The 144,179-nt window shown below is 40.1% G+C and overlaps 5 protein-coding genes across 7 annotated transcripts in view; 4 read left to right on the forward strand and 1 right to left on the reverse strand.

Annotated features, from left to right (window-relative positions):
- Nucleotides 1–695, forward strand: part of sfrp2 (secreted frizzled-related protein 2) — a gene marked incomplete at both ends in the record, with an annotated part of 1,215 nt that extends 520 nt beyond the window's left edge. The window contains 2 exons of the mRNA XM_083909340.1: nt 150–230; nt 391–695. Of these exons, the coding sequence (XP_083765466.1) occupies nt 150–230; nt 391–695 (386 nt within the window). The remainder of the gene's footprint in view (nt 1–149; nt 231–390) is intronic.
- Nucleotides 696–27,241: 26,546 nt separating this feature from the next.
- On the forward strand, nt 27,242–30,460 carry tnip2 (TNFAIP3 interacting protein 2). Its single transcript, XM_083909593.1, has 6 exons — nt 27,242–27,635; nt 28,460–28,762; nt 28,876–28,965; nt 29,066–29,329; nt 29,415–29,531; nt 29,641–30,460. The coding sequence occupies exons 1-6, from the start codon at nt 27,315–27,317 to the stop codon at nt 29,926–29,928; spliced, it is 1,383 nt and encodes a 460-aa protein (XP_083765719.1). The 5' UTR covers nt 27,242–27,314; the 3' UTR covers nt 29,929–30,460.
- Nucleotides 30,461–36,592: 6,132 nt separating this feature from the next.
- Nucleotides 36,593–52,315, reverse strand: fam193a (family with sequence similarity 193 member A; the record flags this gene model as incomplete). Its single annotated transcript, XM_083909707.1, has 23 exons — nt 36,593–37,411; nt 38,248–38,329; nt 38,667–39,573; nt 39,708–39,947; nt 40,113–40,299; nt 40,379–40,658; nt 41,474–41,827; nt 42,188–42,410; nt 42,729–43,007; nt 43,406–43,552; nt 43,671–43,827; nt 43,926–44,165; nt 44,292–44,404; nt 44,483–44,557; nt 44,647–44,721; nt 44,827–44,974; nt 45,070–45,194; nt 45,358–45,604; nt 46,240–46,407; nt 46,800–46,975; nt 48,642–48,884; nt 49,724–49,798; nt 52,094–52,315. 23 exons carry the CDS (start codon nt 52,313–52,315, stop codon nt 37,318–37,320), a joined length of 4,857 nt encoding a protein of 1,618 aa, XP_083765833.1. The 3' UTR covers nt 36,593–37,317.
- Nucleotides 52,316–53,994: 1,679 nt separating this feature from the next.
- Nucleotides 53,995–65,740, forward strand: arfip1 (ADP-ribosylation factor interacting protein 1 (arfaptin 1); the record flags this gene model as incomplete). Of its 3 annotated transcripts, XM_083909609.1 has the most annotated exons (9): nt 56,409–56,795; nt 59,959–60,060; nt 60,577–60,670; nt 61,240–61,341; nt 62,383–62,492; nt 62,787–63,008; nt 63,122–63,279; nt 64,143–64,317; nt 64,417–65,740. In XM_083909609.1, the coding sequence occupies 9 exons, from the start codon at nt 56,409–56,411 to the stop codon at nt 64,570–64,572; spliced, it is 1,506 nt and encodes a 501-aa protein (XP_083765735.1). In that variant the 3' UTR covers nt 64,573–65,740. The 3 variants fall into 3 exon arrangements, with proteins under 3 accessions (XP_083765737.1, XP_083765735.1, XP_083765736.1); XM_083909611.1 differs by lacking the exons at nt 56,409–56,795; nt 61,240–61,341 and adding an exon at nt 53,995–54,119; XM_083909610.1 differs by lacking the exon at nt 61,240–61,341 and having other exon boundaries at nt 56,766–56,795.
- A 17,344-nt stretch (nt 65,741–83,084) lies between these two features.
- fhdc1 (FH2 domain containing 1) lies at nt 83,085–142,855 on the forward strand (the record flags this gene model as incomplete). The annotated part of the gene is made up of 11 exons (XM_083909177.1): nt 83,085–83,594; nt 84,608–84,669; nt 87,012–87,114; nt 87,267–87,352; nt 88,725–88,825; nt 90,949–91,019; nt 92,798–92,905; nt 93,580–93,650; nt 94,965–95,082; nt 95,207–95,371; nt 140,726–142,855. The coding sequence occupies 11 exons, from the start codon at nt 83,085–83,087 to the stop codon at nt 142,853–142,855; spliced, it is 3,525 nt and encodes a 1,174-aa protein (XP_083765303.1).
- Between the last annotated feature and the right edge of the window lie 1,324 nt (nt 142,856–144,179).

The following is a 144,179-nucleotide window of genomic DNA, read 5'->3' on the forward strand; positions in this document are numbered from 1 at the left end:
TCAGAGATGAAATGTAACCATTCATGCACTGGATTTGGCAATGTTATTTGTGTTAATGTCACATTTTGTGTTGACCTATTATTATAATACAGACTGCCTAATATTTGCTTGTACTGATTGTCAGTTGTGTCCACTTGTGTTTCTTTCAGTGCCCAGAGTGTGTGATGCTTGCAAGGAATCGGATGAAAACGACAACGAAATTGTTGACAACCTGTGTAAGAATGACTTCGGTGAGTAAACCCACACGCTTTATTTCAGTAGAAGTGTCTGAAGTTATTTCAGTAGAAGATTCCATGTCCCAAAACGTCTCAAGTTTTAGCGCCAAAACCATGTAAATACAGCCGGCTTCCAATTCTCCCAATCCTCATTCTCTCTGCTTCACGGTTTAAGCTCTGAAGATCAAGGTCAAGGAGATCTCCTACATCAACGGGGACACCAAGATAGTGCCCGAGACCAAGAGCAAGACCATCTACAAGCTGAAAGGCGTGACGGAGCATGACCTGAGGAAGACGGTGCTGTGGCTGAAGGACGGCCTGCAGTGCATCTGCGAGGAGATGAACGACATCAACGCCGCCTACCTGGTCATGGGCCAGAAGATGGACGGCCATCTGGTCATCACCTCGCTGAAGCGCTGGCAGAAGGGACAGCGCGAGTTTAAGAGGATTTCTCGCAGCATCCGCAAGCTCCAGTGTTAGAAAGGGAATTGAACAAACATGCATGTGTTACTGTTGAAGATGAAGTTTGGTTGAGCTCTTTCCCCGTTCACACTTTCATGAAGATTAGCCCTAAAAAAGAAAAAAAAAAAAGCTTCCCTGGCCTTTGAAAACACATCACTTTATGTGTCTTTTATTAGTTTATTCTGTAAAATTCTAGGTTTAAAGGCATATATAAGTCTAAGTGAACAAAATAACTTCCATTTATTTGAGCCCACAACTATAAATCGTGTTTTTTTGAAGGTTTTGGGTAATTAATCAGCCAATTTTGTTGCTCAACAATGTCGTTATATGTCCTATACCCAAATATGGTCATTATCAGAATCAGTAATAATAATAGTTTTCCGATTTTAGCCTTATACAGTACTGTGCCAAAGCCTTAGGCCACCGTTAGATATGTCGTTAATGACGTTAAGACGATACAGCATCATCATTTCATGTTGACAAATATCTGCAGTGAACAAAAAGGTCTATTCAAGACATGCTTGACCGTTACATTTGTGCACTGGTACAGTAAACAGGAATATGAATGGATTATTCTGTTCATTGGACTGAACCAACGTTCTTTTAAGAATAGGGTCAAAAATTGGGATAGTGTCAAGGGGGGGAAAAAACGTCACAGACTCAAATACAAATGGAAACAGACAGTTTTGTTAGTTTTGAAAGGTGCATCATGTAATAAATCTAAAGCAACTGGCTGTAAAATCCTCCTAATATGTCACAGAGACTCAGGAATAATGTTCATATAACAAACTGAACTCACCAACAACAACAGTACAGACAAAATATTTGCATTACAAACAATATTTTGCAGACTGCAAATCATGTTTATGTTTTGAAATCATGTTTTGGCATGTGGCGCCACCTACCGCCATCTACCAATCATTGCAGTCAGTAGAGTCTCAGCTGCCGAGCTACCACGGGTTGCCAATGACGTCAAAAACGAAACCTAAAAGACCTAAGTATTTTGAATTTGAATGTAGTGACCGTTTTTCTTACATATGGTACCTTTAACTTTTAGCCAAAGACAAACCCCCTCACTACCACCACCCGGTGGCCACCCCTCCAGCCATCCTTGCTGTCACCTCATTAATTGTTAATTGCTCAGATTGTTAGGATTAAGGTTTAAGTCCAGGATTGGAGATGACTGACTCATGGCTCACATGACTTCCTGTTTATAAGTTTATAAAGTTCGTTTATCACACCTACATATACTTTTATTATATATTTTTTTGCGGAGTTAGAAATAAATGTGTGTTTTTTTCTCCCTAACATGTATTTAAGGAGGCCTCATACTATTCTAACCATACTTCTGTTACTGGAAAGACTCCACAATTAAATAATTTGCTGAGCTCTGGTAACATCATTTAGGGTCATAAGGTATAAGGATCATTTTGAAACTCTGTTATCTGCCCTTCTGTAGTCGTTTTGTGAGTTGAATCTGAATCTGTGTCACAAAATGTTGTATATTCGTATCCCCACCTTTTCCTCATCCAAAAGAAATGAGAGATAGCTGGCTATATTCTCCTTTTTTGTACTTCAGCCACTGAGTGCTTTTCTACCACAGTATGATAAAAGCAATATTTTTCTACTCCTGACCTTCATGTCATTTAAACTTGTGTAAAGTTTCGGTTTGTTTGTGTTTTTTCATGATGAATATCTTGGGTTGGTTTGAACAGTAATTTTGGTAAATGTTATAACCATGCAGTGGTGTGTTTGTGTATATGTGTGTGTGTGTATGTGTGTGTGCAATGTAAAGTTTTTTTCAAAAACAAAAAGTATTATTGTGTAAATATCGAATACTATCCTTTTTATTCGTGTATGTTTTCCAATAAGTAAAAGCTGACATGTTTAAAAAAGCATTTTTGAAATACATTACATTAAAATACAATATAATAATAATGATCCTCTTGAATTAAAAAAAAAAGGGAAACAAAAATATGGTCACAGTTGTCGCACAAGAGGTAATTGTAGCATCAACACTGCCCTCTTGTGGCAGAAACAGTTGTTTATTTTGTGTTCATTTAGTGCAGATCTGTGCTTTTTTTTTAAACTAAACATTTGCACCATTATCAAATTTAATTACAGTATAATGCACTTTCATCACTGTAGAATATTCTGCTCACAAACTCTTTTTAAAAGACTTAAAATAATCGCTTAAACTTCGGAGAGTTAATTTAATCCCTTGCTACCATATATTGTAAAATAAATCTTTATTTACTTAGAATAAAAAGTCACTTTAAATCCCATCCCAAGAATAGACCTTAGTCCCCTCAATTCCTCCTCACAAACAAACGCTGTCAAAAACAAAAAAATTCGTTGACATGTCCATGTTATGGTGCGATTGGATGATTGTGCCTGTCAAAATAAAAGCACCTGCACTGTAGCACAGGAGCAGAGTTTGGTTTTTACCTCATTTGGGTACACGGGCAACAAAACACTTCAACGGCTCTTCCTTCTTTATTAGTCCTCATTTCACCCCTTTGATTTTTTGATTTTCTCTTCCCTCATCTGTCTCTCTTCATTCAAATTAAGATTAACCTCTGTGAGATGAAAATCAACAGATAAGGTAATAGTAATGTTCCAAATCAGAGATTTCTTTATTATCACTTTTTTATTATGTTTTATTGTTCAATAAAATGACTGCAGATACATGTACGTGTTACATGTATCTGTATCTTACATGTAACTTGTTATCAAAACACACAGGTACATATGGCTGCTTTCCAAATATAAGTACATTATCCCCCAATGTAGAACAAAACAAAAATAAGGCCTTTTTTAACGCTAATGGATGAGGGGGCAGCTAAAGATGTGGTTTATAAACCATGATGAAGGGGTGAAAGAGGGGGAGAGATGATTGACAGGTGAGGGTCTCAGCAGATAAAAACATAACTCAATCTCTGTGTCAGGGAGAACCACACATACCTTTTCTTAGTCTGTTTAAAATCTGGCTTTTCATAAGGTCTTGCAATTGCAATTTGTGGTGCAACACTGCCATCTGCTGGACATGAAAAACTATAACAGGTACATGAATTCACACAGACTTTGGAATCTGTGTGTGAAATTAAGGTAAGGACACTGATGTGTTTTCTTTCTCATCAATCTGATCCTATTTTTATTTTTTTTGCCAAATTTCACATTCTTAAATGCAAATTGTCAAACTAGAAGTCACATATCTTGATGCTTGTTTTAATATATGCAAAATGTTTACTTGACAAGTTATTCAGTAAGGTTACCTTTGGAATATTAACCTGTGTTTATGTATTTATTTGTATAATTATTTGATGTTTGTTTAGTCAATGAGTTTCCCCTCTTTACGTAAGTGATGTTTATCAATGCTTGTGGAAGTTTTAAAATAAAGTTTTAAAAAAACAACAACATAAAAAAACAGCCCACCTATTGACATATAAATACATCATTACCATGTTTCCCCATTCGTGCCATACATGAAAGGTAAGTCCATAAAACACTAATGTTTACTTATGATGAATTGTTTTAATATGAAAGTATTTATATTCATTTAAGTACTAATAATTGCAATCATAAAATATGTTATAAAAGTGTGCTTTTGGTTTCAATGGATGTTCACTATTCCTCATAAAAATAGTCAAAAAATATTGACTGTATTTCACACCAAATCAAGAATAAAAGCCCTCGGCGTGTACAGTGTCCTTTAATGCAGCGTTTCCCAATCCGCTGCCCTGCCATGTTTTAGATGTTGCCCTGATCCAACGCACCTGATTCAAATAAATGCGTCATCATCAGGGATCAATAATAAAACCCACAATTAAACAGTCCTGCTTTCTGATTGGTTGGCTTCCTTACAAAAGCTTCTTCCGTTTCTCAGTCGAGTCACTAGCGCAGCTGCAGCAAAGGAGATGAAGACCGGACCGGAGAGGAGAGTCACCAACGTAAGTTTAACTACTTTATTATCGACTTTACTTTTCCTCTGTTTCAACACTGCTTTAAATCGATGCTCTCTTTAAGTGACACACTCACATTCGCTGGTTTACGTCTCATTCTCTGTTTGTGATTCAGGTGTTTGCTGCAGCAGGTGTCCCCATCTATGAACCTGCAGCAAAACGCGGACTGGACATCGTGGACTGAATGGACTGGATTTGGTTGATCCTGACGTGAGCACAAGATAAACTCAGTTTCTGGTATTTGTTTAAAAAAAACACACACCAAACGCACTTGACACAAAGTAAAATGTCTTTTAAAACTCCTTGTATAAAATGGACAAATTATTTAAAGGTTTAGGGTTTCAAGCTGCCAACTGTCGGGTTTTATTTCATAACATTTGGTATGGTGATATTCTGTGGGGGCCCCCACATGCTCCATGTTTCAAAAAATAATCTTACCATGTTTTAAAAATGCACTATGGTTTAATGCTTTTGTCTTTTGACATCCAAACAAGCATGTGTTTCAGGGTGGAAACTGGTGTGGAATAGAATGGAATAAGCTTATGTCGGTATGTGTGAAAGGGAAAAACTAAATAAACAAAGAAATAAGTTCTTGAGAAATCAGTTAACATTTGATATGGTGACGTGTGGGATTTTGTTTCCAGTGTCAAAATGTACTATGGTTAAAACATTTACTCCACTTGTTTTTGATGGTAAATGCCATGAGTGAGACTCACCTCTGGTACCTTTAAAACAAATTGCCAAGGTCTCAGGTTGGTGACTGTGGTGTTTTATTTTGTAATATTTGGAATGGTGGTGTACTGTGAGATTTGTTTGTTTATAAAAAAAAAAAGAGGTTTAAAAACATAGATCTGCATTGGAATCGAGGACTAATGGACTATTGCTTGTCAAACAATTTGGGGATTAATAAAGTATTCAGATTCTGATTCAAACTCTATTTTTTTTTTAATCTAGAAAATGTCTGAAACCTGAGTTATGAGTAAAATGCTTTAATTTTTTTTTTCCCTGTTGTGCAAACACAAATTAAACACAAATCTATTCCTGAATCAAGGACCAACATGGACACATTTCCAAAAAAACAAACTTATCTTGGAGACTTGGAACAAACTAAACATTAAATGATAATAAAATGCCAGAATCCTTACAAACTTGCCTTCAATGCCAGAATGGAGACCTGTCTGGTTTAATTTTGTAACATTTGGGATGCTGTTTTGGGACAAACTGAAGAAAATGACCTCTGTGACGCATATAAACCAAACCCATATCTGTATATTTGGGAGCATGGAAAGGAAAATGGCTGCAAACCCTGGGTCCTCGACTTAAGGAGATCATTTAAATGGCTGGTGGTGGCAGTTGCTACATAACATTTGATGTTTCAGGTAGGTGACTGTGGTATATTTAACAGCTGGGACGCTAATGTGCTGGTCCATATGGGAATTATGTTTATTTTAAAGTTAAAATGCTGATCTGCTGGTACCCTTAAAAACAAATGCTACTGCTAATAAATAACTGCAACTTAAACGTGTAGCCCTTATGGGATTGAAAAAAAACTTTGACATGTTAACTTTACCAGTAAATGTCTTGAATGAAGTCATCCATATGTTCTTCGTTTAAACAGGACCTAACATGATGCTGTGTCAAAACTCTGGATTGTTGTCCTGTGAGGAAATGCTGTTACATGAGGAGCCAACATCTAGAAGATGGTCTGAGAAGATGTTGGAGTTGAAGATTCATAGCAAATGGAGTACACACACATCAGTGGGGATGGATAAAGAAGCCTGATTTCTAAAAAAAAAAAAAAAAAAAGCAAAGACATTGTCCTGGGTTTAAGGTAGGTGACTGTGATGTTTCATTTTGTAACCATTGTGCTCTGCTTTTTTTTTTTTTCTAATCCAGAATCGAGACCAACATGGTTTTGACCTCAAGTCCTCAGTGCTTGACAAAGTTCCAGGACAACTCCAAGAAACTCTGCATGGACTTTCATCATATTGATATTAACCGACCTTGAATTATTGTCTGTCTTTATCAGAAATATTTCCTCTTCATTATGATTACTGTACTTTTTTCTGTTATTCATTGTAGGAAATGTTCTAACAAAGGTTTACAAACCTGTTCTACTCCAGAATCACTAAACTTCAACATGGCAATGCATGATAGACTTCCTGGACAATTTCAGAACACTGACAGTCAAAACAACACTTCTGAATTGCTGGCTTTTGAGGAGGAGATGAGGTCTTTCTCAACAGATGAGAGCAAAGATGCACAGCTACTTGTCTGACATGTTGGAGATGAAAATGGACAGCGAATGGAGTATGGACACATCCAGTGTGGCGAGATAAAGAAGCCTGATCTTGAAAAAAAGCAAATATGATGTCCTGGGTTTAAGGTAGGTGACTGTGATGTTTCATTTTGTAACCATTGTGCTCTGTTTTTTTCCTAATCCAATCCAGAACCAAGACCCAACATGGTTTTTACCTCAAGTCCTCAGTGCTTGACAAAGTTCCAGGACAACTCCAAGAAACTCTGCATGGACTTTAATCATATGGATATTTACCAACCTTTCATTATTTATTATTGCACTGAAATGTTTCCTTGTGATTACTGTACTTTTTTTGTTATTCATTGTAGAAAATGTGCTCTAGCAAAGGTTTACAAATCATTCTACTCCAGAATCACTAAACTTCAACATGACAATGCATGATAGACTTCCTGGACAATTTCAGAACTCTGACAGTCAAAACAACACTTCTGAATTGCTGGTCTATGAGGAGGAGCTGATGTCTTTCTCAACGGCTGAAATCAGTGATGTACAGTTTCTAGTCTGAGAAAATGTTGGAGTTGAAGATTCACAGCAAATGGAGTACACACACGTGTCAGTGGACCCAGTCTATTCTTGGCCAGTGTGCATGGATAAAGGAGCCTGATCTTTAAAAATAACACAAATGCTTGATCACAATTCAATGTGAGATGCTGTCCTGGGCTTAAGGTAGGTGACTGATGTTTCATTTTGTAACAATTGTGGTCTGCTTTTTTTTCCCTAATCTAATCCAGAATCGAGACCCAACATGGTTTTGACCTCAAGTCCTCAGTGCTTGACAAACTTCCAGGACTCCAAGAAACTCTGCATGGACTTTCATCATATGAATATTTACCAGCCTTTCATTATTTATTATTGCACAGAAATGTTTCCTTTTCATTGTGATTACTGTATTTTTTTTTGTTATTCATTGTAGGAAATATGCTCTAACAAAGGTTTACAAACCTGTTCTACTCCAAATCACTAAACTTCAACATGGCAATACATGATAGACTTCCTGGACAATTACAGAACACTGACAGTCAAAACAACACTTCTGAATTGCTGGTCTATGAGGAGGAGATGAGGTCTTTCTCAACAGATGAGAGCAAAGATGCACAGCTACTTGTCTGAGAAGATGTTGGAGATGAAAATGCACACATCGTGTGGCAAGATGAAGAAGCCTGATCTTTAAAAAAAGCAAAGATGATGTCCTGTGTCTAAGGTAGGTGACTGGTGTTTCATTTTGTAACCATTGTGGTCTCCTTTTTTTTCCCCCTAATCTAATCCAGAATTGAGACTCAACTTGGTTTTAACCTCAAGGCAGTGCTTGACAAAGTTCCAGGACTCCAAGAAACTCTGCATGGACTTTCATCATATGGATATTTACCAGCCTTGCATTATTTATTATTGCACTGAAATGTTTCCTCTTCTTTGTGATTACTGTACTTTTTTTGTTATTCATTGTAGGAAATGTGCTCTAACAAAGGTTAACAAACCTGTTCTACTCCAGAATCACTAAACTTCAACATGACAATGCATGATAGACTTCCTGGACAATTTCAGAACACTGACAGTCAAAACATCACTTCTGAATTGCTGGACTATGAGGAGGAGCTGAGGTCTTTCTCAATGGCTGAAAGCTTTTATGTACAGCTTCTAGTCTGAGAAGATGTTGGAGTTGAAGATTCACAGCAAATGGAGTACAACCACATCAGTTTGGATGGATAAAGAAGCCTGATCTTTAAAATAAAAAAAAAGCAAAGATGTTGTCTTGGGTTTAAGGTAGGTGACTGTGATGTTTCATTTTGTAACCATTGTGGTCTGCTTTTTTTTTTCTAATCCAGAATCAAGACCCAACATTGTTTTTACCTCAAGTCCTCAGTGCTTGACAAACTTCCAGGACAACTCCAAGAAACTCTGCATTGACTTTCATCATATGAATATTTACCAGCCTTTAATTATTGTCTGTCTTTATCAGAAATGTTTCCTCTTCTTTATGATTACTGTACTTTTTTGTTATTCATTGTAGGAAATGTGCTCTAACAAAGGGTTACAAACCCGTTCTACTCCAAATCACTGAACTTCAACATGACAATGCAGGATAGACTTCCTGGACAATTTCAGAACTCGGACAGTCAAAACAACACCTCTGAATTGCTGGACTGTGAGGAGGAGCTGAGAGCAGTGATGCACAGTTTCTAGTCTGAGAAGATGTTGGAGTTGAAGATTCACAGCAAATGGAGTACACAGACATGCAGTGGACCCAGTCTACTCTTGGCCAGTGTGCATGGATAAAGGAGCCTGATCTTTAAAAATAACAAAAATGCTTGATCACAATTCAATGTGAGATGTTGTCCTGGGTTTAAGGTAGGTGACTGATGTTTCATTTTGTAACCATTGTGCTCTGCTTTTTTTCCCCTAATCTAATCCAGAATTGAGACCAAACATGGTTTTGACCTCGTCCTCAGTGCTTGACGAACTTCCAGGACAACTCCAAGAAACTCTGCATGGACTTTCATCACATTGATATTTACCAGCCTTGCATTATTTATTATTGCACTGAAATGTTTCCTTTTCCTTATGATAACTGTATTTTTTTTTTGTTATTCATTGTAGGAAATGTGCTCTAACAAAGGTTTACAAACCTGTTCTACTCCAAATCACTTAACTTCAACATGACAATGCATGATAGACTTCCTGGACAATTTCAGAACACTGACAGTCAAAACAACACTTCTGAATTGCTGGTCTATGAGGAGGAGATGAGGTCTTTCTCAACGGCTGAAAGCTTTTATGTACAGCTTCTAGTCTGAGAAGATGTTGGAGTTGAAGATTCACAGCAAATGGAGTACACACACATCAGTGTGGATGGATAAAGAAGCCCGATCTTTAAAATAAAATAAAACAAGCAAAGCTGTTGTCCTGGGTTTAAGGTAGGTGACTGTGATGTTTCATTTTGTAACCATTGTGCTCTGCTTTTTTTTTTCTAATCCAGAATTGAGATCCAACATGGTTTTGACCTCAAGTCCTCAGTGCTTGACGGACAACTCCAAGAAACTCTGCATGGACTTTCATCATATGGATATTTACCAGCCTTTCATTATTGTCTGTCTTTATCAGAAATGTTTCCTTTTCCTTGTGATTACTGTACTTGTTTATTTATTGTAGGAAATGTGCTCTAACAAAGGTTTACAAACCTGTTCTACTCCAGAATCACTAAACTTCAACATGACTACATGATAGACTTCCTGGACAATTTCAGAACACTGACAGTCAAAACACACCTCTGAATTGCTGGACTATGAGGAGGAGATGAGGTCTTTCTCAACAGATGAGAGCAGTGATGCACAGTTTCTAGTCTGAGAAGATGTTGGAGTTGAAGATTCACAGCAATGGGAGTATGCACACATCTAGTGTGGATGGATAAAGAAGCCTGATCTTTAAAATAAAACAAGCAAATATGTTGTCCTGGGTTTAAGGTAGGTGACTGTGATGTTTCATTTTGTAACCATTGTGGTCTGCTTTTTTTTTTTTTCTAATCCAGAATCGGACCCAACATGGTTTTTACCTCAAGTCCTCAGTGCTTGACAAACTTCCAGGACAACTCCAAGAAACTCTGCATGGACTTTCATCATATTGATATTTACCGACCTTGCATTATTGTCTGTCTTTATCAGAAATATTTCCTCTTTATTATGATTACTGTACTTTTTTTGTTATTCATTGTAGGATATGTGCTCTAACAAAGGTTTACAAACCTGTTCTACTCCAGAATCGCTAAACTTCAACATGACTACATGATAGACTTCCTGGACAATTTCAGAACACTGACAGTCAAAACAACACTTCTGAATTGCTGGTCTATGAGGAGGAGATGAGGTCTTTCTCAACAGATGAGAGCAAAGATGCACAGCTACTTATCTGAGAAGATGTTGGAGATGAAAATGCACAGCAAATGGAGTATGCACACATCTTGTGTAGCGAGATAAAGAAGCCTGGTCTTTAAAAAAGCAAGATATTGTCCTGGGTTTAAGGTAGGTGACTGTGATGTTTCATTTTGTAACCATTGTGCTCTCCTTTTTTTTCCCTAATCTAATCCAGAATCGAGACCCAACATGGTTTTGACGTCAAGTCCTCAGTGCTTGACAAAGTTCAAGGACAACTCCAAGAAACTCTGCATGAACTTTCATCTCATTGACATTTACCAGCCTTGCATCATTTAGTATTATTATTATTGCACTGAAATATTTCCTCTTCTTTATGATTACTGTACTTTTTTTTTGTTATTCATTGTAGGAAATGTGCTCTAACAAAGGTTTACAAACCTGTTCTACTCCAGAATCACTAAACTTCAACATGGCAATGCATGATAGACTTCCTGGACAATTTCAGAACACTGACAGTCAAAACACTGGGCTGAGGTCTTTCTCAACAGATGAGAGCAAAGATGCACAGTTTCTAGTCTGAGAAGATGTTGGAGTTGAAGATTCACAGCAAATGGAGTACACAGACATGCAGTGGACCCAGTCTACTCTTGGCCAGTGTGCATGGTTAAAGAAGTCTGATCTTTAAAAATAACACAAATGCTTGATCACAATTCAATGTGAGATGCTGTGCTGGGTTTAAGGTAGGTGACTGTTTCATTTTGTAACCATTGTGCTCTGCTTTTTTCTAATCCAGAATCAAGACCCAACATGGTTTTGACCTCAAGTCCTCAGTGCTTGACAGACTTCCAGGACAACTCCAAGAAACTCTGCATGGACTTTCATCATATGGATATTTACCAACCTTGCATCGTCTGTCTACCAAGGCGATGCGTGACAAATTTCCAAAAAACAAACTTATCTTGGAGACTTGGATGGTAATCTAAAACAAAGTAAATATTAAAAAATAAAAAAATCCTTACCAAATTATCTTCAATGCCACAATGGAGACCTGTCTGGTTCCATTTGAAGGTTTAATTTGGTAGCACTTGGGATGCTGTTGTGCTGCGCCAGATGGGACAAACTGAAGAAAAATACCACTAAACCCAATGTCTGTACTTTCAGAACCATAGAAAGCCAAATGGCTGCAAAATCTGGGTCCTCTATAAGTAGATCAATCATCTGAATGGCTTTGGGTCTCATGTTGGTGGCAGTTGTTTCAGTCGGAGTTGTAGTTTTTGTTTTTTGTGTGTTCAAAAGCTGTGTGGTGCACTGCTTGTCACACTGTTAAAAACAACCAATTTATTCTAAATGCCAGGAGCCAAATACTTCTAAAACACTCGCGTTTTCATTTTGTAACATTTGGGATGCTGTTGTGCTGCCCCAGATGGGACAAACTTAAGAAAATGACCTCTTTGACACAAATGAACCAAACCCATATCTGTATATTTGGAACCATGGAAAGGAAAATGCCTGCAAACCCTGGGTTCTCGATTTAAGGAGATCCTTTAAAATGGCTGGTGGTGGCAGTTCGATAACATTTGATGTTTCAGGTAGGTGACTGTGGTATATTTAACAGTTGGGATGCTGATGTGCTGGTCTATATGGGACCAAGTATATTTATTTTTAAGTTAAAATGCTGATCTATTAGGAGACCTGGCTGGTCCACATAAAAATAAATGCTACTGCTAATGATAAATAAGTGTAACATAAAGTTGTACCCCTTTATAGGATAAAAATCTATGACAAAATGAACTTTACCAGTAGATGATGTCTTGTATGAAGTCATGCATATGTTCTTTGTTTAAACAGGACCTGACAAGATGCCTATTCAAAACTCTGGATTGTTGTCCTGTGAGGAATTGCTGGCACATGTGGAGGAGCCAAAATCTAGAAGGTGGTCTGAGAAATTGTTGGAGTTGAAGATTCACAGCAAATGGAGTAAACACACATCAGTGTGGATGGATAAAGAAGCCTGATCATAAAAAAAAAAAAAGCAAAGATGGTGTCCTGGGTTTAAGGTAGGTGACTGTGATGTTCCATTTTGTAACCATTGTGGTCTGCTTTTTTCTAGTGTAATCCAGAATCGAGACCCAACCTGGTTTTGACCTCAAGTCCTCAGTGCTTGACAAACTTCCAGGACAACTCCAAGAAACTCTGCATGAACTTTCATCACATTGATATTTACCAACCTTTCATTATTTATTATTGCACTGAAATGTTTCCTTTCCCTTGTGATTACTGTACTTTTTTTGTTATTCATTGTAGGAAATGTGCTCTAACAAAGGTTTACAAACCTGTTCTACTCCAGAATCACTAAACTTCAACATGACAATGCATGATAGACTTCCTGGACAATTTCAGAACTCGGACAGTCAAAACAACACCTCTGAATTGCTGGACTGTGAGGAGGAGCTGAGAGCAGTGATGCACAGTTTCTAGTCTGAGAAGATGTTGGAGTTGAAGATTCACAGCAAATGGAGTACACAGACATGCAGTGGACCCAGTCTACTCTTGGCCAGTGTGCATGGATAAAGGAGCCTGATCTTTAAAAATAACAAAAATGCTTGATCACAATTCAATGTGAGATGTTGTCCTGGGTTTAAGGTAGGTGACTGATGTTTCATTTTGTAACCATTGTGCTCTGCTTTTTTTCCCCTAATCTAATCCAGAATTGAGACCAAACATGGTTTTGACCTCGTCCTCAGTGCTTGACGAACTTCCAGGACAACTCCAAGAAACTCTGCATGGACTTTCATCACATTGATATTTACCAGCCTTGCATTATTTATTATTGCACTGAAATGTTTCCTTTTCCTTATGATAACTGTATTTTTTTTTTGTTATTCATTGTAGGAAATGTGCTCTAACAAAGGTTTACAAACCTGTTCTACTCCAAATCACTTAACTTCAACATGACAATGCATGATAGACTTCCTGGACAATTTCAGAACACTGACAGTCAAAACAACACTTCTGAATTGCTGGTCTATGAGGAGGAGATGAGGTCTTTCTCAACGGCTGAAAGCTTTTATGTACAGCTTCTAGTCTGAGAAGATGTTGGAGTTGAAGATTCACAGCAAATGGAGTACACACACATCAGTGTGGATGGATAAAGAAGCCCGATCTTTAAAATAAAATAAAACAAGCAAAGCTGTTGTCCTGGGTTTAAGGTAGGTGACTGTGATGTTTCATTTTGTAACCATTGTGCTCTGCTTTTTTTTTTCTAATCCAGAATTGAGATCCAACATGGTTTTGACCTCAAGTCCTCAGTGCTTGACGGACAACTCCAAGAAACTCTGCATGGACTTTCATCATATGGATATTTACCAGCCTTTCATTATTGTCTGTCTTTATCAGAAATGTTTCCTTTTCCTTGTGATTACTGTACTTGTTTATTTATTGTAGGAAATGTGCTCTAACAAAGGTTTACAAACCTGTTCTACTCCAGAATCACTAAACTTCAACATGACTACATGATAGACTTCCTGGACAATTTCAGAACACTGACAGTCAAAACACACCTCTGAATTGCTGGACTATGAGGAGGAGATGAGGTCTTTCTCAACAGATGAGAGCAGTGATGCACAGTTTCTAGTCTGAGAAGATGTTGGAGTTGAAGATTCACAGCAATGGGAGTATGCACACATCTAGTGTGGATGGATAAAGAAGCCTGATCTTTAAAATAAAACAAGCAAATATGTTGTCCTGGGTTTAAGGTAGGTGACTGTGATGTTTCATTTTGTAACCATTGTGGTCTGCTTTTTTTTTTTTTCTAATCCAGAATCGGACCCAACATGGTTTTTACCTCAAGTCCTCAGTGCTTGACAAACTTCCAGGACAACTCCAAGAAACTCTGCATGGACTTTCATCATATTGATATTTACCGACCTTGCATTATTGTCTGTCTTTATCAGAAATATTTCCTCTTTATTATGATTACTGTACTTTTTTTGTTATTCATTGTAGGATATGTGCTCTAACAAAGGTTTACAAACCTGTTCTACTCCAGAATCGCTAAACTTCAACATGACTACATGATAGACTTCCTGGACAATTTCAGAACACTGACAGTCAAAACAACACTTCTGAATTGCTGGTCTATGAGGAGGAGATGAGGTCTTTCTCAACAGATGAGAGCAAAGATGCACAGCTACTTATCTGAGAAGATGTTGGAGATGAAAATGCACAGCAAATGGAGTATGCACACATCTTGTGTAGCGAGATAAAGAAGCCTGGTCTTTAAAAAAGCAAGATATTGTCCTGGGTTTAAGGTAGGTGACTGTGATGTTTCATTTTGTAACCATTGTGCTCTCCTTTTTTTTCCCTAATCTAATCCAGAATCGAGACCCAACATGGTTTTGACGTCAAGTCCTCAGTGCTTGACAAAGTTCAAGGACAACTCCAAGAAACTCTGCATGAACTTTCATCTCATTGACATTTACCAGCCTTGCATCATTTAGTATTATTATTATTGCACTGAAATATTTCCTCTTCTTTATGATTACTGTACTTTTTTTTTGTTATTCATTGTAGGAAATGTGCTCTAACAAAGGTTTACAAACCTGTTCTACTCCAGAATCACTAAACTTCAACATGGCAATGCATGATAGACTTCCTGGACAATTTCAGAACACTGACAGTCAAAACACTGGGCTGAGGTCTTTCTCAACAGATGAGAGCAAAGATGCACAGTTTCTAGTCTGAGAAGATGTTGGAGTTGAAGATTCACAGCAAATGGAGTACACAGACATGCAGTGGACCCAGTCTACTCTTGGCCAGTGTGCATGGTTAAAGAAGTCTGATCTTTAAAAATAACACAAATGCTTGATCACAATTCAATGTGAGATGCTGTGCTGGGTTTAAGGTAGGTGACTGTTTCATTTTGTAACCATTGTGCTCTGCTTTTTTCTAATCCAGAATCAAGACCCAACATGGTTTTGACCTCAAGTCCTCAGTGCTTGACAGACTTCCAGGACAACTCCAAGAAACTCTGCATGGACTTTCATCATATGGATATTTACCAACCTTGCATCGTCTGTCTACCAAGGCGATGCGTGACAAATTTCCAAAAAACAAACTTATCTTGGAGACTTGGATGGTAATCTAAAACAAAGTAAATATTAAAAAATAAAAAAATCCTTACCAAATTATCTTCAATGCCACAATGGAGACCTGTCTGGTTCCATTTGAAGGTTTAATTTGGTAGCACTTGGGATGCTGTTGTGCTGCGCCAGATGGGACAAACTGAAGAAAAATACCACTAAACCCAATGTCTGTACTTTCAGAACCATAGAAAGCCAAATGGCTGCAAAATCTGGGTCCTCTATAAGTAGATCAATCATCTGAATGGCTTTGGGTCTCATGTTGGTGGCAGTTGTTTCAGTCGGAGTTGTAGTTTTTGTTTTTTGTGTGTTCAAAAGCTGTGTGGTGCACTGCTTGTCACACTGTTAAAAACAACCAATTTATTCTAAATGCCAGGAGCCAAATACTTCTAAAACACTCGCGTTTTCATTTTGTAACATTTGGGATGCTGTTGTGCTGCCCCAGATGGGACAAACTTAAGAAAATGACCTCTTTGACACAAATGAACCAAACCCATATCTATATATTTGGAACCATGGAAAGGAAAATGCCTGCAAACCCTGGGTTCTCGATTTAAGGAGATCCTTTAAAATGGCTGGTGGTGGCAGTTCGATAACATTTGATGTTTCAGGTAGGTGACTGTGGTATATTTAACAGTTGGGATGCTGATGTGCTGGTCTATATGGGACCAAGTATATTTATTTTTAAGTTAAAATGCTGATCTATTAGGAGACCTGGCTGGTCCACATAAAAATAAATGCTACTGCTAATGATAAATAAGTGTAACATAAAGTTGTACCCCTTTATAGGATAAAAATCTATGACAAAATGAACTTTACCAGTAGATGATGTCTTGTATGAAGTCATGCATATGTTCTTTGTTTAAACAGGACCTGACAAGATGCCTATTCAAAACTCTGGATTGTTGTCCTGTGAGGAATTGCTGGCACATGTGGAGGAGCCAAAATCTAGAAGGTGGTCTGAGAAATTGTTGGAGTTGAAGATTCACAGCAAATGGAGTAAACACACATCAGTGTGGATGGATAAAGAAGCCTGATCATAAAAAAAAAAAAAGCAAAGATGGTGTCCTGGGTTTAAGGTAGGTGACTGTGATGTTCCATTTTGTAACCATTGTGGTCTGCTTTTTTCTAGTGTAATCCAGAATCGAGACCCAACATGGTTTTGACCTCAAGTCCTCAGTGCTTGACAAACATCCAGGACAACTCCAAGAAACTCTGCATGAACTTTCATCACATTGATATTTACCAACCTTTCATTATTTATTATTGCACTGAAATGTTTCCTTTCCCTTGTGATTACTGTACTTTTTTTGTTATTCATTGTAGGAAATGTGCTCTAACAAAGTGTTACAAACCTGTTCTACTCCAGAATCACTAAACTTCAACATGGCAATACATGATGGACTTCCTGGACAATTTCAGAACACTGACAGTCAAAACAACACTTCTGAATTGCTGGCTTTTGTGGAGGAGTTGAGGTCTTTCTCAACAGATGAGAGCAGTGATGCACAGCTACTTGTCTGAGAAGATGTTGGAGTTGAAAATGCACAGCAAATGGAGTATGCACACATCCAGTGTGGTGAGATAAAGAAGCCTGATCTTTAAAAAAGCAAAGATGATGTCCTGGGTTTAAGGTAGGTGACTGATGTTTCATTTTGTAACTATTGTGGTCTCCTTTTTTTCCCCTAATCTAATCCAGAATCGAGACAACTTGGTTTTGACCTGAAGTCCTAAGTGCTTGACAAAGTTCCAGGACAACTCCAAGAAACTCTGCATGGACTTTCATCACAATGATATTTACCAGCCTTGCATTATTTATTATTGCACTGAAATGTTTCCTCTTCTTTATGATTACTGTACTTTTTTGTTATTCATTGTAGGAAATGTGCTCTAAAAAGGTTTACAAACCTGTTCTACTCCAGAATCACTAAACTTCAACATGGCAATGCATGATAGACTTCCTGGACAATTTCAGAACACTGACAGTCAAAACAACACATCTGAATTGCTGGCCTTTGAGGAGGAGCTGAGGTCTTTCTCAACGGCTGAAATCAGTGATGCACAGTTTCTAGTCTGAGAAAATGTTAATGTTGAAGATTCACAGCAAATGGAGTACACACCATCAGTGGACCCAGTCTACTCTTGGCCAGTGTGCATGGATAAAGGAGCCTGATCTTTAAAAATGACATAAAAGCTTGATCACAATTCAATGTGAGATGCTGTGCTGGGTTTAAGGTAGGTGACTGATGTTTCATTTTGTAACCATTGTGCTCTGCTTTTTTTCCCTCATCTAATCCAGAATTGAGACCCAACATGGTTTTGACCTCAAGTCCTCAGTGTTTGACAAACTTCCAGGACAACTCCAAGAAACTCTGCATGGACTTTCATCATATTGATATTTACCAGCCTTGCATTATTGTCTGTCTTTATCAGAAATGTTTCCTCTTCGTTATGATTACTGTACTTTTTTGTTATTCATTGTAGGAAATGTTCTCTAACAAAAGTTTACAAACCTGTTCTACTCCAGAATCACTAAACTTCAACATGACAATGCATGATAGACTTCCTGGACAATTTCAGAACACTGACAGTCAAAACAACACCTCTGAATTGCTGGACTATGAGGAGGAGATGAGGTCTTTCTCAACAGATGAGAGCAAAGATGCACAGTTTCTAGTCTGAGAAGATGTTGGAGATGAAAATGCACAGCAAATGGAGTATGGACACATCTTGTGTGGCGAGATAAAGAAGCCTGATCTTTAAAAAAGCAAATATGATGTCCTGGGTTTAAGGTAGGTGACTGTGATGTTTCATTTTGTAACCATTGTGGTCTGTTTTTTTCCTAATCCAATCCAGAATCAAGACCCAACATGGTTTTTACCTCAAGTCCTCAGTGCTTGACAGACTTCCAGGACTCCAAGAAACTCGGCATGGACTTTCATCTCATTGATATTTATTATTAATGCAGTGAAATGTTTCCTCTTCATTGTGATTACTGTACTTTTTATTATTCATTGTAGGAAATGTGCTCTAACAAAGGTTTACAAACCCGTTCTACTCCAGAATCGCTAAACTTCAGCATGGCAATGCATGATAGACTTCCTGGACAATTTCAGAACTCTGACAGTCAGAACAACACTTCTGAATGGCTGGTCTATGAGGAGGAGCTGAGGTCTTTCTCAACAGATGAGAGCAGTGATGCACAGTTTCTAGCCTGAGAAGATGTTGGGGTTGAAGATTTACAGAAAATGGAGTACACGCATCCAGTGTGGATGGATAAATAAGCCTGATCTTTAAAAAAAAAAAAGAAAGCAAATATGATGTCCTGTGTGAAAGGTAGGTGACTGGTGTTTCATTTTGTAACCATTGTGGTCTGTTTTTTTTCCTACTAATCTAATCCAGAACTGAGACCCAACATGGTTTTGACCTCAAGGCAGTGCTTGAAAAACTTCCATGACAATTCCAACAAACTCTACAAGGACTTTCATCATATGGGTATTTACCAGCCTTACATTGTCTGGCTTTATCAGATGGGTTGAATTGTTTCCTCTTCATTGTGATTACTTTACTTCCTTTGTTCATTGTTGGAAATGTACTATAACAAACCCTAATCTACTCCATCACTAAACTTCAACATGGTTTGACCTTGAGGCAATGCTTGATGTACTTCCTGGACAATTTCAGAAAACTTTGAACACTGACTGTCAGAAAAACACCTGAATTACTGGCCTATGAGGAAGAGCTGAAAACTTCCCTGATAGAAAATGGGTGCAATGATGCACAGCAGATTATCTTGGAAACTTGTTGGAGTCAAATTTTCACAGTGGACGCATTCTACTCTTGGCTAATCAGGATTGAGTGAGATGCACGGATCTTTGAAAGGATGCATTTTCATTACTGAAATGAGTAGAGGACTCAATACCTGAATGAACTAAAGATGCAATGGCAAAACAAATCTGCTCACAAGCATGGACAGAATGGATATTTGGTTCAGAGGTCTATTTCTGGCAACATCTGGATGACTGCAGTTAAAATGCGAATCATGTTTTTGACCTTAAGGCAAATGCTTAAACTTTCTGGACCACTTCAAAAAAGGAGGAGCTTCTAACTTAACACTTAACTGGAAAAAAGCGTATTCCTAACTTTCTGTGACTAGATGGGAGCAGTGGATTCAACACTTGATGAAATCTACTCTCACGCATGGATAAAATGGGTTCAAAGGTCCATTTCTGGTAACCTCTGGAAATGTAGGTTCTTGAGATGATCCCTCTTGCCCCCCCCCCAAAAAAGCCCATTGAAACTAAAATGGATGGAGTCTACAAGGATATACACAAGATATCCTTTGTAGACCCAGATCAAATGTGCTATAACGCAATGTTCGACGAACTTCATGAACACCAACACAAGCTTCAGTCACTAACATTTTAAGTCAAGCGGTCACATCTCAAGGTCAGACTATAAACTTGCTGCCACAGCAACACACAATGTTGCACAAAATGAACGCATCTACCACCTTCCACAAGCGGAAAGATCACAAAAACCAGACCTACACTGATGTCTCTCAACAACAAAAACAGTAGCATCATTGACCAACACAAGGCTTACTTGCACCAACTAGTGATTGCACAGTTGCGCAAACACAAAATCACACTACAAAGTTGCTCCTATGGCAACGCAACACTTTACACAGCCAAACCAAACCAGCCCCCAGAACTCACCTAAACGCACAAAGCAGAGAGAGAACAGATACTTTTAATATCAACAGTAGCTCTCTCCTGTGTTTTTCAGCTAATTTCAAAAATGTGTGCGTCACAACATTCTTGCCAACTTAAAAAATAAAAAAATACAGAAAAAAGCATTCCCAACTGCATTCCTGTAGAAATGCAAATATTTGTTGTTTGTCATCGTCTGTGTCCTTAATGTTGTACATGTCTTCTCGTCTCTGTCCTCTTTCTATCTCCCTGAACCCCCCTCCCCCTTTCCGGTCGGTGGCCTCCCATTTTTTTTTTTTTTTTTAAAGTGCAGTGATGAGATGTATACCAGACTCCTCCTGTACAGAGCAAATCTGTCCAACACTGAGACATACAGTCAATCCGACTGTTTGCCTAAGTGGATTGACAGGACAAATCCAATCCTCAATACACACTTCATATATGTTTGTGTGGTGAGAAGAGGAAAGGTGTGATAGTGGAGCTGCGTCACTTTCTGCAGGATGGAGACGATAAAGTAAGTTCATTCGTTCGCTCCATATGTTCTCACTCATTCATTCCTTTTTTCTTTCCGTCCTTTATTGCATTCCTTTATTTCTGTCTCCTTTCTCCCCTATCCTTTCTGTTCCTCCTTCATTCCCCTGTTCTGTCCATTATTTACTCCTTTTAATTAAATAAAAATATATAAACAGATGAGGTAAATGTAAAACATACACGTAAACAAAGTTAATCAGCAATACAAAGAGAAATTATCAGAGTAAAATAATAAAAATACGAAAGTGTATGAATGTAATTATATACACTGTGGCTAAAGAGGGCAGAAGGAATAAATAATAATAATAATAAAATAAACAAACTCTAGAAATATGTTATTCAATTGTGTAGTTTTAAAAATAATAATAACTTGACATCAGTGTGTTTTCACAGATTTAGTAGTAACGCTCCTTATTTTCACACACTGGCCCTTTAACTTTCACATTTTAAACTGAAGTTAATATTTTAACATGCTTTAATCTAAAGTATCAGTGTAAAGAGTTGTGTATGATTTTCCTCACTCTCAAGTGTTAATGTTTTAATGCAACCAGCAGGTGGTGCCACAGCATCAGTCTCAGTAACTGTGTGAATGTTGAGATATTTTTTTTCTTGCATTAATAGAAATAGAAAACAAGATAAAGCGGTAGAAAATGGATGGATCAGAGTTTGACTCCGAGAATTGGCTCATTATTAACATTTAAACTTGAATATCATATTTGTGTCGTATTGGGTGGCGTTCCTTCTTTAAAGGACCAGTATGGAGACTTTACTCCCCTCCATCCCTCTCCCTCGCTTTACCTTCTCACGTTTGTACGACAACTTTGTTTTTTTGTTTGATCGTTCTTATGGAACATGAAGGTCGTGCAAACATAAGACAATCATTTAAAAGCTCAATAAGTGAAATATTCATTCAAAATGTTACATATAGCTTTCATAGTATTGCTTTGCATGACAAGTGCTATCGGAAGTTTACAATTACTTTTTTAATTAATTTAAGACCTTAGTCTTATTCTTCTTTTACAACCGTTTTACCTTGTAAATTTCTCTTATGCTCTCTTTTTACTGACTTTATATTCCTCCACTTTGTATTAATTTCTTCCTATTCTATCTTTGTATTGATTTTGATCATGAATCTGCCTTTTGTACGTAAAAAATGTTTCGTAAATAATAATAAAAAAATCCCTTGAAATGAACCTGGTCACTGTAATTTATATTAAGTCAGTCACACAAGCACACACTGTGTCCCAGATGAATCATCTACTTCATATCTGAACAAATGTCTATTAGTTTACGAATGAGATTAGACCAAATTGAGAATATAATGTGGTATGTGTGGTTGCAATATACTTTAATGCTACAACGGCATGTAAAGACTACAACTGATAGGAGTGTGAACACACGTCCATATAAAAATCATTTTCACGCCCTTTCTGACAAGCTGTCGCACAGATGTCCAGACGAGTCGATTGGTATCTATCATAGATTGTGAGTTTATTTCCTCAAATCCCATGTAACTCCTTTAGATCCATGTGGAATGAACAAGTTCAAATCATCACTCCTTTTGGAGTCTGATGAGTTAACGTCAAGGAATTTATTTGAAAATACTTGGCGAACGAGAACAGAGGCAACATCAAGGCAGGCATGTACACGGCCTGACGCTACCTGCAATTCTGAAGATCAGTCCTCAAGATGACGCATCTAATGACCTTCTGTGTTCTATTAGAAGCAGGGAGACACGAAATCGGCTCTTGGCTCCAACATTATCAAATGTTTTGGTTTACATCGGGCTCTGATTGGCTTCTTACTGGCAACGAATGAACTCAAACAAGTCCTAACAACTGGACGTTCAATGACAGTGTTAATAATGTATATTTAATCATGCTAAGAGTGACCCAGCATTACACATTTTCCTCATGAATTTAATAAAACGGTCAGTCAGGACGCGTGTATGTCAACCACAATCAAAACGTCACAGACTTTATTGTGTTTAACAGAACGTTTAAAGATGATTGTCTATATACACTTAACAAAAATATAAACACACAAAGAAAAACATGTTATTATGTGACAAAACAGAGTAACTATCCAAAAATAACAGTACAATTTTATCAATAAAGTGGCTTTAATTTGCGAGCATTAGGCTCAATTTCAAAACAAAAGTCCTGGAGTAATGGCAGGAAGAACACAATGGGGGTCGATGATCCAAGTTCACAAACTTCAATAACGTGCGTGTCCACCATTAGCCTCACGCAGAGCGCTACACCGGCGACGCATGGACATCACCAGGTTGTCGATGGTGCCTCCTGCAGAGCCACTTAAAGTTGGTCGGCCATTCTGGGGAACTGGAACTGGAACCCGCTGGTGGACACGCCTATTCAGAACATCCCAAAGGTTTTGGATAGGTGACATGTCTGGTGAATACGGCGTCATTCAGTTGTGTTGCCACAGCTGTAACGCTCAACCCAGCACTCATATAAAACATAGTAAAATGTATGAATAATGAAGCTGCAGCACAAAACATAAGGAATGAAAAGGTTTCCTCTGCGTATCACACCAGAAAGAGAAGAGTTAATGTGGGAGACACACCCTTTATAAACAGGTGTGACCTCAAAAACTATAATGACTGATTGAAATAATTGCGTGTGAGCTGTTTGAGGGGATGTTAGTGGCTCTTTTACATACCTTTTATTAGGCTTAGGGTTGGTCAAACATATGGGATACTGTTTCATAATCATTAAATACTAGTTACATTTATAATATGTTGCAATTATGTGATAAATCAACAATTATGATACAAGTCGAGAGATGTCGGGTTTGTTTTTAAACATGGTTTGCATCACAAAAGTTTTTTTTTATTATGGATTTTATATATATATTATTATTCTTCTTATTATTATTATTATTATTAATAATTATATACAAACTATTGGAATTTCTGTCATGAATATCATTCATGTGATATCAAATGTCACCATGATACCGTTTGCCCCTAAAGAACATTTTTGGGGCTTTTTGTTAATGCAGTTTTTCCACTTGACTGACTCCTCCTGACCAGACTTGATGCTCATTGGTAAACCAGGTCATGTGAGTTTGACACTCTTGTGTCTATACAATGTATCTATATATATATATATATATAAGGTACCTCACCTTTACACCTTGTCCCATGTGACTCTTATCAACGGGTCACATGACTACCATATGACTATGAGTCATAATGACTTGTGTAAGTGACCCAGAAATATCTGGGACTCTCCATCAGTCAGTAGAACTGAAACTTGTTGAATGACTGCTTTTAAAAGTCTCCTCAGCTCTACTCACACAGTCTAGACAGGGGGGTTTCATTTTGACCTGATCAGGCTCAGGAGCAAATGCTGCAGTCCCATCATTACCTGTGGCCATTCTTTAAAATTATTATATTATGTATAAAAAAAAGGTGGACATTTACATATATGTATAACCAATATGTGTATACATATGTGTGTATATGTATGTATATATGTATGTGTATATGTATGTATATATGTATGTATATATGTATATGCATGTATATATGTATATATGTATATGCATGTATATATGTATATGCATGTATATATGTATGTATGTATATGCATGTATATATGTATGTATGTATATATGTATGTATGTATATGTATGTATGTATATACGTGTATATATGTATGTATGTATATGCGTGTATATATATATGCGTGTATATGTATGTATATACGTATATGTATGTATATACGTATATGTATGTATGTATATACGTATCTGTATGTATATACGTATATGTATGTATGTATATACGTATCTGTATGTATATAAGTATCTATCTGTATATGTGTATATATGTGTGTATATGTATTTATATATGTATATGTTGGTTTTATATATATGTATATATCTATACATACATATATTTTTATGTGTGTGTATATGTGTATATATACAAGTACTGTATGTGTATATATACAAGTACTGTATGTGTATATATATACACGTATGTGTATATATGTGTGTGTATATATACACACGTATATATATATACACGTATGTGTATATATGTGTGTATATGTACACACACATATATATTTATTTATATGTATATTGTATATATGTGTATATGTATTCTAAACACGTATGTGTATATGTATATATACACATAAATATATATATGTATTCTAAACACGTGTGCATACGTGTATGTGTGTACATGCATACATGTATATGTAAATATGTGTGTGTGTGTGTGTGTATATATATATATATACATGTATGAATATACTTGTGTATAATGTGTACATGTATACTGTATATGTGTGTATATATACATGCATATATACACGTGTATATGAATAAAAATATGATGTATTATGATGTAATAATGGCCAAATAGTCGTTAATACTTTTACTGTGTCACACACTAAAGGATATTTCCAAATTTCAGAAAGGAGAAATGTCCCCACTGGATGATGAAGATCCATCCATATAATGTCCAGTCAGAGAGTCATCTGCTCTACATGACTCATGTCAGTGTTTTTAAGATACTCAGCCTGTGGATGCTGTGTTCATGTGTGGAGTTCATAAAACAATAAAATGACATCACAGTGAAGAGCTGGAGAGAAAGTCAAAGCTTCTGGGCGAAGATGAACAAAGTTTTTAAGAATGACTGTGATGAATGGGGAATTTGCGGTGACGGGGTAAAATGCCCTGATGTGACGTTCAGGGGGCGTGGAAGTGGAAATCCTGCAAATTGCCGTCGGGGAAATTAATCAATTAATTCTAAAAAATATACATATTATTCTTATTTTAAGTTATAATATTATTAATATATTGGCTAGTATTTTAAAGTCAGTCGTGGATGTTTTAACTGACATATTTAGTTAAATGACACATTTATTGTTGTGTTTAACTTATTTATTTATTTAAGTTCAGGTGATACAGTTTCCAAAGTACACAAATATTATAAAAGTATGGTGCTACAACATAATGCATACATGGTTGGAATAATGCTATATATATTATAATCATTTGTTAATCACGTATTTTGATTGAGAGCTTAAATTTACGGTGGTCATGAACACAACACGGGTGTAACATGTTCAGTTCGTGGAAAAACACCTAGCTTAGCCTTTAGATTAAGTTAATTATATTTCTCCTACGCTCTGCCCTTTGTGTCAACAAACAATTAAATCAACCTTTGTCTCTCTCTATTATAGGAGGAAATTCGCTGTATGGGGTATTTTTATGACTTAATTCTGTGAGAAGTCCACAATGACAAGTTTGAGGTAAGAACTTTTTTTTTTTTTTTCCTTCGGCAAGGCTAATTTTCGAAACTGAAAGAAAAATAACTGTAATTTTAACAATAATATCAATAATAATAGTAATAATAATGTTTTTTTTTTTTTTTTTTTTAATGGCTGTTGCTCATATAAAAACAATACTTTATTGCATGTCTTTTTCAAAGGGTTGGCATTTACGACTGCCATGAATGCAACACCACTCTTGTGTTTAGTTGGTGAAAGACACTTTTTATATTGAAAGGGTGTTTTTTGTGTGACATGGTTTGTGTTATTGTTTTTTTTTTTCACCTTTAAGGCCAATTTACGAAACTAAAAAAGGCTGGTCAATAGTATTCAATAATGGCATTGCTAATAAGAGGCAACGTACAGTATTTACGTGTCTTTCTCGGAAGAATTCGAGTTTACGACAGCCGTGAAGGCAACACCGAGTGTCATGTGGAGAAGGTTCTTGAAACCGTGTTTAACCTGTAGTTAAAGTTTAATATGATTGTGCATTCTCTACATTCGGTGCCAACATACTGTAAAAAAGTGCTTTGCCCCTGAATGGAGGAGGCAGATGAGTGTTTTGAGAGCAGACAGGCAGGCTTTGGTTTGACGACGCTCAAAAAAAGTACGTGGGGAAGTTCCCTAGGAAATCCCCCCCGATTGTGCGTGCGGGGATATTACACACGACACAGATGAGCCAGTTCTTCGACAAAGCCGACATCCTCGGTCGGACTAGGACAAGGAGCAGGAGACGATTCAAATGTTGTATCATTAACACAACAAAAACAAAACAAAACAAACCGAGCCTGCGATGGATCACGTCAGTGTGAACGCGGACAGTCACGACTCGCTGAGGGACAAATCGCGGAGTTACAGCACACTGAACACTCTCTATCACGAGACCCAGCAGGAAATCGAGCTTCTCAACAAGCAGAACCACGTGAAGGACAACATCATCGCGGATTTGAAAGCCAGACTGGGGAGATACGAGAGCATCTACATGACGCTGGGGGAGAAGGAGTCGGTGGTGGTCGGGCCCTCCAAGTCTCTGCTGGAGAGTTTGTGTAAGGAGATCTGCAAGCTGAAGCAGAAGAGGAACGACCTGGAGTTCAAAGCATCAAGACAAGAGGAGGTAAAATCTGTCAAAAACACGCATGAGTGTTTACATCAAACTAGTATACAGTAGCTAGGGATGAGATGATATACGATATTATCGTGCACCGACAATCAGCTAATCGTGAATTTGTGTTATCTGGATCTGAATTGTGAATGTAGAAAAGTGTTACATTGCACATCAATGCTGTCTAGCTCGCCAGCATACAGACCTAGGGATTTATCTCGATGTATTTTTCACGTTTCCGCTTTAAAATGACGACAACACAGTAATATATTGTTTTCTTTTGTTATTAGTTACATCTGTTGTCCATAAATAAATGCTTGTGGGTACTGGTTAAATCAATGTTGACAAAGGGCAGAAGGACAGAATTTGTGCAACAATATCATGTGACAGTTCATCCATGTCCTTTGTTGTGAGCTTTCAGAAAGCCGATCATAGTAACCAAGTGAAGGAAAGACTGTAGACAGATGGCGCCGCCCCTTTTAATTTAATCTAAGAATAAGGGGGAAAGATTTTTACCATTTTCGCACCAATAATGTCAATCACAATCATTTGGTCAGCGGAATCGTGTGTATTAGTGGCACAGGTCGGTCCAGTATTTACCAGACGTCCTTATCTCTTCAAATCTGTATTAAGATAAACTTCCTTGTCACCCTGCTGGGATTATTGTCTTCAACTGTTGTTCCTCGTTGCACTGACTGACACGGATAGGTCTAGTTTAAGAGAAGGAAGGATTTTTATTTTATTTTTTTTAGAATAGAGCTGCAAAGCATCTGAAAATGTGTGTTTCAGAAAAAAAGCTTTGGCGCAAAAGTTGATCTCTGCCGTCTTCCCTCCAGGAGATCCAGAGGCTCAATGTGAAGCTCAGAGAGAAGGAACTGGAGCTGGAGAGCGTCAGGTGTCAGCCAGACCACGAGAAGGACCGGGAGATTCAGAGGCTGCGGTCGGCCTTGGATGAGAGGGAGCGGTCGGAGGCCACCAGAGCGGTGCTCTGCAGCTCTCTGGTAGAGGAGGCTGACCAGCTGCGCGGCCAGCTCGGCGCAACCGTGAAGGTGTGCCAGGAGCTGCTGGCAAGGCTGGAGAAAGAGAAGAAGGGGGGAGGAGGAGAGGTGGAGATGGCACAACAGCGAAATGCCAAGGAGGTGTGTGTGATGCCTCGTCTTCGTTTAATTTGATTTTGTGGTGTGATTCGTGTGCTGAACTCCATTGTTTCCCCGTATGGAGGACTCTAGTGTAACTTTAATCATTTCTACAGACAGCAGAGTCACCGGACAGGAGTGGTGTTAACGCTCAAATCCTTCAACTTCAGGAGGAGAATAAACAGCTGAAGCAGCGAGTGACATATGTGAGTTTAAAAAGTTATGCTCAATGTGAATGTATTCAATATCGAAATGGAACACCATTCAAATGGTCTGATCTTATTATTATTTATGTCCCTCGTTCAGGTACAAGGTTTAAATTCTCAGTGGCAGAAGTACGACTCGAGCAGGGAGGACTACATAAGAGGTTTATGTCAGAGGCTGAAGGAGAGCACTGGGCACGGCTTGACGCCTGGGCTGGGTACAGTCAGCGCTGGGTTGCTTCATCAGGAGATTTCCAGGCTCAATGGCTTACTGGAGCAGAAGATGAGCGAGTGTGCAAGGCTGGGGAGAGACGTGGAGGACATTAAGAGGGAAGATCGAGAGCGAATCCAGACACTGGAACAGCAGGTTGGTGCGATTGTACAGTCGGTGCTCTTAAGTGAAATACATACAAGTGACTGCATATATTTACATTTTATATTTTCTTCTTCAGGTACTCATCTACACAGAGGATTTTAAGTCGGAGCGCACCGACAGAGAGCGAGCACACAGCCAGATCCAAGACCTGAAAGAGCAAATTCATCAGTTAAAACTGCAGCTACACAAACAGGTGAGACAAAAGACCTTCAGAGACGTGGATGTCTGCATCCATAGATCAGTTTCTCTTACGTGTTTGCTGCTGCGTTTCTTAACCACGTACCTGTCACGGCGCTTTTCAGCAGGGAGCTACCAGAGAGAACAGAGACGTGGTTCCAATGTGTCGTGTGCACATAGGCCACAGGATCTCCTCAAGGCGACACAAGGACAATGCAGAGCATCTAGTGAGGACCACTGCTGAGACGCAGCAACAGCCTGTGCCTGCAATAGCAGCAGCAGCGGCAGCAAACCCAGTCTGGAGCGAATGCCCAGGTCTGTCAGAGTTACAGTGCCCACACTGCCAGGCCAAGTTCAGTGACACGGACACTGCAGAGTACCTGAAACATTGGGAAGAATGTGCCAAACTATAAATGAACACTTACGTTTTTTTGTTTTTTTTTGCTGACAGTAAATGAACACTGACGAGCAGCACTACACAGCAGGAAATAACCTGAGTCCAGGTTCAGGGAAGCGTCAATACAATTGAAACAACTGACTCGAGATGTTTGTACATAGGGAAGCAAAACTGTCCAACCCACAGTTTCCCCCGTCAGGAAAGAGTCCGTGGAGCTTTTAGTTTAAAACGAGCGTCAGGTTCTGAGTCCTGCAGCAATGTAGGAAGTTAACGTGGAGGGACAGAGGATGTTAATGCAATATATCAAATATCATATACCTCAATATGTCAAATTACAATCTTATTGCACTTTCTTGACATTTAGCCAAAAACTAATTGTAGGATTGTACGATTTTAAAGATTTGTGCTGCATAAGCTTATTTTGGAACTAGACACCTAGTTGATAATGTGGTGCTATAATATTAAAATATATATATTTTTTGATTCAACTTTACAACTTTTTATTTTCAGTAAATTATATATTAAAACAAATTTCTAACTATTTATTCTTTCTGCATTTATATATTTATATATATATATATATATATATACAAAAATGCAATCCTTTCGATTGGTGCAATGCACTTTTTCCACCAGAGGCACAGGATTTTGCTTTTAATGGGAGAAGTTTCATAGTTTAGCACACCAAATGTTTTGAGATCTACTTTTTTTTTTCTATGTAAAGATTGCATACCAACTGAGAGTTTGCTTATTTTTGGATATCATGCCGTCTTCTAAAGCTGGCACATTATTTTTGTAATAAAAGATGTTTACCCACTCTGATTATATGTGCTCATTTTGACTTTTATTACTGCGTGGCGTATTTCAATTCTCGTGACAGCCCGCCGCCTCGAGCCGAAACCACCGATTGCAGCCTAACCACGAAAAATGTTGGCACCGACTTTAACTCTGTGTGTAGGTTCTCGTTGTGTGTCCATCTATGTCACGTGTGTTTGTGTGTGTGTGTGTGTGTGTGTGTGTGTGTGTGAGCGCGCGGTGGAAAACCCCTTCCCAGTGTTGCCTGAATGGGCACGCTGCAGTGTGACAGCCAGATTCCCAGCTGCTTGTGAGGCTGAAGCGAACACAGCGGGAGTGCAGAAGTTCAGATTACACGATCCAACACAGACACAGATATGTATGTATACACACACAACTAACTGCCTGCAGACAAGTGTGTGATTAAAACACTTCTGCAGTCGGTGGTTGTGTGGTATCATTTTGACACACACGGTGCTGTTTGGTGAATCAGATGTCATGGGTTTGGTGAAGTAAGCACAGGAAGCTGGACATCCCCTGTTCAAAAAGGAAGTAGGCAGTTGCAGAGCGTAGAAGAGACGCAGGCGAACAACAGTGCTTGTGTGTGTGTGACCGAGCACATACTCACTCTGCTGCATTGTTTCCTGATTAGATAACAGAATTTATCAAATGGATCTTTGAAAAGAGAGCAGAATAATAGAATAAAAATAAGAGGAAATAAATCACTCAGACAGTTTTTTCACTAGTGGTGGAATGATATATTTTTAATTGACATCCTGATAAAAAGTCACTCAATATAGGTCTGTATTGATTTTCTAGTATCACCATAATTGCGAATAGCATTAAAGGTGCATTATGTAATAAATCTAAAGCAACTGGCCATAAAATCCTCCTAATATGTCAGCCTCGGAAATAATGTTCATATAACAAACTGAACTCACCAACAACAGTACAGCCAACATATTTGCATTAAAAAAATATTTTGTAGACCGCAAATCACGTTTATGTTTTGAAATCATGTTGTGGCATGTGGCGCCACCTACCGCCGTCTACCAATCATTGCAGTCAGTAGAGTCTCAGCTGCCGAGCAACCACGGGTTGCCAGTTAAGTCTGAGCTACAATGGCCAGAGACAGCGAAACCTAAAAGACCTCGGTATTTTGAATTTGAGTGTAGTAACCGTTTTTGGCCACATTCTTACTTATCGTTAGGCTAAAAGCATAGTTGCCTATGTCCTTTTTGAAAGTTTTCTTAGCAAGCACATTGGCAAAGTTAGGCAGATATCACATTTACCAAAAAAAATGACTTTGACAATTATGCTATTAAGCTAACGATATGGCGCCTTTAATATTCAACTGACTTGAAAATGCTGCCACACTCGGCAACATGGAGGGCTAACAGTTAATCCAGGACCTTGTGATTTATAATGAACTTGTTTGAGATGGTAGTTTTTCCACTTTAAAGGCCCAGTGTATAGGAATTAGTGACCTCTAGTGTCGAGACTGTAGATATTTATTATATAGCTTTCCCTGCTTCAGAATGTGGAACATTCAAATGGCATTGTGATCATACACTTATATAACCACGTTTATGGGTCATATATTAAATCTGCCAATACTTACTTAAATGTAATAAAAGCAGAATTTTACAATTAACTCTACGACTGGAAATGAAGAAATACTTGACTGTTTTAACAGGGACACAAATAATCTGATTATTGGTATTACTCTAACACAGTATTTTGATATCAATGTTATATCAACATGACATGACATATTTTCCCATTTATACGTTACAGAGCATAGTAGGGCCATTGTTTATCTTCATTACTGGCTTTATAATCCAATTACAAAGTGGAACTACAATTAAAATACAGCTCATTCTGAATATAGCCTCATTCAGGTTAAGGTCATCAGAAAATGCCGTTTACATGGCAGTGTCTTATTCAGATTATTGTTGTGTTATAATTTGTAATGTTTATATAAAAAAAAGTTAATCCTCATTTAAGAAAACCCGCTTAAAAATAATGCATACCACTTCTGAAAGTAGAATTTTTTTAAAAAGGGTTCGGGGAAAGATATTTGCGAGGGATTTAGTTTCTAAAAATGTCACTCAAAGTAAAGAGTGGGTCAAATTTGGGCTTTTAAGGGCAACGTGAACCTCTCGTCTTGAAGTCAACCACACACACTGACAGGAGCGTTCACAAAGGCAGTGAGGCGTCTGCTGGGGATTCTCCCCCAGCACACACCTACTTATGAAAGGGTCTATAAATGACTGAACTTCCACAGATGCTCTACCCACCGATCTGAGAGTGGAAAAAAATAGGTCACAAGTTCCCACCTGAGTGTCTGGGAACTTTTTTTCTTATAAGAAACAAAGAATTAATAAGAAAAGACACAGTGACAGTGGTAGAGCAGTTCCTGTCAGAAAACGGGTTTCAAAGCGTCTCTGGTGTAGCAGTCATATACTTCAACAGAGGGAAAACTTCAGCCTGACACTTATCCAAATACAGAATGGATAAATACGGCCTTTAATCTTGTGTGTATCCTACAAGAATGGGAATTTCCCGCCATCGCGAGGGAATTCCCAAAAGAAGCCAACAAGCTTATATGAAAACTGGGTGCTGTCGACTTGAGCGGATCATTCTGTGCTGGTTGAGGTAGTTGGTATTAACGCTGACATTTTTAAAGGGAGAAAAAAAACAAAAATCCTTGGTAAGGAAGTCCAAGGTTTCAACGATCAAAAACAACGACGAGGCAGGCTGAAGCCAGGAAAGCAGAGGGGGGAGATTCCATGTTTGAAAATCTATGTGATCCTGAAGTGCTCCAGGCACTTAACGATGAAAAGATCGGCAGTCTGATTACAAGCTGCCAGGCAGCTCTGATCCCTTTTAATAATCCTATTGGCGCTCTCTCCCTGTCATTGTCAGGCAGCTGAGTGCACCATTGTCTTTTCCTCCATTCGCCAAATCAACAAAGTCGGTTCTTTTCGACGTTCTACAAAAAGGACTGTTCAGTCGACTCTCATCACTTTACATATCAAAAAAGAATCTGTGCCATGTTTATGTTTTATTCAGATCGCGGCCTACAGTCACCTCTTCGACATTTCACCCGGTGATTTTTTGGTCCTAATTTGCTTAAATGCGGTCGATCCAATCTTACATCACCGTCGACTGAGAGCGCGCGCGACGCTTCTACAAGCAACCAGACTGTCACTCATACCTGAAATTAATTATGAGTCACATCTGCTCTGACGGCCGTGAAAAAAAACCATAACCTTTTCTCTTACACGAAGTGCATGCACCCCAAAGTTGTCTCATTCATCAAATTTGTAAAACTGGTAATTTTTTTAAACGTGAAATCCCTCCCTTTATAAACAGTCTTGGGAAAAGTTTAGAGGAACTTTACTGTAACACACTTCCTCCTCCTCATTGTCCATTCAGCAGTGATTAGAATAAATAAATCAATGATCAATTCCTGCTTTAAAAAGGAATTAGAAATTTAAGAGAATTTAAACAAAGATTTTTAACACCAACATGAATATTTTTTAGCTCTGTTCTATAGCCGATTTGCTTCGTTTTGCTTCAAAACGTGGCAGAGAAACATCGAACTGAATAACCACAGCTGCTGAGCAAAAGTATGCATCAACCCACCGACATTTAGATAAGCCAAAGCATGACCTCATTTCACACTGTGACTTCACCAGAACGGGAATGCACTTGATTTCATAATTGCCGCAATTCAATTTTTTCACTCTCCGGGCGTTTGTTTGCTTAATATGCAAACAGGAAAAATGCCTGATGTTATTCAGGTTGTTTTTCAGGTGGTTTTTAAAAACATAAAAAGACAAGACCCTGAGACTGAACTGCAGAATCTGCAGCGTTTGCCTTTTTTCACTGAGGATGAGCATTAATTAGCAGATTTCCCTAAAGGACTACGGATGTGGGTCAACCTGCAACTTTGTTTTGTTAACCCTTTAACACCTTAGCCTCAAAATGTCCGTCTGGGGTTGGGGTTAGGGTTATATCTGGCAGTTATTTACAATTAACTGCATGTTAAAATGGTGTATAAACAATTTAAAATGAAGAAAAAGAAAAAAGAAATTTTACATTTCCACACTATAACACACATTTAAGACAACACTTGTTTGTCTAAAAATGTCCAAACACAGGCCAAAAAAGGAAACTATGCAATCAACTCTGTTCTCCCTAGTGACAAAGATGCTGATTCGCCTGCTTCCCGCAACAGCGCACGTGAAATTACCGTAATAACCACACGTCGGCTTTATTGTACAACTTCTCAGCTTTCACAAACTGCTGGAATTTTTATGATGGCACAAACCGTCGCGTAATTGCGGTTATGCAAAATGCGCTTGCGCAAGTGTTCCGTCGGGGTCTCATGTTATCTAGATCAATGGTTCTCAAACTGTGGTATGTGGACCACCAGCGGTACTCAAGCTTCCTCTGGTGGCACTTGATGGTAAATCAGAAACACGGTTCTACTGCACGATTAAATTAAACCGCAAAATCAGTCGGGTCACATTTTCAAACCAAGAAATGTAGCTGGGCCAGACATTTCCTGCAGCAGATGAGGACACATTTAAAAAGTACATCAAAAATATAGCAAAAACTACTGTAGGAATGTATGTAGAAATCTTTGAGGGACAGTGAAATGTGTCTATTGAGTTTCTGGCTGGGCTGGTTATGGTTAAATTATAATAATGAGTCACCTTATATATACTGTATCTCGCTTCATCTCAGTCTGATATGTGAGGAAGAGGAGGATGACGAGAGAGCAAATGATCTTCTTGAGAACTAGAAAAGCACTCAGAGAGCGCAGACCTCCGCCAAGGCAGCGCAGTGCCTACAAAATACAGGCCTGGGTCAGACAGCTAGTGTTGTAACCAGTGATAGCGTCTATGGATCGTGTCCAAAATGTAATCACTTGTTCCTGGTCCCATTGCGGACATTTCCTGAAAATTTCATCCACATCTGTCCGTGACATTTCGAGTTATGTTGCTAACAGGCAGACATACAAACTTCGGCAAAAACATATACCTCCTTGGCGGAGGTCAATAAATCTGGCACCTGTGTACCAGTCTGTAGCTGACTTTGCTTGGCCTATTTACACCGCTTTTTCTTTTTTTTTATGTTGGTGATAATGGGAGTTACTTTGATAGCTCAGTATTTTATCAGGTGATACTTGGACAGCCAGTTAGCTTAGCACAAGGGCCAAAAAAAGGAAAGTCCAACTGTCCAAAGGTGATAAAAGTTCATCATTTACTTCTTTCATATATATAAAATTTGTGTATATATATACAGTACAGACCAAAAGTTTGGACACACTTCCTCATTCAAGTAAATGGAAAGGCGTGTCCAAACTTTTGGTCTGTACTGTATATATATATATATATATATGTGTAAAAATATATATGTATATATATATATTTATACATATGTATATATACGTATATACATATACACACATTAAACGTGGCGTCCATCTTCTTGATCTGCGGTGTCATGTATAATAAGGTTCAAAAGGGGCCCCAGCAACAAATCGGCTGCTTTTTATCTTCTCATATTCCATGGATGGAAATTACAGGAGTTAAAGTTTCCCCAAAATGTCAAACTATTTCCGTAAATGTGTGTTTTACAACTTCTGCTGCGTGTAGGGAAATAAGGTTAGACACAAGACACATAATCCTGCCATACTACTGTATTCCATCTTTCAAAAAAGAAAGACAAGATTTAATATTACTTAACAATATGTTAAAAGTAGCCAGTTTGGCTTCAGTGTTAATACAATATACACTCTATAACAGATTGATAGTGTGAGTATTGTTCTTTTTCAATTTCATTCTGAAAGTACTCTGATACAAGCTGGCTACAGGTCAAAAATCAAGAAAACAAAAACTGTAACTGGTACACTTTTACTCAAGTTTGTTAAACAGAACTTAAAAACCAAAAAAAGAACATTTGTCAAGTATTATGCCTTCCTCCTCTCTGTGAATAAAGGTGTTGGTGGGTGGGATCAGGGAGTGGAGACCAGCTGACCAAGCCCATACCCTTGTCAATCATGTGGATGAGATGCTGTGCTAAGAACGGGAAACAATGGTATAGTGAGCCACAATATCTCAAATACAGCTTTTAATTCATTACATTTCTCTCTTTTTTTTTCTAGTTTCCATTATCTCTTTTTTTGGGGAAGGGAACCATCCAGACATAGCATCTTTTGACTACAGGTAAGCCAATATAAGAAAAATAATTTCAGACCATGGCTTTTTCAGTCAAGAGAAATGCCCGACTCAGGCTAAAAGCACACAAGCACACAAGGAAAGTTAATCAAGTGTAAAGTAGCATTTTTGTGATTCTTTTTCGAGTAATTTCATTTTTCGTTTCAGTTTTGCAGGTGGATCAGTCCTAATGGGTCTGTGTTGGAACCACACAGTGACGAGAACAAAGCAAGGCAGCGTGGGTGTGATTTGGGCACAGCAGGAGTGAGCTTCTGGGAGGACAACAGTTGGGTCGGAGGAGGTAACGGCGTGGCTGGGGGAAAGGTGAGGGTGTGGTATAGCTGTAAAGGTACTGATTCCGTCCTCACAAAACATCCTCAATGAGCAGCAAACGTAGCCTTCTTCAAACTAAAGTTTGACCAGTTGATGGAAAGTCGTTGACGTGTCTGACGAGCAGAGTCCAAGCAGAACCTGAGGACACAGAAGAAAAAAAATGGTTTAGCGCTCAAGAGCTGCCATGTCAGTTTTATAAATTAAAGCTCTTTCAGAATCCTTGGGGACAATTATGCACAAACACAGCCAATATGATCAAAAAACGAAGAGTGAAAAGCGTGTAAAATGCGCACATGACATGAACTTGGGCAAGATTGTGTATTTTTATTTAATTTTGTTATTTCCAGTTCAGCTTTTTGATGTTTAGCGGGATGTGTGTGACTATCTGACACAGTGTTGCGGCTAATCACTGACATATCCCAGGCTGTTATAATTCACAACAATACAAATTATTTCTATCAATTTGGTTCCATAAAGGTGACAAACAAATAATGTATAAGAGCTTTTATAGATTAATTCTAAAAAGTATATTTTCTGGACTTGGCGGTACGAGTGTGACTAATATTAGACCCGGCCCTAAGAGTTAAAAATCTTTATATTCCAACTGCCATCACTGATCCATCTCACATCACAGGGCTTGGACAGTAAATCAAGTAAAACAGGGTGACATCACACATCACCTGTGTTAATGTTTACTATTTTAAAAACCACCAAATTTGCATATTTTCCATCAAGGAGACAATTTCTTCATCGTCTACTGTACGCCACATGTTCTCCACATGTCACCATATAGGTCAAAAACACTTAGGTTTGTTTAAACTTTATCTCCAAAAGCAAGGGACAGCCAGTCTGTCTATTAACTGAACGGTCCAGTTGACAGGATTCAAATATTAAATGGCTACTGCACTTGTAAGTAAGAATTTCAGAAGCATCACATCACTATTTGTCAAAAAGGCTATATTTAGTACACGTACCTTTTGAAATATTCCACTTCCCTCTCTGTTTCATCCATTTCAGTGCTGTCCAGGTCAATGTCTTTGGGCAAGAATACATCATCTAAAAAACAGAAAACAAAATGCATGGCATTAGCTTCTCTTGCAGGGAGAATGTATTATAATCACATCTGCAGGGAAGCTGTATATTCTTATTTAAAGAATATGATAGTATTTTACATCACATTGATATTTTACGTGTGGCCTCACACGTTTCCACTTTGTCAGTGGAAAATGTTGCAGAGCCACATCCTCAAACCACAGGGCCATAGCATACATATCCTCACAAAAAGTTTAAGTGAGTTTCCCTCACCTGTGCTGGTCAGGTGTGACACGAAGATACACAACTTCTCTATGTGTTATTATTTGATGTAACATAACCAAATCCTGAAAATACAAACCTATCGAGCTGTTCATCTTGTCCCCCTTCTTCTTCTTGTTCTTCTTGGTCTTGCCTTTGGGCTGTGGAGACTCTGCACTGGGAAGTTTGCCGTTCTGCTGGCTCTGCTCAGACTGCGAGGCCGGTGGGGGAGACGGAGAGGGGTTTGACACGGGTGAACTTCTCCTGTCCTCCTTTATTTGGGTCAGGGGTTGTTGTTGCTGCAGCTGGTGTCTCTTTCCATTCAGACTTCTGTTGTTACTCTTGTCCTCCCTTCTAAATTCAGTGGTTTGGAGAGGAGTCAGAACCTCGACAGGTCTGACTTGTGTCGCTTTGGTGTCCGTTGAAACGGTGGGGATGGTGCCGTTCGTTAACTTTGCCGTAACACCTGAGCTCTTGGGCAACTCTGTGGCTTTCTTTACAGCAGCCTCACAAGAGGCCACTTTAACAGAGTGTTTGGCCTTAACTTTGCTGTTGATATCAAGGTGAGGTGTAGAAGTGCCGTTGTGGAGAGTGGCTGGAGTGTTGGGGATGTTGGTCTCAGCAGTTAAGCCTTTATCAGCGGTGCATCTGGGGCTGTGCTGTGTGTTGGACTGGGGTGCGGGGTTAAATCTAGGGTCCCTCTGGTCAGGGAGGCGAATGAGGGTTTGAAGCAGCTGTGACTTTCCATTCTGAAGATTATCTAGGACGTTCTGAGCTGTCTGTTTAAGGGGCTGTGGGTTGTTTTGAGGGGGCGCTGTGTTCTCCTTCGCTTTCTCTTTCTTTTTCTTCTTTGCAGCACGATGTTGCTGCAGCTCCTGCAGCCGGAGCAGTTCCTTTTGAAGAGCCGCCTCTTCCTCTTCCTGCCGCTGTCGCCGTTGCTGCTCCTCCAACAGCAGCTGCTCCTCCCTCTCGCGGGCCTCTACCTCCAGACGAGCTTTCTCCTCCATCTGAAGCACATAGACATACGATTACAGCAACATTACAACTTTTAAGCTGAAAAAAACGAAACCTGGACAATAATAGTTTTAAATATCTTGAATGGATAGATGTGAACTGGAGATTATTTCAGAGAGACCTTCACCTTCTTCAGTTTATGCCTGGCCCGTTTCGCTGCCTTAGAACTGGAGGTCGGTTTACTGTCGGCACTATTGATGAACTGCAACAGGTCCTCTACCCGCCTGTGGTCCTCCACCCCACCATCCCGTTCTATCACCGGCTGATGTTCCTCACGCTTCGGCTGCTCCTCTTTACGTTTCGTGAGGCGCAATCGTAGCTTCTCGCGCATCTCTGCATAGTTTCGACTGGTGGGAGCAGCTGGGGGCTGGGTGAAGCAAGCAACAACACTATCAGTAAAACAGTCAACCATGTACATAAACCATCAGTTTAGTAAACGTAACATGAACTGAAACTTGAGAAGAAACTGCATTTGCAGGAAATAAAATGAACTTGAGGTAACCATATAAGGTGAATGCTGTGTGTGTCATACCCCGCCATGCCCGAAGAACTCGCAGTAGCAGCAGTCACAGTACTTTCCTTCTTTCTGGTTGGTGGAGGTGGAAGTGGAGGAGCTATGCTCAGAACAACTGTCCTCGTCTTGACTCTCTTCTCCATCGTATGGCTGGTGCTCATACGCCCCATTCCCCTCACAGCGATGGCCCTCGCAGTCAGGGTCACTGGAAAGAAGAAGACACAGTGAGACACAAAAAAACATCACTACTTATTCCAGACCATCAGGTTTCCTTGGTGTCTTACCTGCAGACACTTGGCGGGGCACTGACAGGGCCATCTGTTGAGGAGGCTGGAGGCTCTGCAGGAGGGAGACACAAACCTTGGTGGCCTTCTACAAAGTCTGGGGCTGGGGCAGCCATCTTTGGGAAGGGCTGTGATCCCATTGTGGGAAGGTGTGTGGGTGCTGGGGGCAGCGCAGGGCCCGAGAGCGGAGGGAGGGGGGTCAAACCCGTGGAGCCGTTTCGAGGGGTGCCGGGAGCTGGCTGCCTGTGGTCCTCTTTACCTAAATTGTGAAATACATCATCTAGAGGAGACAAAGATGCAGTGAGTGAAACTAGTGTTCCGGTCTCCAGAAGACAAATTTGAAACACAGTCGGATACAAGGCTTACATTAAATTAAACTAGAAAATAGGTTTGATCAGAAAGATAAATCTTAGTGGGACTTTAATTTATTTTTTCCTGAAAAAACTGTATGGTTACTAGATCCAAAACGCAATAAGAAAAAGGTAATGATGCCGTGCTAGTTTCTAGATCATGTAAATATAAGGGGAAGCCATATTGTTTAGTCTAATCTGATTGTATATACTTTGCAAAAAAAGCAGGGTGATAGTAATTTATATTTCTTACCAAAAAAACAGAGAACGAATAAAATTGAAGGCTTTACTGGCTTTTGATCAGTCATAGGTAATTTTTAAAGTGTCATTCAATTAACTACAAATCTGGTGTGGACCAAAGTAAGATTTACAACCATGACACTGAATCCAAATATGGATGAATAAGGACAAATGTTCTTCTATCACATTCGCAAAGATGCCAGACCATTTCATATATATATATATATATATATATATCTCAACTAAAAAGGTCTAGGTGTAAAGACTACAACTTGCAGCTTGTCCATGAGATGCTGTTCACCAGTAACAAGCACCGTCATGTCCTCTTCCTCTTCAGGGGAAGTGAAGATTTATGCCTTTCAACTCAAAAACACTTTCCTTGGTGGATTCAGCAGTTCACGCGCCACACCCCGAAAACCCCAGTTTTCTAAGTGTCGCGTTAATTAAACACATAAAACGAATCACCTATACAAACCTAAGCATTGCTCCTACTCTCCTATATTACCTAAAGAGTTGGGTCTTTTAGATGCTAGGTGGATGGGTGGGTTATTACTTGACTGGACAGTGGTGGCAGTGCAGGACACGGAGGACATGGAAGCGGAGGTGGCCATCACTACTCGGTTGGTCTCCATGAAGGCATCCTGGAAATTGTAGAGACATTTCTTCTTGGCACCGCTCTTCTTCTGCTCTTTGGCTTCTGAAGAGGAGCACGATGACGACGACGATAGTGACGACGATGACAGCGATGAGGAAGAGCAAGCGGGCACGGGGGTGGGCAGCGAAGGGTGTTCCCCTTGGGGGCCGATGGATGAGGTCGGAGGGAGAGGGACGTCAGCGAGGGGTGGTCCAAGCATGTCACCTGTTGATGAAGTGGAAATGTGAATCTTTTAGTGGGATTTCAAGTGATTTGGTTTGTAGAACTGGCATCTGAAGACAAGACTAGGGTGAACTTGCCAAAGATGCGCCATTTTTAGGGCAATGCTCAGATTACTTTATAAAAAAATGGGACTGTGCTCATCATTTATTTAATCAATCGGATCATCTAAATGATGGATTTAAAGAGAGACTTGAGTATAGTTTTTTTTTCCCCCACTGACTCGTTTTGTTTCCACAAGTTCGTAGCATCACAATTCATGCACAATCATCCAAGACTTTATTCACTAATTTGAGTGTGAAAGAGGTTTTATTGAGCATGTTTGGTGCCAGGCGAGTGTCTCACCTGGCAGGGACTCGGGTAACAGCACAGACGGATTCCAGCTTTTCATCACAGCAGCGTCCCACAAGTTCTCGAACTTGAGTGAGAGGCACTGCAGTGAGCTGTTCCAGTCTCCTGTTCCACCCGTGCTGCTGAAGCAGTTCTGGTAGACGTGCTCTGGTAACGACGGGCTGAAAGCTGGCTGCTTGGCTGCTGAGTGGCTTGTTGTTGAGCTTGGGGGCAGAGGCTTTAGGAAGAAACACAGAAGTTGTAAAAGAACACTTAGGTTTACGAGATGAACTGATTTGTGCTGCTGGGGCAGTTTTTAATTGCTTTTGACTGTCTCAGACAAGGTTCAGTCTGCCCCCTTGTGGCAGACTATTATTATGACAGTGAAACTAAGTGAAAGTAGATAGTAAGCTTACTATTGTTCCTGGAACCTAACAAAAAATCCCCAATGATATGAAAATTTCCCTTAAAGTGACTCTTACCTGTGATTTTACACACTGAAAAAGAAAGTAACAATAATACCTTATGAATGTATGGCCTTGGAAATGAACCTCACCTTGCTGTGCGTGAGAGGAGGACTGGGTGGGTAGAGTGTGGGATGCAGTAGGGGCCGAGAGAAGTTGTGTAAGGGCAGGTGACCGTGGATGTGGGGGTAGAGGTGGAGGGCAGGGTGTGCAGGGGGAGTCTTGGTATCTGTGAAGAACTGGTGTCCGACGGCGGGGGGTGGAGGTGCGTGGAGCCGACTTGGAGGCAGACATGTGGCAAGGCCCAGGGTAGAGGAGCTGGGATCCTGGTTGCATACGTGACACTCGCAGGCATGCTGGACCTGTTCTACCTGAGAAGGGTCACACATAATACATATCATGTAGCCTGTTTGTAAAGAGAGAGTTCTGTTTTTACTAGCTACAGTGAGGTAGAGGTAGGTTGGGTTATTACATCATTGATTTCCTAAGGTTGCATAGTGGCGTTTTTTTCATCCTGGGACTCGTATTACAAAAAGAGCCTTTTAGGGCTCCCACGATGCCAGTTCTGTGTGGATAAAAAGCTGACGCAATACAAAACGTGTATGTATTGTATTGTATGGGCCCTTAATAAAAGACAACTGTCCTTGCACATCAAAAATGAAGACTGGTCAGTGCCAGACTCGAGTACTGAGGCAAATTATTATTTTAAACATATTAAAACAAAAACACTTCCTTTGTGCCATGGGTTAATATAACAGTGAGCAAATACCTGTTGGTGACTGTACGTCGGTGGAGGACTGCTGTTCTTTCCTGAGGAAAGTTCTTCCTGTTGCCCAAGAGGCTCACCGCCCACCTCACCATCAGCTTCCTCCTCATCACCTTCTGATGAACTACTGCTGCTGGTAATGTGAGGAGACTAGGACACACAACATTTCCCAAATTACCATCAACACGCTCATAATTAGTTTTGTCATCCAGAAACTCAGCAGGGGGGGGGGGGAATTCACAACTTATCTTGACAAAAGAAGACTTACCCCTGCCTTTAGGGCCATGTTTTCTCCTTCCCCGTTGAGGTCATTGTGGAGGCCATTCACAGCAGCCGTCATGACACTACTCTCCTCATAACCAGTCATAGGATAGATGTCCCCAAACTTACTGGACAATGGAGGCACTTCGTCGTCATCACTAATACTAGAAGAGAAGAGGCAAGAGTAGTCCGGTTATGAGAAGTTAACGATGGAGTTTTATCAGATGAGCTATGTGATTGGTGTTGTATCTGGCTGACTAACAATGTGTTATCCCCTTCAGGCAGAAGAAGCCTTGGATGTTGCTGAATGGTGATGGGAGAACTGGAGTTGGAGCCGGATGCTGAACTGCCAGAGGAGAGGCTGGGAGGGTGAATTTCGGTCATGTAATCCCGAGGCGGCTCTCCATGTAGAGGCAGCTTGATGTGGAGGTCCTCGGCGATGGGGGAGTCCATGATGCCACATGTTAGGATGTGCGAGAGACTACAGTCGTCACACGTGCACCTGTAGGTTAGGTAAGGACAAAAACTTTAATTTATCTTCAATAAATTAAATTTCTTTAGTTTATCTGCAAGTAATTTGCATGGGTAATGTTTTAAATAAATCCCATGGGAAGTCCTCAAAACTCACCTTCTCCGATAATTGCAGTTTGGACAATCTGGAATACTCAGACGAGACGACAGCATCCTCATGGTGTCTGTGAAGTTGTTATCTCCACTGGGGGGCTTCTGACTGTTCGGTACCTGCAGGAAGAACAAAATTAAGAGCTCTGTAGCAGAGGAATGTTCATTTAAATCCAACTTCATACTCATGGACTGTACCTGTTCTTCAATAAATCTCCTCTGTTTAAAAAACTCCCAGTCCTCCTTTAACATCCGCTGTTTACTCTTCAATGTCTGATATGGAGATAAGCAGAAACATCCGCATCCATGAATTAAAAATACAACACCACGGTTGTGTGCACACATAAATTAAATCCTCTTACATTTTTGCTGATCAAGGACTTGTGTGGCTCTGTTCTTTGGTTGGTAAGACTCTGTCCCTCCACCTTAAAAAGCAGCTGCAGAAGAGTCACAACCTTACATCTTGATCAACAACTACCTTTTCATAACTGCTTTTACTTTCTGTATCAAACGCATTTCTGCATCATCTTGAATGTTCGTACCTGTTCGTCTACATAGTCGTCGATCCTCTTCTCACACTCCTGCCAATCAGCCGCCACTGACGCCATGTCCTGCTGCAGCTGTTGGTAGCTCTCTAACAAGGTCCTATACATGTCTTCATTGTATGAATCATGGGACGCTGTGCCATGTCTGGAAAAGAATAAGATTAGCCAAAAGGCACATACAATTAACTCGGCATTAAATGCGGACAAGAAAAAAGGAGTTCAAGTTGGAGTTGAGCTTACTTCAGCTGTGCAACTAGCGTAGGTAAACTGCTGTGCAAGATGGGTTCAGAGAACACCAGATTCTCAAAAAGGTGCTTGTTGTGCAGCTCCCATGTCACCTGGAATTTCTTTAGGTGCTCATTCTCCTAAGGAAACAAAATATGGTTCATGTTACAAAAGTTGACAATGACAGTAACAAAGACACTGCAAGTAATGGATATTCCAAACACAGTCATGTAGTAACAAGCCATACAAAACGTATTCTGCGACCAACACAAAAGCTTTGCTTCCACAAAAAGGCAAACTGACCAGGGTGAGTAAGAAGCTGCTGATGGTGCGTGCAGCTTGACAGAGGGCACTGTACTCCTCCAGCAGCAAGGAGATGAACTGGTGGGCCTGAGGAGGACCATGCGCTGTGGCTACAGTCCCCGATTGTCCCGTTGTCTTGGAGCCTGCAGAAAGGTGCTTCAGTAGCCGCACCCTCATTTCCAAGACATATTCACGTGCCTGCTGCTCCAACCGCTGATATAGTTGGTAGGGGTCCTTCTCACAGAGTCTGCACAAAGAAATGAAGGAAATTGAGCTTAAAAGTTCAACAGACGAGCAAACAAGTACACAAAGGCCTAGGGAAAGCAGTGTGTTGGTACACGTCCCTATCTCACAAAGTTAAACATTTAAAAAAAAAAAAATTCTAAATGCGGATCTCAACCAAAACCTTTTCAACAAGGTTTTTTTTTGGGACATCCCCAGAAAATTTTATCCAAAATATGTCCTTTACTTTTTGTTATGCTGCTCAAAAACAATGCAGCCAAAAACATAACCTTGGTAGAGGAAATAAAAGCAAAAGAAAAAAAAGTGGAAATACCAGCCAGTAATGTTTCGACCTAATAAAACAGGTTTTCTCTCATTAATCTCCATTTGGTTTAGAGTTTACCATGTTCCACTAATGACTCATAGCATAGCCTATCATATTGTTTCAATAGGAAACGCATCACATTAAGGAAGTTCAACTTGACCGATTTCAGAGAAGAGCAGAGTTGTTTAAATACAGCACTGCTTCTGAAGGCTTGCAGGCTTGTTTTTACTTTACTTCCTTTTACTTCAACATTCACAGAGGACTTTGAATATCAGTAGTGCCCCCTAGTGGATGCATTACCTAATAGAAAAAAGTGGGATGGCGTGTTGTTATACCTGTCCACCAGTTCTTTCATGCCCTCCTTGTCTCTCTCTAGAGGCTGGTCGTGGTCATCTGCTAGTGGTGTTCCCGTCTGACGATAGATGCAGCGGACCAGGTATCGAACCTCCGACCAGTGGTTCTGCAGCTGCTGTGACTCTCTTTCTGACTCGGCTGAGATCTCCCTGTAAGTCAGGACATACATTTATTGTTAATTCATTCAAGTTTTTTTTTTTTTTTTAAAGCAGCAGACCAAAGCCTGATTTTTACTCCGTTGTTCTACACTTTCATTGTCTCTGTGTAACCAAATACCTTCAGCCTGGCTCTTTCAGTTGTTATTGTACATTGTGTCAAACTGATCAATTTACTTCTACTGAGAGGATGGTAGGTGTGCAAGAAACTGTGGTAGGCAATCAACCAAGAGAGCAGATAAATGAAGATAAAACATCTGAATAGACACAGTAACTAACCATTACACTTGCTCAACATTGAAATTGTTGCATTGATGGAGTATAAATCAGGCTTGAAACTAAAACTTACTGAAGTGAATAGGAAATTTAGTTAAATCTGAACTGACCGCCTCTCATTGCAGGCTTCACAGCTGCACACTGTATCAGTAGATATTGATGCGGTAAGGTCCGGGGCAGGGAGCATGGGTAGTGTCGGCGCTGCAGTGGTCAGTCTGTCCCCTGTGGCTGCCTCTTGGACCAGGTTTCCATTAGCCACAGGCATGTGCAAAAGGAAGTCCTGGCTCTGTGTAAGAAAAGTTTTTTTTTTAGTCTAAATGATGCTGCACCACCGCACAAGGACAGGAATGTATTGATAATACAAAATACAGCATATGATATGAATGAGGATTAACACACACGAACCACTTCAGCCGTTTTATTCACCAGAGACCAACTTTTCTAACCTCAACAATGCAGAGACAGAATCCTGAGTGGTTTCTGATCTAATCATTGCTCGTTTACTGGACCTACGCTGTATATTTATGTGAAAATCACCACTTCTATCTACACTTTCTGCAGCTGCCCCACAGCTAAAGCTTCCTAGTGATTTCAGCCTTGTTGACAGCACTGCCACAGTATTGTGAGTCAGCATAGTACCCTCCCTGTTGAGGATGCAATGGAACAATACATTTAGGAGGAAACCAAACCCAAGCCACACACACACACACACATACACACACCTACAACTGAGGAAATGTAACCTCTTACAAACCCAACAAGCCTTAATATAAGATATATATATATATATATATATATAGATCAATATGATATGGACCAGCTCCAGAAAGTCACATATAGAGCTATATAAGGTCTTAAAGGATTTGCATTTTTCTACTTGCACTTTTGTACTGTAGTGCATGATAAATCAATGAACTAATGCAAATATAATTTTATTCATGGCAGAATCAGAAGGGGAGGTAGGGCTTTGAGGCAGTGCTTGAAAAATAATATAAAAAAATAATGTAATCGTAGCTCACCGTCTATATCATAATAAAAACAAACTGTCCTGCTCATTACAATTCACTTAATCAAATCAGACACTAAAAGCAGGCACTAAAAATAAATACTGTAATAAATTGTAAAAAGGTTAACCATCTTTTTATAAATTCTGCAGTTTAACACTCATAATAGTCCAATACGTTATTTATTACAAGCTATAAAAAACACCTTCAAAAAAGCCAGAGCATGAGGAAGAAAGACAACTTTTGTTTTCCCAACTAGAAACGTGAATCACAAGATTTTGCCACAGCTAAATCTGCATGATCTTTACAAAGACATACGCTGAGCACATACCATGTGCTGCTCCTTATGTGAAGACACATTATACTTCTATATGGCATAGATCTGAGCGGGTATTTACAGTCATGTGCTAGTGCATAAAGGAAATCTAGTAAGTACAAAATAAAATTAAACAAAGTAAGGTAGGTCTTTGAAGACACACCAAGAACATCCAACGCAATCTGGAGGTATACAGTGTTGAAGTGTCGAATCCACTGCAATGTTTCTTTTACTAAGAAACTGGATATTACCATGATGGTAAGAAGTGTACATTTGTATAGCACTTTAGTAGTGATGACTTGACAATGCGGTGCTGCCATTAACCTGATCACATTTATCTCACAAACGCACACACACAGCCATCGACCCGAGTCTTCCCCAAAGTCAGAGCCACCAACAACCACAGTGCCACTTTACTGGCAGACAACCAGAGATGCAAAATGTAGCCAGAAGTTGCATCTTCCACTGGAAAATGAAACCCAGTGTGAGAGTGAAATTGCCGATAACGTGGCATCAGTACAGAAACTGTGAAATCACCAAACCAACACTTGCAGTCCCTCTACTATAGCCACGAACACATATTCACTTCAGTGGCACCTTGACATAAAGTGTTTTAAATGCTTTACACTTACCCCCAACGACTGCTCCAGAGCAGTGTGTCGATCCTCCTTTTCTACTGTGCGCTTGCAGTTGGAGCAAACCCACAAAGGTAGCTGGAGAGCACTGGGTGTCTTGGTGGGCTGTGCCGTACCGTTCTGGCCCGACGTCCCCGCCTCTGAAGGCACAGCACTGTCTTTACGCTCACATCGACATAACAGGCAGCGATCACCAGCCGTGTAGGGCGCCCGCTGGTTCAAGCCGAATGTGAATGGGGTCTTTAGTGGGTAGTGGTATTTTAGAAGAGAGTAGAAAAGGAAATGTATTAGCAGGCAACACTGATATTCACAAATACATATGTATTAATTTGTTGAAAGTGAATATGTCAAGCAATTACTTTTTACTTTTAATTATTCTGGACCCAAAACTCAATAACAGCCACAAGTCATATTTTGATCAAGTGTGAGTGAATGATTAGATTTACTATTTGAAATTGGAAAAAGATTGTGTTCTGCACAATATACACAAAAAGCACTTATAACGTCTTACTACTAAGATGTAAACAGAACAACATACATTGAACATAGTTTTATCAACTGTCAACCAGACTGACTTATGAATATAATGTATAAGTATTACTTTTAGAGGTCAAAATCATTTTAATTGCATATAGTTTTGCTTCCGTCAAATCGTCCCCTTAAGGAAATTAATGGCAGTTAACTGAAACATGGCTGAATACTAAAACAAAGCTGCTTCTATTCAATCAACTCTGCAACAGTGTTTCACTCTTTTGTAAGAAAAATAAAAGCACTGCCAAGTCTAAAATTAGTCATCCAGGGGCAGCCAGTCACTATACGATGAAACTGGCACTAATCTGTTCCCAGACATGTAGTCAAATGTTTGAATGTCCTGCTGTTGCCAAGTATGATTTTTATTTCAGGAAACGTCCTTTCAGAATTGACATTGCTTTTTTTTTACAGCATTAAATGTAAAATGATTATAAAGCAAGTGATTAGAGCATTCTTGTTGTCATTGAGTGTTTTAAAGTTCTGAAGTTGAGACAGAACATGACCTCTTAATTAACATTGACCTCCTGAAACATCCGCTTTAAATGTACCTGAAGGACTCCGGAGAAGTCAGCGTTCACTGGTCCTTCTGTAAACTGTGGTGTAACACTGTTGTTCACGTTGACCTGAGAGACAAAAGAAAACAGCTCCATGTTTATATAGAAGTGGCTACCTTCCGCATACACAATTGATAACAACTATCAAATTATTTTGATAGTTGCCTGATATTTGTTAGAGTTAAACATTCCTTGAAACCCATGGTTTATTTTAGGATCGGCTGCAGAATGGCTTTGTGCGTGGGCTAATTATTACTTACACCATGCTTGGTGAGGTCTGTAAGTTTTGAGCCATGTGGGAAAGACGAAAATTGATAAACAACAGTCGGATCTGGGGAATTTTACAGTGACAACTAAAATGTAATTATGACTCATGATTGGATACTTTAGAGTCACTGCACCCAGATTACAACAGGACATTTCCTGACTGGCTCCTAGTGGCATCGCACCATGTCGACAGTTTGTTTTATCCTGATAATTTATGAAAATAACATCATAAAAGACTTTTCCATTCCAAAAGACAAATGCATACAATTTTAATACTTCAGATAGCTGAGACAAAACTATAGTAACAAAGCACAGAAAAAAACATTCCCTTTTTGACTATATACTGATTATGGTAAACACACATTCTAGTTTTTGATCGTCTCAATGACCAAACTGTATCCAGCTTTAAGACATTTTATTATATACTTTTTTCGAGGTGTATTCTGTGTAATACATGTGATGTGCAAAATTTGTCTGGATGGAGAGGTCAAGACATCAAAGGAATATGGACATTTATTTGCCATGAGGGTGATGGAGGATGAGGATGACTATACAATTTAAAAACAAATTTGCCCCAAAGGCTCACTAACTAGCTTTACATTAATAAACTAGGTTCATATAAGCTTTTGTTTTAGTACAAACTTAAGCTGCATAAAGGAGGTTCGTCACTTCTCAGATCACTATATTAAAATCCTAAATCTTGTATCAGAAAACGATGCAACTACAATACCCCAACCCAGGCCAGGTTCTAACATTGCGGCAACCTCTTCATCATCCACACCTGTAGTAAAAACCAAGTCTAATTCAATTAGCTCAAGATGGATAATAACTTAAGCATTCACGCAATTGCCAATCTCTTTCCTGAAGAACATACATTCATAGCTAGAATTCATGGAGCAGCAGAGTTTAAGAGGATGTTGACTTGATGATTCGGAATATTAAATACCTGTGCATGGTGCTAAACCATGACTGAATACTATAATTCTGAATATTCTTTTAGCCAAATAAGATACTGTATATTCGTTATGAGAGAAATTGTACTGGGTGAGGTAACAGGTCACCACAATGGATGGTAAGGGGTGTGTTTATTTATTTATTCGTAGTCCAATTTGGTTCAACCCGAATTAAAACCAAGTTGGACTGGAAACTAACTTGTGTTAGCTTCCAACCCAGAAGAGAATGACATTTACTGTTCCTGTTGATTTTTCACAAGTCATATCGTCATTTCAATAACATACAACAATTTTGGTGTGTAATGCAGGTTTTTTCTAATATCATGTAGCCCTGATATTATTTCCTATCCTGTGCCCCAAATAAAATAAAATAAAATACAATTACCTAGTAATAACTGAAACATGGATATGGAGAAATACTGAATGTATAACTAAGCTAACCTTGACATCTTGTGTTTGAATTATGGTTAACCATATCTAAGGCAAATATGGCATAGCCGTGAACCAATTTAATACATTGTAATATACTAAATCAAATACTGTAAACTGCTTTCACGTTTATAAACAGCAAAGTGTGGAAGATCAGCTTGTAGAAAACACACAGGCCTGACGGCAGCAGCAGTTGTTAGTACAGAGTTAGCATCAGTTAGCATCAATGTTTATCTGTGTAAGAGCACTGTTTGGGCCGACTGTGTTGAACCTAATGATGCTGGCGATTAATCGTGGATCGGTCAATGTCATCACCACCTACATGAATTGTATTTGCTCAAAAATAAACGTCCGTGTTGCTCCACTTGTTGTCGATTCCGCTACGATATATTCTCGTATGCTAACGATTGTAGTCGCGGCCAAGGCAGATGTAGGCTAATGTTTCCGACTGTGTAATTACATCTTTACGCTAGTTTAACGACGCGGCTAACTGTAACGACTCGCTAACCGGCAGGTTGTTCCACGACAAGACATAGCAGGCAGCATTACCGATAATTAAGCCGGTCAATTTCTACCTACGTTGCATATGTTACTGAGCTAGCTGCCTTCCTCGCATCAGTATCGGGGCCCATATCTGATGTGTGTCAATGATAACGCTGCTGGCTGCTCATCCCAGTTCTGACATGCGCCGGTTTACACTGTGTGGCTCTCTCACCTCTCCGTTTAAGCCCGTGATGGACCCCATGTTCCCGGTGCCTGTGCTCCCGGGCGTCAAGAAGCTGACGACAGAGGCAGGTGTTGTTGTTCCCGCACAGCCCAGGGCCGAGGCAACCCCGGCCTTGCCACCGTTGGTGTTGCAGACAGCACTGCAGCTACTGCCACCGCCCCGCTTGTTCTTCCTGCGTTTAGCCCCTCGTTTAGCATCGGTTGGACTCATTTTTTTTCCACAAAAGGAGCGAGACAACTTGCCGTCCAGACTTGGCAGGGTCTCAAGTGGAATGCCTGGCGCAATCACTCGGCTATAACTCCGGGACAGCGATTTAAAGACTCCTTAAACGATAGACACTCAATTCCACCAAAGTGCAGGCAGACTTCATAGATTTCAATATGGCCTCTGGCTGGACTGCTTCAACCAGGCTTCAGCTTACATCTGTGCGTCCCACACGCAGGGGCTTATGGGTAATGGCGTTTATGTTGAATATCCCATTGCAGCCTTTAGCTTGCTTGATAGTTGTTAGCTAGAATAAATACTGGGTCATAAAACTATGTATTTCAAATTCCCCAAACCCTATAGAGCAAATGACGCACATTCAATTATAAATAAGATTATAATATTGTTTTGTTAATCACAAACAATATTGAAACTACAGACCATTTACATGCCTTCCGGTTGGATGTTCATACGTGGTTGAAAGACACATCCCAATCGTTCTGTTCAATATAGAAACAACAGACACTGAATTGTTTGTTAATTCTTTGTGTTTTTGTTTAATAAACAAATATCGTACAAAAATACACGATCAGTTAAAAATGTTTGTTCATGTGTTCAATGTAAAATAAAAATAAAACACGCTGGAATAAGCACAATAACTCTCTCATTGTGCCATTTTATTTATGTTTTTACTCTCAAGGCTTTGACTGCATTTATTTCGTAAGACAAATAATATAAAAGGGAACTTTCGTCTTTTATGTGCATATGACAAAATATTATTTTATAGATGCATCAACCAATGCTCTTCATATGGTTCTCCTTACATTAAATTCTCAGTTAAATAAACTATCATTTTAATAGTTCATATACATATAAACTATTAATATATATATATATACACACACACAGTATATACATCTTCAATAGAAAAAAAGTAAATACATTCCTCTTGAATCTTGACAATATCTAAAAATGCATACAGAAATGATCTCATTTATACATGCATCAACCAGTTTTCTCCATTTAGGCTGCCAAATTACTTCTTTTTAATTTTTTAATTTTAAACAGATTATTTTTTTCTCTCTTTTCAATTAAAAAATAAATAAATAATAATAATAATAATAATATAATAAATGTTAATAGTGTCGCAAAGTTCTATTTTGTATATTTCTACACAAAAAATTACCATTTGACCTCACATTCAATTCTCAGCCAAATACATTCTATTATTTAATCCTTTTTTTACGCGTAGAAGGAAACTAAAAGAAAGAAAGAAACTAGCCTCTTTTGTATGATGTGGTTGTACTTTTGTATGTTATTTTATTTTTTATTCTATGGACCTCCTGTGAGTCCGCAATAAATATTGAATTTAATTGAATGTATGCTTGTAATATAGTAAAAATGTAAAAATAATAATAAAAATATTCAATAGAAAGAGTATATAAGTTAAATAAATAAATAAACAAACAGATAGACAGACACAAAGTGCGATGAGCATGATTGGACAGTAGGGGGCGAGCGCGTGCAGTAAATGACGTGGTCTGCTCCAGATGACAGCCGGAGGCCCTGCTGCTGCTTCTCTGAGGTTTACTCTTCCGGGGTTCAAACTACGAGTCCGCTGAGCCAGAGTATAGTCGAGGAGGACCACTGATGATACGTTTGTAGTTCATATGTGGAACGTTTGCATCAACGAACAAACAGACAGTTAACAAAAAACTGTCCGGTGCAAGAGGACGCTGAGGAAGACATCAGTCAACTACGACCACGGCTAACAGTCCACAGCTGAATAGTTAGCCACGGCCGCAGAGAGGTAACGTTAACTAAACTTTTTAACCATCGCTGTATTATAATGACCGTATGTTTTTTTTGCAGAACCACTGGAACATTAAGATAACACGAACTAGTCAAAGTTTTTTGTTGTTGTTGTTAGCGGAGTCTATTTCTTCGACATTACGCGTAATCTGCTGTTAAGCTACGGTAACTTAAGCTAACAACACGTCAACGGGTCTGTTGCGTTCATGTTACCTCAACATGATTCAATGGAAACCTTTTGTGAACAGACAGTGAGAAGTCACTGAATGTGTTGAGCAAAAGCTACATGACACATGTGATACAATATTAATGTGTCCAACAATTAAAAAACAAAAAAGTATCGCTTGAGGGTTTTAGTCACGTGACTGTGCAGCAACAGGTAATTCAGCAAGCACCATTTCCGGTGTGTTTGTATTTAACAAATAGTTGTTTTCCTCCAACAAATATTTACCTCTCAAAGTGGCAAAGGCGGCCCGTTAAAGAAATGAATGGGTTTTATTGATGAGAAACTGGTTAAATGAACACATAAACGTTACCTTACATTAGCTAAGGGAAGGGGCTGCTGATATTTACCTGATCATTTATTTACTGCTGGAGATCACCATTTGAACTAATTAGGAATAGGTATCAGTCCGATACTGGTCAAAGTCACTTAATCGGATATAGGACAGATGTATATCACATGCTTCATTATACATAGATTGTATTTTTTTTTTTAATTAAAAATCAGCAAAATCATTTACGTTATGTTTGAGCTGTTTATTTCTTATTTTTTGGGGAAAACAATATTTGTTACACAGTATATCTTTGAAATGACTCGGCACAAATGTGTGTCAACAGCTTCATTTAGTTCATAAATGGTCTAAAATGACTGATATCGGTAGATACTCAAGTTTGTGATATCGGTATCGGACACAATAAAGTGGTATCGTCTCGTCCCTAGAACTAATGCAGCAATATACTATTATATAGGGGTTGTAATCACAGAGTACCTTGTGATACATGGTCCACGATGCCAACGATATTACGATACAGCGATTCTGTCACTATTCTGTCGATCACTTTATTGCAAGACAATCATATAGCGATTAATCTGTCTCACTGATGAAAACTAAATGTCCCTGAAAAGTTAAAAGTGCAGGATTTCTCTATTTATTCACAACATGGAGAACAAAAAGACACTGTTTACGCTGTAAACTCCCTCTTTTCTTCGGCCAGGTGACTTCCGCCCAAGTTTCCCTCATTCTTTTGAGAGGGGAGGAGGAGACATCAATTAGCGACGCCCAGCAAGTGAAACTGGGAGTTTTCTTTAGAGCGCCTTCATTTATTGATGAAAATATCAACATATCCTCTGGTGTATCGATTCTCGTATTGCAGGAAGGACAACTATATATCTCCAAATCTATATTTTGACCCTCTCTTACTATTAAATTATATATTATGCACAGCGCAAATCATAAAGAAAGCTTATCAAAGTGTTTTGGGTATCGATAAAACACTGTAGGTAGATTGTATTCCAGACAGTAGAATAGCAGATTTGGGAAGCTTTTCCACTCTGTTATATCCATTTGAATTTTTAAGATGCATCACTGCCTCACAGATTCAGGGTTTGTAAACTTTTGGTTCTCTCTTACACTGTCATTAAATCTGAGTTAATGCGCTAAGTATATGCTTTTCTGAACTATTCCATGCATAAAACTAGAGGTCGACAAATATGGGTTTTCTAGGACCTATGCTGTAAGTTTGATAAAATATAATCGTAATGATACCCCGGAACTGCTTAAACTTACATTTATTTAACACTTATTGTCTGATCTGTATTCTGAGTCTGCACTGTAGTGCACTTACATATTTAAAATGTAAAATAATGTAACATTTTGGATGAAAACACAATGTCGTATAGCTGCTGGCTGCTGGTTTCTGACAATAATATCAACTGAGACTATATTCTACCAATGCTTATTATTAAAAATATAGAAAAGGTTTGACCTTTAACATAATAGATGTGTAGGTAAGTAAAACTGTCCCATCTGTTTTAATTGTATGCATATATGTTGTATATACTACAGCTATACAAACATATGTAATTGACCAGGTGTCTGCCTGTAAGTACTGTGCAGAAAGTTGTTTTTAATATCTGTCTTTATGTAAACAGACGCTTGGTTCTTAAATATAATGATATATGGGTGTGTGGTGGTAGTGCATTAAAGCTGACTAAAAGCAGTCAGCAGTAGCCCAACATTGTAGGACCAATTCATACCTTCCTATATTCTGTTTGCTTTCAGGTATGTCTGAAGTTAGTCTTGAACCTGAATCGGGGAGGACCTCAGCCGAGGACCCTCAGATGGATTGTGTGGAGGCTGACAAATCAGAGGAGAGTTTGAGTGACGATCTGAAACAGGAGAGTGTAGACTCCACTAGGGAAAGTGATCGCACAGACGAGGTGCTGTATGACATTGATATCGACAGCGGTGACGAAAAAGCTGATAACAGCGACAAGGATGTTCAGGAGGAGGAGGGGGATGTTCGGGGGCAGAGTGTGGTGAAATGCAGGGATGATGGTGATGCTGCACAGGAGTCTGGCAGAGTAGACAAAGCGGAGCATGAGATAAATCATCGCATTGACGCAGCTGAAACACCGGAGGAAAGTGGAAATGCTCACACAGGAACAAAGGTGATATTAACCTTCGTTTTTGGGAAATCAACTCTCTAGCTTCTTGTCAAACTTCTCGCACTTTCACTCTGAGCAAGTGTTCATGTTGCTGTTTTGACTTGGATATGCTGTGCTGGTGGTGGTGGCTGTCTCTTTCCTATAATCAGATCATTATTTGTTGGTATTATATATTGCTATTATTTCAGCTTCTGTTCTGCTTTGTTGGAGGTTTACTTAGGTCAAGCTGTTGTCGCTGTCGCTTCGGTGCTTTTGGTGGTTTTCTTGCTTGTTTCCTTGTGAGTTTGCAGATAATCAAATGTTTGCTTAGTTTTTCTGTTATACTGACTTAACAAAAAGTATAAAATGTATCATCTAAGCACTTTATTAGGAACGAGCATGTTATAACTGACTGGGTAAAGTCTCCCTTTGCTCTCAGGCAGACGGCCTCAATTATTTGTGCCACGTATTCCAAAGGAGGTTGGAAACGTTCTTTGGATATTCTGCTCCATGCTGACATGACTACATCACATAACATCTGTCGATTTGTTAGCTGCGCATACTTTTTTTCTTTTTATTATAATAATAATTTGAGTCTTGAGGCATGTTAATGCTGCCAGTATCCATTAAAGTTGAGCACATGGTCAGATTCAGTATCAATATTCAGGCTTTGCTATTCAAATAACTATAGGTTGATATTAAGGGGTGCACAGTTTGTCAATCGTTACATTCCAACAGCGCCTGACTGTTGAATCAACTGATTCCTTCTGTATATGCTAAAGTCTGACCCTACTATCTCTACTATTATTGTTATTGTCCTTGATAAAGTGCTCCAAAAGTGTATGTTTCATGATAGTGTTTGAGACACTGACCTTATTTTTGGTTTAATATTCATGATTCCTGCTGCGCGTACGTAGTAGCACTCCTCTACTGCCACATGTGCTGTCTTTTGTCACACACTGACGTGGTGAGCATAAGTGACAGCATGCATGTAAATAGCGCTCTCACATTGAACATGCTAACAGTCACATGGTTGGCCACATAAGCGAATGGGACTTGGACTCCTGACTGCACATTCTCTGGCAGTCCTACATCTCTTGTCATTGGAATGTGTGAGGCTTCGTGGCTCTAACTGCACAGCAGTATTTATATTTGCATATTGCCCAATCCCAACATACATTATCTCAGACACTTTACATAGCAAGGCTGAGCTACCGTACAGTGTTACGGAGAGAAGCAGTTCACATATTGAGTTAGCACTTGGCATCTGAGGAGAGGGGAAAACAATCTTAACAGGAAGTAATCTGTGGCAGAATTGTGTAGCCATCTGCCAGCTCAGCTGGTTTTTGAATGTTTATTTTCCCTTTTGCGTTAACCCCCTTTATTTAGCAATTGTGAACATAACCCTGCAATCTACATCCATCTCGAAAACCCAGCACCGTGCAACACGATTCTGATTGTGTAGTAGTTTGAAGGGGGAACGTTGTGATTCTTTCCTCTTTAGCTGACGCAGCTAATTGCACAACAATTGCCTCATTGTTGTTATCCATCCCTCCCTGCTACCACCGTCAGTTAAGCTTGTATCCAGGATACTGAGCTGCAGGCTGCGGCAAACCATGACATGCCATACCTTGCCCCTCTTCATATGCCCGATTAACTCGCAGCCATTTAACTACGACTGCTGCGCCATTAGGCTGACACCGTTTAGATGTTGACATTAATGGCGAGTGTTTGCAGATGTTGGGTGGGGTTGTTTTGGCTCTTGAGACCCCTGATCATTCATGTGCATATTTTTCTGTCCAAGAAGGCAGATAAATTCTCATCCATGGACAGTTTTATCACAGCTGCTGCTAAATGTATACAACCAAAACAGTTCTCAACAAATTGTTTGCTACACTCTGTGTTTATTTACGCCATTGAAAGAAAAGCGCTTGTAATCAGAGATGTGCTTTTGCACACAGCCCTTTTTTTTTTTTTATACTTGTCAGAGGACAATAAGGGAGGGAGGAGTCTGTGTTATCTGCAGTAGGTGGTTAAACAGGCCTAGTCTGTGCGGCATCATGTGGCCTTAAAGTATTCATGTCTGCCAGTGCCACATCACCATAGTCACTGTAAAGCCTTTGTCACCTTGTCCATCCTTAATTTATGTATTTAATAATGTCATTTCACTATTATTTGATCTCCTATTTACTTATACTTTAAATCATGCTTCTGTTGGAAACAGTCGAGCTATTTCCTTTTTATTTATTAATTTGGCCGTGTGTTTTGCATCAGTTTGACTAGCACATACTCATCTACTCATATTTCCTTATATCTTGTTTTTTTTTCCGTGTGCAGGTGTACACAGGATATTTTCACTCACTTTTTAACTTACTGCAAGGATTTGTAGTTGTTCGTTGTTGAAGGTGCAGTGCGTAAGATTACCAAACCAAAAAAGTTAGTTATTACCTCCTCTACCAGGTGTGTGTCATTAGTCAACCCTTAACCAGCTTAACACAGCACGTCCTCAGTGCTCACGTGCAGAGCTCTACAGTTGTGATCCAAGTGACCCAGTTTCCAGGTCCACTGTGACAAGGTCCAAAAGCATGCACTAAAACCAGCAGAGCTGTATTTTCAGCCTGTAATAACAGTCAGCCAGTCCGTTGTAGCACACTCACAAACTGTTGTCTCCACCCTGTGGTTGTCCAAGAGCCAACATGCAAATGTGCAGCTAAACAAGCCATTTTTTTTTATCTGTGTGTCATTTGAATCCACAAACAATGATATTTATAACCGCGGAGAGATGTGTCCCGCAGCATTTGCTCCTGTGGCACAACAGTAGGGTACAGAATGACTTGACTATGGCGTAAAGGGTTTCATGTGACAAAGCAATTGACTTTTGAGACCTGCACAGAAAAAAAACCTGACATGAGTATGGCAATAAGAAAGCTGATATTCTCTATGAAGCGTTTCCACGGAGAACAGTGTTAGAAATCGATGGTGGATTACACAGATTCATGGGTGCTGCATTATGCTGTAATGCTTTATGGCCAATATAACTGCAATATCTTTGGTTCTACGAAGGCACTGTCCACAAGATGGCAGTCCACAGCTGTTGTGTCCTGTTTTTCCCTCAGTGGACAGCTCCACTCAGGTTGTCAGGGGAGGCTTGCAGCAATAACCTGCTTCGTTTTACCTTCCTCATTAGGAAAGCACAATGGCTGAGGACTCCCATAGAAGCTCAGCCGCCGAGATTCCAGTCACCAGCAATGGAGACCTGGATCAGAGCCCCGAGACAGTATTCCAGAGGGTAAGAACTTATTCAGAGGCGTGAGAATGTATACTGGCTTCCCAAGCCAAGCCCTGCATTGGTCCTCAAGGTGAAAGATGATGTTTTGAAGAACAACACCACCTATTGTTATGGTATCTGTATCTGAGGTATCTACTTTACACCTGGATGAAAATGAACAGTGCAAACAAATGTATACTTCAGTGTTTGCAAAATACTCTGGTTATTATGATAGAAAACTTTAAAAGTGTACTTTGTGATTTCCCTTAACATAAGGAGATGTATTCTAGTCACTCGTACAGAGAAGTTATTATGGGTTAATTTATGAAAATACTTTCAGGAAGTATGGACCCAAACTGTTGTGGGTAAATCTGAATTGGTTAGTGATGTTTTAACCAAAGATAGAGATTGATCCCAATCACAAAAACACATCGTTAAGTCCATCAGACATTTTTCATGTTCTTGCTGTACGTGTATGTGTATCTGTTAGGAAATAAAATAGCCGATAATACAATTCCTGATTTCATTTTTCCACAGGACTACCCCAGTGGTCTCGGCGCCCTTAACCTCTCAGACCCTTCAAACTTTTCCCCAACATCAGAGGGCATCATTGAATCGGGACCATACAAAGGTAAACACCCCACTCCCCATTTTCAAGACCATTTTCTGAGTTCATGTGCTCGCTCTCGTCACTGTAATGCACTCAGGCCCTGCCAGCTTATGATATGGTTTGATTCCATTGTAATGTTCAGTGGTTACAAAACCATTTTTCTCTGTGTAAAATTCAGTGGCTCCATGACTGGTTTTTAATCTTTGAAAATTGAAAGGCCCACATTTGAATTTGTAAAGGTTGGACATCCCATTGAAATTAATGAGCTTCCTCTGATGTCCAGGTTGTAATGCTGTTTTCCCTTTCATCGTCACGCTCTTATTACAAATGCAAATAAAAGTCTACCAATGGAGGAGCAAGCTTGCTGTTGACCCTTTGCCACGATGTTGCCATGGATATTTTCCATGGTATTTTCACTGGATAAGGTCGGCTTTTGTTCCCGAAAACATTCGTCTTGTACATGGGAAGAGCGATTCGGTCATTTAAAAAAAGAAAAAAAATGCACAGAATGTAAACATTAGTGAAAAATCCCCCGTGTGGGCAAGAGGAAGACACACTAATGAATCATAATAATTGTGAATATCTCCCAGGGTCAGCCAGCCTGCCCTCATCTCCTGTGGCACCTGTAGCTCCCAGCTCAGCTGTTGCTAGCCGCCTAGCACGCTCGTCCAGCTGTAGTCAGGCTGATAAAGGTACCTGCAGCAGTGGAGTTTAAACAAAATGATACTGAATCGTCAACACTAACAACCCGAAATCTGCTGTACCTTTCTTGGTTTGTCATTAGTTTCTTACCCTCTCCTGGTTCCCACAGATTGTGCTTTAGTCATAATCAAACCCTTCTATGTCGTCTTTGGTTTAATTGCCTGGCTAAATTTTGCCTTTACAGAAGTCTGGGCTAAAGGGATTAATCCTCTGCTTTGCTATTGCTATTTATTCCTATGTGTTTACTGCCTATAGGGTCATTTCCTTGAGATCAAGACATCTTGATTTCTTCCTGAAACATTAGCTTGGCTTGGGAAGAAAACCGCTTTTAATCCAAATTGATTTTCCTGCTCGCAGCCTTTGTCCTTGCAAAAGTTGCCTTCCGTAGTCCTGCTCTGTGGAGCCCCAAAACTGATAAAAGCTAAGACAAGAGATGTAAATGGGTGAATAAATGCTATTATTAGGTGTTAAAATAAATGTCATACGTTGCCTTACCCGTACAAACTGAATAGGCTTTGGTTTAGTGAACTTGTGAGTAACGACTAAAGTTATCTAGCTTTTTAGCATACGCTTGTCAGCTAAAGATATATAGCATACTTAAACTTAACTACATTATTTAGAGTAAATTAATTGAATTGTTTATTCATGCAAGGCAACCAGATGCGTTGAGTTTTTGCCAGATAACCCTTAAGTACAATTTGTCAGTTTCAGGGCTCCGTATCTTTCAGTTCTTCCCTTTGTGTCAAAAACACGAAGAAGCACTGTTTTTCCCTTTCAGAGTTGTTCCCGGTGACTAATTGTGTTTTCACGTTGATCTGAAAAATCATGAGTTTCATCCGCATCCTCTAATGTCTTTAATTGAGCATTGTTGTGTGTGTTGAAGTTTGTGTCTGCAACACAATCAAATTACATTGTTTGACAATTGCAGCACTTGAAATGTACCCCTTTTTAATTTTGCACCGGAGCTTTTTTTAACCCCATTAATCCAATAGCATCATCATCTACTAAGTGAATGAATTGTAATTGTTCAGACGCAATGCAACAGCCAGCGGCAGGAGCGATGGTCCTTTCTGATGACTTGAAGAACCCAGCCATTGAAAAACTGGATCTCGTGAGAAAGTGGAGCATCAACACTTACAAAGTAAACCTCCTTGTCCTTGATTTATTTTCATGTCCCTTTCTTTATTCTGCTAACCCTCTAAGGCTTTGCCACACACTTAATCTTCATTTACAGCTAATTAGGATAAGTGAACTATACCATATAGCTGTCTTTCTTGTTTTAGACTTTGTAGTTACACTCTGTCCCAGAGATTTTCTCATTCAGAATCCATCCCTTTTCCTCCCATTACTTAAATAAAATCACCCCACAGTCCTTTGTAGCATTTAAAAATTGCAGCCTCTTATCAGTGTGTGTTAATGAGCTTCTCCCCTGCAGTGCACCAGGCAGATCCTCTCAGAGAAGATGGGTCGCGGTTCGAGGACTGTGGACCTGGAGCTGGAGGCACAAATTGAAGTCCTGCGCGACAACAAGAGAAAATACCAGAACGTGATGAGGCTGGCTCAGACGCTGGCCACTCAGCTGTCCCAGATGATCAAGACGCAGAGGCAGCTCGGCGATGCCTTCGCTGACCTCAGCCTCAAGTCACCAGAACTCCATGTGAGTCCATAAAGTTTGATAGAACACATATCGACCACTTGTGTTCCTAAACTCTTTAATTGTCGGATGAATACTCCAAACACTAATAATACGCATGCGTTTGTGTTCTTCAGGAGGAGTTTGGTTACAATGCTGAAACCCAAAAGCTTTTGTCCAAAAATGGGGATACACTACTGGGCGCCATCACCTTCTTCATCGCAAGTGTGAACACGCTTGTCGACAAAACAATCGAAGACACCATGATTAACATCAAACAATATGAACTGGCCAGGTAACTTATAAAAGTTATAAAAAAGAAACTTAAATTTGTACCAATGCAACAAGCCTGACACAATATCAAAGTAAAAGTTACTTGCTTCCACTGATGTAAACCAGTAGAGCTGAAACAATTAATTGTCAACTATTTTGATAATCGATTAATTAATTATTAAAACAAGATTTCTGATTGTTTTAGCTTCTTAAATGTGAATATCGCTTGGTTTCTTTGCTCCACATAACAAAGAAATCATTATAACTGAATCATTTTGGTTTGTGGACAAAACAAGACATTCGAGAACATCGTCATTTCCAGCTTTGACAAACACTGATCAACGTGTTCAACGACCCATGTTTTGAACATTATCTGACATTTTATGGACCAAACGATTACTTGATTAAGCAAGAAAATAGCCAGCAAATTAATCGCTTACGAAAATAATCGCTCTATAAACCAGCTTCACTATCCTTTTAGCTCCATTTTGGTCTCCACCAGATAAAGAGCTGTGTTTTCTTGCTGCTAAATACAACATTTTATGTGTTGGTTCATTAAGTTTATGCAAATTGCTGTTGGACAGGTGTCATGCAGTAGGTTATTAGTGCTTTTTTGTTTGGAAATAGAGCTTATGGCATCAGAATATCTGATGAGAAAACAGCAGATACGGCCCATAAAACCAAAACAATGAGCAGAAACTGCTTCGCTGTAAAACTATAGGGGCAACAGACAGATTAAAAGTGTATATTTTACCATTATAGACTGGATGTGTGGTGCAGAGATTTCTCGTAGCCTTACTCTTACACCACTTTAGCTATGTGTGTGAGTTGTGGTGTATACACAGACACAGCTCTCATGTTGTGTAAATTATGTCACATCCCTAGGGTTGAGTATGATGCGTACCGCACAGATTTGGAGGAGTTGAATTTGGGGCCGCGGGACGCCATCACCTTGCCTAAGATCGAGCAGGCCCAGCAAATGTTCCTGGTGCACCGCGAGAAGTATGAGAGGATGCGAAACGATGTCTCTATCAAGCTTAAGTTCCTGGAAGAGAACAAGGTCAGCTGGAGGCTAGCTCTACTCTACACGCCTACCCCAACATATCATCTTAAAGTTCAATGCTCTCATAATCTCCCTTTTTTTTCTCCTTACAATCAGGTGAAGGTATTGCATAACCAGCTCATCCTGTTCCACAATGCCATATCTGCATACTACGCTGGAAACCAACAGCAGCTGGAACAGACACTCAAGCAGTTCCACATCAAGTTGAAAATCCCAGGTGCAGACTCTCCATCTTGGCTGGAAGAGCACTAATCAAAAGTTTGGGCAGTTTTAATGAAATGAAAAAAAAAAAAAAAAAAATCCCAATCTCCCTTCAACTCTATACTTCACTGCCTTTCAGAAGTCTTTCAATTGTAAATCTTTTAACAAAAAAACACAATCCGTTTTAATCTTGGTCTTGAACAATTCCTCTCCTCTTCACCTTTGCAGGTCTTTCAAATCATAGGAAATGCACTTTTTTATAATGTCTTGACAAAAATGTCAAACGGGGAGTTATTGCAGTTATGGCCTTTTGTATTCCAGCTTATGAATGTTGTCTCTCAGCATGGCAGACATGCTGGCTCTGTGAGGGCAGCTACGACTGCCTTTTTTATTCACTATACTTTTCCCCTCTGCGCTCACCAGCTGACTTCGATGAGGATGCATGCTTTATCTAAAGGACTCTATCTCAACATGTATATAAGATTTGACACGCGTTGTGATAACCCCGGGGGCAGAATTACATTCATATATCTGGATTATGCAAATGTACAAATGATCGTTTTTACCAGCAAATTTAAATTAAAGTTGTAGTTTGATATTTTGGTGAATATGCCTATTTGCTTTCTTGATTAAACGATTTTTGTCATTCAACACGACAGCCAGGGGCTGGTTAGCTCAATATTAAGATGGTAAAGGGGGGATACAGTTAGTCTGATTGTGGTCAGAAGTAAATCTTTTTCTTGTCAAAAATCTGGATTTTATTGGAGGTTTTGTACCTTAGGATTGACCCAGGCAGTTTTCTTCCCTGTGTTCATTCCTTACACTACGCAAAATGATACTTGGTGTATGGTCTGGATCCTCTTCCTCTACTTCTAGTGTTTCCCAAAATGTCAAACTGTTCCTTTTATACACATTTAAATGCACTCTCAGTAAATTCCACATGTTACAATGTGATTATTGCCTTCTTCATGCTTGGTATTAACATGTCTTTTTCTTCCACTTTAACAATCGCAGCGCAAAAAGACTTTCATGTGCATTTATTTGCATGTTGAGTGGGGAATTGGACACATGTTAATACCTGAGAAATGTTGACCTGATGCTACTTTTTAATCAATATTTTCCCAAATTTTTTTTTTTTAGCTTTTGCCTATTTAGCACACGGCTGAACAGGCGTGTTGATACCAGCCTTACGTGACTTGAATGTGCCTTGTTGTCACACATTTGTTCGACTCCTTCATTCTTGCTGGTGTTCAACAGCGCCAGCTTTCAGGACTAAATCTTGATGGAAGAGAATGGACCAAATAAGCACAAACACACACTCCAAGGATATAGTTAAAACATATATCAGGTTTTAAACACTCAAAAATATCATCTTAGGGGATTTTTCTTTTTTTTAAGTAAAACGCTTCATTAACATAAAGTCGAAATCTACTTAAAGATGTGTGGTTATTAATGCTATTTATCTATATTGCTCATGTGCACATTTATGTATTTTAGATCAATTACAAAAACTTGTAAGAACTGTATGATATAAAAGGTGTAAACAAGAACACGGTTAACCTGAGGAACTTTATCTTTTGTAAAAATGAAAAACTCGGCGTCCATTACCTGAGCTGCTTCATGATGCTTTACAGTATAAAGTATATTTTTCAGAGAGGACCCCTTTCACTCTGGTATAACTTTGTCGTGATGTCCTCACTTTGCTCATTTGTACTCCAGCTGTAGCGGTTCGAGAGTGTAAACCTTGTACAACAATCTCCTTTTTTTTTGTTTCTCCTTGAAATAAGTGGACATACATGCATATATATTTGTAATTTGCTCTATTTTATTTACCTTCACGTATCTGTGACCAATGCAGCCATTTCGCTCTTTGATTTCCTGAAGACCTACGGTATATTGTGGTAGTACTAGTGAGATATTTTGTAATTGTGAGACATTAACAAATGTATATTCAAAAAGGAATCCGAATGTGGTGGTACCTCTGTGGAACAATAAAGTTTTCTTTTCTCTAACTGTGGAAGCAGTCGTTTATTGCACATTCATATATTTTCATATGGACTCCAATTGCTGTTATTGACTGAGGGATGTTTTTTTTTTTGTTTTTGTTTTTTAACCCAAATCCAGGTCATTACAACCCTGCAACACCCACAGGTTTACATCCAACAGGACCTGGTTAATCCCTAGTATATGGACTTCAGGTTAGTTTGCAGCCTTAGTGATGCGTTTTATCTGTATGTAGTCAAATATGGATCCTCAGAATGAGGGCACAGTTTAGGATGAGCATACTTAAAGCAACAGGTCATGTATGCATGTTATACTCTGGTATTAAGTTTTTAAAACTCCATCTGTGTTGAAATTGTCCGTTTATGATGTAAAGTGACCATGGGTGTTTGAAAGGCGCTGACAAATATTATGTATTATTAGCAATTAAATGTGGTATTGAAAATGATAGGTGTGAGTGTGTGCCACAAAAATAGGTCACTATACTGTATGTTGTTTCTGTTGTAGAAAAACTAAATTGGTATCACAAAACAAATGACCTAATCTGCAGAGCAAAAAAAATTTTTTATTTACTTACTTTTTAAATAAATAAATAAAAGTAAATAAAGTACCATGCCGATACAATTTGCTTACATCCAGTTTATGGATAAAAACCAAATAGATTATTACTGGAATTTTGGATAAAGTGATTTTAAATATATATACATACATATATATATATACATATATATATACATATATATATATATATATATATATATATGTATATATATATATATATATTTACAATTGTCGCAATAATGTTGTGAATTGCAATTACTTTATATCTATCAATCTATACATATATATCTATATATATCTATATATATATTCATGAAGCCATTAACTTTTACACAGACAGTGGCGGAGCTAGACTTTCATGTTTGGGGTGGCAAGGGGAGGCCAAGGCTATTTCAGGGGGGTTCACAGACTATGACAATGAATTTGTTTCTCGAGCAATGAATTGCAATCAGAGTCTCTTAATGTTAAAATGTACATACTAAGCACACAGAAGATCCGATTTGTGTGTATATTTTGCAGTTTATTAACAATGAACAAAATGTAAAAACACATTTTGGCAACAATTTTTCAATAATTAATTACATCATTTTTAACAACAACAACAAAAATGATGAAAAAATGCTCTCTCTCTCTGGTACACAGAACTCATCATCACTGGTTGCGCCACTGGATACAAGGACTGCTTGAGGCGCGCGCATGGAGGGGACACGTGAACGCGCCTGCTCCACCTGGACCAATCAGGTCCCAGGAAGCTCACAACAACACTGCCACCGTCTGTTCCTGCCGCCGCCGTGTGTGTGTGTGTGTGTGTGTGAGTGAGTGTGTGTGTGTGCTGCAGCTCGGCGAGACAGCAGTAGCAGTTCACCTGACACACACACACACACACACACACTCTCACACACACTGAAAAGTCAAGTGTCTCCTCCTCACTAACTTCAACGGTGTCGGAGCGGATTACGTTTCCCGGCGAGGCTCCTCATCCTCACGGTAAGTGGAGCAGGACACTTCCGCCGCATCACCTTTATCATCATTAATAACGCCATTATCATCAATATCATCAGTATACACATCATTTGAACTCTGCTGTGGGAAAGTCCCACACAATTCGTGTTTTCCTCGTGTCCAGGTGTCCACGGCACTGCAGCTCACCTCACACACCTTTTAAATGACATCATTACGAGGATTTAGTGCAGTTTTAGGCCTGCGTGTGTTGCTTTACTGAACATTGACAGTTCGAATTGTGTCACTTTTTTTCCGGCATTTTTGGCTAGAAGTGGTCTACATCCAGTTAGCATGGCTGTGAGTGACCTCTAAATGTGCGTTATTACGTTGAACTGGAGGCTTTTGTAAGCTAAGGTGTGAAATAGGTCGGGTTTTTTCAGTCACTTTGACATTTATCTTAATTAGTAGCAGCCTGTATGTGGGTTTTATTCAATATTATTTAACGTAAACAATGTAAATGTTGGCGTAGAAGTGATTTCAGGTTGTAGTACACGGACTCTGCTAGCTCCTTCAGTGACTGCAGCATTTAAGTCTAAATTTAATTGGCAGTTTACCTGGAACAATATTGTAAATATGCTAGTTATTGTATAATATAATATTATATTATATTATAATGCAAAACTATAATTCCTAAGTGACTTACTACTTAGGGTGGAACAATATGGTATTATATATGATATATCTAACCACAATTAAAAACTTTAAATCAGTGTATCATTGTGGTACATGTCAGAATAGATTTTGAGATTTTAATAAGGCGTTTAAAACACATTAATGTGCAAAAATATGTAACAAATCTGAGGCAAAACATTCTGTAAACATGTACTATATTTTTAAATGTGTGTTTGTGCTATGGATATTATATTGATTATGAACTTTTTTTAATATACGTACTGCTGTTATCAAGCATACTTGAAGATAGAGCTGAAACGATGATGATTATTCACCAAATATTTTGATAATCGTAATCGGTTTGAAGCTTTTTTCATTATTAAAACAAGATTCCTGATTGTTTTAGCTTCTTAAATGTGAATATTATCTTGTTTTTTTTGCTCCACCTAACAAAGAAATCATTAAAACTGAATAATTTTGGTTTGTGGACAAAACAGGACTTTCAAGAACATCATAATTCAGCTTTGACAAACACTGATCAACGTTTTCTTTTTACATTTTCTGACATTTTATGGACCAAACGAGATTCATCGAAAAAATAATTAACAGATTAATCAATTACGAAAATAATCGTTAGTTGCAGCTCTGCTTGATATACATGTGTCACCATTATTCATAGAACTTTACTGTCTATTTATTCAACTGATCAAAACTCTAATGAATCCCTGTAGTTCAGTTGCTATGACTGGCTTTTGAAGACAGCTATTGTACACACATGGATTTTTTATTTTTTTTTATTTTTAAAGTAAAGTGAGTTCAGGAGTAACAAACGGTGTTTAGTGTTGTGGTGATGGTTGTTGGTGGTGACAGCAGCCCTTTTTGCTCAGCATGTATGCCTTTACAACTCTGCCCCTGTCGGTTTTGTTCTGCGCCTCAGACCAAAAGCTTCCTTGGCTTTTGTACGCTTTTATCCATGCTGAGATGAATTAGAGGGCAATCCATTCAAGTGTTGGGGAACAATGCCCCTGTGGAAGAAAAAAAAAAGGGGAGTTTCTGGCCGGGGTCAGGTCAGGGGGGAGGGTGGTGTCACCCCCAGTTGCTGTGGAGGCTGAGAGTAACATGGAAAACTAAATTCTCTGACGTCATGATGAGGAGGAAGATATTTGGGGGCTTGATTTATTTGTGTGGGAGCAAGGAGGAGCTGAATGGTTGCTGGCAACTCGGGTCAACTCAAGTCTTCTTTATTGCCTAAAAATCTCTCCATTAATCGGTCTGCAATGAAAATTACGGAAAAAGAGAGAAATACATGATTCATACAGGTACTTGAATTTTAATGTTGTGTTTTTTTTAAGGAAAGTGTTTGAAATTTGTTTCTGTTCGCTTATGAAATAATTGGCTGCTTATTAGATGAACATCATCTCTTAACACAGTGATGAACACCATAACTTTTAATTTAATTAACCCAGTAACACCTAACGTATTTTGCATGAGCGTAATTACGCAACGGTTTGTGCTATCGAAGACATTACAACATGCAACAACATTTTAACATGCAGTAAATTGTAAATAACTGTCAGATATTGAACGTTATTGTGGAAAAATGGGCAAAAGCATGATGTATTATCTTCTACATATTGTTTTAGGTTTTTTTAACTCCACTGATCCAGAGTCAGAGCTTGAAATGTGATCTGTGCCTGTGAGTAGTGTTTCGCCAGTTTGAAAGTCTTCTCCAATGACTCCCTGTGTCTTTGTGCCCTTGGGCAAACACTTCTCCCCACTGCCATGTAAACATGTTTGCATTCCCTCCATGTTTCCATGCTGGCGTCTCTATGGTGACCTGAGCACCTGCTTCATTTGTCACCTCAGTGTATCGTTGTCACCTGCACCTCACTCCGTTGAAAGCCACTTTTCAGTATGTGCGTTATGATGCTCCCAAAGTCTTCGCGCCAGACTATGAAGGATAGACGAGCAGTAAGATTTTTTTGCCTGAAGCTGATCTCGGCACCAGGCTCAGATTGCTGAAGCAGCAATTGGAGCTGTGAGTGGCAGCCGTCTGCTACAGGCCAGACACTGATCACAGGAACAAAAAGGAGAAGATTCAATGCTATGTTTTTGATCTGTCGCCTCTCTGACAAAGTATCCTGTCACATCTCATTCCTCCCTCTTTAGTCGTTTTTGTTTCACCTGGTTTTCTTTTCTCCATTATATTTTTTTATCAGAAGGCTCAGTTTTGTAGATGACGTGTCATGTGCTTCAGGAAAAATACTCTTGGCATAAATGTCAGAGTTGCTGTGTCATTCTGTGGTCACTCCTACGTGCAGGCCATAGAGCTGAAATCCTTCATGATGTTATTCATAATTCTTATGTAGGTATATCGGTTTTATTGGACATCAAATTAGCCCCAGGGGCTACAGGGAATATTTTGGGGCTAGTGGTGGAGACGACTGATATATGGCCCAAGAATCTCAGTACATTACGTGCATGTTAAAAGTTAGATTATAGTTGGACTAAGGGCGCTTACACACCTAGTTCGATTGCTTTGGTCCGCACCAGTCAGAAAAATGTTACGATGTAGCATACAGACGTGGGTACGGTTTGCTTTCACATTATGCATAATTCTAAACGAACCAAAATAGACCACGAAGACCATCGTCACCGGAACCAGACTAATTTTCTGAAAAACGCGCCACTTTCATGCTTTAAACTATACCGTTTCATCCCATTTGGCTTGGTTGCTTTCCCACCAGAGGAACCGTACCAAAGTAGGACAGATAAAGTGGTCCGAGAGCGGTTGATTTGATGCGCACCAAAGTACAAAGTACACAAACAAACCGAGCCAAGAGACCAAACACGTTTGGTCCGCACCAAATGCTGTAGGTGTGAAAGCACCCTTAGACAATAATTTGGTTTTCTTAATGTCCTGTAAACAAGTTAGTCTGACTAAAATCGAGACAGTCTTAGTCGGACTAACACACCTGAATAATGCAAATGATAGTCCGATTACTCCTGCATGTATGTTTAGTTGGAATGAGATGACATGCAGTACTATTGCACATGGTGACGCTGTTTCTTCAGACAACACTGCAACCACAAGAGCCATGCGCTGTCTAATTTGAGATTAACATGTGCAGCAGGTACATAAAACAAACATACATAACCACAGCATGATCCATCTCATCGTCCATCTCGCCGATCTTTGTTTGTTTTTCTGTGACATAAAGGTCAACGGGAAACCATTCAATACGCACTAGCTTATAGAGAAACTCAGCTGCACCTATGGAGGACGTACTTGCGTTTTGTTTAGCAGTTGTTTTTGTTTTACTGAATCATTAGAATCAATTTATTAAAAAGATTAGTTCAATACTTCCTGAATGACCGGTGCACAGACTCCGTCTGACACAGTCACTGAACTGAAATACAGCTGAACGTGTTGTGATTCCGTTCACGATCGCCAGCTTTCAGCAGAGCTGTCACTAAATACACCAGAATCCTTTGTTAAATATTGAGATTTTAGAAATGTCCTTGCTAAATGTTGGAAAGATTAATGCATGTTTTCAGGATTTTAAAGTCTTTTTAAAATGATCTACAGTACGGCAGTCTTGTGCCAGACTTTGCGCTCATCATGTCTCTTCCAGTGACGACACTCTTCGACCAATCAGAGGTCGGCAGTCTGTTGACGTCAAATTTTAGTACCAGTTCAGTTCGCTTGGGACCTTGCCAGAGCAGGTACTGAAAAAAGTAAGAGGTACCAGGTAATAATGGAAAAGCAATATAATTAGTAGTAGAGCCGAGCCGAGTCGTGCCAAAACTGTATAGTGGAAAAGCGTCATTAGTCCGACTAAAACAGGACTTAAAATACATATAAACTTGTTCAGTCCAAATCCTTAAGTTATTAGACTTACAAGAGTGATGTAAAACAAGGAAAGCAGCATGGAGATATTGAGATATCTAAATGTTTGGCAGTTTTTCCCAATACATACACATTAGTGTGATTCTTTTTTTGCTACTTACCAACTAAAGTCTGAATGAGTTAGCAGGGGTTTTCTTCCTGGTCAGGTTTAAGTGGATGAGCAGAGATTCCGTTTCTTTTCTTTCTTTCTTTTTTTTACAAATCCGTCACAGGTCAGCTTTCAGACGTGATATAACCTGTTACAGCTCAGACACACATTCATATTAGTCTTAGGTGAAGCCTTGTTAAACAGTCATTAACACAACAGACTCGCATGCTCTGCAAACCAGCTGCTTTAATCTTTAAAATCTGAAAAACGTGTTTCAGACACGGGCTGTTATTAGCAGATTTGCACTAAGCTTGGCGTACACGTTGTGTTGTTGGGTACAATATCTGCACATGGTCTGCTACAGACTCTGCAGGTGTCTGTGCTGCACAGCGAAGAAGCTGCTGCTACAAAACAGTTGTTGGTTGGTCGTTTCGTGGTTTTTCCAGTTGACTCAGTTTATTTTTGTAAAAATAAATCATTCAGTTATGGGGGCTGTGATTTGTGTTTTTGTACAGGAGGTTGTGATGTGCAAGGAAGACACACTCACAACATACAGGATATTAATTATATGAATATACTCTATGTTGAACTAATGAGTCTTTATGTTTGTGATGCTTTTCTACACACTCTCACAGGAGTGGCCCCATAATCAGCACTTACAGTGTTACTGCCAAACTCTGCGCTGTTTGGTCTTTAAACACTCGGTGCTGTTTAGTCCTCAAACAATAGTCCGTCTGCCCATATAGACCCAGCAGCAGCATTTCCAAGAACAAATAAATGAAGAGGAACACCACGTCAAAATTATCTGACGTGATCTTCATTCAAGGGCCCACGGTTGGCGTAGTGGTTAGCGCTCTCGCCGTTGCAGCAAGAAGGCCCGGGTTCGAACAAGGGCTTTTCTGCATGGATTTTGCATGTTCTCCCTGTGTGTGCGTGGGTTTTCTCCGGGGTTTGCAATATGGGGATTGGGTGAATCGGTCACTCTAAATTGACCGTGAGAGTGTGAGTGAATGGTTCTCCTGCAACCCGTGCGACCCACCGGTGGAGGATAAATCGGTAGATAATGGATGATGGATGGATCATCATTCAGAGCTTTTAGCACCCTAAGTGGCAGACTTAATTGTTTTGTACAAAGAATTTGGGCTGAGATTCACCGAAACATGTTTTTGTGTATACGGCCCCCAAGGTCTCCTCGGTTGCATCAAATAACCGCAGACCTGTAATCAGTCGTGTATTTCTTATTCACTCATAGAGCACACACACAGAGACTGGATTTTGTCTCTTCGCTGCAGCTTTACTAATTAAAAAGCAAGACTGTCACCTCCAGCTGACAGCTTTCCTCCCACTCTATGCAGAGAGAGATGGAAGGCAGATAACAGTCTATTTATAGTTACATTTGTGAATTGTGGATATACATCATTGACAGTTTGTGCACTGGTGAACAAAGACCAGGATGTCAATTAATCAGTTAACATTTTCCAAGATTCAGTCATGTGTGTTTTTTTAATTGATCTCTTAATTATTTTCCAAATATATATTTTTTTCCTCTCTGTAAAGTGTTTTTAACGCTTTTTGTCCTGCACTCCAGTGACCTAGTCCTTTCCTAAACTTTAAACCCTACCCCTTACTTTCATTTCCTCTGGTTACCATCTATGCCGTTTGATTCATCAGCCTAGATTAAAGGCAGATGAAAGGTAATCCCCTACGCCTGTGGGTGAGGTGGTAAAGGGTGTGACGCACCTTTAGTCCCATTGACAAATGGAAACGCCACTCATGCTCTGTGACCATCAGTCATGGCTTTGTGTTTTATTTTTTAACCACGAACATCTAAATCAAATGGCATTCATTTAGACATGGCTCACGTTTAAAGGGGTATTCTTGTTATTTCCTGTTTCACAATGGTGCATCGATGTGTGTCTTTAGCTCGCAGATAAACCAATACGATCACACACTGTCGGTCATTGGTGACACGTTTGGTTTCAAATGGCATGTTGTGGTCATGTACCTTGACCTCTTTAAGAATTCATACCCTTCTCTAGACTAACAGCACAATGTGATAATCTCCTTAAAACAGATTTTGAAGATTTGAGTTGTGTCTGAGCCATATTAATCCTCAGTACAAAGCATCATGTGTTTGTCGCACATGGGCTGTTTGTGATGGAGGCTGCTGATGTTTATGTCAAGTCATTTATGCTACGATCTTAAAGTTTGTCACCTGTAGTTCTGTTTTAATCATATGTGTGAAGCCCTAAATTATGGCTTGTGGCTTTTATTGTGGATTAAATAAGCAAGGATCAACGTACAAAAAAAAAGAAGTGTTGAATGAGGAGTGGCATGAAGAGATAAGCAGAGGGTTTGAATGTGTTAAGGAAATAGATGATTAGATGATGTGATTTGACAGCATGTAGACACTAGAGCACTTACATGTTCATTGATCCGTAGTTCATAGCTTGATTGCTTCGTGTAGTGTACGACAGCAAAGGTGATTATTTCATGAGCTACTTAAGTGTAAAGATCAAATTAAATTGTTGTTGTTTGCACTGTTTATTCCAAATATGCAAATAGTACGAGGCTTCCCGATTGCCTCTGAACAAATTCTTTGCACAGCTCAATATAGAAATGAAATTGAGGAAGCAAAATAATAAAAAACACAGAAAAAGGAAAGAGTGAGAACAAGCCCATTTGTCTAAAAATGAAAAAAATATAATATATATATGTACATGCATACAGACACGTACATACACATATATACATAATTATCATTTGTAATTTGTATTATCCACATGGTGGAATATGTTTCCACACTGGCACAGTCTGGGTCAGCCTCACTGGGCAGCTATGTGCTCTGAAAAGTGATTTAATTTTTATTCAAGCAGATATTACGAAGATTCACAAAGAAAATAGCATAAAGGTCCTAAGTTCGCTTTCTGTGAGAAATACTTGACAAATCCTGGACTTTTTGAATAATAGGCTTCTTGTCCACTGCGTTTCCAGAGTAAAGTCTGTTTGTTGCACAGCCAGTGGCACGAGGTGGTAAACGGCCTGCAGTTCACCACATATTTGACCTTTAGTTTGAAGCTGAAGCACATTTTATCTTGATAACTGTCAGAGGAGCCATTTACATAAAGGTGTGAATAAAACAGTGTCAGCACAGTTTTGCATAGAAGTGTTTGACATTGGTTCCCTTTTAATGTAATATAAGACGGTATATGGCTTGAATACAACAGTGCTCATGCTGCAGTCTGTCACTTCTGCTGCATCCAAATGATGAACTGCAGTCCCTGTAAAGGTTTGTAGCTCATGAGTGTTCTTTCATTTCTTCTGTGTGTGAAAGGAAGGTTTTTGGCAGCACATCTCTTTTGTCTTTGGTGTCTCAGCAGCAGTAGTCCAGGCAGTGTGTGTCTTACGGTTGTCGTGTGCTGCTGCTGCTGCTCCAGTTTGCAGTTCATTCACATGGTAAAACATAAACAGTGTTTGTTCATAATTCTTGCATTCACTTGGGAACGGTAAACAAGGCCTTGGCAATGGTGTGTGTGTATGTGTGGAAGACTGCACTGACAGCAGCTGTAGTGTGAAAGACCCATGTGATGACAAAAGTAGGTTCCTGCTTAAACTTCTGCTGCTGTTTCATGTTCTTTATGTAAGCATGATGAATAATATGATTTTATTCATCATGTAACAGACAATTTCAATAGCACCTTTTCCACTGCAGGAACTTTTAACCTCAATGCTTTAACATCGAAATTATCCAGGGAAAAACTTCCCTTCAACACCAAACTTTCCCCGAAAGAAGAACCGAGTCCTGACTGGGGACTTTTCAGATTACCAGGAACTTTAGAGGGTTGGGATTGTGTGCTGAGGAACGCTGATTGGTGGAACACATTTTGTAGCCGTTTCAGTGTTGCCAATTTAGCGAGTATTCAGATTAGGGCTGCAGCTATCGAATATTTTTGTTATCGCGTATTCAACCAATTATTGTTTGATTAATCGAGGACGCAAAACGATTCTGTAGCTGCAGCTCTAGTAAGCTCCATTAAATCAGCTAACATCAATGTTTATGTTAGCGTGTGAAGGAAGTGGGGGTCGTACCTATGTTCCCCGGGTCCTATGTTCCCCGTTTTTCCCAAAAAAGGTCCACTTTCCCCGGTCACATACAAAGCGGGGAACGTAGGACCCGGGGAACATAGGTACGGTCCCCGGAAGTGTTAGCAACTGGATGCTTTGGGCTCAAATGCTGTATCATTGAGCTGTTGTGGTTTGCAGTGGTTACACTGCACCTTGTTGGCTTCTTGTTTATGTGTGAAATTTTCTGCCTTTTATGTGCTGTTTCACTCCGCCATTGTGGCAGCTAAAATCCAGATGTGCGGTGTGCATCTGCTAAAACGGTCCGTGTGGAACAATGATCCCTGCGCTGAAAAGATAAGGATTAAAGTGCGTATAATTTGGCTGCAAATTATAACGCACCCTCCCATGCACATCAAACGTGATGCCAAGACACTAATAAATTAGGGAGAGGGGGGAAAATATCACTGGAGCTCCATTGCAACCCATTCCACACATAGTGTAATCGTTTATTTGTTGTTCCTGTTTTGGCAACAACACTCTGATTGTGAGCTAGAACTTTGAGGTGCAGTGGAAAATGCGAACGCAATGCAATGCAAATTTATAATCCCCAGGTAAATATGTTCCTAATCATGACAGTTTCTGGAACTGAAAAGGTTGTGGGTTCAATTTCCGGCTCCACTAGTCTACATGCTGATGTGTCCTTGGGCAAGACACTTAACCCCTTGTTGCTCCCGAGGCCTGTGTTGGCAGCTTGTGAATGTGTATGAAAGATGTGTGATAGAATATACGCTATAATAAGACTAGACTAGAAAAACACTGTGCAAATACAAACCATCAGATGTTTGCCAAAATAGATCTCACACCTGTTATGTTGACATGAAATTTGCTAAGGTTAGCTGAAGTGCTAGATGTTGAGCTTGTACAGTTTTGTGCAAATGGCAAACTACAGATACGCAAAAGAGACAAACGTTAAGAATAGTAATTTATATACATGGATAAAAGAGAAGAGTCTTACTTGCACGAGCATATAAACCAGGGGTGTCCAAGCGTTTTTTAACAAGGGCCAGATATGATAATGGAAAGATTTCCATGGGCCAGTGTAACCAAATATAAGCCATGCAGGATAATACCAATCAGCCGTTCTATCACATCTGGAGTCAGATATCATAATAAATGATCGATGGATGTATCAGTCTATCGTAGCTGAGTTTCGAACACGGGACTCTGGCTTCAAAGCTCAACTCCTTTCCAGATGCGCTAATGAGGACGTTGGTTAGTGCTGTTTTCTTTTGACTCCATCCTGGGCCATAAATAATAATACATTACAGAACTGAATCCGTGAGTCGTACTAAATCTTTGGATTTTGGACATGCTTGATATAGACAAAGTATTACAGTCAAGAGTGAAACATTCTGAGTGCCTCTTAAATCCCATCACTTCCCGTCCCCTCACTCTCGTTTGGACAAGTTGGGATCAAGGTGATCAGGGGGATCAAGAACAAAATGATCCGACAGCGACATCCCACTAAGCCCTACCTAAAGCTTCTCTGTGCTAATGAGCATTCCCATGGTAATGATGATGGAGCAGGTTTGGCCAAATCCCTTGTGAAGGCACCTCTTTGCCCCTGTGGTGTAAGTGCGGGGTCTTCACTGACCCCGAGGAAATTGAACTGGAAGTTTGCAACAGCAGATTATTACAGCAGGCAGTGGCGCCTCGACCTTCAGAATGACATTTTTGTGAGTTAGAGGGGATTTTGTTTGTGTTGGAACTAACGTCGCCCTGTAAATATGACGACCCGGGCACATCCGGTTGCGTACATTAAACTTCAGAAGAAGAGTAACGTCCGTTGTGGAGGTGTTTCACAGTGTCTTCTGACTCTGGGTCCGACTCATCTGGGTCAAAGGCGTAAAAGGGACTGCAGCGGGGAGTCGTGACAAAGCCTTTTTTTTTTTAAAACATATTGTTGGGGCCTTATTGCCTTTAATGGATAGGATGTGGAGAAAGACAGGAAATAGGAGGCAGAGAGGTGGGGAATGACATGCAGGAAAGACCGCTTGGTGCGGGATTCGAACCTCCACCTGCAGCGAGGACTATATCCTCAACATATGGGGCAGGTCAGGTGCTCTACCATCTGAGCTAAACACTGCCCCCACAAAGCCATTTTTAAACATTGTTAAAACAATGTTTTGATAATGAGTAGCAGTGCATCCGCCATTCCAGAGGGGGAGCTGCGCTTCTGAGAGCTGGCGTGCTAATTACGTCACTTCCAGGTACCTGGCCAATCACAAGACAGTTGGGAAAGCTCTAGTTGGCTGGCCAATCACAACACAGTTCCGTGTTCTGGGGTTGAGATTTCAGTCTGAAACAGCATGGCTGAAGAGAGCTTCAGTGAGGAGAGATTTCTATCGACTCGTTTGTAGCAACTAGGTTTTTGACCATAAAACAAGTTAATGTATGCAAGTAGACCATAACTCACATATGTGCGATAGGACCACTCTATGGGAGCTTTAACGTGTTAGTGAGTGTGATAGGACTGCACATTACCTGCTGTGACCTGTCAGAATGGCTGCTGTGCAAAGGGCCTATTTGTCGTCAACTCGGGTAAAGATTTATGAGAAAGGGCCCCACACCCACTGCTTTAGAAGCCATTTCTTTCCTCATGTTAACGTTGACTTTTGTTAAATTTGGCTATGTGAGGGTGGGGTACTCCCTGTCAGTAATAAAGACTGATAGGAGTGGGACAGCCTCAGGGTTAAAAGCAGGTGGGCCTTGATATGAAGCCCCTCATCTGTCTGTGTTCATTGACGGCAGCAGGTGGATGTGGGGGATCTGCTTTCTTTCCCCTCAGGGCATCTCTGTATAGAGTTACTGAGGTGTGTTTCCTCCTCTGTAACTCATGTCACTTACAGCCTTATTGGTTGGTGTTGTAACTTCATCCAGCTTTTGGAAATTAAATGAATATAAAACACTAGCTATGCATCACTGTCGAGGAGCTGATTTCTGTAGCGAGGCAGCGCCTGAAGCCTGAGTGCATCTGACACCACGCTCTGAAAGAAATCTGTAAAGGTGATCTGCGATTGAATTCGCCTGCTTGAGTTGCAATATTTCAATTTGAGCTAAACATATCTTGACGTAACTGACTTTCACATTCAGTATCACAACACTGGATGTGAATTAGACCATTTAATTTTTACTCATGCAAGCACTTAGTTTATCAAGAGTAGTTTCAAGAGTAAACATCGATGATCATGCAGTCAAACTCTCATATGAAATTTTATTTTTGGCTAAATTCCAGATAAACTTGTGTATGAATTGGTCAGCAGGAAGGGTGACCATCCAACAGGTTTCATGGCTGTGCATAAAAGTGACACTGGTTGTCCAAAATAACTCTTTAACACCTAAGCCTCAAAATGTCCCTCTGGACCTTTTTGCTTATTTTAACTATAAAAGAGCCAGAAAATGTCCTATGCTTTTACCCATTTTTCCAGAATAACTTTCAATATCTGACAGTTATTTACAATTTACTGCCTGTCAGTGTATTAACAACTTAAAATGTTTTTTTAGAAAAACACTGTAGTTGTACATGAACACCAGATATACCATCTTAAATTTTACATTTGAACAGTATAAAACATTTAAAATAATGCCTTTGTCTCAATGAGCAAAAGAAGGCCTCTCTGGCGACAAAGACGCCGATTCGCCGGCTTCCTGCAACAGCATGAGTGAATTTACCGTAATAACCATACGTTGGCTGTTGACGTGCAACTCCATTGGAATTTTGGAACGTGTCGCTCCGAGATACACTCGGTGTTAAAGGGTTAAACGCTTTCTGTCGGTTTTTTTTTCCTCCATCGTCACTCTTTGAGTGTCCACATTTTCTAGCAGAGCAGGAGGAGATGACTCAGGGTGAGGTCAGACGTTCTCACTGTCCTATGAATTAGACATGAGCGATGGCGGGGTCCAGCTCTGAGGACAGCACAGCTGAGTGTGCAGCCTGATGTTAGCAACATGAGGCCACCTGTGACGTCTTCCTCTTTATCAATTAGTAATATACACTCTGTCTCATGTGGACAAGGCAGCTGTGCTCACTAATAGAAGATTACCACTAAGAAGGTACTACGTTATCTTTAAGAGGTGGTGTGATCATTCAGGAAATCACTTGTAGTGTTAGATACTTTTTATTTTCTTTATTTGATTAAATTAAATTAAATGTATTTGTATAGCACGAAATCACAACATATATCATCTCAAAGCACTGTACATAGACAACATCATGCAGAGCAGAGAAACCCAACAATTCACACAATGAGCAAGCACTAGGCATCAGTGGAGAGAAAAAAAGACCCTTTTAATAGGATAGAACTTGACTCAAAGATCTGCAGTCATCTGCCTAGGCCGGTTGAGGTGAAAGGAAAAATGGGTGATAAGAGGGAGATGAGGTAGAGACGGAAGAAGGAGACCAGGAGCAGATATACAACAACTGTATCAGAACAAACTCGGACAACCTGACTATTTTTGGTTCCGATTTATTTCCCCTGAAACCAAATTATTTTCCCGCAACGTATCTGAAAAAAAATCACCCCTGTCACCACCAGGCCTTTGATTTATTTTGAGTTTATTTTTTTTTTTTGTCAGAGCATCTATTCATCTCTTTGTTTAAATAGAGAGTCGTATCAGATCACTGTAGCCACGCCAACTGTGGCAGTGAGTGATGTGATGTCCTGAAACACAACTAGTTTCCCTGCAAGTGAGAGCAACAGTGCAGCCGTTGATTTGACAAAGAAAGAAAGAAAGAAAGAAAGGGGAGGGTGGGCAACTCGAGTACTTCCTTTCCTCCTGGTGAGTGAGGATTAAGAATGTTTGGGTTTTCCCATACTCATTTACCACATCATCAGCGAGCACTTGTGGTTAATAAATTATCCTCTGGACTGTTGTTGATTATTTTGGTGCAGTTTATGTTTCTCGTATACAGTAAATTGAGAAGGTTCAAATATCACTTTGTTTTTGAACAAGTGCTCAACGTCTTTGATAATTGTTGCTCAGTTATCTCTATGGCTCTCTATAGTTGGCAGTTTACATTATTCTTCCTGGTTGGTGTATCCATATCTGTGCTTCCTTTTCTTGGTTCTGATTATGGATGGATTAAATGGAGGATGAGAGTGTATTTCAAGGACACTTTTTTCTATCAATTTCTGTCTCTCGGCACAACAAAAGTGTTGTGCAATGGATTGTAAATCAGGCTTTCCAGTGTATGATTTAATCAAAATCTGATCTTGTTTAAGTGTGTACATGGGGTTAGTTTAGGATTTAATGCTATTACTAAGTGTATTCTTGGGTCTCTGGATACGGTAGTAGTAATATGCCTACGTTCAGTCTACTGCGTAGAGTATAGTTCTTTGTGAAAAGTGTGAATTTCAACAATTTAAATTTGTGTCAAATGACTCACTCGAAATGATGAGCACGTTTGTCATCTGCCAATTAAAATACTTGGAGTTCACACTGCCATCTTTATCTTTAATTGTCAAGATTCCAGATAGCAACAGTTTTAATTAAAGTGAATCCGTGCTCTACTCTGCTGTACCTATGGAGGACTAAACCTGACATGAGTATAAATAAATAAATAAATGCTATGGTAAATGGTAAAGCTGTTAATGCTAAACTTTTCTATGGATAGGAACATCAAAATTGTACATATAGCACCTTTAACCTACGGTTAAACCTTTAAGCTCCATGGGGACTGTTTAAGTTACCAAACTGTGTAACATAAGTTGTATGTGTAATGCCTCTGACCATTATCCAGCCCAGAGCCTGACTTCAAAGCCCTTCAACACTAGAAAACTATTATTGTGAGCCCCTCTGACTGGGAACCCCTTCTCTTTTGATCTGTCACACCCCTTAATTTACCCCTAATTTCAGATTTCCCATGGCAGTGTGCATGACTGCCTCTGTATAATCCTGTCCTATGTTGTTTTTGTTGCTCTTGTAGCTCCATGGCCATCGCCGCCCTCCTCCCCCTGGGTGGTAACCTTCAAAGCAGAGCGCGAGTCGGCACCATGGATGGCCAGCAGAGTGATGGAGATGGACAGAATCAAAGGACATGCTCCGATTAATGTGATTAGATGAAGGAATATATAACCTTCCCTCAGCAGAAAAGGGACAGCACTGAAATCTATTTGTTGCTCAGACTGAACGGACGCAGCTAGAAGAAAACGAACAAAAAAAAACATCCTTGAAAAAGAGGAACTAGTGATCAGATAAATTAGTTTGTGGACCACGCTCTCTCTTCAAAGAGCTCATGTGCTAAAAGACTTTTGTCAGACTGTGATGCTTGTTATGAGTTGTCCATCTACAATTAATGAGCCAGAGAGCTGCAGCAGTGAGGGGAGTAGCTGCACCACTTCCTCCATCACCACCTCAGACCTGTCCTCTATGTCCGAACACACTCACTCCTCACTCACTTCCCGCAGTGACACTCCTGACACCTTCAAACATGAAGCCCCGCCTCCTCCTCCGCTGCCCCCACCACCGCCGCCGGGAGTGCCCCCTCCTCCGCCGCCGCCAGCATTCATGTCCATTAACCACAACGGGAGAAAAAAGCGCCGCGTGCGCAGCTTCTTCTGGAAGCCGATCCCGGAGGAGAAGGTACGCGGGAAGCCCAACATCTGGACGCTGGCAGTGCGGCAGCAGCAGTACCAGATTGATGTTCGATCCGTGGAGGAGTTGTTTGGGCAACAGGAGGAGGCGATGACAGGGGTCCGAGGGGTGACGTCATCCACTGGATCCTCCACTCGTGTGTCCCGGTCACGCTCATTCAAAGAGAGCAGCAAGGATGAGGTGAGTCATTGCCATGACCTTTACTACCTGATGGTGAGTTACAGAGTGGCCTTTTGTCTGGGATGTGTCTACATTTAACTCACACAGGACAACCATTACAAGTGCTGTTTAACACCATACAGTTCAGAATCTGCCTTAACGTGAAAGTTAAGATGATTCTAAGATCCAGAAGTTCCTTAACTAGTGTTATGTTGTTGTTTTTTTAAGGAAAATTAGGTGAAATTTAGGTGAAAATGTGTCATTTCACACATGGGACATTTGTCTCCAGCTGAATGAACTGGTGTGTTTAATTATTTAAATTATTATTATTGTTAAATCCAATCCAAGGGTTTTCAAACAATGTATAATATTAATATTGTATGCATTTAAATGTAAAACCATGATTCTTACAGACTGAAATGTTCAAGTTTAAGTTCAGATTCAGATTCAGTAAATACATAAAATAAACCCACCCACAAACTGTTTTTCATGCGCTGCCACTGTTTCTACAAAGAAATGCTGGTTACTGCAGATCCTGAACTCATCACTGATGGGACTCAAAGTCCCAGATTCATAACCGTCCAGAGCTAACTATACACTGCTCCTGCTATAATGTGATATCCCTGCAGGGATATGTTAGGTAACGGTGCTTAGTTTCAGCTTTTCTTTGAATGTAAAATATTATTTGTGTCAGTGAAGCACAGCGAAGCACGCTTGCATCATTGTGTAATTCTGTAAAGTAACACACAGACAGTAAATACCATGTGGCACAGTTTTTGGGGGGGTAAGTTTTGCAGATATTTCATTGGCAATAGTTATATAAGGTACCAAAATACACTACTCATGAAAAGTTAGGGATGTTCATGTTTGGCTTTTGGATTCAATTTCAGAATGCACCTAAAATGCACTATAACCTTTACAGGTGAACTGAAGTTAACCTTCTCTAAACTTTTGAATGCACTTGTCCAATTTTTCAATTGTTGTCACCAGAGCCACAGTTTTAATTACTAATGTCGTCTCTCATTTGTTTTCAGATCAGCATTCTTGACTCCAAGAGGGGGATGAATGTTGGCATTTTCCTGAAGCAGTTCAAGAAGTAAGTCCCACATCAATGGAATCAGTGGAATATGTACAGATTAGGGCACTGGTACCCAATCTTTCAAACTACCAAGCTGTAAACAACACCATCCATTCATCCATTAGCTACCGCTTTATCCTCCACTGGAGGGTCGCGGGGGGTGCTGTGCCTATCTCAGCTGACATAGGGCGATAGGCGGGGTTCACCCTAACCACCCTGTAACACCATAACCAGTCAGCCCTATCCCTACTTAAGAGCTTTGAAGCTAATTATGTGATATTGGGCTATATGGTTGACTTGACTTACTTGCTATTCCCTAAGTAAGGGATTATCAGCCCTGCACACATTTGGCTGCTTTGCATACCTTTTAGTTGAGTTGTGAGTTGGTTAACAACTATGACACATGGGTCTGCCAATTGTTAATCTAGCCTTAAGAAGACTGGACATTTGTTAGTTTTAGAAGATGGATGTTCCATCCATCGATCCATCCATCTATCTTCTACTACTTTATCCTCCACATTAGGGTCGCAGGGGGGGCGCTGTGCCAATCTCAGCTGACATAGGGCGAAAGACGGGGTACACCCTGGACAGATCGCCAGTCCCCATCCCGTGTTCCATTTAAGATATTCATTACCTGTAACCTTTGCAATCTGGTCATTTGAAATATGCCAGGCATCGCTACATGATGTCTCCTTGAAGTTACCTGGCTGAAGAAGAGGGAGTTTACAGCAGAGAAAGCTACATAGATTTTATGCATTTTGTTCTCTATGTTGTGAATAACAATATTGGCATCGTTGACCATGTATCGTGCATCATATCCTATCGTATCTGTGATTCCACACAGTATGACATTTCAGTGGGACAAATATAATGAATCTCAATGTTGTTGTGTAACTGGTTTAGAGATGTTGAGGTATGAAAGTCCAGAGCCTGGAGCCTGGTATTAGGATTACTGGTACACAATGGCAGGGTGGAAGGAGTTGTGGTGAACATAGTGCAGAGGAGACAGACAGAGAGAGCTTTCTGTCATTTTGAAGAGGTAAGGAAGTTTCTATGTCACTTGGGAAAAATGTAACCCAGTGAAAGGGAGGAAGAAAACATGATTTCTATCCTTTAATGTGCTGTATTTTAAGCTGGTTCACTCTGCTGTCCCATGAGGAATGAGTCGTTACATCAATGGTGTCTTGGAAACATTCACCTTCTGCCTGGCTGAGGAAATAGTCCATTAAAAACCTTCATAACTGAGACAGATTAGGGTCAAAATCTCTGTCACTAATTCTAATAGGCTCACACAGTGCTCCATTGTTTATACTGAATTGATTCAGGAAATCTTGAGGTGTGCTCAGCCAGACTCAGCACTGTGTTGCATAACTAGTCTGAAGCAGAGAACACAAAGTGTGTTAGGTGTGTGATTTCATGTCTATTTTGCATGGCTCCCCACTGTATTTGAATATCATTTGACTGTCCGTCATACTGCGCCCTTTCAGGACTGGGTATGAACAGTGACCTCACCCAGGTCAGGGTTTAGTTTTGTTAGTAGATTTTAACAGTGGTTCAAGAAAGTGCTGATGGTTGAGTCTCATCCCCAGGTCATTAAAGGTTCAATAATGTAGGACTTATCCACTCACCTCTCTCTGACACAAAGGAAAGGATATCATTCTCTATTATTTTTTAACTTATAAAACATAAGGTTGGCTGATAGAAATCAGAGGATATATTGGCATATGTGTTGATCACAATATAAACAATGCAGAAAAAAACTGTTGGAAGTTAGTCGTTATTAGTTATTTATTATGTATTTAGGTGTTTACTAAGATCAGTACAATGTTTAAATCATTAAATTGTATGTAAATCACTGTCTTTTCAAATCAAGGTCATGATATGTGATGTATTTAAAGTTATTTATAGTTATATTTCTTAGACTTTGAATCTTTTTAATATACAGTACACATCAGAAAGGTTTTACCCTCCAACATCAGTATGTGCCTCAACCCCCATTGCTCCTCATTGTTTAGGCTCTAATCTTGCATTCTTTTCTCTCTAATATGGGCTTACAAGTACTTTTAGAGTCGGAAAATTAATGCCATATTAGCAGTAAAGGAATGGAGTTTCAAAGCAGAGGAAACGTTTGATTACAGAGCCTTTTTGACCTTTGTGGATTCTCATTTCACTCCATTTTATTCCTCAAGGAGGGATTTGGTTTTACAGTTTAGCAGCAGAAGCTTAGCCAAAACTAACCAATGGTGTCCAACACCACAAGGCCATCTATTATGTTTTTCTCTGTAAACACAGAGGAGCAAACATTATAAGAGAACACCTGTGCTATTCTTTATCAAACTTAAATGCTGTCTCACCTTCAGGTCCAACCGCTCTATTGTCGAAGATATTCGTCAAGGAGATGGGAAGATTTATGGCGCAGAGCTGCTCAAAGACCTGCTGAAGCTCCTTCCTGATGCAGAGGAGGTCTGCGTTTGAGTTTTTGTTGAATGAACAATGAGTGGCATAAGGTTTTTGAATGAAGATCACTGCTGAACAAAAAAGAGACAGTTTATGTGGAGTGAAGTGACACTAGAGGCTGCTAAGCTTCCCCCTTTCTTTCTTTCTTTTCTCTACAGATAAAGAAGCTGCAAATGTTTAGAGGAGACCCAGACAAGCTGACACTGGTCGATTCCTTTATGTACCTCTTGATCCAGGTGCCACGGTGAGTCGATCTTCATGGTCTAGTTTGTGTCAAACGGAAATGTGGAGTCACTTGTTTGACAGTCAGTGAATCATGAAGGATATGCACAGGCCAGGTACTTTGCTCATTGTCCATCTCAAGGTGTGTTGTTTTTTTGCAGAGGATTAAAGTACAATGTCTCCAGAGTAAACTGAAACGTATTATTTCTCACCTAATAAGTGCTGAAATCTCCCTGGCCACACATATTAAAGTGCTGCTGCTGCTGCTGCTGCTGCTTCTTTTAAAAGTATTATTTTCCCAAGAGAGACAATAGCCAATATATCCCAATGTTTCTATACAAGGGAACTTAAAATGTAGCTCAAAAGGGGAAATTTGAACAAAACAATGCCGCTGGAGCTTCATAAATAAAGCATAGAATAGAATACAATTTCTTTTCTGTCACTAGTGCAACATATATAAAATATAAAATCTATCCTAAAATATAAAATATGAAAATAGACTCTTAGACTCTAGACAAAGCATTTTGCCTGTTTTTTTCCATTACTATGTTTAAACATACAGTATATACAGAGGCTATAAGAATGTGCAATATGGAGTATTGCTCATATACTTTTTTTTCAGCACTACCTATAGGTAATCTGATGAAAGGAAAAATAATAATTTTAACCAGCCATATGAACACACCTGATCAAAAAGTACTCGTCTGTTTAAAATCAGACTGAATTTGTGAAATTTTGTGACTTCTGCACAATTATTACTACTTTATTTACTTTATATTACTACATGCCCCCATGATATCCATATAAGGAGTTGTGTATTATTCCCACAGAAAATTACCATGGATGCACTTGTTGGCACACATAGTGCTGCGTGAGAACTGGCTTTTCTGAAGCAGTGGGAACTGTGAAGTTCTTGCAGAGGGGGAAGAGGGGGCAACCAACCATATTCTCAGAGCGACCTTGATTGATAGATCTGGAGTGCTTTTCTCTGTGCCACTGTGCACCTGGAAAACCACGCACAGACACAGTCCCAACCCTAACACTAACCCTATTAAAGAAAGCAATTATATACAAGACAATCAAGCAATTAATCAAAATAACCTGAAATCAACAGAAAGAGTGCAGCTGACCACTCCTTATGGGGGTTGTGCATGCAAATATCCATAAGGTGAAAGTAAAAATATATATACTGAACGCTGTAATTTAAATAATGGCATGAATAAAGGGTATTAGTTAAGGAGTAACTTTGTTTTTGAATGATGGGTGTGTTGATGCTATATTCTACTGACTATAAAACATCCTCTTGTATAAACATTTTAATAGCTCTCTGTGGAACCTTTACCATCCCATCCCTTGACCCAGCTTTAACCTTGCTGTGCTTTGACTCTTGACAGGTTTGAGGTTCGGATCGAGGCCATGGTCCTTCGCGAGGAGTTCTCTCCTTCCTGTGCCGTGATGAGCCACGAGATCGACGTTGTCCGCGTCGCCACTAAAGGTAACAGCACACGGGCCCCGGCGGCTACCTTCACACTCGCACACTCACACGCACTCAGGACAGATGACCCAGATATTTGAGCTGATAGTTGACAGAATGTAGGAATGTGTCACCTGAGAAACAGCGATGTGGGGACACAGTGGAAAGAGAAGGCTGTGTCATGTTAGTGCTGCTTTGAACTGAAAATTAAAATAATTTTTTAACATTTTTAATTCCAAACTTATAGATAATGACATAAATTGCCATAGTTTCTGTTGACTATACAACAATTCAGCATCCTGATGTGACATTTAAATATACAGTGAACAACTGTACTGCTATATTCAACTAATTACCAATCGAGCACACAGTTTTTTCAAAACAGTTTTGTTTGAATGGAAGTCTATTGGAAACTGAACCTGATTCTCATTCAACGTCAGTCAACATTTTGCTGAGGAGTTAATGATCTCACTGACTAGTTTCACATCTTAGTTTGTCATTATGTTCCCGTTCAGAAGAAAATAGACGATAGAAAAGGACTCATTAATGGACACCTAGTGTGACATGTCGTCCAATAGTTGCCAAGTTGCAGGTGACATCTGTGAATTTCTGGTTAGGTTGCAAAACCCCAACATGGTGCTGGCAAAATCCTTCTGAAGGATGACGTCATGACTGGTTGCCACTTGAGCGTCAGTAAAGCGAGATGGCAATAAGCAAAAAGCAGATTGTGATTGTAGCTGCTTACGATTAAATTAACATGATTATGTAATATTAGAAAGCTGTGCTCCTCCAAAACACTGACAAGCCTGACATGCCTGCATTTGACAATCACAGTTGCTGCTGTTCCTGAACCTAGGGGATGTTAACTTCCTGGTGAGAAAATAAGGAATTGGGGAGCAGGTTAAAATTATTAAATAAAATCCCTTTCTCTTTCCTTTATACTGTTTAAATTAGTGCTGGGCACTAGGTTAACGCACGTTAACGCATGATGCATTTCCATGACGACTCATGTTTACGTGCTGCGACACCGGAGTCCAGGCACCGTTTACCAGTTAGCTCCGTTAGCTGCATTGGCTCCTTTAGCGCCAGTTAGCGTGCCTACAGTCGAACTGGAGCGGTCTGTTTATTAAACCAAAAGAGCAGCGCTACAAATAACCAGCACATCCGGAGTCACGTAAACATGACGTCAGGTGCGTCTTTTTCTGGTCAGTCATCATGGAAACATGTCATGCGTTAACGTGCGTTAACCTCAATGCCGCTAACAGCCGCTATCGTGTTAACGTGCCCAGCACTAGTTTAAATATGCCCCCCCTCCATGTACCTGATATAACAACATTACCCACACACACTCCATAATTTCTTTATATCAACCACATGATATTTTATCTTTCAAATACCCAATAAATCCTTGTTTTACGGAACAGTTGTCAGACCAATCTGAACCACACAGCTCCACTCAAAATGTTCACCGTCTTTGTTTAGCGTGCTAGCTGAAATGCTAATTTGCTGTTGATGCAAAACAGCCACAGAAACGGGAAAGGTTTGAATGTGTTCTGTAGGTACATGGAGCTGAGACAGTAGTATACAAGGACATCCTGAACTCAAAGCGTTCACAAAACGTGGTGTCCAGCTTGTGAACGTGTGTTGGGGGAGTGTTCACATGGGCTCGTCTCAAGAACACAGTAAACAGAAGCTGGACCGGGTTACCAAAACAGTGGCTCACGGAAAATCACTCTCTGCTCTAGAATGGAGTTCACCATATTTGTTTCCTGATATGATAAGATATTGGTTGTAGGTTTTTATAGGCTTTAGGTCTTAATGAACTCACCATAATACTTTTTTTATTTAAGACTCTGTGTCATTTTAGCTGAGTCACTCTATCCTGTGTTTTTGTGCTTTATTGGATTTTACTTAAACCGTCTCGTCTTCAGTACAACTCCTGACTGCACAAAACACAGCACTGGCTAAATGAAGTAGAACTTTTATGACACCATTTAATTAAAACTGTCATTTTGGCCCAAAGAGACAGAAAAACAGAAATTTAATGAAAGTATAGCTACTTTTGAAACATACTTTGTATACTATACTATACTATGATTTGCTCTGAAATCTCTAATTGTCTCTGTATCAATCTCCTCCTCCAGAGTTGATGAACTGCGAGGAGCTCCATGCCATTTTGCATCTGGTGCTGCAGGCAGGAAACATCATGAATGCTGTAAGTCCATGGTTCTCAAACTGTGGTGTGTGTTCCACCAGTGGTGCGCAAGCTTCCTCTGGTGGTACTAAATCTGAAATACTGTTCCGCTGTACACCAGGGTACAGTATGTGATCAGAGTGGAGCTGACTGCAAAATTAATAGCAAAAAAATATAATAAATTAAAGCTCCCATAGAGTGATCCTATCGCACATATATGTGAGTTATGGAGGTCTACTTGCATACATTAACTTTTTATGGTCAAAAACCTCCTAGTTGCTGAAAATGAGGCGATAGAAATCTCTCCTCACTGAAGCTCTCGTCAGCCGCGCCGTTTCAGACTGAAATCTCACACCCAGAAGACAGACTGTGTTGTGATTGGCCAGCCAGCGAGAGCTTTTCCAACTGTCTTGTGATTGGCCAATACCTGGAAGTGACGTAATCAGCACACCCGATCTCAGAAGTGCAGCTCCCCCCTCTGGAATGGTGGATGCACTGTTACTCATTATCAAAACATTGTTTTAACAATGTTTAAAAATAGCTTTGTCACGACTCCCCACCGCAGTCCCTTTTACGCCTTTGAATCGGACCCAGAGTCAGAAGACACTGTCGCTCGTGAAACACCTCCACAACGGACGTTCTTCTTCTGCGTTCCAATGTACGCAACGGGATGTGCCCGGAATAGTGCCTGGACCAGGAGGATCCGCTGTTCAGGAGAAATGCTGTTTACGTAACCATAATGGGTTTTTTCAGAGATCTTGCTGAGCCCAAGATTACAATACAACACAGCGTTCTCAGCAGTGGCTGAAATGTGAAATGTTTTGTTTCGAACCTTCAGGGCTTCATAAACGAGGTGTAGATACACACCAAAAAACAACCATTGGTACTTCCGTTTTATGGGAGCTTTAAATAATAATAATTAGAGTCACCTTATCTGTTGCTCCATTTTAATCTTATATCACTATACCAGTGTGTGAAGTATATATGAGGAAGAGGAGGACGATGAGAGAGCTAATGATCTTATTAGGAATAAATATGTCTCCTGTGAAAAGTTTGTAGCTGACTTTGCTCGACCTATTTACACCACTGTATTTTAATGTTGGCGATAATGATGTTACTTCGAGAGCTCAGTATTTTCTCACATGGTACTTCTCATATTCATGTCAAACGTACATGAGACGATTATCTGTTCAGTTTATGTCGATCAGTCTTAATATTTTCTAGTTTCTCTGACGGCTCTCAATGTGTTTACATGGACTTTACTAATCTGACCCTTGACCTTATTATACAAACTAGTATCTGATTTCGATATTTATATTCTTATTTCCATTTGTATGTTATGAAGCATGGATAAATGACAGGATATTATACATTTGCATAACAGAGAGTGTGTTCAAGATACTATTATTACTATTATTATAAGATTATCCATAGTCATTATACCAGGCTACATATCAACACAAATGTTAAACTAAAACAATTAAAAGCAAGTGTGGGGTTCCTGACAATTACTTTTAATCGTAATTAATCTTGCTTTTCTTGTGCAGATAGTTCTATGAAATATGAAAAGTATTCAGACTGAATTGACTGAATTCAGTTGATTAATAATGGCACAAGCAAAAGGTTAAACTTTCAAAACATGGTACATTCAGTTGAGCAGAATTACTCCATTACTGCTTTTTTCATTTAACTGTTTGGCAATAAGACAAAATGCAGAATGCATACAGACCAGACTTATCCTTTAATTTTCTTGTGATGTATATTGTGACCTCTTCCCATTGTTCCTCTGTGATCCTCAGGGCGGTTACGCAGGAAACGCTGTGGGCTTTAAACTCTCTTCGCTCCTCTCATTGGCTGACACTAAGGCCAACAAGCCAGGGATGAACCTGCTGCACTTTGTTGCCATGGTTAGTGAAAGCTGCACATATACAACATGATTCATACAGTGCCATTCAGGCCTGTACTACTGAGTGTAATCCAATACAAAGCAGCAACGTTGGGGCTACAGATAATAACCATGGAGTTAAATCAACACTGAAGCTTTACACACTTCCTGGATGGAAAAAAAATAATTAGAGGTTCTGTAGTGTTTTTGATGGTACTCAGGTATATGTGTGGCTTTGTTTTTCATACGTCATGAATGGACATCAACTGCGGAAAAAGCTCACTACTTAAAGTAATTTATAGGGTTATGGTAATTTTTTAACGACACATTTCCTATTAGGAAGTGTCAAACTGAGTTCCGCAGACAAAGCTACACTTATAATAATAATAAAAAAATTATAATAATAATCAAAAGCACAACATGGTGGAAAATGTAGTCATTTGTCAGCTGCAGATAATTGGTTTCATAAGATTATTTCACTGCAGTGTTGCATGAATAAATATTGACCTAACAGTGAGATTACAGTCAGCAGGGACACAACAGATGGTGACAGGAAACAGAGAAGAGCAAAGAGTGGCTGTCCAGGCCCTTATATAACCAAACAATGAGTAATCATTCGCACAGCACTTCTCCATGTTACTCTGTACAATAAAATACATGTGAATTTAAATTTTTATAACGCGCCTCTCCACACAGGAGGCAAAGAAGAAAGACGAGAAGCTGCTCAAGTTTCCAGAGAAACTTCAGGATGTTCAGAGTGCAGCCAGGTAAGCAAAGTTAATAATAAATGACAACTAAATCAACAGATAATCACCCTTTTTCACATTACATGGGGACTCTGAAGCTGCAAATGATGTTATTAAGAAAGAAGGAAAATATCAACAAATTAGCTTAAATTAGACGAAAACATACAGTATATTTCATTCCCCACTTGTCAATAAAAACCATTTGATCCCAGGTTTAAACAGGTTTTTGACCGATGCGATTGTTTTTATTGGCATGCTCTCCCAGATCAGATGACTCTGCAATGCACACAGATCAGTGGTAATGCATGAACCAGGAAAATACCTAATTTTCTTCTTTGTCTGCTTAATTTTTGGCAGTATTTGTAGTACACACATTCATGTCATGGTCATTAACATAGCCATTAATCATGAAGATATATAGAAAAACCTATTTTTAACATCTTAGGACAGCAACCGAAGTTAAAGGTGAGCTATAATATAAACTGTAACATCATCACTGATCTCCTTTGTATTTTTCTTCTCACTCGTTTTGGTTCCGTTGTGTTTGTGACATTACTTTTCATACATGGGAGGAGGTGTGAAGAAACCCATCACAAGGAATGCTGTTAATCACCTTTTTTCTCACAGATTCTTAAGTGTGAAAGAAACTAAAGTGAAAGCGAGGCTTACAGAGGATAAATATAGACCTTGGTAGTATAGTTGTGTTATTGCCATTACACGTTGCAGTCAGTTTAACCCAGAAAGATTTTATGTCAGCTTTAACATGTGGTCAGTTTGCTTGCACTTTATTTTTCATAGTTACATTTTGGTATTATCTTAAGTTCAGACTTTAACAAAAGTATAACACCATTAACTTAGACAATTTATGATTTACACACAATAGCCTCTGATAAACTAGTGGTGTTAATTATGTTCAATGTGTATAATTCGTCTATGTTTTATTTCTGGAACTATGATTTTAACATGTTTTATTTACTGCTGAGTTGAACCCCCCTATCAGCCTCAGTGCTCACGTTGACATCTGTCTTAGCATCATGTTCAGATGGTAGTGGGACTCTTTCAGGCTCTGGCAGCTTCACACGGTCTCATCTATGTGTCATCAGTACAGCTCCAGCAGCACAACGCCAATATCGCACCTTGCATTTCCTTCTCTCTAAGGGAACGATTCTCACGTTCTCACAGCAGTCATGTTCTCACTTTAACAGTCTGACAGTAAATTCAGAGAGTGTTTGCTGCCATTTGCAGTCTGTACTGTGATAACTATGATTATGGGAAAACAAACAAATCTGTCTACATGCACGTTTTCAAAATCTGAATTTCCCTTTTCTAAACTAGAATCTCAGTGGAGAATATAGAGGTGGAGTTTTCCTCTTTATATGTTCGGATTAAATCCCTGGAGGAAAAAGTTCAAGGCGATCAGGAGCTACTGCAGCAGCTGGAGCCATTTCTGCAGGTGAAAAGACAGACACACAGCAACCTGATTTTGATACTGAACATATCTGGTTCAGTTGACACAAGTCAAGTTTCATATAATAGCACACACGTAAGCAAATAACGATTTTTTAAACTTCTCTCAGAGTTCAGCTCGGACTCTTCAGGACCTGAAGAGACGCAGGCTGGAGCTGCGTAAAGAGGGAAACACTCTCATCGATTTCTTCTGTGAAGATAAGGACACTTTCAAACTGGATGAGTGCTTCCGCATCTTTCAAGACTTCTGCATTAAGTTCAGGAAAGCTGTCAAGGTCAGTCTGATTTTAGGTCAAGCAAGTCAAATGGTATACACTGTTTTTTGAAAGGATTTGAAAAAATAATTAATGGCAATGGAAACCTAATAGAAACTAGAAGGTGCTCTGACAGAATATACCTGCACCAACATTTAAAACGCCCACTTTCTGAACCGAATCATTGTAATCGGTTGATTTTGCCAGAACAATGTTATTATCCACAAGTTCACCTAAAAACGACATTATTTGCTCAAGACATATTTGAAGTTCAAAGCTGTGGAATCAATGAGTCTGACAAGTTGAATGCTGAGTTACATGTCCTGAAAAGTTGGTGGTTAAAACCACTGGACGGAAAAGGCGGGGTTAGTTTTAAATGAGCCATTCTCACATGCAACATTAGCAAGTCGTTGAACAGTAAATACTGTAAATCCAGTGGCAGTTAAAGGAACCATGTCTACTGTGAGTGGTGCACCAGGTCTGGTTCAAACTTGTAGCAAATTTCAGTATTCTTGTGCAGAGGCAATTTCATAGTCTATGAAGGTTATCTGAGACGTGATTATTGCTGGTTGAAAACTTAACCCAATACCCCGCCTGGATGACTTGAAATACAGTCAGCCAAGGCAATTTTTGTTAGTCTCTCAAGAGACTGTATGGTTTGTTAATAAGAAAAATCTATCTTTGTCTGTTCTATTGGCGTGTGTCCACCTGTATCTCCCAATCCCGGGCTACATCTGGTTCTACTGGTCCTTAGTTGGAGTTTTCGCTGTCCATGTTCCCCCTCCCAGACAACGTTCAGGCACACATGAAGTGGTTCTTCTGGATGGAAAGGCCTACAGGATCCTCTTTGAAAATGGTTCTGTTTTCTAAAGATTTATTGCAAACAATGTTGTTTAAGGCTAAGTCAACATGTAGTGATCACACTTGTAACTGAAATATCATTGTAATCGGTTGATTTTGCCAGAACAATGTTATTATCCACAAGTTCACCTAAAAACGACATTATTTGCTCAAGACATATTTGAAGTTCAAAGCTGTGGAATCAATGAGTCTGACAAGTTTAATGCTGAGTTACATGTCCTGAAAAGTTGGTGGTTAAAACCACTGGACGGAAAAGGCGGGGTTAGTTTTAAATGAGCCATTCTCACATGCAACATTAGCAAGTCGTTGAACAGTAAATACTGTAAATCCAGTGGCAGTTAAAGGGACCATGTCTACTGTGAGTGTTGCACCAGGTCTGGTTCAAACTTGTAGCAAATTTCAGTATTCTTGTGCAGAGGCAATTTCATAGTCTATGAAGGTTATCTGAGACGTGATTATTGCTGGTTGAAAACTTAACCCAATACCCCGCCTGGATGACTTGAAATACAGTCAGCCAAGGCAATTGTTGTTCGTCTCTCAAGAGACTGTATGGTTTGTAATTAAGAAAAATCTATCTTTGTCTGTTCTATTGGCGTGTGTCCACCTGTTTCTCCCAATCCCGGGCTACCTCTGGTTCTCCTTGTCCTTAGTTGGAGTTTTCGATGTCCATGTTCCCCCTCCCAGACAACGTTCAGGCACACTTGAGGTGGTTCTTCTGGTCGGCAAGGCCTTGGATCCTACAGGATCCTCCTTGAAAATGGTTCTGTTTTCTAAAGATTTATTGCAAACAATGTTGTTTAAGGCTAAGTCAACATGTAGTGATCACACTTGTAACTGAAATATCATTGTAATCGGTTGATTTTGCCAGAACAATGTTATTATCCACAAGTTCACCTAAAAACGACATTATTTGCTCAAGACATATTTGAAGTTCAAAGCTGTGGAATCAATGAGTCTGACAAGTTTAATGCTGAGTTACATGTCCTGAAAAGTTGGTGGTTAAAACCACTGGACGGAAAAGGCGAGGTTAGTTTTAAATGAGCCATTCTCACATGCAACATTAGCAAGTCGTTGAACAGTAAATACTGTAAATCCAGTGGCAGTTAAAGGGACCATGTCTACTGTGAGTGTTGCACCAGGTCTGGTTCAAACTTGTAGCAAATTTCACTATTCTTGTGCAGAGGCAATTTCATAGTCTATGAAGGTTATCTGAGACGTGATTATTGCTGGTTGAAAACTTAACCCAATACCCCGCCTGGATGACTTGAAATACAGTCAGCCAAGGCAATTTTTGTTAGTCTCTCAAGAGACTGTATGGTTTGTTAATAAGAAAAATCTATCTTTGTCTGTTCTATTGGCGTGTGTCCACCTGTATCTCCCAATCCCGAGCTACCTCTGGTTCTCCTGGTCCTTAGTTGGAGTTTTCGATGTCCATGTTCCCCCTCCCAGACAACGTTCAGGCACACTTGAGGTGGTTCTTCTGGTCGGCAAGGCCTTGGATCCTACAGGATCCTCTTTGAAAATGGTTCTGTTTTCTAAAGATTTATTGCAAACAATGTTGTTTAAGGCTAAGTCAACATGTAGTGATCACACTTGTAACTGAAATATCATTGTAATCGGTTGATTTTGCCAGAACAATGTTATTATCCACAAGTTCACCTAAAAACAACATTATTTGCTCAAGACATATTTGAAGTTCAAAGCTGTGGAATCAATGAGTCTGACAAGTTTAATGCTGAGTTACATGTCCTGAAAAGTTGGTGGTTAAAACCACTGGACGGAAAAGGCGAGGTTAGTTTTAAATGAGCCATTCTCACATGCAACATTAGCAAGTCGTTGAACAGTAAATACTGTAAATCCAGTGGCAGTTAAAGGGACCATGTCTACTGTGAGTGTTGCACCAGGTCTGGTTCAAACTTTTAGCAAATTTCAGTATTCTTGTGCAGAGGCAATTTCATAGTCTATGAAGGTTATCTGAGACGTGATTATTGCTGGTTGAAAACTTAACCCAATACCCCGCCTGGATGACTTGAAATACAGTCAGCCAAGGCAATTTTTGTTAGTCTCTCAAGAGACTGTATGGTTTGTTAATAAGAAAAATCTATCTTTGTCTGTTCTATTGGCGTGTGTCCACCTGTATCTCCCAATCCCGGGCTACCTCTGGTTCTCCTGGTCCTTAGTTGGAGTTTTCGATGTCCATGTTCCCCCTCCCAGACAACGTTCAGGCACACTTGAGGTGGTTCTTCTGGTCGGCAAGGCCTTGGATCCTACAGGATCCTCTTTGAAAATGGTTCTGTTTTCTAAAGATTTATTGCAAACAATGTTGTTTAAGGCTAAGTCAACATGTAGTGATCACACTTGTAACTGAAATATCATTGTAATCGGTTGATTTTGCCAGAACAATGTTATTATCCACAAGTTCACCTAAAAACGACATTATTTGCTCAAGACATATTTGAAGTTCAAAGCTGTGGAATCAATGAGTCTGACAAGTTTAATGCTGAGTTACATGTCCTGAAAAGTTGGTGGTTAAAACCACTGGACGGAAAAGGCGGGGTTAGTTTTAAATGAGCCATTCTCACATGCAACATTAGCAAGTCGTTGAACAGTAAATACTGTAAATCCAGTGGCAGTTAAAGGAACCATGTCTACTGTGAGTGTTGCACCAGGTCTGGTTCAAACTTGTAGCAAATTTCAGTATTCTTGTGCAGAGGCAATTTCATAGTCTATGAAGGTTATCTGAGACGTGATTATTGCTGGTTGAAAACTTAACCCAATACCCCGCCTGGATGACTTGAAATACAGTCAGCCAAGGCAATTTTTGTTAGTCTCTCAAGAGACTGTATGGTTTGTTAATAAGAAAACTCTATCTTTGTCTGTTCTATTGGCGTGTCCACCTGTATCTCCCAATCCCGGGCTACCTCTGGTTCTCCTGGTCCTTAGTTGGAGTTTTCGCTGTCCATGTTCCCCCTCCCAGACAACGTTCAGGCACACTTGAGGTGGTTCTTCTGGTCGGCAAGGCCTTGGATCCTACAGGATCCTCTTTGAAAATGGTTCTGTTTTCTAAAGATTTATTGCAAACAATGTTGTTTAAGGCTAAGTCAACATGTAGTGATCACACTTGTAACTGAAATATCATTGTAATCGGTTGATTTTGCCAGAACAATGTTATTATCCACAAGTTCACCTAAAAACGACATTATTTGCTCAAGACATATTTGAAGTTCAAAGCTGTGGAATCAATGAGTCTGACAAGTTTAATGCTGAGTTACATGTCCTGAAAAGTTGGTGGTTAAAACCACTGGACGGAAAAGGCGGGGTTAGTTTTAAATGAGCCATTCTCACATGCAACATTAGCAAGTCGTTGAACAGTAAATACTGTAAATCCAGTGGCAGTTAAAGGAACCATGTCTACTGTGAGTGGTGCACCAGGTCTGGTTCAAACTTGTAGCAAATTTCAGTATTCTTGTGCAGAGGCAATTTCATAGTCTATGAAGGTTATCTGAGACGTGATTATTGCTGGTTGAAAACTTAACCCAATACCCCGCCTGGATGACTTGAAATACAGTCAGCCAAGGCAATTTTTGTTAGTCTCTCAAGAGACTGTATGGTTTGTTAATAAGAAAAATCTATCTTTGTCTGTTCTATTGGCGTGTGTCCACCTGTATCTCCCAATCCCGAGCTACCTCTGGTTCTCCTGGTCCTTAGTTGGAGTTTTCGATGTCCATGTTCCCCCTCCCAGACAACGTTCAGGCACACTTGAGGTGGTTCTTCTGGTCGGCAAGGCCTTGGATCCTACAGGATCCTCTTTGAAAATGGTTCTGTTTTCTAAAGATTTATTGCAAACAATGTTGTTTAAGGCTAAGTCAACATGTAGTGATCACACTTGTAACTGAAATATCATTGTAATCGGTTGATTTTGCCAGAACAATGTTATTATCCACAAGTTCACCTAAAAACGACATTATTTGCTCAAGACATATTTGAAGTTCAAAGCTGTGGAATCAATGAGTCTGACAAGTTTAATGCTGAGTTACATGTCCTGAAAAGTTGGTGGTTAAAACCACTGGACGGAAAAGGCGGGGTTAGTTTTAAATGAGCCATTCTCACATGCAACATTAGCAAGTCGTTGAACAGTAAATACTGTAAATCCAGTGGCAGTTAAAGGGACCATGTCTACTGTGAGTGTTGCACCAGGTCTGGTTCAAACTTGTAGCAAATTTCACTATTCTTGTGCAGAGGCAATTTCATAGTCTATGAAGGTTATCTGAGACGTGATTATTGCTGGTTGAAAACTTAACCCAATACCCCGCCTGGATGACTTGAAATACAGTCAGCCAAGGCAATTTTTGTTAGTCTCTCAAGAGACTGTATGGTTTGTTAATAAGAAAAATCTATCTTTGTCTGTTCTATTGGCGTGTGTCCACCTGTATCTCCCAATCCCGGGCTACATCTGGTTCTACTGGTCCTTAGTTGGAGTTTTCGCTGTCCATGTTCCCCCTCCCAGACAACGTTCAGGCACACATGAAGTGGTTCTTCTGGATGGAAAGGCCTACAGGATCCTCTTTGAAAATGGTTCTGTTTTCTAAAGATTTATTGTAAACAATGTTGTTTAAGGCTAAGTCAACATGTAGTGATCACACTTGTAACTGAAATATCATTGTAATCGGTTGATTTTGCCAGAACAATGTTATTATCCACAAGTTCACCTAAAAACGACATTATTTGCTCAAGACATATTTGAAGTTCAAAGCTGTGGAATCAATGAGTCTGACAAGTTTAATGCTGAGTTACATGTCCTGAAAAGTTGGTGGTTAAAACCACTGGACGGAAAAGGCGGGGTTAGTTTTAAATGAGCCATTCTCACATGCAACATTAGCAAGTCGTTGAACAGTAAATACTGTAAATCCAGTGGCAGTTAAAGGAACCATGTCTACTGTGAGTGTTGCACCAGGTCTGGTTCAAACTTGTAGCAAATTTCACTATTCTTGTGCAGAGGCAATTTCATAGTCTATGAAGGTTATCTGAGACGTGATTATTGCTGGTTGAAAACTTAACCCAATACCCCGCCTGGATGACTTGAAATACAGTCAGCCAAGGCAATTTTTGTTAGTCTCTCAAGAGACTGTATGGTTTGTTAATAAGAAAAACTCTATCTTTGTCTGTTCTATTGGCGTGTGTCCACCTGTATCTCCCAATCCCGGGCTACCTCTGGTTCTCCTGGTCCTTAGTTGGAGTTTTCGATGTCAATGTTCCCCCTCCCGGACAACGTTCAGGCACACTTGAGGTGGTTCTTCTGGTCGGCAAGGCCTTGGATCCTACAGGATCCTCTTTGAAAATGGTTCTGTTTTCTAAAGATTTATTGCAAACAATGTTGTTTAAGGCTAAGTCAACATGTAGTGATCACACTTGTAACTGAAATATCATTGTAATCGGTTGATTTTGCCAGAACAATGTTATTATCCACAAGTTCACCTAAAAACGACATTATTTGCTCAAGACATATTTGAAGTTCAAAGCTGTGGAATCAATGAGTCTGACAAGTTTAATGCTGAGTTACATGTCCTGAAAAGTTGGTGGTTAAAACCACTGGACGGAAAAGGCGGGGTTAGTTTTAAATGAGCCATTCTCACATGCAACATTAGCAAGTCGTTGAACAGTAAATACTGTAAATCCAGTGGCAGTTAAAGGAACCATGTCTACTGTGAGTGTTGCACCAGGTCTGGTTCAAACTTGTAGCAAATTTCAGTATTCTTGTGCAGAGGCAATTTCATAGTCTATGAAGGTTATCTGAGACGTGATTATTGCTGGTTGAAAACTTAACCCAATACCCCGCCTGGATGACTTGAAATACAGTCAGCCAAGGCAATTTTTGTTAGTCTCTCAAGAGACTGTATGGTTTGTTAATAAGAAAACTCTATCTTTGTCTGTTCTATTGGCGTGTGTCCACCTGTATCTCCCAATCCCGGGCTACCTCTGGTTCTCCTGGTCCTTAGTTGGAGTTTTCGATGTCCATGTTCCCCCTCCCAGACAACGTTCAGGCACACTTGAGGTGGTTCTTCTGGTCGGCAAGGCCTTGGATCCTACAGGATCCTCTTTGAAAATGGTTCTGTTTTCTAAAGATTTATTGCAAACAATGTTGTTTAAGGCTAAGTCAACATGTAGTGATCACACTTGGAACTGAAATATCATTGTAATCGGTTGATTTTGCCAGAACAATGTTATTATCCACAAGTTCACCTAAAAACGACATTATTTGCTCAAGACATATTTGAAGTTCAAAGCTGTGGAATCAATGAGTCTGACAAGTTTAATGCTGAGTTACATGTCCTGAAAAGTTGGTGGTTAAAACCACTGGACGGAAAAGGCGGGGTTAGTTTTAAATGAGCCATTCTCACATGCAACATTAGCAAGTCGTTGAACAGTAAATACTGTAAATCCAGTGGCAGTTAAAGGAACCATGTCTACTGTGAGTGTTGCACCAGGTCTGGTTCAAACTTGTAGCAAATTTCAGTATTCTTGTGCAGAGGCAATTTCATAGTCTATGAAGGTTATCTGAGACGTGATTATTGCTGGTTGAAAACTTAACCCAATACCCCGCCTGGATGACTTGAAATACAGTCAGCCAAGGCAATTTTTGTTAGTCTCTCAAGAGACTGTATGGTTTGTTAATAAGAAAACTCTATCTTTGTCTGTTCTATTGGCGTGTGTCCACCTGTATCTCCCAATCCCGGGCTACCTCTGGTTCTCCTGGTCCTTAGTTGGAGTTTTCGATGTCAATGTTCCCCCTCCCGGACAACGTTCAGGCACACTTGAGGTGGTTCTTCTGGTCGGCAAGGCCTTGGATCCTACAGGATCCTCTTTGAAAATGGTTCTGTTTTCTAAAGATTTATTGTAAACAATGTTGTTTAAGGCTAAGTCAACATGTAGTGATCACACTTGTAACTGAAATATCATTGTAATCGGTTGATTTTGCCAGAACAATGTTATTATCCACAAGTTCACCTAAAAACGACATTATTTGCTCAAGACATATTTGAAGTTCAAAGCTGTGGAATCAATGAGTCTGACAAGTTTAATGCTGAGTTACATGTCCTGAAAAGTTGGTGGTTAAAACCACTGGACGGAAAAGGCGGGGTTAGTTTTAAATGAGCCATTCTCACATGCAACATTAGCAAGTCGTTGAACAGTAAATACTGTAAATCCAGTGGCAGTTAAAGGGACCATGTCTACTGTGAGTGTTGCACCAGGTCTGGTTCAAACTTGTAGCAAATTTCACTATTCTTGTGCAGAGGCAATTTCATAGTCTATGAAGGTTATCTGAGACGTGATTATTGCTGGTTGAAAACTTAACCCAATACCCCGCCTGGATGACTTGAAATACAGTCAGCCAAGGCAATTTTTGTTAGTCTCTCAAGAGACTGTATGGTTTGTTAATAAGAAAAATCTATCTTTGTCTGTTCTATTGGCGTGTGTCCACCTGTATCTCCCAATCCCGGGCTACCTCTGGTTCTCCTGGTCCTTAGTTGGAGTTTTCGATGTCCATGTTCCCCCTCCCAGACAACGTTCAGGCACACTTGAGGTGGTTCTTCTGGTCGGCAAGGCCTTGGATCCTACAGGATCCTCTTTGAAAATGGTTCTGTTTTCTAAAGATTTATTGCAAACAATGTTGTTTAAGGCTAAGTCAACATGTAGTGATCACACTTGTAACTGAAATATCATTGTAATCGGTTGATTTTGCCAGAACAATGTTATTATCCACAAGTTCACCTAAAAACGACATTATTTGCTCAAGACATATTTGAAGTTCAAAGCTGTGGAATCAATGAGTCTGACAAGTTTAATGCTGAGTTACATGTCCTGAAAAGTTGGTGGTTAAAACCACTGGACGGAAAAGGCGGGGTTAGTTTTAAATGAGCCATTCTCACATGCAACATTAGCAAGTCGTTGAACAGTAAATACTGTAAATCCAGTGGCAGTTAAAGGGACCATGTCTACTGTGAGTGTTGCACCAGGTCTGGTTCAAACTTGTAGCAAATTTCAGTATTCTTGTGCAGAGGCAATTTCATAGTCTATGAAGGTTATCTGAGACGTGATTATTGCTGGTTGAAAACTTAACCCAATACCCCGCCTGGATGACTTGAAATACAGTCAGCCAAGGCAATTTTTGTTAGTCTCTCAAGAGACTGTATGGTTTGTTAATAAGAAAACTCTATCTTTGTCTGTTCTATTGGCGTGTGTCCACCTGTATCTCCCAATCCCGGGCTACCTCTGGTTCTCCTGGTCCTTAGTTGGAGTTTTCGATGTCCATGTTCCCCCTCCCAGACAACGTTCAGGCACACTTGAGGTGGTTCTTCTGGTCGGCAAGGCCTTGGATCCTACAGGATCCTCTTTGAAAATGGTTCTGTTTTCTAAAGATTTATTGCAAACAATGTTGTTTAAGGCTAAGTCAACATGTAGTGATCACACTTGTAACTGAAATATCATTGTAATCGGTTGATTTTGCCAGAACAATGTTATTATCCACAAGTTCACCTAAAAACGACATTATTTGCTCAAGACATATTTGAAGTTCAAAGCTGTGGAATCAATGAGTCTGACAAGTTTAATGCTGAGTTACATGTCCTGAAAAGTTGGTGGTTAAAACCACTGGACGGAAAAGGCGGGGTTAGTTTTAAATGAGCCATTCTCACATGCAACATTAGCAAGTCGTTGAACAGTAAATACTGTAAATCCAGTGGCAGTTAAAGGAACCATGTCTACTGTGAGTGTTGCACCAGGTCTGGTTCAAACTTGTAGCAAATTTCAGTATTCTTGTGCAGAGGCAATTTCATAGTCTATGAAGGTTATCTGAGACGTGATTATTGCTGGTTGAAAACTTAACCCAATACCCCGCCTGGATGACTTGAAATACAGTCAGCCAAGGCAATTTTTGTTAGTCTCTCAAGAGACTGTATGGTTTGTTAATAAGAAAACTCTATCTTTGTCTGTTCTATTGGCGTGTGTCCACCTGTATCTCCCAATCCCGGGCTACCTCTGGTTCTCCTGGTCCTTAGTTGGAGTTTTCGATGTCCATGTTCCCCCTCCCAGACAACGTTCAGGCACACTTGAGGTGGTTCTTCTGGTCGGCAAGGCCTTGGATCCTACAGGATCCTCTTTGAAAATGGTTCTGTTTTCTAAAGATTTATTGCAAACAATGTTGTTTAAGGCTAAGTCAACATGTAGTGATCACACTTGGAACTGAAATATCATTGTAATCGGTTGATTTTGCCAGAACAATGTTATTATCCACAAGTTCACCTAAAAACGACATTATTTGCTCAAGACATATTTGAAGTTCAAAGCTGTGGAATCAATGAGTCTGACAAGTTTAATGCTGAGTTACATGTCCTGAAAAGTTGGTGGTTAAAACCACTGGACGGAAAAGGCGGGGTTAGTTTTAAATGAGCCATTCTCACATGCAACATTAGCAAGTCGTTGAACAGTAAATACTGTAAATCCAGTGGCAGTTAAAGGAACCATGTCTACTGTGAGTGTTGCACCAGGTCTGGTTCAAACTTGTAGCAAATTTCAGTATTCTTGTGCAGAGGCAATTTCATAGTCTATGAAGGTTATCTGAGACGTGATTATTGCTGGTTGAAAACTTAACCCAATACCCCGCCTGGATGACTTGAAATACAGTCAGCCAAGGCAATTTTTGTTAGTCTCTCAAGAGACTGTATGGTTTGTTAATAAGAAAACTCTATCTTTGTCTGTTCTATTGGCGTGTGTCCACCTGTATCTCCCAATCCCGGGCTACCTCTGGTTCTCCTGGTCCTTAGTTGGAGTTTTCGATGTCAATGTTCCCCCTCCCGGACAACGTTCAGGCACACTTGAGGTGGTTCTTCTGGTCGGCAAGGCCTTGGATCCTACAGGATCCTCTTTGAAAATGGTTCTGTTTTCTAAAGATTTATTGTAAACAATGTTGTTTAAGGCTAAGTCAACATGTAGTGATCACACTTGTAACTGAAATATCATTGTAATCGGTTGATTTTGCCAGAACAATGTTATTATCCACAAGTTCACCTAAAAACGACATTATTTGCTCAAGACATATTTGAAGTTCAAAGCTGTGGAATCAATGAGTCTGACAAGTTTAATGCTGAGTTACATGTCCTGAAAAGTTGGTGGTTAAAACCACTGGACGGAAAAGGCGGGGTTAGTTTTAAATGAGCCATTCTCACATGCAACATTAGCAAGTCGTTGAACAGTAAATACTGTAAATCCAGTGGCAGTTAAAGGGACCATGTCTACTGTGAGTGTTGCACCAGGTCTGGTTCAAACTTGTAGCAAATTTCAGTATTCTTGTGCAGAGGCAATTTCATAGTCTATGAAGGTTATCTGAGACGTGATTATTGCTGGTTGAAAACTTAACCCAATACCCCGCCTGGATGACTTGAAATACAGTCAGCCAAGGCAATTTTTGTTAGTCTCTCAAGAGACTGTATGGTTTGTTAATAAGAAAAATCTATCTTTGTCTGTTCTATTGGCGTGTGTCCACCTGTATCTCCCAATCCCGGGCTACCTCTGGTTCTCCTGGTCCTTAGTTGGAGTTTTCGATGTCCATGTTCCCCCTCCCAGACAACGTTCAGGCACACTTGAGGTGGTTCTTCTGGTCGGCAAGGCCTTGGATCCTACAGGATCCTCTTTGAAAATGGTTCTGTTTTCTAAAGATTTATTGCAAACAATGTTGTTTAAGGCTAAGTCAACATGTAGTGATCACACTTGTAACTGAAATATCATTGTAATCGGTTGATTTTGCCAGAACAATGTTATTATCCACAAGTTCACCTAAAAACGACATTATTTGCTCAAGACATATTTGAAGTTCAAAGCTGTGGAATCAATGAGTCTGACAAGTTTAATGCTGAGTTACATGTCCTGAAAAGTTGGTGGTTAAAACCACTGGACGGAAAAGGCGGGGTTAGTTTTAAATGAGCCATTCTCACATGCAACATTAGCAAGTCGTTGAACAGTAAATACTGTAAATCCAGTGGCAGTTAAAGGAACCATGTCTACTGTGAGTGTTGCACCAGGTCTGGTTCAAACTTGTAGCAAATTTCACTATTCTTGTGCAGAGGCAATTTCATAGTCTATGAAGGTTATCTGAGACGTGATTATTGCTGGTTGAAAACTTAACCCAATACCCCGCCTGGATGACTTGAAATACAGTCAGCCAAGGCAATTTTTGTTAGTCTCTCAAGAGACTGTATGGTTTGTTAATAAGAAAACTCTATCTTTGTCTGTTCTATTGGCGTGTGTCCACCTGTATCTCCCAATCCCGGGCTACCTCTGGTTCTCCTGGTCCTTAGTTGGAGTTTTCGATGTCAATGTTCCCCCTCCCGGACAACGTTCAGGCACACTTGAGGTGGTTCTTCTGGTCGGCAAGGCCTTGGATCCTACAGGATCCTCTTTGAAAATGGTTCTGTTTTCTAAAGATTTATTGTAAACAATGTTGTTTAAGGCTAAGTCAACATGTAGTGATCACACTTGTAACTGAAATATCATTGTAATCGGTTGATTTTGCCAGAACAATGTTATTATCCACAAGTTCACCTAAAAACGACATTATTTGCTCAAGACATATTTGAAGTTCAAAGCTGTGGAATCAATGAGTCTGACAAGTTTAATGCTGAGTTACATGTCCTGAAAAGTTGGTGGTTAAAACCACTGGACGGAAAAGGCGGGGTTAGTTTTAAATGAGCCATTCTCACATGCAACATTAGCAAGTCGTTGAACAGTAAATACTGTAAATCCAGTGGCAGTTAAAGGAACCATGTCTACTGTGAGTGTTGCACCAGGTCTGGTTCAAACTTGTAGCCAATTTCAGTATTCTTGTGCAGAGGCAATTTCATAGTCTATGAAGGTTATCTGAGACGTGATTATTGCTGGTTGAAAACTTAACCCAATACCCCGCCTGGATGACTTGAAATACAGTCAGCCAAGGCAATTTTTGTTAGTCTCTCAAGAGACTGTATGGTTTGTTAATAAGAAAAAATCTATCTTTGTCTGTTCTATTGGCGTGTGTCCACCTGTATCTCCCAATCCCGGGCTACCCCTGGTTCTCCTGGTCCTTAGTTGGAGTTTTCGATGTCCATGTTCCCCCTCCCAGACAACGTTCAGGCACACTTGAGGTGGTTCTTCTGGTCGGCAAGGCCTTGGATCCTACAGGATCCTCTTTGAAAATGGTTCTGTTTTCTAAAGATTTATTGCAAACAATGTTGTTTAAGGCTAAGTCAACATGTAGTGATCACACTTGTAACTGAAATATCATTGTAATCGGTTGATTTTGCCAGAACAATGTTATTATCCACAAGTTCACCTAAAAACGACATTATTTGCTCAAGACATATTTGAAGTTCAAAGCTGTGGAATCAATGAGTCTGACAAGTTTAATGCTGAGTTACATGTCCTGAAAAGTTGGTGGTTAAAACCACTGGACGGAAAAGGCGGGGTTAGTTTTAAATGAGCCATTCTCACATGCAACATTAGCAAGTCGTTGAACAGTAAATACTGTAAATCCAGTGGCAGTTAAAGGGACCATGTCTACTGTGAGTGTTGCACCAGGTCTGGTTCAAACTTGTAGCAAATTTCAGTATTCTTGTGCAGAGGCAATTTCATAGTCTATGAAGGTTATCTGAGACGTGATTATTGCTGGTTGAAAACTTAACCCAATACCCCGCCTGGATGACTTGAAATACAGTCAGCCAAGGCAATTTTTGTTAGTCTCTCAAGAGACTGTATGGTTTGTTAATAAGAAAACTCTATCTTTGTCTGTTCTATTGGCGTGTGTCCACCTGTATCTCCCAATCCCGGGCTACCTCTGGTTCTCCTGGTCCTTAGTTGGAGTTTTCGATGTCCATGTTCCCCCTCCCAGACAACGTTCAGGCACACTTGAGGTGGTTCTTCTGGTCGGCAAGGCCTTGGATCCTACAGGATCCTCTTTGAAAATGGTTCTGTTTTCTAAAGATTTATTGCAAACAATGTTGTTTAAGGCTAAGTCAACATGTAGTGATCACACTTGGAACTGAAATATCATTGTAATCGGTTGATTTTGCCAGAACAATGTTATTATCCACAAGTTCACCTAAAAACGACATTATTTGCTCAAGACATATTTGAAGTTCAAAGCTGTGGAATCAATGAGTCTGACAAGTTTAATGCTGAGTTACATGTCCTGAAAAGTTGGTGGTTAAAACCACTGGACGGAAAAGGCGGGGTTAGTTTTAAATGAGCCATTCTCACATGCAACATTAGCAAGTCGTTGAACAGTAAATACTGTAAATCCAGTGGCAGTTAAAGGAACCATGTCTACTGTGAGTGTTGCACCAGGTCTGGTTCAAACTTGTAGCAAATTTCAGTATTCTTGTGCAGAGGCAATTTCATAGTCTATGAAGGTTATCTGAGACGTGATTATTGCTGGTTGAAAACTTAACCCAATACCCCGCCTGGATGACTTGAAATACAGTCAGCCAAGGCAATTTTTGTTAGTCTCTCAAGAGACTGTATGGTTTGTTAATAAGAAAACTCTATCTTTGTCTGTTCTATTGGCGTGTGTCCACCTGTATCTCCCAATCCCGGGCTACCTCTGGTTCTCCTGGTCCTTAGTTGGAGTTTTCGATGTCAATGTTCCCCCTCCCGGACAACGTTCAGGCACACTTGAGGTGGTTCTTCTGGTCGGCAAGGCCTTGGATCCTACAGGATCCTCTTTGAAAATGGTTCTGTTTTCTAAAGATTTATTGTAAACAATGTTGTTTAAGGCTAAGTCAACATGTAGTGATCACACTTGTAACTGAAATATCATTGTAATTGGTTGATTTTGCCAGAACAATGTTATTATCCACAAGTTCACCTAAAAACGACATTATTTGCTCAAGACATATTTGAAGTTCAAAGCTGTGGAATCAATGAGTCTGACAAGTTTAATGCTGAGTTACATGTCCTGAAAAGTTGGTGGTTAAAACCACTGGACGGAAAAGGCGGGGTTAGTTTTAAATGAGCCATTCTCACATGCAACATTAGCAAGTCGTTGAACAGTAAATACTGTAAATCCAGTGGCAGTTAAAGGGACCATGTCTACTGTGAGTGTTGCACCAGGTCTGGTTCAAACTTGTAGCAAATTTCAGTATTCTTGTGCAGAGGCAATTTCATAGTCTATGAAGGTTATCTGAGACGTGATTATTGCTGGTTGAAAACTTAACCCAATACCCCGCCTGGATGACTTGAAATACAGTCAGCCAAGGCAATTTTTGTTAGTCTCTCAAGAGACTGTATGGTTTGTTAATAAGAAAAATCTATCTTTGTCTGTTCTATTGGCGTGTGTCCACCTGTATCTCCCAATCCCGGGCTACCTCTGGTTCTCCTGGTCCTTAGTTGGAGTTTTCGATGTCCATGTTCCCCCTCCCAGACAACGTTCAGGCACACTTGAGGTGGTTCTTCTGGTCGGCAAGGCCTTGGATCCTACAGGATCCTCTTTGAAAATGGTTCTGTTTTCTAAAGATTTATTGCAAACAATGTTGTTTAAGGCTAAGTCAACATGTAGTGATCACACTTGTAACTGAAATATCATTGTAATCGGTTGATTTTGCCAGAACAATGTTATTATCCACAAGTTCACCTAAAAACGACATTATTTGCTCAAGACATATTTGAAGTTCAAAGCTGTGGAATCAATGAGTCTGACAAGTTTAATGCTGAGTTACATGTCCTGAAAAGTTGGTGGTTAAAACCACTGGACGGAAAAGGCGGGTTTAGTTTTAAATGAGCCATTCTCACATGCAACATTAGCAAGTCGTTGAACAGTAAATACTGTAAATCCAGTGGCAGTTAAAGGGACCATGTCTACTGTGAGTGTTGCACCAGGTCTGGTTCAAACTTGTAGCAAATTTCAGTATTCTTGTGCAGAGGCAATTTCATAGTCTATGAAGGTTATCTGAGACGTGATTATTGCTGGTTGAAAACTTAACCCAATACCCCGCCTGGATGACTTGAAATACAGTCAGCCAAGGCAATTTTTGTTAGTCTCTCAAGAGACTGTATGGTTTGTTAATAAGAAAACTCTATCTTTGTCTGTTCTATTGGCGTGTGTCCACCTGTATCTCCCAATCCCGGGCTACCTCTGGTTCTCCTGGTCCTTAGTTGGAGTTTTCGATGTCAATGTTCCCCCTCCCGGACAACGTTCAGGCACACTTGAGGTGGTTCTTCTGGTCGGCAAGGCCTTGGATCCTACAGGATCCTCTTTGAAAATGGTTCTGTTTTCTAAAGATTTATTGCAAACAATGTTGTTTAAGGCTAAGTCAACATGTAGTGATCACACTTGGAACTGAAATATCATTGTAATCGGTTGATTTTGCCAGAACAATGTTATTATCCACAAGTTCACCTAAAAACGACATTATTTGCTCAAGACATATTTGAAGTTCAAAGCTGTGGAATCAATGAGTCTGACAAGTTGAATGCTGAGTTACATGTCCTGAAAAGTTGGTGGTTAAAACCACTGGACGGAAAAGGCGGGGTTAGTTTTAAATGAGCCATTCTCACATGCAACATTAGCAAGTCGTTGAACAGTAAATACTGTAAATCCAGTGGCAGTTAAAGGAACCATGTCTACTGTGAGTGTTGCACCAGGTCTGGTTCAAACTTGTAGCAAATTTCAGTATTCTTGTGCAGAGGCAATTTCATAGTCTATGAAGGTTATCTGAGACGTGATTATTGCTGGTTGAAAACTTAACCCAATACCCCGCCTGGATGACTTGAAATACAGTCAGCCAAGGCAATTTTTGTTAGTCTCTCAAGAGACTGTATGGTTTGTTAATAAGAAAACTCTATCTTTGTCTGTTCTATTGGCGTGTGTCCACCTGTATCTCCCAATCCCGGGCTACCTCTGGTTCTCCTGGTCCTTAGTTGGAGTTTTCGATGTCAATGTTCCCCCTCCCGGACAACGTTCAGGCACACTTGAGGTGGTTCTTCTGGTCGGCAAGGCCTTGGATCCTACAGGATCCTCTTTGAAAATGGTTCTGTTTTCTAAAGATTTATTGTAAACAATGTTGTTTAAGGCTAAGTCAACATGTAGTGATCACACTTGTAACTGAAATATCATTGTAATCGGTTGATTTTGCCAGAACAATGTTATTATCCACAAGTTCACCTAAAAACGACATTATTTGCTCAAGACATATTTGAAGTTCAAAGCTGTGGAATCAATGAGTCTGACAAGTTTAATGCTGAGTTACATGTCCTGAAAAGTTGGTGGTTAAAACCACTGGACGGAAAAGGCGGGGTTAGTTTTAAATGAGCCATTCTCACATGCAACATTAGCAAGTCGTTGAACAGTAAATACTGTAAATCCAGTGGCAGTTAAAGGAACCATGTCTACTGTGAGTGTTGCACCAGGTCTGGTTCAAACTTGTAGCAAATTTCAGTATTCTTGTGCAGAGGCAATTTCATAGTCTATGAAGGTTATCTGAGACGTGATTATTGCTGGTTGAAAACTTAACCCAATACCCCGCCTGGATGACTTGAAATACAGTCAGCCAAGGCAATTTTTGTTAGTCTCTCAAGAGACTGTATGGTTTGTTAATAAGAAAAAATCTATCTTTGTCTGTTCTATTGGCGTGTGTCCACCTGTATCTCCCAATCCCGGGCTACCCCTGGTTCTCCTGGTCCTTAGTTGGAGTTTTCGATGTCCATGTTCCCCCTCCCAGACAACGTTCAGGCACACTTGAGGTGGTTCTTCTGGTCGGCAAGGCCTTGGATCCTACAGGATCCTCTTTGAAAATGGTTCTGTTTTCTAAAGATTTATTGCAAACAATGTTGTTTAAGGCTAAGTCAACATGTAGTGATCACACTTGTAACTGAAATATCATTGTAATCGGTTGATTTTGCCAGAACAATGTTATTATCCACAAGTTCACCTAAAAACGACATTATTTGCTCAAGACATATTTGAAGTTCAAAGCTGTGGAATCAATGAGTCTGACAAGTTTAATGCTGAGTTACATGTCCTGAAAAGTTGGTGGTTAAAACCACTGGACGGAAAAGGCGGGGTTAGTTTTAAATGAGCCATTCTCACATGCAACATTAGCAAGTCGTTGAACAGTAAATACTGTAAATCCAGTGGCAGTTAAAGGGACCATGTCTACTGTGAGTGTTGCACCAGGTCTGGTTCAAACTTGTAGCAAATTTCAGTATTCTTGTGCAGAGGCAATTTCATAGTCTATGAAGGTTATCTGAGACGTGATTATTGCTGGTTGAAAACTTAACCCAATACCCCGCCTGGATGACTTGAAATACAGTCAGCCAAGGCAATTTTTGTTAGTCTCTCAAGAGACTGTATGGTTTGTTAATAAGAAAACTCTATCTTTGTCTGTTCTATTGGCGTGTGTCCACCTGTATCTCCCAATCCCGGGCTACCTCTGGTTCTCCTGGTCCTTAGTTGGAGTTTTCGATGTCCATGTTCCCCCTCCCAGACAACGTTCAGGCACACTTGAGGTGGTTCTTCTGGTCGGCAAGGCCTTGGATCCTACAGGATCCTCTTTGAAAATGGTTCTGTTTTCTAAAGATTTATTGCAAACAATGTTGTTTAAGGCTAAGTCAACATGTAGTGATCACACTTGGAACTGAAATATCATTGTAATCGGTTGATTTTGCCAGAACAATGTTATTAACCACAAGTTCACCTAAAAACGACATTATTTGCTCAAGACATATTTGAAGTTCAAAGCTGTGGAATCAATGAGTCTGACAAGTTTAATGCTGAGTTACATGTCCTGAAAAGTTGGTGGTTAAAACCACTGGACGGAAAAGGCGGGGTTAGTTTTAAATGAGCCATTCTCACATGCAACATTAGCAAGTCGTTGAACAGTAAATACTGTAAATCCAGTGGCAGTTAAAGGAACCATGTCTACTGTGAGTGTTGCACCAGGTCTGGTTCAAACTTGTAGCAAATTTCAGTATTCTTGTGCAGAGGCAATTTCATAGTCTATGAAGGTTATCTGAGACGTGATTATTGCTGGTTGAAAACTTAACCCAATACCCCGCCTGGATGACTTGAAATACAGTCAGCCAAGGCAATTTTTGTTAGTCTCTCAAGAGACTGTATGGTTTGTTAATAAGAAAACTCTATCTTTGTCTGTTCTATTGGCGTGTGTCCACCTGTATCTCCCAATCCCGGGCTACCTCTGGTTCTCCTGGTCCTTAGTTGGAGTTTTCGATGTCAATGTTCCCCCTCCCGGACAACGTTCAGGCACACTTGAGGTGGTTCTTCTGGTCGGCAAGGCCTTGGATCCTACAGGATCCTCTTTGAAAATGGTTCTGTTTTCTAAAGATTTATTGTAAACAATGTTGTTTAAGGCTAAGTCAACATGTAGTGATCACACTTGTAACTGAAATATCATTGTAATCGGTTGATTTTGCCAGAACAATGTTATTATCCACAAGTTCACCTAAAAACGACATTATTTGCTCAAGACATATTTGAAGTTCAAAGCTGTGGAATCAATGAGTCTGACAAGTTTAATGCTGAGTTACATGTCCTGAAAAGTTGGTGGTTAAAACCACTGGACGGAAAAGGCGGGGTTAGTTTTAAATGAGCCATTCTCACATGCAACATTAGCAAGTCGTTGAACAGTAAATACTGTAAATCCAGTGGCAGTTAAAGGGACCATGTCTACTGTGAGTGTTGCACCAGGTCTGGTTCAAACTTGTAGCAAATTTCAGTATTCTTGTGCAGAGGCAATTTCATAGTCTATGAAGGTTATCTGAGACGTGATTATTGCTGGTTGAAAACTTAACCCAATACCCCGCCTGGATGACTTGAAATACAGTCAGCCAAGGCAATTTTTGTTAGTCTCTCAAGAGACTGTATGGTTTGTTAATAAGAAAAATCTATCTTTGTCTGTTCTATTGGCGTGTGTCCACCTGTATCTCCCAATCCCGGGCTACCTCTGGTTCTCCTGGTCCTTAGTTGGAGTTTTCGATGTCCATGTTCCCCCTCCCAGACAACGTTCAGGCACACTTGAGGTGGTTCTTCTGGTCGGCAAGGCCTTGGATCCTACAGGATCCTCTTTGAAAATGGTTCTGTTTTCTAAAGATTTATTGCAAACAATGTTGTTTAAGGCTAAGTCAACATGTAGTGATCACACTTGTAACTGAAATATCATTGTAATCGGTTGATTTTGCCAGAACAATGTTATTATCCACAAGTTCACCTAAAAACGACATTATTTGCTCAAGACATATTTGAAGTTCAAAGCTGTGGAATCAATGAGTCTGACAAGTTTAATGCTGAGTTACATGTCCTGAAAAGTTGGTGGTTAAAACCACTGGACGGAAAAGGCGGGGTTAGTTTTAAATGAGCCATTCTCACATGCAACATTAGCAAGTCGTTGAACAGTAAATACTGTAAATCCAGTGGCAGTTAAAGGAACCATGTCTACTGTGAGTGTTGCACCAGGTCTGGTTCAAACTTGTAGCAAATTTCAGTATTCTTGTGCAGAGGCAATTTCATAGTCTATGAAGGTTATCTGAGACGTGATTATTGCTGGTTGAAAACTTAACCCAATACCCCGCCTGGATGACTTGAAATACAGTCAGCCAAGGCAATTTTTGTTAGTCTCTCAAGAGACTGTATGGTTTGTTAATAAGAAAAATCTATCTTTGTCTGTTCTATTGGCGTGTGTCCACCTGTATCTCCCAATCCCGGGCTACCTCTGGTTCTCCTGGTCCTTAGTTGGAGTTTTCGATGTCCATGTTCCCCCTCCCAGACAACGTTCAGGCACACTTGAGGTGGTTCTTCTGGTCGGCAAGGCCTTGGATCCTACAGGATCCTCTTTGAAAATGGTTCTGTTTTCTAAAGATTTATTGCAAACAATGTTGTTTAAGGCTAAGTCAACATGTAGTGATCACACTTGTAACTGAAATATCATTGTAATCGGTTGATTTTGCCAGAACAATGTTATTATCCACAAGTTCACCTAAAAACGACATTATTTGCTCAAGACATATTTGAAGTTCAAAGCTGTGGAATCAATGAGTCTGACAAGTTTAATGCTGAGTTACATGTCCTGAAAAGTTGGTGGTTAAAACCACTGGACGGAAAAGGCGGGTTTAGTTTTAAATGAGCCATTCTCACATGCAACATTAGCAAGTCGTTGAACAGTAAATACTGTAAATCCAGTGGCAGTTAAAGGGACCATGTCTACTGTGAGTGTTGCACCAGGTCTGGTTCAAACTTGTAGCAAATTTCAGTATTCTTGTGCAGAGGCAATTTCATAGTCTATGAAGGTTATCTGAGACGTGATTATTGCTGGTTGAAAACTTAACCCAATACCCCGCCTGGATGACTTGAAATACAGTCAGCCAAGGCAATTTTTGTTAGTCTCTCAAGAGACTGTATGGTTTGTTAATAAGAAAACTCTATCTTTGTCTGTTCTATTGGCGTGTGTCCACCTGTATCTCCCAATCCCGGGCTACCTCTGGTTCTCCTGGTCCTTAGTTGGAGTTTTCGATGTCCATGTTCCCCCTCCCAGACAACGTTCAGGCACACTTGAGGTGGTTCTTCTGGTCGGCAAGGCCTTGGATCCTACAGGATCCTCTTTGAAAATGGTTCTGTTTTCTAAAGATTTATTGCAAACAATGTTGTTTAAGGCTAAGTCAACATGTAGTGATCACACTTGTAACTGAAATATCATTGTAATCGGTTGATTTTGCCAGAACAATGTTATTATCCACAAGTTCACCTAAAAACGACATTATTTGCTCAAGACATATTTGAAGTTCAAAGCTGTGGAATCAATGAGTCTGACAAGTTTAATGCTGAGTTACATGTCCTGAAAAGTTGGTGTTTAAAACCACTGGACGGAAAAAGGCGGGGTTAGTTTTAAATGAGCCATTCTCACATGCAACATTAGCAAGTCGTTGAACAGTAAATACTGTAAATCCAGTGGCAGTTAAAGGAACCATGTCTACTGTGAGTGTTGCACCAGGTCTGGTTCAAACTTGTAGCAAATTTCAGTATTCTTGTGCAGAGGCAATTTCATAGTCTATGAAGGTTATCTGAGACGTGATTATTGCTGGTTGAAAACTTAACCCAATACCCCGCCTGGATGACTTGAAATACAGTCAGCCAAGGCAATTTTTGTTAGTCTCTCAAGAGACTGTATGGTTTGTTAATAAGAAAAATCTATCTTTGTCTGTTCTATTGGCGTGTGTCCACCTGTATCTCCCAATCCCGGGCTACCTCTGGTTCTCCTGGTCCTTAGTTGGAGTTTTCGATGTCCATGTTCCCCCTCCCAGACAACGTTCAGGCACACTTGAGGTGGTTCTTCTGGTCGGCAAGGCCTTGGATCCTACAGGATCCTCTTTGAAAATGGTTCTGTTTTCTAAAGATTTATTGCAAACAATGTTGTTTAAGGCTAAGTCAACATGTAGTGATCACACTTGTAACTGAAATATCATTGTAATCGGTTGATTTTGCCAGAACAATGTTATTATCCACAAGTTCACCTAAAAACGACATTATTTGCTCAAGACATATTTGAAGTTCAAAGCTGTGGAATCAATGAGTCTGACAAGTTTAATGCTGAGTTACATGTCCTGAAAAGTTGGTGGTTAAAACCACTGGACGGAAAAGGCGGGGTTAGTTTTAAATGAGCCATTCTCACATGCAACATTAGCAAGTCGTTGAACAGTAAATACTGTAAATCCAGTGGCAGTTAAAGGAACCATGTCTACTGTGAGTGTTGCACCAGGTCTGGTTCAAACTTGTAGCAAATTTCAGTATTCTTGTGCAGAGGCAATTTCATAGTCTATGAAGGTTATCTGAGACGTGATTATTGCTGGTTGAAAACTTAACCCAATACCCCGCCTGGATGACTTGAAATACAGTCAGCCAAGGCAATTTTTGTTAGTCTCTCAAGAGACTGTATGGTTTGTTAATAAGAAAACTCTATCTTTGTCTGTTCTATTGGCGTGTGTCCACCTGTATCTCCCAATCCCGGGCTACCTCTGGTTCTCCTGGTCCTTAGTTGGAGTTTTCGATGTCCATGTTCCCCCTCCCAGACAACGTTCAGGCACACTTGAGGTGGTTCTTCTGGTCGGCAAGGCCTTGGATCCTACAGGATCCTCTTTGAAAATGGTTCTGTTTTCTAAAGATTTATTGCAAACAATGTTGTTTAAGGCTAAGTCAACATGTAGTGATCACACTTGTAACTGAAATATCATTGTAATCGGTTGATTTTGCCAGAACAATGTTATTATCCACAAGTTCACCTAAAAACGACATTATTTGCTCAAGACATATTTGAAGTTCAAAGCTGTGGAATCAATGAGTCTGACAAGTTTAATGCTGAGTTACATGTCCTGAAAAGTTGGTGGTTAAAACCACTGGACGGAAAAGGCGGGGTTAGTTTTAAATGAGCCATTCTCACATGCAACATTAGCAAGTCGTTGAACAGTAAATACTGTAAATCCAGTTGCAGTTAAAGGGACCATGTCTACTGTGTGTGTTGCACCAGGTCTGGTTCAAACTTGTAGCAAATTTCAGTATTCTTGTGCAGAGGCAATCTCATAGTCTATGAAGGTTATCTGAGACGTGATTATTGCTGGTTGAAAACTTAACCCAATACCCCGCCTGGATGACTTGAAATACAGTCAGCCAAGGCAATTTTTGTTAGTCTCTCAAGAGACTGTATGGTTTGTTAATAAGAAAAATCTATCTTTGTCTGATCTATTGGCGTGTGTCCACCTGTATCTCCCAATCCCGGGCTACATCTGGTTCTACTGGTCCTTAGTTGGAGTTTTCGCTGTCCATGTTCCTCCTCCCAGACAACGTTCAGGCACACATGAAGTGGTTCTTCTGGATGGAAAGGCCTACAGGATCCTCTTTGAAAATGGTTCTGTTTTCTAAAGATTTATTGCAAACAATGTTGTTTAAGGCTAAGTCAACATGTAGTGATCACACTTGTAACTGAAATATCATTGTAATCAGTTGATTTTGCCAGAACAATGTTATTATCCACAAGTTCACCTAAAAACGACATTATTTGCTCAAGACATATTTGAAGTTCAAAGCTGTGGAATCAATGAGTCTGACAAGTTTAATGCTGAGTTACATGTCCTGAAAAGTTGGTGGTTAAAACCACTGGACGGAAAAGGCGGGGTTAGTTTTAAATGAGCCATTCTCACATGCAACATTAGCAAGTCGTTGAACAGTAAATACTGTAAATCCAGTGGCAGTTAAAGGAACCATGTCTACTGTGAGTGTTGCACCAGGTCTGGTTCAAACTTGTAGCCAATTTCAGTATTCTTGTGCAGAGGCAATTTCATAGTCTATGAAGGTTATCTGAGACGTGATTATTGCTGGTTGAAAACTTAACCCAATACCCCGCCTGGATGACTTGAAATACAGTCAGCCAAGGCAATTTTTGTTAGTCTCTCAAGAGACTGTATGGTTTGTTAATAAGAAAACTCTATCTTTGTCTGTTCTATTGGCGTGTCCACCTGTATCTCCCAATCCCGGGCTACCTCTGGTTCTCCTGGTCCTTAGTTGGAGTTTTCGATGTCCATGTTCCCCCTCCCGGACAACGTTCAGGCACACTTGAGGTGGTTCTTCTGGTCGGCAAGGCCTTGGATCCTACAGGATCCTCTTTGAAAATGGTTCTGTTTTCTAAAGATTTATTGTAAACAATGTTTTTAAGGCTAAGTCAACATGTAGTGATCACACTTGTAACTGAAATATCATTGTAATCGGTTGATTTTGCCAGAACAATGTTATTATCCACAAGTTCACCTAAAAACGACATTATTTGCTCAAGACATATTTGAAGTTCAAAGCTGTGGCTACAATGAGTCTGACAAGTTGAATGCTGAGTTACATGTCCTGAAAAGTTGGTGGTTAAAACCACTGGACGGAAAAGGCGGGGTTAGTTTTAAATGAGCCATTCTCACATGCAACATTAGCAAGTCGTTGAACAGTAAATACTGTAAATCCAGTGGCAGTTAAAGGAACCATGTCTACTGTGAGTGTTGCACCAGGTCTGTTTCAAACTTGTAGCAAATTTCAGTATTCTTGTGCAGAGGCAATTTCTTGGTCTATGAAGGTTATCTGAGACGTGATTATTGCTGGTTGAAAACTTAACCCAATACCCCGCCTGGATGACTTGAAATACAGTCAGCCAAGGCAATTTTTGTTAGTCTCTCAAGAGACTGTATGGTTTGTTAATAAGAAAAATCTAACTTTGTCTGTTCTATTGGCGTGTGTCCACCTGTATCTCCCAATCCCGGGCTACATCTGGTTCTACTGGTCCTTAGTTGGAGTTTTCGCTGTCCATGTTCCCCCTCCCAGACAACGTTCAGGCACACATGAAGTGGTTCTTCTGGATGGAAAGGCCTACAGGATCCTCTTTGAAAATGGTTCTGTTTTCTAAAGATTTATTGCAAACAATGTTGTTTAAGGCTAAGTCAACATGTAGTGATCACACTTGTACCTGAAATATCATTGTAATCGGTTGATTTTGCCAGAACAATGTTATTATCCACAAGTTCACCTAAAAACGACATTATTTGCTCAAGACATATTTGAAGTTCAAAGCTGTGGAATCAATGAGTCTGACAAGTTTAATGCTGAGTTACATGTCCTTAAAAGTTGGTGGTTAAAACCACTGGACGGAAAAGGCGGGGTTAGTTTTAAATGAGCCATTCTCACATGCAACATTAGCAAGTCGTTGAACAGTAAATACTGTAAATCCAGTGGCAGTTAAAGGAACCATGTCTACTGTGAGTGTTGCACCAGGTCTGTTTCAAACTTGTAGCAAATTTCAGTATTCTTGTGCAGAGGCAATTTCATAGTCTATGAAGGTTATCTGAGACGTGATTATTGCTGGTTGAAAACTTAACCCAATACCCCGCCTGGATGACTTGAAATACAGTCAGCCAAGGCAATTTTTGTTAGTCTCTCAAGAGACTGTATGGTTTGTTAATAAGAAAAATCTAACTTTGTCTGTTCTATTGGCGTGTGTCCACCTGTATCTCCCAATCCCGGGCAACCTCTGGTTCTCCTGGTCCTTAGTTGGAGTTTTCGATGTCCATGTTCCCCCTCCCAGACAACGTTCAGGCATACTTGAGGTGGTTCTTCTGGTCGGCAAGGCCTTGGATCCTACAGGATCCTCTTTGAAAATGGTTCTGTTTTCTAAAGATTTATTGCAAACAATGTTGTTTAAGGCTAAGTCAACATGTAGTGATCACACTTGTAACTGAAATATCATTGTAATCGGTTGATTTTGCCAGAACAATGTTATTATCCACAAGTTCACCTAAAAACGACATTATTTGCTCAAGACATATTTGAAGTTCAAAGCTGTGGAATCAATGAGTCTGACAAGTTGAATGCTGAGTTACATGTCCTGAAAAGTTGGTGGTTAAAACCACTGGACGGAAAAGGCGGGGTTAGTTTTAAATGAGCCATTCTCACATGCAACATTAGCAAGTCGTTGAACAGTAAATACTGTAAATCCAGTGGCAGTTAAAGGAACCATGTCTACTGTGAGTGTTGCACCAGGTCTGGTTCAAACTTGTAGCAAATTTCAGTATTCTTGTGCAGAGGCAATTTCATAGTCTATGAAGGTTATCTGAGACGTGATTATTGCTGGTTGAAAACTTAACCCAATACCCCGCCTGGATGACTTGAAATACAGTCAGCCAAGGCAATTTTTGTTAGTCTCTCAAGAGACTGTATGGTTTGTTAATAAGAAAACTCTATCTTTGTCTGTTCTATTGGCGTGTGTCCACCTGTATCTCCCAATCCCGGGCTACATCTGGTTCTCCTGGTCCTTAGTTGGAGTTTTCGCTGTCCATGTTCCCCCTCCCAGACAACGTTCAGGCACACATGAAGTGGTTCTTCTGGATGGAAAGGCCTACAGGATCCTCTTTGAAAATGGTTCTGTTTTCTAAAGATTTATTGCAAACAATGTTGTTTAAGGCTAAGTCAACATGTAGTGATCACACTTGTAACTGAAATATCATTGTAATCGGTTGATTTTGCCAGAACAATGTTATTATCCACAAGTTCACCTAAAAACGACATTATTTGCTCAAGACATATTTGAAGTTCAAAGCTGTGGAATCAATGAGTCTGACAAGTTTAATGCTGAGTTACATGTCCTGAAAAGTTGGTGGTTAAAACCACTGGACGGAAAAGGCGGGGTTAGTTTTAAATGAGCCATTCTCACATGCAACATTAGCAAGTCGTTGAACAGTAAATACTGTAAATCCAGTGGCAGTTAAAGGGACCATGTCTACTGTGAGTGTTGCACCAGGTCTGGTCCAAACTTGTAGCAAATTTCAGTATTCTTGTGCAGAGGCAATTTCATAGTCTATGAAGGTTATCTGAGACGTGATTATTGCTGGTTGAAAACTTAACCCAATACCCCGCCTGGATGACTTGAAATACAGTCAGCCAAGGCAATTTTTGTTAGTCTCTCAAGAGACTGTATGGTTTGTTAATAAGAAAACTCTATCTTTGTCTGTTCTATTGGCGTGTGTCCACCTGTATCTCCCAATCCCGGGCTACCTCTGGTTCTCCTGGTCCTTAGTTGGAGTTTTCGATGTCCATGTTCCCCCTCCCGGACAACGTTCAGGCACACTTGAGGTGGTTCTTCTGGTCGGCAAGGCCTTGGATCCTACAGGATCCTCTTTGAAAATGGTTCTGTTTTCTAAAGATTTATTGCAAACAATGTTGTTTAAGGCTAAGTCAACATGTAGTGATCACACTTGTAACTGAAATATCATTGTAATCGGTTGATTTTGCCAGAACAATGTTATTATCCACAAGTTCACCTAAAAACGACATTATTTGCTCAAGACATATTTGAAGTTCAAAGCTGTGGAATCAATGAGTCTGACAAGTTTAATGCTGAGTTACATGTCCTGAAAAGTTGGTGGTTAAAACCACTGGACGGAAAAGGCGGGGTTAGTTTTAAATGAGCCATTCTCACATGCAACATTAGCAAGTCGTTGAACAGTAAATACTGTAAATCCAGTGGCAGTTAAAGGGACCATGTCTACTGTGAGTGTTGCACCAGGTCTGGTTCAAACTTGTAGCAAATTTCAGTATTCTTGTGCAGAGGCAATTTCATAGTCTATGAAGGTTATCTGAGACGTGATTATTGCTGGTTGAAAACTTAACCCAATACCCCGCCTGGATGACTTGAAATACACTCAGCCAAGGCAGTTTTTGTTAGTCTCTCAAGAGACTGTATGGTTTGTTAATAAGAAAAATCTATCTTTGTCTGTTCTATTGGCGTGTGTCCACCTGTATCTCCCAATCCCGGGCTACCTCTGGTTCTCCTGGTCCTTAGTTGGAGTTTTCGATGTCCATGTTCCCCCTCCCGGACAACGTTCAGGCACACTTGAGGTGGTTCTTCTGGTCGGCAAGGCCTTGGATCCTACAGGATCCTCTTTGAAAATGGTTCTGTTTTCTAAAGATTTATTGTAAACAATGTTGTTTAAGGCTAAGTCAACATGTAGTGATCACACTTGTAACTGAAATATCATTGTAATCGGTTGATTTTGCCAGAACAATGTTATTATCCACAAGTTCACCTAAAAACGACATTATTTGCTCAAGACATATTTGAAGTTCAAAGCTGTGGAATCAATGAGTCTGACAAGTTTAATGCTGAGTTACATGTCCTGAAAAGTTGGTGGTTAAAACCACTGGACGGAAAAGGCGGGGTTAGTTTTAAATGAGCCATTCTCACATGCAACATTAGCAAGTCGTTGAACAGTAAATACTGTAAATCCAGTGGCAGTTAAAGGAACCATGTCTACTGTGAGTGTTGCACCAGGTCTGGTTCAAACTTGTAGCAAATTTCAGTATTTTTGTGGAGAGGCAATTTCATAGTCTATGAAGGTTATCTGAGACGTGATTATTGCTGGTTGAAAACTTAACCCAATACCCCGCCTGGATGACTTGAAATACAGTCAGCCAAGGCAATTTTTGTTAGTCTCTCAAGAGACTGTATGGTTTGTTAATAAGAAAACTCTATCTTTGTCTGTTCTATTGGCGTGTGTCCACCTGTATCTCCCAATCCCGGGCTACCTCTGGTTCTCCTGGTCCTTAGTTGGAGTTTTCGATGTCCATGTTCCCCCTCCCGGACAACGTTCAGGCACACTTGAGGTGGTTCTTCTGGTCGGCAAGGCCTTGGATCCTACAGGATCCTCTTTGAAAATGGTTCTGTTTTCTAAAGATTTATTGCAAACAATGTTGTTTAAGGCTAAGTCAACATGTAGTGATCACACTTGTAACTGAAATATCATTGTAATCGGTTGATTTTGCCAGAACAATGTTATTATCCACAAGTTCACCTAAAAACGACATTATTTGCTCAAGACATATTTGAAGTTCAAAGCTGTGGAATCAATGAGTCTGACAAGTTTAATGCTGAGTTACATGTCCTGAAAAGTTGGTGGTTAAAACCACTGGACGGAAAAGGCGGGGTTAGTTTTAAATGAGCCATTCTCACATGCAACATTAGCAAGTCGTTGAACAGTAAATACTGTAAATCCAGTGGCAGTTAAAGGGACCATGTCTACTGTGAGTGTTGCACCAGGTCTGGTTCAAACTTGTAGCAAATTTCAGTATTCTTGTGCAGAGGCAATTTCATAGTCTATGAAGGTTATCTGAGACGTGATTATTGCTGGTTGAAAACTTAACCCAATACCCCGCCTGGATGACTTGAAATACAGTCAGCCAAGGCAATTTTTGTTAGTCTCTCAAGAGACTGTATGGTTTGTTAATAAGAAAAATCTATCTTTGTCTGTTCTATTGGCGTGTGTCCACCTGTATCTCCCAATCCCGGGCTACATCTGGTTCTACTGGTCCTTAGTTGGAGTTTTCGCTGTCCATGTTCCCCCTCCCAGACAACGTTCAGGCACACATGAAGTGGTTCTTCTGGATGGAAAGGCCTACAGGATCCTCTTTGAAAATGGTTTTGTTTTCTAAAGATTTATTGCAAACAATGTTGTTTAAGGCTAAGTCAACATGTAGTGATCACACTTGTAACTGAAATATCATTGTAATCGGTTGATTTTGCCAGAACAATGTTATTATCCACAAGTTCACCTAAAAACGACATTATTTGCTCAAGACATATTTGAAGTTCAAAGCTGTGGAATCAATGAGTCTGACAAGTTTAATGCTGAGTTACATGTCCTGAAAAGTTGGTGGTTAAAACCACTGGACGGAAAAGGCGGGGTTAGTTTTAAATGAGCCATTCTCACATGCAACATTAGCAAGTCGTTGAACAGTAAATACTGTAAATCCAGTGGCAGTTAAAGGGACCATGTCTACTGTGAGTGTTGCACCAGGTCTGGTCCAAACTTGTAGCAAATTTCAGTATTCTTGTGCAGAGGCAATTTCATAGTCTATGAAGGTTATCTGAGACGTGATTATTGCTGGTTGAAAACTTAACCCAATACCCCGCCTGGATGACTTGAAATACAGTCAGCCAAGGCAATTTTTGTTAGTCTCTCAAGAGACTGTATGGTTTGTTAATAAGAAAACTCTATCTTTGTCTGTTCTATTGGCGTGTGTCCACCTGTATCTCCCAATCCCGGGCTACCTCTGGTTCTCCTGGTCCTTAGTTGGAGTTTTCGATGTCCATGTTCCCCCTCCCGGACAACGTTCAGGCACACTTGAGGTGGTTCTTCTGGTCGGCAAGGCCTTGGATCCTACAGGATCCTCTTTGAAAATGGTTCTGTTTTCTAAAGATTTATTGCAAACAATGTTGTTTAAGGCTAAGTCAACATGTAGTGATCACACTTGTAACTGAAATATCATTGTAATCGGTTGATTTTGCCAGAACAATGTTATTATCCACAAGTTCACCTAAAAACGACATTATTTGCTCAAGACATATTTGAAGTTCAAAGCTGTGGAATCAATGAGTCTGACAAGTTTAATGCTGAGTTACATGTCCTGAAAAGTTGGTGGTTAAAACCACTGGACGGAAAAGGCGGGGTTAGTTTTAAATGAGCCATTCTCACATGCAACATTAGCAAGTCGTTGAACAGTAAATACTGTAAATCCAGCGGCAGTTAAAGGGACCATGTCTACTGTGAGTGTTGCACCAGGTCTGGTTCAAACTTGTAGCAAATTTCAGTATTCTTGTGCAGAGGCAATTTCATAGTCTATGAAGGTTATCTGAGACGTGATTATTGCTGGTTGAAAACTTAACCCAATACCCCGCCTGGATGACTTGAAATACACTCAGCCAAGGCAGTTTTTGTTAGTCTCTCAAGAGACTGTATGGTTTGTTAATAAGAAAAATCTATCTTTGTCTGTTCTATTGGCGTGTGTCCACCTGTATCTCCCAATCCCGGGCAACCTCTGGTTCTCCTGGTCCTTAGTTGGAGTTTTCGATGTCCATGTTCCCCCTCCCAGACAACGTTCAGGCATACTTGAGGTGGTTCTTCTGGTCGGCAAGGCCTTGGATCCTACAGGATCCTCTTTGAAAATGGTTCTGTTTTCTAAAGATTTATTGCAAACAATGTTGTTTAAGGCTAAGTCAACATGTAGTGATCACACTTGTAACTGAAATATCATTGTAATCGGTTGATTTTGCCAGAACAATGTTATTATCCACAAGTTCACCTAAAAACGACATTATTTGCTCAAGACATATTTGAAGTTCAAAGCTGTGGAATCAATGAGTCTGACAAGTTGAATGCTGAGTTACATGTCCTGAAAAGTTGGTGGTTAAAACCACTGGACGGAAAAGGCGGGGTTAGTTTTAAATGAGCCATTCTCACATGCAACATTAGCAAGTCGTTGAACAGTAAATACTGTAAATCCAGTGGCAGTTAAAGGAACCATGTCTACTGTGAGTGTTGCACCAGGTCTGGTTCAAACTTGTAGCAAATTTCAGTATTCTTGTGCAGAGGCAATTTCATAGTCTATGAAGGTTATCTGAGACGTGATTATTGCTGGTTGAAAACTTAACCCAATACCCCGCCTGGATGACTTGAAATACAGTCAGCCAAGGCAATTTTTGTTAGTCTCTCAAGAGACTGTATGGTTTGTTAATAAGAAAACTCTATCTTTGTCTGTTCTATTGGCGTGTGTCCACCTGTATCTCCCAATCCCGGGCTACATCTGGTTCTCCTGGTCCTTAGTTGGAGTTTTCGCTGTCCATGTTCCCCCTCCCAGACAACGTTCAGGCACACATGAAGTGGTTCTTCTGGATGGAAAGGCCTACAGGATCCTCTTTGAAAATGGTTCTGTTTTCTAAAGATTTATTGCAAACAATGTTGTTTAAGGCTAAGTCAACATGTAGTGATCACACTTGTAACTGAAATATCATTGTAATCGGTTGATTTTGCCAGAACAATGTTATTATCCACAAGTTCACCTAAAAACGACATTATTTGCTCAAGACATATTTGAAGTTCAAAGCTGTGGAATCAATGAGTCTGACAAGTTTAATGCTGAGTTACATGTCCTGAAAAGTTGGTGGTTAAAACCACTGGACGGAAAAGGCGGGGTTAGTTTTAAATGAGCCATTCTCACATGCAACATTAGCAAGTCGTTGAACAGTAAATACTGTAAATCCAGTGGCAGTTAAAGGGACCATGTCTACTGTGAGTGTTGCACCAGGTCTGGTTCAAACTTGTAGCAAATTTCAGTATTCTTGTGCAGAGGCAATTTCATAGTCTATGAAGGTTATCTGAGACGTGATTATTGCTGGTTGAAAACTTAACCCAATACCCCGCCTGGATGACTTGAAATACACTCAGCCAAGGCAGTTTTTGTTAGTCTCTCAAGAGACTGTATGGTTTGTTAATAAGAAAAATCTATCTTTGTCTGTTCTATTGGCGTGTGTCCACCTGTATCTCCCAATCCCGGGCTACCTCTGGTTCTCCTGGTCCTTAGTTGGAGTTTTCGATGTCCATGTTCCCCCTCCCGGACAACGTTCAGGCACACTTGAGGTGGTTCTTCTGGTCGGCAAGGCCTTGGATCCTACAGGATCCTCTTTGAAAATGGTTCTGTTTTCTAAAGATTTATTGTAAACAATGTTGTTTAAGGCTAAGTCAACATGTAGTGATCACACTTGTAACTGAAATATCATTGTAATCGGTTGATTTTGCCAGAACAATGTTATTATCCACAAGTTCACCTAAAAACGACATTATTTGCTCAAGACATATTTGAAGTTCAAAGCTGTGGAATCAATGAGTCTGACAAGTTTAATGCTGAGTTACATGTCCTGAAAAGTTGGTGGTTAAAACCACTGGACGGAAAAGGCGGGGTTAGTTTTAAATGAGCCATTCTCACATGCAACATTAGCAAGTCGTTGAACAGTAAATACTGTAAATCCAGTGGCAGTTAAAGGAACCATGTCTACTGTGAGTGTTGCACCAGGTCTGGTTCAAACTTGTAGCAAATTTCAGTATTCTTGTGCAGAGGCAATTTCATAGTCTATGAAGGTTATCTGAGACGTGATTATTGCTGGTTGAAAACTTAACCCAATACCCCGCCTGGATGACTTGAAATACAGTCAGCCAAGGCAATTTTTGTTAGTCTCTCAAGAGACTGTATGGTTTGTTAATAAGAAAAATCTATCTTTGTCTGTTCTATTGGCGTGTGTCCACCTGTATCTCCCAATCCCGGGCTACATCTGGTTCTACTGGTCCTTAGTTGGAGTTTTCGCTGTCCATGTTCCCCCTCCCAGACAACGTTCAGGCACACATGAAGTGGTTCTTCTGGATGGAAAGGCCTACAGGATCCTCTTTGAAAATGGTTCTGTTTTCTAAAGATTTATTGCAAACAATGTTGTTTAAGGCTAAGTCAACATGTAGTGATCACACTTGTAACTGAAATATCATTGTAATCGGTTGATTTTGCCAGAACAATGTTATTATCCACAAGTTCACCTAAAAACGACATTATTTGCTCAAGACATATTTGAAGTTCAAAGCTGTGGAATCAATGAGTCTGACAAGTTGAATGCTGAGTTACATGTCCTGAAAAGTTGGTGGTTAAAACCACTGGACGGAAAAGGCGGGGTTAGTTTTAAATGAGCCATTCTCACATGCAACATTAGCAAGTCGTTGAACAGTAAATACTGTAAATCCAGTGGCAGTTAAAGGGACCATGTCTACTGTGAGTGTTGCACCAGGTCTGGTCCAAACTTGTAGCAAATTTCAGTATTCTTGTGCAGAGGCAATTTCATAGTCTATGAAGGTTATCTGAGACGTGATTATTGCTGGTTGAAAACTTAACCCAATACCCCGCCTGGATGACTTGAAATACAGTCAGCCAAGGCAATTTTTGTTAGTCTCTCAAGAGACTGTATGGTTTGTTAATAAGAAAACTCTATCTTTGTCTGTTCTATTGGCGTGTGTCCACCTGTATCTCCCAATCCCGGGCTACCTCTGGTTCTCCTGGTCCTTAGTTGGAGTTTTCGATGTCCATGTTCCCCCTCCCGGACAACGTTCAGGCACACTTGAGGTGGTTCTTCTGGTCGGCAAGGCCTTGGATCCTACAGGATCCTCTTTGAAAATGGTTCTGTTTTCTAAAGATTTATTGCAAACAATGTTGTTTAAGGCTAAGTCAACATGTAGTGATCACACTTGTAACTGAAATATCATTGTAATCGGTTGATTTTGCCAGAACAATGTTATTATCCACAAGTTCACCTAAAAACGACATTATTTGCTCAAGACATATTTGAAGTTCAAAGCTGTGGAATCAATGAGTCTGACAAGTTTAATGCTGAGTTACATGTCCTGAAAAGTTGGTGGTTAAAACCACTGGACGGAAAAGGCGGGGTTAGTTTTAAATGAGCCATTCTCACATGCAACATTAGCAAGTCGTTGAACAGTAAATACTGTAAATCCAGTGGCAGTTAAAGGGACCATGTCTACTGTGAGTGTTGCACCAGGTCTGGTTCAAACTTGTAGCAAATTTCAGTATTCTTGTGCAGAGGCAATTTCATAGTCTATGAAGGTTATCTGAGACGTGATTATTGCTGGTTGAAAACTTAACCCAATACCCCGCCTGGATGACTTGAAATACAGTCAGCCAAGGCAATTTTTGTTAGTCTCTCAAGAGACTGCATGGTTTGTTAATAAGAAAAATCTATCTTTGTCGGTTCTATTGGCGTGTGTCCACCTGCATCTCCCAATCCCGGGCTACCTCAGGTTCTCCTGGTCCTTAGTTGGAGTTTTCGATGTCCATGTTCCCCCTCCCAGACAACGTTCAGGCACACTTGAGGTGGTTCTTCTGGTCGGCAAGGCCTTGGATCCTACAGGATCCTCTTTGAAAATGGTTCTGTTTTCTAAAGATTTATTGCAAACAATGTTGTTTAAGGCTAAGTCAACATGTAGTGATCACACTTGTAACTGAAATATCATTGTAATCGGTTGATTTTGCCAGAACAATGTTATTATCCACAAGTTCACCTAAAAACGACATTATTTGCTCAAGACATATTTGAAGTTCAAAGCTGTGGAATCAATGAGTCTGACAAGTTTAATGCTGAGTTACATGTCCTGAAAAGTTGGTGGTTAAAACCACTGGACGGAAAAGGCGGGGTTAGTTTTAAATGAGCCATTCTCACATGCAACATTAGCAAGTCGTTGAACAGTAAATACTGTAAATCCAGTGGCAGTTAAAGGGACCATGTCTACTGTGAGTGTTGCACCAGGTCTGGTCCAAACTTGTAGCAAATTTCAGTATTCTTGTGCAGAGGCAATTTCATAGTCTATGAAGGTTATCTGAGACGTGATTATTGCTGGTTGAAAACTTAACCCAATACCCCGCCTGGATGACTTGAAATACAGTCAGCCAAGGCAATTTTTGTTAGTCTCTCAAGAGACTGTATGGTTTGTTAATAAGAAAACTCTATCTTTGTCTGTTCTATTGGCGTGTGTCCACCTGTATCTCCCAATCCCGGGCTACCTCTGGTTCTCCTGGTCCTTAGTTGGAGTTTTCGATGTCCATGTTCCCCCTCCCGGACAACGTTCAGGCACACTTGAGGTGGTTCTTCTGGTCGGCAAGGCCTTGGATCCTACAGGATCCTCTTTGAAAATGGTTCTGTTTTCTAAAGATTTATTGCAAACAATGTTGTTTAAGGCTAAGTCAACATGTAGTGATCACACTTGTAACTGAAATATCATTGTAATCGGTTGATTTTGCCAGAACAATGTTATTATCCACAAGTTCACCTAAAAACGACATTATTTGCTCAAGACATATTTGAAGTTCAAAGCTGTGGAATCAATGAGTCTGACAAGTTTAATGCTGAGTTACATGTCCTGAAAAGTTGGTGGTTAAAACCACTGGACGGAAAAGGCGGGGTTAGTTTTAAATGAGCCATTCTCACATGCAACATTAGCAAGTCGTTGAACAGTAAATACTGTAAATCCAGTGGCAGTTAAAGGGACCATGTCTACTGTGAGTGTTGCACCAGGTCTGGTTCAAACTTGTAGCAAATTTCAGTATTCTTGTGCAGAGGCAATTTCATAGTCTATGAAGGTTATCTGAGACGTGATTATTGCTGGTTGAAAACTTAACCCAATACCCCGCCTGGATGACTTGAAATACACTCAGCCAAGGCAGTTTTTGTTAGTCTCTCAAGAGACTGTATGGTTTGTTAATAAGAAAAATCTATCTTTGTCTGTTCTATTGGCGTGTGTCCACCTGTATCTCCCAATCCCGGGCTACCTCTGGTTCTCCTGGTCCTTAGTTGGAGTTTTCGATGTCCATGTTCCCCCTCCCGGACAACGTTCAGGCACACTTGAGGTGGTTCTTCTGGTCGGCAAGGCCTTGGATCCTACAGGATCCTCTTTGAAAATGGTTCTGTTTTCTAAAGATTTATTGTAAACAATGTTGTTTAAGGCTAAGTCAACATGTAGTGATCACACTTGTAACTGAAATATCATTGTAATCGGTTGATTTTGCCAGAACAATGTTATTATCCACAAGTTCACCTAAAAACGACATTATTTGCTCAAGACATATTTGAAGTTCAAAGCTGTGGAATCAATGAGTCTGACAAGTTTAATGCTGAGTTACATGTCCTGAAAAGTTGGTGGTTAAAACCACTGGACGGAAAAGGCGGGGTTAGTTTTAAATGAGCCATTCTCACATGCAACATTAGCAAGTCGTTGAACAGTAAATACTGTAAATCCAGTGGCAGTTAAAGGAACCATGTCTACTGTGAGTGTTGCACCAGGTCTGGTTCAAACTTGTAGCAAATTTCAGTATTTTTGTGCAGAGGCAATTTCATAGTCTATGAAGGTTATCTGAGACGTGATTATTGCTGGTTGAAAACTTAACCCAATACCCCGCCTGGATGACTTGAAATACAGTCAGCCAAGGCAATTTTTGTTAGTCTCTCAAGAGACTGTATGGTTTGTTAATAAGAAAACTCTATCTTTGTCTGTTCTATTGGCGTGTGTCCACCTGTATCTCCCAATCCCGGGCTACCTCTGGTTCTCCTGGTCCTTAGTTGGAGTTTTCGATGTCCATGTTCCCCCTCCCGGACAACGTTCAGGCACACTTGAGGTGGTTCTTCTGGTCGGCAAGGCCTTGGATCCTACAGGATCCTCTTTGAAAATGGTTCTGTTTTCTAAAGATTTATTGCAAACAATGTTGTTTAAGGCTAAGTCAACATGTAGTGATCACACTTGTAACTGAAATATCATTGTAATCGGTTGATTTTGCCAGAACAATGTTATTATCCACAAGTTCACCTAAAAACGACATTATTTGCTCAAGACATATTTGAAGTTCAAAGCTGTGGAATCAATGAGTCTGACAAGTTTAATGCTGAGTTACATGTCCTGAAAAGTTGGTGGTTAAAACCACTGGACGGAAAAGGCGGGGTTAGTTTTAAATGAGCCATTCTCACATGCAACATTAGCAAGTCGTTGAACAGTAAATACTGTAAATCCAGTGGCAGTTAAAGGGACCATGTCTACTGTGAGTGTTGCACCAGGTCTGGTTCAAACTTGTAGCAAATATCAGTATTCTTGTGCAGAGGCAATTTCATAGTCTATGAAGGTTATCTGAGACGTGATTATTGCTGGTTGAAAACTTAACCCAATACCCCGCCTGGATGACTTGAAATACAGTCAGCCAAGGCAATTTTTGTTAGTCTCTCAAGAGACTGCATGGTTTGTTAATAAGAAAAATCTATCTTTGTCTGTTCTATTGGCGTGTGTCCACCTGCATCTCCCAATCCCGGGCTACCTCAGGTTCTCCTGGTCCTTAGTTGGAGTTTTCGATGTCCATGTTCCCCCTCCCAGACAACGTTCAGGCACACTTGAGGTGGTTCTTCTGGTCGGCAAGGCCTTGGATCCTACAGGATCCTCTTTGAAAATGGTTCTGTTTTCTAAAGATTTATTGCAAACAATGTTGTTTAAGGCTAAGTCAACATGTAGTGATCACACTTGGAACTGAAATATCATTGTAATCGGTTGATTTTGCCAGAACAATGTTATTATCCACAAGTTCACCTAAAAACGACATTATTTGCTCAAGACATATTTGAAGTTCAAAGCTGTGGAATCAATGAGTCTGACAAGTTTAATGCTGAGTTACATGTCCTGAAAAGTTGGTGGTTAAAACCACTGGACGGAAAAGGCGGGGTTAGTTTTAAATGAGCCATTCTCACATGCAACATTAGCAAGTCGTTGAACAGTAAATACTGTAAATCCAGTGGCAGTTAAAGGGACCATGTCTACTGTGAGTGTTGCACCAGGTCTGGTTCAAACTTGTAGCAAATTTCAGTATTCTTGTGCAGAGGCAATTTCATAGTCTATGAAGGTTATCTGAGACGTGATTATTGCTGGTTGAAAACTTAACCCAATACCCCGCCTGGATGACTTGAAATACAGTCAGCCAAGGCAATTTTTGTTAGTCTCTCAAGAGACTGTATGGTTTGTTAATAAGAAAAATCTATCTTTGTCTGTTCTATTGGCGTGTGTCCACCTGTATCTCCCAATCCCGGGCTACATCTGGTTCTACTGGTCCTTAGTTGGAGTTTTCGCTGTCCATGTTCCCCCTCCCAGACAACGTTCAGGCACACATGAAGTGGTTCTTCTGGATGGAAAGGCCTACAGGATCCTCTTTGAAAATGGTTCTGTTTTCTAAAGATTTATTGCAAACAATGTTGTTTAAGGCTAAGTCAACATGTAGTGATCACACTTGTAACTGAAATATCATTGTAATCGGTTGATTTTGCCAGAACAATGTTATTATCCACAAGTTCACCTAAAAACGACATTATTTGCTCAAGACATATTTGAAGTTCAAAGCTGTGGAATCAATGAGTCTGACAAGTTTAATGCTGAGTTACATGTCCTGAAAAGTTGGTGGTTAAAACCACTGGACGGAAAAGGCGGGGTTAGTTTTAAATGAGCCATTCTCACATGCAACATTAGCAAGTCGTTGAACAGTAAATACTGTAAATCCAGTGGCAGTTAAAGGGACCATGTCTACTGTGAGTGTTGCACCAGGTCTGGTCCAAACTTGTAGCAAATTTCAGTATTCTTGTGCAGAGGCAATTTCATAGTCTATGAAGGTTATCTGAGACGTGATTATTGCTGGTTGAAAACTTAACCCAATACCCCGCCTGGATGACTTGAAATACAGTCAGCCAAGGCAATTTTTGTTAGTCTCTCAAGAGACTGTATGGTTTGTTAATAAGAAAACTCTATCTTTGTCTGTTCTATTGGCGTGTGTCCACCTGTATCTCCCAATCCCGGGCTACCTCTGGTTCTCCTGGTCCTTAGTTGGAGTTTTCGATGTCCATGTTCCCCCTCCCGGACAACGTTCAGGCACACTTGAGGTGGTTCTTCTGGTCGGCAAGGCCTTGGATCCTACAGGATCCTCTTTGAAAATGGTTCTGTTTTCTAAAGATTTATTGCAAACAATGTTGTTTAAGGCTAAGTCAACATGTAGTGATCACACTTGTAACTGAAATATCATTGTAATCGGTTGATTTTGCCAGAACAATGTTATTATCCACAAGTTCACCTAAAAACGACATTATTTGCTCAAGACATATTTGAAGTTCAAAGCTGTGGAATCAATGAGTCTGACAAGTTTAATGCTGAGTTACATGTCCTGAAAAGTTGGTGGTTAAAACCACTGGACGGAAAAGGCGGGGTTAGTTTTAAATGAGCCATTCTCACATGCAACATTAGCAAGTCGTTGAACAGTAAATACTGTAAATCCAGTGGCAGTTAAAGGGACCATGTCTACTGTGAGTGTTGCACCAGGTCTGGTTCAAACTTGTAGCAAATTTCAGTATTCTTGTGCAGAGGCAATTTCATAGTCTATGAAGGTTATCTGAGACGTGATTATTGCTGGTTGAAAACTTAACCCAATACCCCGCCTGGATGACTTGAAATACACTCAGCCAAGGCAGTTTTTGTTAGTCTCTCAAGAGACTGTATGGTTTGTTAATAAGAAAAATCTATCTTTGTCTGTTCTATTGGCGTGTGTCCACCTGTATCTCCCAATCCCGGGCTACCTCTGGTTCTCCTGGTCCTTAGTTGGAGTTTTCGATGTCCATGTTCCCCCTCCCGGACAACGTTCAGGCACACTTGAGGTGGTTCTTCTGGTCGGCAAGGCCTTGGATCCTACAGGATCCTCTTTGAAAATGGTTCTGTTTTCTAAAGATTTATTGTAAACAATGTTGTTTAAGGCTAAGTCAACATGTAGTGATCACACTTGTAACTGAAATATCATTGTAATCGGTTGATTTTGCCAGAACAATGTTATTATCCACAAGTTCACCTAAAAACGACATTATTTGCTCAAGACATATTTGAAGTTCAAAGCTGTGGAATCAATGAGTCTGACAAGTTTAATGCTGAGTTACATGTCCTGAAAAGTTGGTGGTTAAAACCACTGGACGGAAAAGGCGGGGTTAGTTTTAAATGAGCCATTCTCACATGCAACATTAGCAAGTCGTTGAACAGTAAATACTGTAAATCCAGTGGCAGTTAAAGGAACCATGTCTACTGTGAGTGTTGCACCAGGTCTGGTTCAAACTTGTAGCAAATTTCAGTATTCTTGTGCAGAGGCAATTTCATAGTCTATGAAGGTTATCTGAGACGTGATTATTGCTGGTTGAAAACTTAACCCAATACCCCGCCTGGATGACTTGAAATACAGTCAGCCAAGGCAATTTTTGTTAGTCTCTCAAGAGACTGTATGGTTTGTTAATAAGAAAAATCTATCTTTGTCTGATCTATTGGCGTGTGTCCACCTGTATCTCCCAATCCCGGGCTACATCTGGTTCTACTGGTCCTTAGTTGGAGTTTTCGCTGTCCATGCTCCCCCTCCCAGACAACGTTCAGGCACACATGAAGTGGTTCTTCTGGATGGAAAGGCCTACAGGATCCTCTTTGAAAATGGTTCTGTTTTCTAAAGATTTATTGCAAACAATGTTGTTTAAGGCTAAGTCAACATGTAGTGATCACACTTGTAACTGAAATATCATTGTAATCGGTTGATTTTGCCAGAACAATGTTATTATCCACAAGTTCACCTTAAAACGACATTATTTGCTCAAGACATATTTGAAGTTCAAAGCTGTGGAATCAATGAGTCTGACAAGTTTAATGCTGAGTTACATGTCCTGAAAAGTTGGTGGTTAAAACCACTGGACGGAAAAGGCAGGGTTAGTTTTAAATGAGCCATTCTCACATGCAACATTAGCAAGTCGTTGAACAGTAAATACTGTAAATCCAGGGGCAGTTAAAGGAACCATGTCTACTGTGAGTGTTGCACCAGGTCTGGTTCAAACTTGTAGCAAATTTCAGTATTCTTGTGCAGAGGCAATTTCATAGTCTATGAAGGTTATCTGAGACGTGATTATTGCTGGTTGAAAACTTAACCCAATACCCCGCCTGGATGACTTGAAATACAGTCAGCCAAGGCAATTTTTGTTAGTCTCTCAAGAGACTGTATGGTTTGTTAATAAGAAAAATCTATCTTTGTCTGTTCTATTGGCGTGTGTCCACCTGTATCTCCCAATCCCGGGCTACCTCTGGTTCTCCTGGTCCTTAGTTGGAGTTTTCGATGTCCATGTTCCCCCTCCCAGACAACGTTCAGGCACACATGAAGTGGTTCTTCTGGTCGGAAAGGCCTACAGGATCCTCTTTGAAAATGGTTCTGTTTTCTAAAGATTTATTGCAAACAATGTTGTTTAAGGCTAAGTCAACATGTAGTGATCACACTTGTAACTGAAATATCATTGTAATCGGTTGATTTTGCCAGAACAATGTTATTATCCACAAGTTCACCTAAAAACGACATTATTTGCTCAAGACATATTTGAAGTTCAAAGCTGTGGAATCAATGAGTCTGACAAGTTGAATGCTGAGTTACATGTCCTGAAAAGTTGGTGGTTAAAACCACTGGATGGAAAAGGCGGGGTTAGTTTTAAATGAGCCATTCTCACATGCAACATTAGCAAGTCGTTGAACAGTAAATACTGTAAATCCAGTGGCAGTTAAAGGGACCATGTCTACTGTGAGTGTTGCACCAGGTCTGGTTCAAACTTGTAGCAAATTTCAGTATTCTTGTGCAGAGGCAATTTCATAGTCTATGAAGGTTATCTGAGACGTGATTATTGCTGGTTGAAAACTTAACCCAATACCCCGCCTGGATGACTTGAAATACAGTCAGCCAAGGCAATTTTGTTAGTCTCTCAAGAGACTGTATGGTTTGTTAATAAGAAAAATCTATCTTTGTCGGTTCTATTGGCGTGTGTCCACCTGTATCTCCCAATCCCGGGCTACTTCTGGTTCTCCTGGTCCTTAGTTGGAGTTTTCGATGTCCATGTTCCCCCTCCCAGACAACGTTCAGGCACACTTGAGGTGGTTCTTCTGGTCGGCAAGGCCTTGGATCCTACAGGATCCTCTTTGAAAATGGTTCTGTTTTCTAAAGATTTATTGCAAACAATGTTGTTTAAGGCTAAGTCAACATGTAGTGATCACACTTGTAACTGAAATATCATTGTAATCGGTTGATTTTGCCAGAACAATGTTATTATCCACAAGTTCACCTAAAAACGACATTATTTGCTCAAGACATATTTGAAGTTCAAAGCTGTGGAATCAATGAGTCTGACAAGTTTAATGCTGAGTTACATGTCCTGAAAAGTTGGTGGTTAAAACCACTGGACGGAAAAGTTAGTTTTAAATGAGCCATTCTCACATGCAACATTAGCAAGTCGTTGAACAGTAAATACTGTAAATCCAGTGGCAGTTAAAGGGACCATGTCTACTGTGAGTGTTGCACCAGGTCTGGTTCAAACTTGTAGCAAATTTCAGTATTCTTGTGCAGAGGCAATTTCATAGTCTATGAAGGTTATCTGAGACGTGATTATTGCTGGTTGAAAACTTAACCCAATACCCCGCCTGGATGACTTGAAATACAGTCAGCCAAGGCAATTTTTGTTAGTCTCTCAAGAGACTGTATGGTTTGTTAATAAGAAAAATCTATCTTTGTCTGTTCTATTGGCGCGTGTCCACCTGCATCTCCCAATCCCGGGCTACCTCTGGTTCTCCTGGTCCTTAGTTGGAGTTTTCGATGTCCATGTTCCCCCTCCCAGACAACGTTCAGGCACACTTGAGGTGGTTCTTCTGGTCGGCAAGGCCTTGGATCCTACAGGATCCTCTTTGAAAATGGTTCTGTTTTCTAAAGATTTATTGCAAACAATGTTGTTTAAGGCTAAGTCAACATGTAGTGATCACACTTGTAACTGAAATATCATTGTAATCGGTTGATTTTGCCAGAACAATGTTATTATCCACAAGTTCACCTAAAAACGACATTATTTGCTCAAGACATATTTGAAGTTCAAAGCTGTGGAATCAATGAGTCTGACAAGTTGAATGCTGAGTTACATGTCCTGAAAAGTTGGTGTTTAAAACCACTGGACGGAAAAGGCGGGGTTAGTTTTAAATGAGCCATTCTCACATGCAACATTAGCAAGTCGTTGAACAGTAAATACTGTAAATCCAGTGGCAGTTAAAGGAACCATGTCTACTGTGAGTGTTGCACCAGGTCTGGTTCAAACTTGTAGCAAATTTCAGTATTCTTGTGCAGAGGCAATTTCATAGTCTATGAAGGTTATCTGAGACGTGATTATTGCTGGTTGAAAACTTAACCCAATACCCCGCCTGGATGGCTTGAAATACAGTCAGCCAAGGCAATTTTTGTTAGTCTCTCAAGAGACTGTATGGTTTGTTAATAAGAAAACTCTATCTTTGTCTGTTCTATTGGCGTGTGTCCACCTGTATCTCCCAATCCCGGGCTACCTCTGGTTCTCCTGGTCCTTAGTTGGAGTTTTCGATGTCCATGTTCCCCCTCCCAGACAACGTTCAGGCACACTTGAAGTGGTTCTTCTGGACGGAAAGGCCTTGCATCCTACAGGATCCTCTTTGAAAATGGTTCTGTTTTCTAAAGATTTATTGCAAACAATGTTGTTTAAGGATAAGTCAACATGTAGTGATCACACTTGTAACTGAAATATCATTGTAATCGGTTGATTTTGCCAGAACAATGTTATTATCCACAAGTTCACCTAAACACGACATTATTTGCTCAAGACATATTTGAAGTTCAAAGCTGTGGAATCAATTAGTCTGACAAGTTTAATGCTGAGTTACATGTCCTGAAAAGTTGGTGGTTAAAACCACTGGACGGAAAAGGCGGGGTTAGTTTTAAATGAGCCATTCTCACATGCAACATTAGCAAGTCGTTGAACAGTAAATACTGTAAATCCAGTGGCGGATAAAAAGGAACCATGTCTACTGTGAGTGTTGCACCAGGTCTGGTTCAAACTTGTAGCAAATTTCAGTATTCTTGTGCAGAGGCAATTTCATAGTCTATGAAGGTTATCTGAGACGTGATTATTGCTGGTTGAAAACTTAACCCAATACCCCGCCTGGATGACTTGAAATACAGTCAGCCAAGGCAATTTTTGTAAGTCTCTCAAGAGACTGTATTTTTTTGTCAATAAGAATAAATATATTTTATTTGTTTCATTGAGCAGTACATAATTAACTTCCTCATCCAAGACCCACTTTTTTGGGGGTCCCTGACATTCCTAAACTTACTTGAGTATGTCTCTGCAAACACAAGCACTATATGAATTTTCTTGGTATCAAAAAAAAGATAACACTTGTGCAATTCTACCAGTAGTGTTTCGCAGTAGATGTCACTGTCAGACAAATTGCTGATGGAACCCAACTTAAATGAAGGATTTTGAAGTAAATATCACCTTTGAAAATATTCAGTAGGAGCTTCAAAACTCAAGGAAGTCATGCAACATCATGTAGACATTAGCTCTGTAAAATTCAGTCTAAATTGTTTCTAGTGTCATTTATCACGTCATGTGTTAGTGTATTCTTTCATACCTAACTGTACATTATCCTGTGTGTTTGTACCAGGACAACTTGGATCGTGAGATGAAGGAGGCAGCTAGACAGCGTCGCCTGAGAGAGCTGGAGGAGAAGCGTTTGTCCTGGTCAGGGCCAGACCAGAGCGGGGGGTTTGGTCGTAGCAGCAGCGAGAACGATGTGGAGATGCTCACCAAGGAAGGCCTCCTGGATTTTTTGCAGCAGAGGTCACAGAGTCCACACAGCCCTCTGGGACGCTCTGCCAGCGCCCGCCGCCACCGCCACACCATGACCTCCGTAGCAGACCGTGAACTCCAAGGATATCTCGAGGTATTTGGAGACAGTGGCACTGACTATTCCAAGTTTAACAGTCTACCTCGGTCGGGTCGCCCCGTGCAGAGAAAAACCACGCCGTGGCTCTTAGCTCAGGATGGCAACCGTGAGTTAGGCTGTGACCGACAAGTGACTTCTCCATGTGCGCAAACTGAACCCATCAGCCCGCTCGCCAGATACTCCTCTTGTGGGTTAAATGATAATGACGACGTATACAACAGCAACAACAACAATTACGCATCTGTATCGGAGAGCAGCGCTCTTCCTCGTTCCCTTTTTGTCTTTCAAAAACCCTCCCACCATCCCAACCCAACAATTACCGGCCACATGAATGTTAGTGTGGAGAAACACACTTTAGTTCGAGGCCCTCAAGCTTTTGAACTCCAAAGTCCAAACAATAACAGTAATCATTTGCACCTTATCAACCAGGGGGATGTCATGGTGACAGATTTGGAAAAGGGTAGAAAATCTCCTCCCAAGAATCTGGACAACGTTCCAGGTGATAAACTTTTAGAAAGAAGAGCAAATCCCAAGGTTGCGTGGGAACATAAAGTAGATACTTCTACACAAGTCGGCCCCTCTTCTGACAGAGACAGAGAAGAAGAGGACAATAGCACAGTTTCATCAACAACCTGTGACACACCTCTTCCGCTCGATACCTCTGTATCCAATAAGAAGCCAATGTTTTTCATACTTGACTGCACAGAAACGGACTGCTCCGTCATCTTGGATTATTCAGAGGTCGAAAGCTCTTCTTTGACAAAAGAGGAGCTTCAACTTACAACGACAGACTGCAATAAACATCAGAAGAGCCACCGAGAACCAAGCTCTCTGTCTCCCAACGACCAATCTGTTTCAACGAATGAGCTTTCAGCGCCAAAGTCTGCGGACGCAACATCGATGGCTGCATCTGCGACGACGGAAGAGTGGGACACGGAGAGCTGTGACACCACTGAGGGAAAACAAGGTGCAGACAAAGCTGCAGACACACAGAGAAGTGTCAGAAAACCAGTGCATGCAGCGAGTAAAGCAAACAAAGCAGTTCGTGGTGTGAGGACGCTGACCAGCACCGAGAGTCAGGGCATGAGGAAAGTAGTTCCTATTAGCAAGCTCACGAGGACGGGTAGCAGCAAGTGTGCGGAGAGGACTGTGGTTCATGAGAGCGGGGAGTCACGCCATCCCATTAGAGATCAGAGCACCCCAGCAGCGAGAGGTAGGAGCGAGAAGACGTCACGGCCGCCTCGACACTCCAGTTTGCCTCCTGATGAGTCCAAAGCTCAGAGAGGAAGTAGCCTCCCGGGTGGTATTTCAAGATGGGCACGCGATTTGACTCCGAGGAAGGTTTCCATCAACAAGCCAAGCGCAAAACCTGTGAGGAACATCTCCAAACCTGCTCCTGAGGAGAAAATGTGCCGCTCCACTATGAGAGCCTTGGCCCAAGTGCAAGCTCAGGCCCAGGGTGCAGCGTCCTCCGAGAACAGCTGCTCACATCTAAAAAACACATCCGGTGTCCCCGGCTTCGCCCGCAACACCATCGCCTCGTCCTCCAGGACCAGTAAGGAGCTCCTTGGCCCTCCCTCCGTCCCGTCCACGCCGTCTCGCAGCCCCTCACTCGTGGGTCGACCGTCCTCGGTGAAGCAGAACACGTTATCGCCCACAGTTCGCGGCAGCGAGGAGCGCCCCCACGGGACAAACATGCGACGAGCGCAGAGCGTGAAGGCCACCAGACGAAGCGCCTATCGCAGTGAGACTCCGCCTCCAACTCGCGAGGAGTCGCGCAAGGAGAGCAGCTTTTCCGAAAAGTCTTTGACGGCGCCCAGCAGAAGTGCTAAACCAAGCTGGAAATAAAATTTAAATAAATTAATAAAAACACATGCAGGCGAAAGACAAAGTCAGAAAAGTGACTTCTCTCTTCTTCTTCCTCTCTGTAACATAATCAGAAAAACGAATGAACCTCTCTCACCCTCCAGGTTTGTAGCTGACTCTGGATCAGGTTTACGAATTGCAAAGAACAAAATGCAATGAACACGTTCCATTTCAAGAAAATATACATATATTGTTCGTAACTTTCTTTTTCTGCGTGGGGGGGGGGGGTGTTATTAACTAATCCGACAAATGGCAAAATGGTGTTTTTCCACAGGCGCCTGCTTTGCCTGCTTAGCCGTCTGTGTACCGCGTATGTGCTCGTGTCTGTGATGACGTTGATGTTGAACACTATCGTCTATATAATGCTGCTAATTAGCTCTAACAGTTTGAAGCTCCACGCCGAGTTTCAGTGTCCTTTTGATTCAGGGTTACATGAACTCTTGTACCTTACCTCGCTGCTCTCATGGTGTCTTTGTAGTTTTTGTTGTATTCTCTTTAGCAGAACTCTGCTGCATTATTTGCTCTATTTTCTTATTTTGTTTTTTCTTTTGCTTGATACCTCAGAAAAAAATTGCAGTGGCCTTGAATCAGCAGGCAAAGTAGAATATATTTTTTGGGTTCTGCATGAGAACGATGTAGACAAAATGATCTGATCACTCTGCAACGCCACGTTTTACAATTCCCTGGTATATTATTATTAATATATATATATATATATATATATATATATATATATATATAGACAAAGTCACAGATTATATGACCACAGTGTGTACCAACTGTTGTACGTCTCCTTGCTTGAGTATGTACATGTACTGTAATTTGTAGATCTTGTAGAACTCCTCCATAATATCGTGGAGTAGACGTGCACGAAGGAAATGTTTCCTGTATACTGTAGGCTATAGTACAAGACCAACGCCAACGCTTTGAACGGAAAAAAGCACAGAATGTGTCCGACACAGTGCGGGGAAGTGTCGCCATTTCCACTCTGAGCGTAGTAAAGTAGCATCATCAGCTCTAACTGGACTGAGTTCGGCTCGGCGTCAGTTTGTGTCGTCCAACTTTGTAAAAATATTTTCAAAGACTCTTTCAACCAACGAAAAAAAAAGCTTTAGTCCACTTTCTATGGTTATGTTAATATTAATAGTACAAACACATGTCCGTCCAACACTAACACTCTCTAACTTGTGTTCTACTGTAGCTTTTGTGTTGAGCTCAGACACACTAAAGCTCAATTTATACTTCTGCGTAAAGTGCTCTACGTAGGTTACGGAGACCCCTCTGCGTCGCCTCCGGGTGCACCAAA

This window comes from Microchirus variegatus (assembly GCF_963457635.1).
Source record: "Microchirus variegatus genome assembly, chromosome: 23".
In the NCBI taxonomy this organism is placed as follows: domain Eukaryota; kingdom Metazoa; phylum Chordata; class Actinopteri; order Pleuronectiformes; family Soleidae; genus Microchirus; species Microchirus variegatus.

Bases quoted from the DNA above. Each gene is read 5' to 3' on its own strand.
- tnip2 (XM_083909593.1), top strand. From the start codon at position 27,315: ATGGATCACGTCAGTGTGAACGCGGACAGTCACGACTCGCTGAGGGAC. The intron at 27,636-28,459 runs GTAAAATCTGTC...TCTTCCCTCCAG, and splicing joins AAGCATCAAGACAAGAGGAG to GAGATCCAGAGGCTCAATGT. The intron at 29,330-29,414 runs GTTGGTGCGATT...TTTCTTCTTCAG, and splicing joins TCCAGACACTGGAACAGCAG to GTACTCATCTACACAGAGGA.